Raw genomic sequence first — 144179 nt, 5'->3', positions numbered from 1 at the left:
TGTAACCTATCATATATTTAAACCCAGTTAACTTCGATTTGGTTCAAGTATTGTTACCAAGGCAAACAAAATTTGTTTAATTGTCCTCCACTGACTGACCATAATTTTGAAAATTGGGAAGAAAAGGTCTCTACTGTATAAAATGCTGACCCTAACTTTGGAAATGTCAGAAAAAGGTTTTTCTTTCAGAATTGTTGACATCCTGAAAAGCTTTTTAAACAGTTTTAAAACATGCATGAAGTGATGCAGTACAGAAACATTCCAATTCTCACCAACTAAATTAGCCTCTCTATTTTTAAGCCAATCTTCTACAATCTACAGGGCATATGAGGACAACCAAACTAGTTTTAATTTTGAACTAAATTATATGACATTCATTATATTTTGTTTACTTCATCTTTTTTTTCATATATAATCTTAAACCAGAGACTCATCCTTAACCTTGTAAGTCATCATTTCAGATCATTTTAGAGGTATAAAATCAAACAAATACATTTTTTCTGTAAGTATATAAATTAACAATCCAGAAGAGTATATTATAATGGGGGTATATCAATGTATATTACTACAGTAGAAATTTCATTTGAACGAACACAACCATCCACAATATGACAATTCTCCGCGTACACTGTGTGAAGATGCCCCGCATGTGCGTAACATGGAAGTGAATCCAACCATGCCAACTCACTCCTGATTGGTTAGTATTTTCATTATTGTATCCACAGTCATGCGTTCACGTTGTACTTCGCATACGCGACATACGATCGCGGTCGGATCATGTACAGCTGTTGGCAGCTGTGTTCATTCCAAATGAAATTTTTACTGTAAGCACCCAGTGAGCATGGCCGACACCCAGAGCCAGCTAGGTTCTGATGCTCACTTCTGGCTATTGATAGGCGGAGTGGTGATGCCTTTTACCACAGCTCCAGCTAGAGATACTCCCTAACATGGAGATCCACAGATGTTCGGAGTATGAACTACTTGTACACAAGGACAACTCTAATACAGTAAACTTTGGATTAAGATTGAGTTACCACTTGTCATCACTTGTTTAGCGTCTGAAAACTTTTATCACAATTCAATCTGTGAGCAGAATGCATGATTTTGTCATCAAGTTGTGGTTAATTAAGAACAAAATTGCATCTGTTATGGCAATGGGCAACTCCAACTGATGGAAGACATGTCCTTAATCTCCTACACAGGGGGGATGGAGATTTCAAATGTGCGTCACCCATTTAGGTAACCCCATTTGAAATTCACACTCCCGGTGTGGAAGATGAAGGTTGTGCCTTCCATACGGGGTGTATGGATGTCAACTGGAATAGCCCATTATTAGATCAAGCATAGTGCTGCCTTGTGATAAAATTTATACTAAAATTCCTAATGAATATTAATTAAATTTCAATGTACTCTTGTGTTTTTTTATGGACATATTCTTATAACATCGTATTCACCCCAATTAGTGCCCCTGCCAACAAGCGATTTACAAAGGCATCTCAGTACATCTAGATACATAAGGCAGCATTTCCACACATTACATAAAATGCATCTTACTTTTTTCTAACTCCAATAGCTGCTAGGTGTTAAATATGTATGATCTAATATGTTGTGTATTGTACATATTTAACACCTAGCAGCTATTGGAGTTACGAGGTTTTGACAGAACAGCGACGCTATGTATGGCACTTTCCTACTATACCTACAAGCATAACAAACAGCAGCATAACAAGTTTGCACATTTTCCAACCTCAAGCAAGCTTCTCTCTCCTAGTACTTTTTTCCTCTTACTCTTACACAGTTCAATTGGTGTATTACACTTGAAATCCATACACCCCCTATGGAAGATATGACCTTAATCTCCCACACAGGGACTGTGAATTTCAAATAGGGCTACCAGAATGAGTGGCTCCATTTGAAGTTCACACTCCCTGTGTGAAAAATTAAGGTCATGTATTCCATAGGGGGTGCATGGATGCCAACTGGAATAGCCCTTTATATAGAGCAAACACTCTTGAGTACTTTTGTTTATATAATCTCTTAATACACTTTCCTTTTAAAACAAAATATAATCTCTACCTACATTCAATGTCTGGTTTTACACAGGCAGTCTTACACATACCTTCATACTGTAAAATTGAACATTTTTGCGCTTATTTTGTGCACTTTTCGCATTCCAATCGCGCTACCGCGATAATATCAACTTGCGAATATTTTCCATTTGTATATATATGAAAGCTTAGAATCGCAAATTTAAAAACGAGTGTAACTGTTCAAAATTGAATTGGCAACACGCAAAAATTACACAAGCAAAAATTTCCACTTTTACAGAAGTAGAAACATTCTGTGTGGTATTTTGTCTTATATTAACGCAAGGCTTGCTTCTGGTTGACGATAAGGAAAGACGTCCAATTTGTGGAGATAAAGCTATCGGTGTGCAACCATAGACGATAATTATGTAACTGTGCACATAGCAAGCCAATAGGGTTCAAAATCAGGTTAAACTCTGTACAAGATATAAACCATGTATTTTTCACCGTTGAATCTTTATTTTGGCTTGCAGGATCACTAATAGAAATATTATCATCCCCAGCAGTGTACCATAATAGGTTTATCAGCACTAACTGGATGGGTTGCCTTAGTCAGTTCAATGCAATTAGCATATTGCATTATAATACTGTATAAGTGGTAATTTTCACATTATTTTTTAGATCTGGCGAGTGCCAGACATTTTTGCGATTGTTCTTTTCACGATTACCCAGTTTTGCCCTATACTTGCAATACATTATGACATAGATTCTCAATATTGCGGCTGGAACTGCATTCGCGAAATCAGTGAAAATAAAACCCTCACGAAAAATTACCACTAATACAGTATAACAAAACACTTTTCTTACAGTTAACTGTTTATGTCATGCATACACATATTATAAGATCATCCCTTATACCTGGCAGACATTGTAAATTTACAAGTTGGCACATCAAATATAATTTTCTATAATCATATCATATCTTTGCGAGTTGTCTTACCGACATTCTTTATATAATTTATACTCCTCTTAACACCTAAACAGGCCTCAAAAGAAACAACCCCTTAAGTTTATAGGCACACTGTGTACACAAAATCGAGCATTCCAAGAAGGTCCTCCCATACTTTTAAAGGGAATTATGGCTCGAGGGGTCTGTCGTATTTTGAGGCCTGCACCTATACTACCTCAAACCATCTACCTATAACATCATGGCTGACGTAAGATTTTGCACATCAATTTGTTCCAAGTACTTATAATGATCGCTTGCGGCAAAGCATTCTATCTCCTCTACTTTTTTTGTCTTGTCGACATTCAATATTGCATTCACAATTACATAATTGCAACAACTTGGTGTAAAAAGACACAACATTTAGAATTAAGGAAGCAGTGACATACGAATAATCAGCCATGAGCCATGAGGCTCAAATTTGCCATTCAGCAGGTCGTTATATTTTCCTGAAATACATGTTAAAGGTCACATGTCAAAGGTCACTTAATGGACCTCGGACACATGCACATCCGGTTTAGATTCCCTTTGTTTGGCTCCTGCACGTTCACAGCACTTACGGTGTTCCAGCAGTAGATACAGGTCAAAGTTCGCTACCCTTTGCACCTAACCAAATGCATGGTTCACCGGATTTAACCTTTGAACCTTGACACCACAAAGGGTTCACCAGATCTATAGGTCAAAGTTGACTCTTACCTATTAGCTTTGATTGATCTTGACCTCACCACAGGTCAGGTCACTTCATTTTTGTACATCTTTCTTTTCAACCTTTTTCGTTGAGAGAAGCGGATCATCCAGGTCGATATTTAGCAGAGGCGTTCTCCAGAACGTAAAGGAGCTGAACTCGGTAGGCGCTTCAAAGGCGGTTTGTTCTCGGTGGATTGACGGGAAGACGTGATCAACCAGATCTTTCAACTTTGGGTACCTATTTGAGATATTAGCAAACAAGAAAATGATTAGAAACTTACCATACTGGTATGCATACAGTCCAACATCCCATATCTGCACCTCTTTTATACTGATATCTCCGTTAATATCGGGACATGTGATCTTCATTGGAACTTAGGAAGACATGTTTTATGCTTTGACACTTTAATTTTATGCTCTAAAATACATATCTATGTTCAATAAAACACTCAAATACCATAATTCAGTGTTACTACCCATACTGATATATGAGCGATCTTTTGTTGTCCTAAATATAACTCTTCAGACATTTGAGATTGCCCAAGTACCGACTGTGAACTCAGGTAGTACAGAGGTTAGACTCAGGACTGGTAATCCAGCAACCAGGGTTCAATCACCGCCCAATTTTTTTCTCTCTCAAAAATTTTCATCAGTTTGCTAGAGCCCCAAAACATGTCATTTAAATCACAATTTCTCGGGCTTGCATCTTTGTGTCTCGCATTGTCTTACGCCCTGCTAGGGTGAAGCATATAGGCCGTCTCCTTCTTCATTACTTCAACGCATATAATTCACTTATCATGCCACTATTTGGTTCCATCAAGGCTGGTTACAAAAGGTGAATGGACTTTACAGTAGTCCCATAGCTAATTATAATCCCAGCACATATTTTGAAAAAAAAAAAAAAAATCACCCAGAAATTGCTTAAGATCTGTGCAAAATAATCCCACCCCTAATGCTGCACACATGTAGAGCCGAATTGAATGAATACAGGATATTGACCAGTGATTATGCTGAATTTTTTTTACAGAGGATTTTGAATTAATTTGTAGCAATTTAACTATATGGTTGTATATCACATATCACACAGAGGAAGTTTCCTATTAGTTGTAAATTAAATTTATGCAATTTTATAAGTTCAAAGATTTTACAAATTTCTCTGATTTTGCCCAATAATATCATTAAAACCATACTGTAACAATTCTATACTATTCTATTTCTTTTGCACAAAATGTTCGTTTGCACTGCCAGATTACGTCTCCCTATTAATTTTGAGCCAAGCAAATGAGGCAAAACAAAGAAAATTCCTATTTGATTCCAGATTCTTCATGTATATCACCAACGTGTGTCACGCCGTTGATCGTGACTGAGGTCGGGGGTGCGCCCTCTTCAGGATGTCCCTCATTTCCAAAGCAAAATGTTAAGATTTTTCATAATACCCTAAAAACAACTGATGTGCAGTCATTAACCTCCTAGTGGGAAAGCACACATTGGGCAGGAAAAACCTCCTAATGTACTTGTGGCCTTTGAATATGTTTAAAACCAAACTGCAAAGAAGTTATATAGGAGGTTTTGCTTTATACATGTTCAGGGGCCAATGATACAAAAGAGGTTTTTCCTGCCCAACGTCGTTGCAAGAAACAACAATACTTACGATGACTGGAATGTACATGTTAGGTCGTGTGTGATTTTTCCTTGTGGATTAATGGTGAAAATTCTAGAAATAGGAATACCCACTGCTTTGTATGCCCAGCTATCCTGTATGTATGAAGAATATGTGAACAAAAATATTGTTAAAAAATGAGCATTCTTCTCAAAGAAAAAATAATTTTACAAACGTAATGTCCTACAGATTTTTAATAGCTGTTATTTCTTTTTATATTAATATAAATTCATTTTCCTTACTTATGCTTTTTGGGGGCCATACAAATCAGGCATGAGACTGCACTTTCCTAAAAAAAACTATAAGAAACTGAAAGTCTCCTGCTTTCATGTCATGGTGGAAAGAAGCAATTACACCTACTATTGGTGGCTATGAATTAAATGGACTTAGGGTTGAAAGATGTTTAGTTAGAAAGTTATGAGCGAGAAAGTACCCCTTTTGGTCAACCAATATTAATTTTATACAGTAGTCCATGCATGGGGCTTAAAATGTTTTGTTTTTAGCTCTGATATACCAGCATGAAATCTCACAGATGGGGATTCGGGCCAAGGTAATTCAATCAAGATGAAAACTTCATATGCGATCAGGCAAAATGATTTGGATGTCGGGAATATTGATTTTGAGATATAATCAATAATAGCATTCAACTTCCTTTGTATTTTATTGTTCTGAGCAGCACTAAAATGGCCATATCTCTGGAACCATAAGTTTAATTATGATGGGGTTTTTAGCAAAATAAAGCTCTGAGAATGGCTCATATAATGAGATTGAAAACTGAATTTTGATTTTGATCGACATCAGACTCATTTTGCTTGATCGCATCATTATAATTCAATCGGGCCAACTCCAAGGGCGTACCAAGAGCCTCGGGGGCTCATGGACAAGGATCCGCGCGGGCCCTTTTAACATCTCCTTTATCAGCCCTAGTTCATTTTCACTTTTTCTCGGGTTGAAATTTGTCCACCCTGTCCACCAGCTTTACGCCCCTGGCTATTTCCCTTTAAAGCAATAATGTGTGATTTGAATAAAGAATAGTTTCCTATTTAAATGTTTGTTTTCACTGATCACATTATCCCCATTTAATTTCGAGGCAAACAAATGAGGTATAACAAAGAAAATTGCGATTTCATTCCAGCGCTTACAATGCGTGTACTACGCTCGCCGATCGTAACATGTAATACTGCACGGAGCATCGCGCTCGACGTGTGTACACATAAGCTGACATCCACGGGAGATGTTAGCATGCAGTCGATCGATGAACTCTGAATAAAACCGGGTCGACCCGGTTTTAATATAAAAAGTTAAATTTAAGTGTTATTAAAGCACTTCAGGCTTAGTCTTTTACGTGGTATTTTAGTACACCACTGGGCATTATAATTATGCAAAAAGTAGAAATCAGAGTAAAATTGAGGCGCGCTGTGAAGCAAATCACACATTATGGCTTTAATGCAAGATAAGACAAAATTTCTTGTACAACTTACATTGACTCTGTTGCCAAATCCAGCATAGAATGGGTTGAGTCCCATGCCTTCCTCATTCTGGGTTGGAAACAAGGATTTAATGTCCTGTAAACATTTGATCTTGAACTCTTCTGGTTTTCTAATAATCACCTCACTGTAATGACGATGGGGGAGAAAAGACAAAATAAAACAGATGATTAGTCTTCATATTACTGAAGCAGTCAAGCAGTCAAGTTAGCTCAATCGATAAAGCATTCCACTATGGTGCAAGAGGTTGGAATTGCAGGTTCGAACCCTGGTGGTGGTAAAGTGTGTTCTCGTGGAAAAATTGAGTTCGCTTGAATTTCCCTGGACATAGAACTTACTGCCAATTGTCTCATTGTAACCTGTACAAAACTCAGGGAGCTGATCCTGGTTGCGATGGCTATTTATGGAATGTCTAAGGTGTGCGCTCTTGAAGCAGCAAAGTCCCTGTGTTGTAGTTAAATGGTTTATGGAATGATGTGGGGCCGTAGTGATCAGTGACAACCTGTAAAGTGTGCCGAGGCTGGTGGATCAACGTCTAGGCGTTGTGCCTATGTGCGTAGCGCACTATAAATCACTGCGCTTTTTAAAAAATACAGATTCCATAAAACTTTGTTAATGTTGTACAGTGGTCCAGTTAGATTCTATATGTGAATATTTCAAGGGGTTTGTGCATGAAGGCCCAATCTGGATGGCTGCCAGGTGTCATATATTTTGAGCTGCATACAATATGTGACCATCCACCACAACTGAGCCCGGATGTCTCCAGTGCCACTATTGAGATATGCTCCATTGAACTTAACAATAAACAATAGGAAACAAAGGATTTATTGACTGTTTTATTGATTTTTCACTACTTAAATGTCAAGTACTATAGACATGATATACATCATTTTAAAGCTAATTTCAAGCAGAATATTTTGGTTGAATATCTCAAAAATGATGATTGGCTAATTCAGGGCTCAGTTGTGCTGGATGGTCACATATGTGACACAATCTGGTCCATGGGGGCTAGGCGGCAAATATGAAATTGAGATAAAGGCAAATATATGGAGTAAAAAACAATAAATTGCGTAAGAAAATAGACATCACAAAACTTCAGAACTTAAGAACCAAGTATGCTAGACGTTTGGTATTTTCAGTATATGACAGCCAAATAAAAGTTGTTATACTTAGTTCTCTGGGTTGATAGGATGAACAAATGTTTTAATCATTCCCCAGAGTAGCCAGCGCAAATAAATGTTGAAAATAAAAACACCAAGAAAACAGAGCATCTGGCTGGATTCGAACCGTCGACCATCGTAATACTAGCACGATGATCTAGCCAACTGAGCCACAGAGGCAAATCTACAGGTATTAGGTTTGAATGTTTGCAATAATTGCCTAATGTTTATATTTGCCAAATGTTTGTATTGTATTTGAAGTAATAATCATAGAATTTGTCGGCTGTATTCCATAGTGGCGTATAGTGGGGCGCCGCGAATAAACAACTTTTTGAGAAAATCAGGTTTGAAGAAATGTCAATTTAAAATCGAAATTGTGTAAGTCAGACATTCATTATATTTTGTAAATGATGTGAAATTTCTGTAGTAAACTAAATAGATTTTATATTTATATATTTTCAGAAGAAACAAATACATAATATTGCTGGCAAACTGAAAACAAAAAGCACAATACTATACGTCACTATGGAAAACACGCAAAACGCAATACCCTAACCTAACGTTAACCTTACGCCACCTTGGTCGCCGTGTAATCCCTATGGCGTTACTTTTCGTCGGCTTGTATTCCATAGTGGCGTACAGGTCCGATACGTCACTATGACATGTAGAGAAGTGTACGGCACTATGACATACAATGTTTTTCACTTTTGCTGATATTTCATAATTATAAAATATGTATAAAAAGTGGCGTATGGTCGATACGCCACTATGGAAAACACAAAATTTCACTTTGTAACTATACGCCACATTTAGTTAATTAATTACTAATTAATTAGCTAATTTTGACTAATGAGACGAAAAATGAAAGAGAACATCATTAAAAACATATGTGCCAATTTTCAAAAAAATGACCAAAAATCACTATACGCCACTATGGAATACAGCCGACGAATTGTCAAATATGCCTCCTGGTTCTTACCTATGGAATGCACGGATCAAGGAGCTTGGATTCAGCAGCAGAGGACCATCTGGCAGCGACACCTTGTCTTGAATAATACTCTTCAGGTAACCTTTTGTATGCCTCGCTTGGCCTATGGCACGAGATGAAAGGTAGAGGAATTCATAGCCGTTAGCCTTCATACTGGTGTAGAGATTGGCAACTCCAGGGTGGGTCCAGTCTCTGCCAAGGACAGGAAGGATTTGGCCCATAACATCAGACCTGGGAAGAAAGAACACATTTAGAACCATATCAATTAGTCATTTGTACCAATGTTTTAAAAAAGATTACTGGATGACTTAATTTGTCCATAATTGGAAAGTGGAGAGGAGAATATGTTCACATGGCAGCGAAATTACAGCGCTTTGATCCCTCTTAGATCCGGAAAAGACGCTATATAAAACACTGAAATTTATTTATTTATTTATTTATCTACATTTTATGCAAACTTGATATTTGATACTTGATTCAATTAATTGGCTACTGAAATAAACATAATTAATTCATGTGTAATGCCCTTCACTCCAAGTTAATTTTTAGTATGTGGAAGGGGGATTGCATGTCCCCTGAGGATTGTGGGTAATTTGATGTCTCTTGGTTGGTGACATGTAACCCCTGTACATTTCATACGCAATCTTTCAAGTAATTTATTTTCTTTTTGGTCAAAATATTAACTATTTTTATGATTATCATGTTACTTTCTTATTCCAAGAGATGAATTTACCCCCACTCTATCCCAAGCATGGTTGAGTTAATACCCTATAAGCAAGGCTAACTAAAAACCTTCTACTTACTTTGTAATAGTGCCATCGATATCAGAGACAATGATTTTACTGTTATACTTCCATAGATAGATAGTCGACTCACAGACGGCTGTGCCTTGATAGCGTGTGGTTACAGAATAAGTAATCTCGTTAGCTCCAGGCTTCAGGTTCAGTTGTTTCTGTAATGCAAAAATCACAGCCATTGAAATACATGTTTCCATCAAAGAAGATTTTCACAACATCCCATAACAGAAGGTGTGGTTCCCTTAAGATGTAATGATTGTAATCCTGTAACTTGACGATGATCAAAGTGGTCAAAATCTTCAGATTTAACCAAAATGTCAATGCTATCCTTGCCAAAGGTGCATTTACAATCAGTGGCGCATGGGGGGGGGGCAGGGGAGCACATGCCCCCACTTTTGTTGGCCATTCGGGGGGAAATTTGGAGGAAAACGCTAAAACAGCACCTTACACACCTAAATCAGACTCCATTCGGGGGAAATTAACAACCTGGCCCCCCACTTTCAATGTGCTGCGCACGCCACTGTTTACAATGCGTAAACATGAAAGTGAGGTCCCAATTCATTGGCTAATTCAGTCTCCCCACAATCACAACAATAGGCCAATAATCTGATTGGCTGAATACCGTATATCTTTGAATAATCACCCCCCCCCCTTCACTTAAACACCTCACCATCTTTTTCAACCAAGATGTTTCAAAATTGCTGATATTCCATGCTATCTTGTGTAGCAAGCTTACCAAGGTGCACACACAATCGCTAAATGGTATCGGTAGTTGTCAAGTCTGACCGTAAACCCAGAAGTGAACTGGCAATCATTGTTCATAGTTCGTCATTTCAGTGTGAGTTTTAAGCTGACCTAATGATTTTAACTGGAATTATTCTAAAAATGACCGCTAATAAACATCCCCCTTTTGGAAAATGCAATACCCCCGGGGGGCGACTATTCGAGGATATATACGGTACGCGTCAAAGTTTAACGGGGCGCACTTCAACAAGTGCAAGAGAATATACATTTCCTCTCTTATGTACTTACACCTAGAGAAGATATCTTACCCTTCCCAGAATCCTTTGCAACTTATACATCACCTCATTTCATCAAATTACACCCCTATTATTTTGTACAGGCTCCTTTTTATTTTGTTTTAATTTTGAGAACAGACTGGCTAAACATGGGTCGAGCTAAACATGGGTCGATAGTCTAGAAATAAACTTAGTTTGCAAGACCTGGACATGCTCTATTCATGAAGGTACATTTCATGTTGCACTAGATGCAAATCATTACAGAAAATTGAAATGCATGAAATGCATTATGGGAAGTTTAAAATATCTTCTCTTGACTTACGCCATTTCGGTGCATAACTGGACATAATATTCCGACATTTGACTTACCAGCTGCTCATGTGATAATCGGATTGACTTCTTATAGTTGGTGGGTAGGATTTCACCTTCTGACCTCTCGGTTTCACCTCCAGACCTTTCCTCTGACCTCTCCCTTGCACTCTCGACCAGCTCATCTCCCCAGCTCATCTCATCATCTCTTCTGTAGTATGAACAATATGGGTGGGGAATTGAGTTAATTAGCTAAGCTAAGATGATTCTTTTATTTCTAAGCTTAATGAACAAATTCAAAAATGACAAAGTATATGACACAACTTATTTCATTACAAAACTGGGCTCTTTCTGCTCCTTCTGAGAAGAAAAACTAGAAGTAGATCAAAATAACACTGATGACTGATGTTTTGTAATAACCCTACCCCCCTGAATACCATAAAATACCACAGGCTGGGAGCCTCCTCCCCCGGGTGTTATGGTTATCAATTAATATAAATCAAGAAGTACAACCTATATTGCAAGTCCCTCCTCCCCACACTAGTAGATTATTTGATTTGTTGCCTAAAATATTCAGATAATTGCAACATCTGGATTCTTATTTATCGACAGGAAAACCTCCTACATATATGTGCATTTGACCGTGTTTGGTTGTGTCAGGAGTATGAAGTGTATGTTTTACGCTTCTTGACTTTTATGTCCAGACTTTTGGTTGTCCAGTCCACCAAGGTTAAAGAGGATGTTCAAGGCTTGTCCTACTCTTGGCCAGTTCAGATGCCTAGTTTACCATTATTATGAGTACTGATTGATGCACAGAATGTATGCCTACCTGTCGTAATCCTTCTCCTCTGCTCTCGCACCTTCCTCAGCGCTACCAGATTCCTGACTACCAGATTCCTGCAAGTGCAGTGATAAAAGACAATTACATTTGCATCATAATTTTAAGGTAGTGAGCATAACCCCATGGGTATCCCACTAAGAACTATTTTGATTGGTTACAAAGAGAGCTATATCATGTATTGAACCAATCAGAGATATGGTAAGAATAGTCAGTAGGGCTGGAGGGCTTTAAGCTTAAATTTGCTAAGAAAAGCTAAAAGCTCTATTTTGATTGGTTACTCAGATACTCATTATCATGTAATTAACCAATCAGGGGCTCTATAAGAAAGACAGGCCATGGGGTTAAATTGAATTATTGACTTGTATCTTCTATGGCAAATTCTATCTGGAAAAGGTTACAGATATGTTTGTTTGGGCAACACAGTGAGTCTCTTGAATGGAACATGAGAAATTAGGATCAAAATGGCCTCTTTCGTAAGGTGTAGCAGTTAGACAAACTTCTGTGGCCCATGTACGTGCTGGTGATCAGCGATCGCAGAGAAGTGGCGAGATCTCCTCCCCTTCTATGCGCCGACTACCAATGGGTCAACCGTCTTGTTGTCAATTTAGTCTGTTGATCAGCCAATCAGTGTGATTGTTTAACACTTCATGGGCTTACGCTCTTGTACTCTCAGCGCACTGCACAGATCACGGAAATAATAAAAATTAACTCTATTTTGCGTAAGAAATCAAGATAATCCCTTTGAAGGGTAATGATGGAATACCCAACATGTGTGATTGAACAAGTTTCAGTGCTAACAATATTCACATTTCTAATAATAGAAGACTTTTTTGCCGAGCGCTGTAATGAATATGCATAAATAGAAACATTTCCTACCTTTTTAGGTGTGGTCTGTCTTGAGGAGGAAGAACCACCCCACAGCCAGGATGTCAAACTACGCTTGTTCTTTGGCATGTGTTCCTTGACTAAACCAGACACAACCATCTGTAAGCAAACATCAACAAATAAACATGTGTAAGTAATTTTAATCTATAAGTAGGTAAACTAACTAAGGTGACGCAACTCAAGTTCAAGAACATGAGGCGTTGTGACTGAAAGAGTTAAACAATACAGTTATTTAACAGATCCCACAAGTCTCTGCCATTCAGTGCGGTTTTGCGCTACTCTGAAGGCGTCCTTGATTGTCAAGTTAATGGTGTTGAGATCGCCTATGAGCTGAGCTAGATATGTGCGGGCGGCGTGCTCCACCACGGCGATAGGCTTCTGTGGCCTGATTGTTAGGATGGAGAATGATGGAAAGTGGCAGTTCCGGTCTCCTTATTATGTGGCCCACAAGCCGTAGCCTGTTGCGCGTGAGTGTCAATGTCGCTGGGTGCAACTTTTGCCCGGCATACAGATTGTCGCTTGATAGGCGATCTGGAAAATGCACTCCAAGGCAGTAGCGCATCAGGGCACGGTGAGAAGCGTCAATAGAATTGCCCAATGTGTCTGTGATAACCAAAGCTTCACAGCTGTATAGGAGAACAGATTCGACAGTGGACTTGAAGAGTTGCATAAGTAGGTAGGTAGGCAGGTAGGTAGGTAGGTAGGTTTAAGGTGGGTAGGTGGGTAGGTAGGTAGGTAGCTAGGTGGGTGGGTGGGTAGGTAGGTGGGTGGGTAGGTTGGTGGGTAGGTAGGTGGGTGGGTAGGTAGGTAGGTTTAAGGTAGGTATGTAGGTAGGTAGGTAGGTAGGTAGGTAGGTGGGTAGGTAGGTAGGTTTAAGGTAGGTAGGTAGGTAGGTAGGTAGGTAGGTAGGTAGGTTTAAGGTAGGTAGGTAGGTAGGTAGGTAGGTAGGTAGGTAGCTAGGTGGGTGGGTAGGTAGGTGGGTGGGTAGGTAGGTAGGTTTAAGGTAGGTAGGTAGGTAGGTGTAGGTAGGTAGGTAGGTAGGTTTAAGGTAGGTAGGTAGGTAGGTAGGTAGGTAGGTAGGTAGGTAGGTAGGTAGGTAGGTAGGTAGGTAGGTAGGTAGGTAGGTAGGTAGGCAGGTGGCAGGCAGGCAGACAGGTAGAAAGGTTGGTAGGTAGTCTTGTCTCAAACTGCGATGGCAGATTCTAACCATATCCCGCAGGGTGTATACACGCGTAGAAGGGCAATTCAAATCGGACACTGTAAAATCCAGTATGGTGTTACTCTCAACTTGAGACCAAACATATTGTAGGAAGGAGGGAAGGAAGGGAGGAAAGAAGGAAGGAAACGGAAAGGGAAGGAAGGATATAGGAAAGAAGGGAAGGAAGGAAAAGGGAGAGGGAGAAAAAGAACCAAAAAAAAAAGGAAAGATGAAAGAATGCAAGAAAGGAAAGAAGGAAAGATGCAATAAATTGAACTTTGTTTGTGGATCGAAACCACAATAATGTTTAACATGATAGTACTCGTACAACTAATTCCAAATCAATTTAGTAATAATATTATGAGGGAAAAGTGGTGTAGCTGTAAAGGCTTTGACTCAAAACAGCTAGGTAGCTTTGAAGAAGTGGGTTCAAATTATCAGGTGTAATTGGGAGCCCTTGGGGATACTTGTTATGCTGAAAGGTGATATGCTGCCATTACACCTTTGATGTAGCAAACTGGTTCTCCCAAATCTCAGTGACATTGTTAAAGTGTGCTTGTATCTTATGGGAAGTGCACATTACAATCACTTTGTTTTCATGAATGAAAGAAAAGTTTAATCAATTTCTCACGACTTTACTTGTTTAGCTGTGGTGGCCTACGGCCGACATCCATCGACCTTCGGTGCCAACTGATGTTACTGGGAAGTTGGAGGGGTCACGTGACCAAGCCCGTTAGGGCTAGAATCATGTGACGCGATGAGCCGGTTGTAGGATCTTGGGAGGTGGTGGCACCCTCTGTCTTTGTTAAGGTCGCTGTTGGTTCGCCTTATGTTGATGGCCTCTTTAACTCCTCGCTTGAACCAGTTCTCTTCTTTGTCCAGAACGCGGACCCCCTCCCAGTCAATCTCGTGCTGAAACGTGGCCGAGTGTTCACCAACTGGCGAGGAGGGTCTGGAGTGTTCATCCAAGCGAGTTTTTAGAGCAAACTTTGTTTTCAATTCCAAAACTTTCAACAACTTACCTCAGGGAGTGGTCTTTGAAACACAACCATGGACATGATAATAGGGCTTGCTATTTGCCAGTTGTAGAACTTATCACCGATCCTCAACACCAGATTTGGGTTGGCTAGTATGCTAGGGTTCTTGCAAAATTCACTGTAGGAAATTTCATGCTTATTGAATAAATCTGTGGGAAAGAGAAAGATAACAATGATAATTATAGCATCCCCTTCACAATGACAATGCATGAAAGTGTGTGACTGAAGGAAAGAGAGCAAAAACTCTCCTTAATTGCCTCATCATAAGGCCTAAAAAGTTTGTCTTGTCCTTTTAGACTGACCCCCCAAAGTGGGTCACATTTCCCCCTAATTGTATAAATTCAAAACTTTTCGGTTCCTACATTTGTCTCTTTTTACATAATAGCTGGAATAAATACCAGACTGATCTCAAGTGGAGATCACTTCAAATCATCCCCAAGTTGCAAAATGGTTTAAGAATACAGAGAACATTCCTAAACCATGTGACCATATGAAGTGAACTACTCAGAGTGTACACATACGAGTACAAGGGTGGTTTGTCAGCACGTATGGAGCGCAACTGCGAAAAAAGGATTGACATCACTACCAAACTTGAGTTGAACCAAAGAATAGCGCACTGCCAGACCAAGCGCATGCATTTCTGATCACGGTGGTACAAATCATTCCATATTCAATTTATAGATTCATTGATCACGGGTGCAACATTTTTACAGGATTTGTAGTGATAAAGCAGTTTGCTACAAAATAAAATATCATGTACATTACCTATTGGAACAGTATCTTCATCTTCTTTGAGTCCACCACATAGTGACATGCGTAGATCTATAGATAGATGCTCACTGTGTAAACAAAACAATACAACACAAGGTCACATTATTCACTTGTTTCCACTATTGATTATATTAGGCCAAAGGAGGCAATTTTGAAATTGAAGTCATTATCATTATCAACATTCGGCTATTTCAGTTGAAATCCTGTGTGTCTCCCATACAGGGAACGTATATTTCAAATGGAATTACCTTAATGGGCGACTCCATTTGAAATCTAAACTCCTGTGCGGGAAATTAAGGTAAGTTGTGTATGGATTTCAACTCAAGTCTGCACAAAAAGTAACACAGCTGTTATTAATACGCCTATAGCTTCAGAACTAGTAATTGTTTTCACAATATTTCAACATAGAGAGAAGGATGATTTATTTATGCGCATTTTGATACCCCATTTGTCAAATGTCGTTCAATATTAGCAACACAGTAGTGCTTTTAAAGAAAAATACCCGAATTTGCAGTTTACAGCGATTAATGGTTATTATGCCAGCACTGTAGCACATAAAGCCCGTCATTATCTCTGCGCTTACTTCAAATCAATACAAATAGCTGCAACTTTTAAATTCGGGTATTTTTCTTTCAAAATAGTGCTGTATTGTTAATATCGAAAAAAATTGGACAAATTGGGTATCAAAATGCGCGTAAATAAATCATCCTTCTTTTTATGTTGAAATATTGTTAAAACAATTACTAGTTCTGAAGCTATAGGCATATTTATTACAGCTGCATTACTTTTTGTGCTGAATTTAGAATAGCCCATTTGATCAGATTGTGTCATTAACATCATGAACAAAATAAGGGTTAAAAATAAGTTGCAAACAATTATGTATTTTTGAAACCTTTGAAGCAAAATTGACTGCAATATTCAATTAGGGTTTAGGTGTAGTCTCTCAAGTTACAAGGATTCTTGCTGCTCAAGCCAGCTGAAAACTACAGATTTCACCGACAACTTGTTAAAATGTTTTCATCATCAATATTGGCTATTTGATACATTCATGCGCCAAGACAGGAATACTGACTGTCAATTCCAAAATTATAGTATCACTCCTGTATATACATATACATGTATCAATAAAAATTTCTACTGATCTCTTACCCATTCTCTTCATGGTGTGCCAAAATAGTGCCTGGTGACATACTGCCCACAGTGTTTGGGGACTGTGGAAGAGAGTTCCCTAGATCAGAAGACTTGTCATCATCCTTCACATCGCGGATTGTGCGAATCCGATTGGACGGTACTTGAACGGAGCTGAAATATAACAGAATAGACAAATGGCATTAGGTCATTACTGTGCTCAGCATCTTTGTTTCAATTGGACATTTTATTTTTGAAAACACTATACATACATGTACCAAGCAGAGACATATAATACATCAAAATAAAGAAAATCTTTTATTTTAGTTTCTTGTCAGAATATTGAATTAATAAAAGCTTGTTTTAAATTTGCACTTAAACAATTATTTGTAGATAAAGCATTGTCAAAATAAACTTTAACAATCATAGTGTGGAATTTTCCAGTCATGTGATAGGTGAATGACGTAGTTCACTGATGATAATAAACTTTAAAAATACTTGCTTACCGTGTGTTATCACTAGTATGAGGAAATTAAAGGAAATCCAATTCATATGCAACTCAAGCAAATTGGGCATGTAGTTATAATTATTTGATTAGAGAGCGAAATACTTAATCTTATTCCCAGACACAACAGGTGCAAATTAGTTTTTGATTTTGGTCTAAGTCCCTTTTCCATTTCCAACTTTACTGCTCTAGGCTTCAGAATTAGGGCTAGAGAAAGAGAAACTATGGTTAGAATTCATGTTTCATGTTGGGTCCAGAATAACACAAATATGATTACATGGTCCAGTCCCCTCTGATCGTGACGTCTAAATTGCGAGCAGTGTGCACGTCTGCACTAAACCTACGCTTCAGCATTTCACTACATGGCTATTGATACTTTACTGGTTGGATTTTGCCATGGCTCTAACTAGAGATTACTTTATAGAAGAGGAGTGATAAACTGGCCTCAAAAAGAAACTTTAATTTTTCACAAGGTCATATCCTTGGTTACTGACATGTGTTTAGAGTAGAGTATTGAAGTAATCCTGTGTGTAATTTTTGTTCATGTACAGGCGAATAATTGGAACCCAGCGAAAGAAATCTGTTGGGCTGTGAATGTGGTCCAGGAAGGTGTTCCATGTCAGTGCATTTTGCTGTTGTGTCAGTTGGACAACTGTTTGGTTACTGCCCAGTGTTTAGATAGAGTATTGAAGTAATGCTGTGTGCAATTTTTGTTCATTTTTATGGAGAGGATGTTTGAAAAGTTATAAGTTTCTTTTTGAGGCCAGTTTATTTAGAGTCGACAATAATCCTCACCTTTCAGGGAAGTACAGGGCATATACTTCCGGGTCAACCTCCTCAGAAGCCAAGTCTTGTAGATACATTCCTTGCTCTGTGCCCTGGCTATGTTTGATGTTTTGCACAAAGTTGAATTTATTCCACAATGATTTCCGCGCTGTGCCTTGCTTGGAAGAGTCAGAATCATCTTCTCCTTTTTCAATGTCTTTGTTGCCCTTAGTATCATGTGGGGACTGTAAGAGGAATGTTTAGCAAGTAATTTTGATTACAAATGAATATGGCAGTGCACAGTAATAAATATCCAGAGGTGTAAGTGAGGTAACGATCCACTCCTGAAAACATGCGAAAACATTATCATCATCCAATCCCGTAAATGTAAAAAAAAAAAAATTAAATTAAAATTTCATTTCCGGAATTTTTTTTGTTGCCACATTTCCGGAATTCCGGGAATTTCCGGAAGACTTACACCTCTGAATATCAAAAGAAACATTTAAATTTGTAACAATGCAGCTTACATGTATCGTCCAAATAGATGTTCAATTCATTTTTGTTTAATGCAGTTATAAGTTCACAAAAAGACACAACATAGTAGTTGGAACATAAGAAAAATGTGATGCGATCAAGCAAAATCAGTCGAAACTGGGAAATTTTAGATTTTCAGTTTCTTATAGGATAGTAAAATGCATTTACAAAGCTGCATTTTGCAGAAAACCCCATTGATATATTGAACAACCAGTTCCAAAGATACAAGCAATTAAAGCGTTTCCAAAACAATAGGAACCAAAGGAAATGTTATCTTTGTTTGGCTATATCTCACAATCGATATTTCCGAGTTCCGACTGATTTTGCTTGATCGCATCGCAAATACTGAAAGAGGAATGGCTTCAAAGATATGCAGGAAGAACCTTGAAGATCACCAACAGCTTCTTGGTGGGGGAGCAAAGGGATGGGGTTGCAAGTGCAGGAAAGCTTACATCATTCCTTTCTGGCTAAATCGGAAAGTTACATATACTTTGATGTGTATGTCAACTTTGTCAAGACCCTTGGTACATAAAACAGTGTGTTGATAATGTAGATATTTACAGTATATAAGGGCAGGAAGCTCCAGGTTCAATTAGTAAAGGGCAGGTTTGTAAGTGCAGGGAAGTTTACATGTCTTTCTTTTCTGGCTAAATCGGAAAGGGAAATCTTTTGTTACTTTCATGTCCTGTGCATGTCAAATAAAGCCCTTGTATCAGGGCTGTCAACTCTCACGCATTGGCCGTGAGTCTCACGCATTGGGTCACTTTCTCACGGTCTCACGCCAAGGTAGTATAATCTAACGCCTAGGTAGTAAATCTCACGCAAAAAGCTGGTAAATGAGTAAAATTTCACGCATTGTCATGAATAATTTGTTGCTTCTACCCCCCCCCCCACCCCTTTTCACATTCTCGAGCACCGTGGCTCAAATGATCATGGTACAAAATGAACATCGGGAGTCGGCAAATCCCGGTACGCCTCTGTCTCTCGCCAAGCAATTCGAAAAAGTTGACAGCCCTGCTTGTATATAAAACAGGTGTGGAATACAGTAAGAAAGGGCAGGAAGCTTCGGGTTCTCCAGGTTCAATTCTTAGTAAAGGACATGTTTGTAAGTGCAGGAAAGCTTACTTGTCTTTCTTTTCTGGCTTAATAAGAAAAGGAAATTTTCTTTTCCTGTATATGTCAAAGCCCATGTACCGGTACATAAAAAAAGGTTGCGGAATACAGTATAAAAGAGCAGGAAGCTCCAGGTTCAATTCTTAGTCAAGGACAGGTTTGTAAGTGCAGGAAAGCTTAAATTATGTGTCTTTCTTTTCAGGCTAAATCAGATAGGTAAATTTTCTTTTCCTGTGTATGTCAAAGCCCATGTACATATAAAAAAAAGTTCTGGATTCAATTCTTGGCCAAGGACACTGTACCATACATTTGATTCTTTTTCTTCTAAACCAGCAAAAAAGGACAGATTACATTGCACCACAAATAGTAAGCATTAATTTGTAAATTTCTTGTGGTTTATAACATTTTACTGCCAAGAAATTGATAATAATTAGGCTCACAGAACCATGATATAATGCAATGCCAACCACATACATATGGAAGCTCTGATTTCTACAGATTTCTTATTGTGATAGAAACTGCAATGTATTTTGAGAGACAGGAAACGAGACTTAATTCTTTTTCCATGGACGCTGAAAGGTCACGCTATTTTAACAATGATCCCTTGTAAACACAGATTTCCAACTTATTTTCAGGAAAAGGTTGCCTTACCTTGCAGGCCTATTAAACTGATTTACTTTTGAAGATGCATTTCTTTAAAAAAAATTTAAAATATTCTTCAAAGGCCATCTTTAAAACTTCTCAAGGCCATGTGTGTTTTTTCTAAATCTTAACACTCCATTTTTTGGATATCGATAGGGCACATTTGTTTAATTAATAAATAAGGCAAAAAAGATCCTATACTTTTGTATGTTTTTTTTATCTTTCGACAGCAAGGGTGTTACTGTCTATGATTTATAATAAACCAATTACACTATATAAAAGATTTTATAATATATTTTTTGATACTTTTGTATGTTGTATGTAATAAGGAGTTTTCAAGTTTAATATGGCACTTTGACTTCATGCGTATTTCCAAGACTTGACAGCCCCCCTTAATATTCCCCTATAAATAAAACACAGACAGTCACAACACAGTTCAGGGATAGAATAACAGTTCGGTAACCACCTGCGATGCCCTGCGATGCCCCGCAAGCCTTTAGGAAATTCAAGCAGAGAATCCACTGAAATTATGCACATTTCCTAACATTCATATTCATCATGCCTACTACACATTCACAAAAACAGCCACATTTTAAAGAACAAGTAAAATGAAAGTAAATTAAAGACAATACATTACTTCAAAAGCAAGCAAACAGAGTGGAAAATGCAATCATGCACGGTTAACTTGATGCTTTGTGTTTGTAATACAACATACATGCCTGATACATATCACATACGTATTGTATCATAACACTTTCAGCATATACAACATCTAAGTATTATTTTAAAAAGTATAAGTTTGCAAACAAAAGCAAAACATTAAGGATAAAAAATAAGGGTTGCAAGTTTTTTCTCAGCAAGTTGTGTACTTTGCAAAAAGCAACACTGTTACATACTATTAAGCTCATGCTATGTACCCGGTAATGCATAGCATGAGGATTCTTGTATACAAATTATTGTTTATGTACATTACCCATTACTATAGGATTGCTTTACATATTTTAATACCATGTCCTTGCCAATATAAAGCAATCAATATTAACGGCTGTTTTAGCAGTCACCAACTAAAATATATGGGCATAAAAATTACCCATTAAATTTTGTGTGTTAGACAAATTTTCATTAAAATGAGGCTTACAGCTGAAGTTTTTAGTATGTACATAACAGCAACGATTGGAATTGTTTTTTTACAAGAACACTTGACAGACTAAAATTTTTGCCGTATAGTCTCGAATAGTTGCCCCGGGGGCACTGCATTTTCCAAAAGGGAGGCGTTTATTAGAGGTCATTTTTAGAATGATAATTCCCATTAAAATCATTAGGTAAACTGAAAACTCATTGGCGTGCACGCAGTTGGGTGCCGCACTTCAGCTAGTTGAGTGTTGCATAATATGTGGCTTCATGCGCTTCTATGTAAATTAATGCGAGCATAGTTGAGACTTAGTTGACGCACGCAGCAACAAAAAAAAACATGTACAATTACTGAATAGGGTGCAACTTGCTATATTTGAGTCCAGTCTTCGTTTGCGGAGTTTAGGGTTGGGGTAGGGCAGTCTTGTAATAAGACTAGTAGAGTTGCACCGTACTCGGCAATCGCTCCAAAAACAAATAATGTTTGCCAATTATAAGCCTAACAAACTTTAGGTGTGGTACAACTTTATTATGGCCTCAAATAAATCTTCAAGCTTTGGAATTTTCAATAAAATTTTAATCAACATTTCAATGCATTAACTTTTGAGTAAGCATTACCAAAATTTGAACAATACACCAAAACTACTATTCTCACACATACCAGTGCACATTTCTTTAACCCTCATGCTTGTATACTCATAAAATGACTTATGGGTATTAAAAACTCATACTCCACAAGATGAGGTCAAATTGTTGAGCTGTCATAGTTGAAAGGGAGTTATTGAATTGTGCCACTGGGGATGAGACTAAGTTTAGTTTTCTTTCTAGTTAAGATGCAGACAGATGCAATATAGGCTATTCCAGTTGAAATCCATACACCCTCTAATCATCCGCACAGGGGGTGTAGATTTCAAATGGAGTCACCCATTCAGGTAACCCCATTTGAAATTAACACTCCCTGTGTGGAAGATTAAGGTCATGTCTTCCATAGCGGGTGTATGGATTTCAATTGAAATCACCCAATGTTAGTGACTGTTAGCTATACCTGTGATGCCATAATCATATCAGCAGTAGACGCAGAGTATCTTCTCCTCTGATAATTATGATGATGATGATGAGAATGATCATATGGATGCGTGAAATGTAAGCAGTAGGCAAGGAGGGTAAAATTATTAACAGTTAGTTCCATTACAGATACTGAAGTACCTCCCTCAGCAGTGAGAGGGAGATACTTGTAATACCTACCATTGTCTGACTGTGCACAATAAATCTACAATGCCAGATGGACCAGAAAATACTGCTAAAAAACTTTTGGGTCATACGATTTACCACAATCGACCTGATGCCCTGAAATGTGACATCAGTATGCTCACAACTGAAAAGCAACACTCGTTTATCACATTTTCTGGTATGAAAGTTTTCTGATAAGTCCGGCGATGCTGACCTCTTGTGCATAGCCAGACTGTGGTAGGCACTTTGAACAAGTGCAGTGTATTATTGTAAGACCTCAGCCTCTATACTCTCTACCTTGAATGCCTTGATATATGTGCAACCCACTTAAATCAGTTTATGATACCCAACTTCTTTAAGTTGACTTTTTTTAAGAATGACAGTGGTACCAGCAGCAAGCCAAAAAGTTTTTGCAGAAAGCTATTGATAAACCACCACTGGGAGCCAAAAGGATTAGGACCATTGACATTTCAATAAAAACTGAACTGTACTTCAATACCACTTCAATATCAAATTCTTTTCAAAAAAAAAGCTTATGCACTGTCATCAACTGTTCCTTTATTTGTGGACTATAGAAGTGTAAGAACTCCTAAAAGGAACCTGACAGAGTTAAATGTATGAAATGTAAATTTTAAAATTTTGAGTTTGAACCCATACAAAGTCTCTTTAGAATTTTAGACTTCAGGCTGCATGGCTGTTGAAATTTAGGCTAATTTCACCAAAACCACAATGGAAATCACAGTATCTACCTATATTGAAAGTTGCGATTGAAAAGTGAGCCCCATTTTTAGACACTATATGTGACATGATCAAGGGGAATGAGTCACATGTCGACCCTGGTCGAAAGTGAGTTTTACGGAGGTTTCTAAAGAGGACATTTAGAGCTTTCAAAAACTGAAAACCCCATGTTGATACAACTTTTCTTTGCAAAGTTACATCAATTTATCAATCGCTGAAAACAATGTAAAACAAAAGAATTTTAACGCTTTTTTTGTTAATATCTCAAAATCAATATAAGCGACATCAGACTCATTTCCCTTGATTGTGTCACATATGTAGCATATGAGTGAGACTTTTTCCACCTGGATTAAATTCTAGGTCTGCCTGAGTGGGTTACACAATCTATGTTAATGCATATTATACTGTGCTTATATGGACACACCCAATGCATCCATTTCCTTGACATTAAAGATACTCTACAAAGCAATGTGATTGTGTTCATCTTGACATATGAGTGAGCATTATGTGTGCAATGCAATAGGTCTCCCCTACAAGGGTGAAAATAAGAGAGCTTGAACCAGGGGCCACTTTGGCAAAAAAAAGTGACCCCTGGTTCACCAAGATTTGAAGAAACCAAGGGCCACTTCCATTTACCAAGGGGCCTATAAAAATAAAGATATGCTGAATGGGTTAAATAAGCACTAGTTGGTTTGAATTTGATACTTTTTGGTTCACTATCCAGGGGGCCAGTTTTGTGAGAAAAGTGTCCCCTGTCTCCCGCTTAATTTCACCCTTGCTCCCCTATGTTAGCTACATTAACTTTGTAATAACATACATGCACTTAAAAATAACTATGAAAAACATGGAAATCGATGATTATAAACATTAGACATGTAATAACATAACTTAGTTTATCATTATCCTCTGACATTAATGTTGTATGTAATGTATGCAGAGGAAACTGGATATGTTTCTAGTTAGATTAATCTGCAAAATTGACATATTCAGATTATCTTGACATGATCGCAGGAAATGACTATAAACAACTGTAAAAAAAATAGCTACATATCGTCACCTTAATAAAATAATTGCCCGAGTCATATTTACTAGTTTTGACAAAAATGGATAAAAATATATTTTTGACTTAGGCAATTATCTTTTGATCTGGCTATCCTACTTAGGCCTAAAAATATGTTTGATTGGCGTAACATAAACAAAATTAGCGTAGGTTGGTCGGCAATTAAAAAAAAAAAACACCATTTTTTTACACACATTTTAAGCTGTAAATTGCGTATGATAAATAAAGGCCTTGGAACTTTTTTATTTTTTTTTTTTTTAAAAAATAAGAAAGGCCTATTTTTAGGGTCGGTTGGGTTACGCCCATCAAAACAATTTTTTAAGGCCATATGGATACAGGACATGTCTTTCCTTTCAATATTTCTATTCAATTTGAATGCATTAACAATGTGCACTTACCTCTGGGAGTTCACCCCAGTTCCACTCTATTTTATCGGTGCTACTAGATCGACTCAACGGTTTCAGATTATGCTTCAATTCTCCACGTCGGACTGCGTCTAATTCAGTGTCACTCTTTGGGGTAGGTGGTCTTGTACTCTCGGGACTGTGAACAGAGCAATTATATCAAGCTTGAAAAACTAAAGAATGAAGTTGGAGATTTATAAATTGCAACTTGGTTTGTGTTGATTTTGTTGTAATTCTGTAAAACAAACTTTACAAATTATATTTTAATTCTCACACTTTAACTAATTTTGATTAGCTTTGAATCCAGCCTTTTGCAGTTTGTGTGTAAGAGGTTACTGGATAAAAGCTGAAAATCCGTACTTCTTCAATATTTTCTCAACAACAAGATAACATGCCTGAAAATTTAATCAAAATTTAGTCTTAATAAAGAATTGTATATGTTTCAAAATTCTTCCAATCTCAATCAAAATGATTGTTTTTAGAATCTAGAGTGTAAAGTTTTCTCTGCCTACCTGAGCAAAGGTGTCGCATCCCCATCAGAGAGTGGATGGAAGTCTCTATGGGGAGTGACTTGAAGCAAACCATTCCACTCTTCAGGCGTAACTTCTTCAACACCACGGAACCCAAACCTGACGGCGCTGTCTTCCGCCATTGGTGGCGTCTTCACCTCCTCTTCCTCTTCTAAATACTCCTCCATCTGGAAGATCTCGTCGTCAGAATGCTGAGATGACGAAGTACTGGATTCCGACACGTGCACTACCCTCTTGATCTCTCGTGCTTTCAGATCGGGCTTGTTATTGTTTTTACTTGTTCTATTGTCATTTCTCCGCCTTCGTCTGCGATTTCTAACACGGCGCGATGAGGGCTTCACCTCAGACTCAATGGTCACCGTGTCTTCGGATGATTTTGATAAACTTGGTGTGATGTCTGTCGTACTGGAATGTAATTCATCTGGCGTGTTCCCCGCATCTACATCTTCACTGGATGAACCTTTCTTTGGCAAGTTTTCATCAACTGTGACCACAACATGGTCATCCTTTACCTCCTGCGATGTTTCTTCGATTGCACCGATTTCCTCTATCCTAGAATTCTTACTATTCTCGTCTTCAGTTAGCCTAGGGGTGTCGGAATCTTTGCTGCTTTCCGTTTCCGACCTCACATCGTGTCCGCCAGCAGCTTCTGATTTCCTTACTTCTGCGTGGAGTTGTTTGAGTCCCTGCGACATCATGTCCAGGTTGGATGGAATTGGTGATGTGGCCAGATGGGGTGGAAAAAGGTCCTGAAATACACAAAAAAAAAAGGGAAAAATAATTATTTTCAAATTACAAATCATTTACTTCAATCACAGTATGTACAATGTAGGTCTTAGCCAGACAATGGTGGCCGACATTATTCATGTGGCAACAGCCAATAGCGTAAACAAAACAGACAATATGACGGCAACACTGCCTGGACGTTGGACGCCCCGTGCACAAAATACATTTCTCAGTGCAATGTAAACATTTTCACATGAAAATAAATATTTTTGGATTCAAAATGAATGTGAAGAAAAAAAAAATTATAGCCGGGAGTGGGAATCGATCTCGGGACCCTCTGCGTGGGAGTCGAGATTCTTACCGCTAGACCACGCATACATTGATACACGATGGGAGAAATTTTTAGTATATATATATCATAAACATATCGCGCGTTATTCATACAAAACATTAAAAAAACAGTACTAATACAATGAGGTTCACTGTCGAACCTCAACGGATTTAGACTGATAAAATAGTGCTTAATAACATGCATACACTTTTTGGAATTATTTGAGACGTCAAAATTCTGTCAATCTTGGCCGGCCCCCCCTTAGCCAGTGCATATTTTAGCTGGCAAGGCATGTAGCAAAGAGCTACACATTCTAAATAGAATGCCAATTTTATCACTTGAGCCCTGAAAGTACTATGCTATATTATATGCTTCAAACATGCCCTGGTATTAGCTAGCAACCTGTTGCAAACAAATTATTTTGGATATAAACAAAATGATGTGTTGATCTATGATACAATGCTATATATTATAAAATACAATTTGATCGAGATGCTGAATTTTATTGTAGATACTTCAACAAAATTGGTTTCAATTATTGATGTCTTGCAACTTTAAAATAATGTTGTTATCAGACTGATCAATATCCTGTCTTGGTCGTGACATTTTGAAGGATTAGCCTGGACAAAAACACGAGGACTAAAACTTGCATGCTATGCAATATATGTACACAGGTTGAGAGACTTATTTCATATAAAGCACAATTCTTTTGAATATTTTTGAGTAGAACTATATAATTTTTGGGAAATTGATACATTTTATAAAGTGCTATCAAATGAATAAATTGCGATCATGATTATGATTTATTTTGAGAATCAGTATCTCACTCACAAAATTTGCAAATTTTCATATGTACAGTATACACAGAAGCATTTCAAAAAAGTATAAAAAAGTATACCTTAGTCTGTCTTACAATCAGTAGGCAACTGAATCATTTTAGATTACAAATATCAGGAATTTTTTATTTATTTATAAAATGATTCATACTCAGCATTTATTTCCTTGGTAAGTTTAATTATAAAATCATTATCTATCTATAGATCACTTTATCTTTTACAAGTACTAATATTATATTTTTACTCCTATATAAAATATAATTATCAGTAACTAACTCATAATCAATTGTCTCTATAGATGATGCCAATATACATAGCAGCAAAAACTGAATTCAATTACATTGTGTTATAATTTATCAATAGGACACTACAAGCTAATTAAGTTGGGAATTATTTAGCATTGCATGACATGGGGCAATTGGCAAAGCATTTAACCTAATTAACTAGCTAATAACATGGGACACCTCCTAACAGGAATTACCTGATGACATGCAGGACTCAGCATTCTATATTGCACCAGCTTAGCTTGACTATACACAAGCACATGATTTGTCGTTAGAACAAAAATACAGTAAAAACATTTCGTGATCCACAGCCACATCCCCCACTTTTCCGAAAACAAATTGAGATTTTTATACCACTGAAAACCTCTGCCTACATAATGTTTATGTACAATAAAATTCTTGCATATTAATTTGTTTTAAAACAAAAATATCAAAACTTGTATTCATTCGTTTAGCAAAAATGTTATCAATTTCTGGTACCGGTACAACAGAATGAAATTACAACACAGTGGCCTATGGAGCAGTGTTATACATGTGCAACACACATAATGCATAACTCGCAAACACAAAATCCGGATCAACTGAAAGTTTGGGGATAAGTTTTTTTTCGTGGATATCTACTGAAAATGTCAAAAAGAGGATGCTAGGATCACAAAATACTCCTTTAAAATAAAAAGGTTCATAACTTTGCAACCAGGTATGCCAGAGACTTATTGGAATTTCAACATCATTAAAGCTTATGTACTGTATAAGTTAGAAACATGGTACCGTACTCATTCCAATAAGCGGCCATACCGCAATAAGCGCCCACCCAGGGTATTTTCATTTTGCTAAAGGGTACCATTAATGTTGAAGTAGACGTTGATACAGTGAAATAGCTTGAGGATTTGAAGTCCTGTGTAAACTTGCAATACATTTACTGCATCAAAAAAGCTACTAGATTGTCTTGGGACCCTATTATAACGTAGGTCAATTTGTCTAGTAAATTTGTCTGATAAACGGCCCTTATGAAAAAATTAGGTAAACCAGATAAAAAATAAGCGCCCGCCCAAAATGACTTTGTAAAGCACACTGGGCGCTTATTGGAATGAATACGGTAATAACTCAATTTTAAAGATTTCCAACATTGATTTAAGTTGACCAGATTGGTGTTACATAGGATGTTACCTCTCATGGAGCATAGCCAATTTAGGAGCAAAGCCACATAAGCTTCAATTTCCAATTCTCTCCAAATTTGTACAAGTAAATTTTCAAAAATGTAATGTGGTGAAGTGCTATGGGACATGGAGCTATCAAAATAGCGTTATAATATATTCCATACCTCATTTGACTCTTTTTAGTATAGTAATGCTCCCTAGAGTCATTAGTGTCTTATTTCACAAAGTGGGATTGCAAAAATGCAACTACATGTAGATACATCCAGGTTCTACAGTAACCAAAATACTATCAGAGAGTGTGCCTTACAATTTAAGCTACACATTATGCTTTTCAAATTACACAGAAAATTACAAAGATTTGTTTTCCTTTTTTGATCTGAATCTTTCAATTACATATTCTGTTTTGCCAATATGGGAGTACCTTATGGCCATTTTCATCCAGTTGTTCAGCCGGATCCGGAGCGGGATTCCATCCATTGTGTGAATTCTTAAATTGAATTTACTTCTGGTCAAAAACACATTTATGAATTCACAGGAATTTTGAAGTTGGTGATTTGGGCTCCTCACAAATTCATTTTAAATATACTGGTACGTCACGAGTCAATTAATCATCATTTAACGGGGCTGATTATTTTTAATTACCTCGGTTTCATCAGTCTCTTCCACAAAGAAAGCCTCTCCATTCTCTCCCAGTTTCATGTGTAGATCTATGTCTTCTCCATTGACTTCAAGGTATACCTGTATGGGACAGAGATCGTCAACGGTTTTTAATGCCCTAAATGTATCAAAAAGTGACAAGAGCTGATGGGTTCCAACTAAGGCTGGCATTTTCGGGCGGGGTAGCGGGTACCCGCCCGAGATTACATTACCCGGGCAGGAAATACCCTGCCCGGGTACCCGAAAAATAAAATAAAATAAAAATAAAATAAAATAAATGCATTGAATTTGAATGCATTTTGAACTCATTAATAGAGTATGACATGAATACAAAGTATCAATTTTCAAATTAAAAATACAAAACATCTTGAAATTTTTTTTTTTTTTTTTAGGTCAACCATGAATGATCCTAGCATTTAGGTCTAGGTCCAGGGACACTAGACCGGGTAGACCAATTTCGGGTACCCGGTTACCCGCCCGAAAAATGTGCCGGGTACCGGGTACAAAATTACCCGAAAATGCCAGGCCTAGTTCCAAGGTCTAAAATTTGTTGTCTAACCATAAGTTAAAAAAACAAATATATTGCATCGGCCTGTAGAAGCATAATTAGCATACACGGTACACCACGTTAATTTTCTGTGATTTTATCAATTCTAGACAGTTTATAGGTGTTGAATTTGTGTTTCCAAATATATTCACATTACCATACATGTAATAAATATTTTGTAGGGGTTAAAATTTGAAAAATAGATCGATATAAAAAGAAAGCCAAGATGGACGCATAGAATAGCGTTGTACGCTCGTGCATAGTTGCAGAGTAACAAGCATATTACAAATTAATCCTGAGATAGTTTGGGAGAGCATCGAAGAGAGTGATCGCTCTCACTCAATTCAAAGCCTGCGACTATTATATTATATCAAAAATTCATGAATAACATCATCAATCATTCAAGGCTCATCAGCAGAAAGACATCTTCAAGTAGCTGCCACTGTTCATAATGCCTGTGATGGTGTACATATGAATTCATTCAATGAGAGTACATGCCCTCTCATGCATACCACTAGTGGTGGCACCAGGAGTATTTTTCTGGGGGAAATGGGAGGCAGGGGAAAGTAAAAAAATTGGGGGTGGCGGGTGGGACAAAAAAATCAGAAATTTGTTTCCTAAAATTAGGTGATATTCTGACCTAAAATATGGCAAATGTGTTTGTCCTGATGGAGGAAGGCGGTAAACTGGGGGGATGGGAAGGGGTAGGGGTGGGCAAAGGACAAATTTGGGGCCACCACTGCATATATCACAGGCAATTGCACAGCAGCTAATGGAGATACATCTTTGTGCCGCTCATCCATCAATAAAACCATACCACTTTCTCTCTGCTGCGGAGCACCCCCATCTTGCCAAAGCGTACGTGAAATGGCGAACACACAAACGTGCCATCTTCCTGTTCCACAACGACGACATCAATGGCACCGGTGAGTGTGGCAGGATTCAACTCGTTGTAGAATGTCTTCAACGACGTGAAGACTTTGCCAACGTAATTCATGGTGACATTCATGGCGACAGTTGGCAGTCACCCTGCGTGCTTGAGCTTGGAATCTAACTACCTGTAGTGGAAAACATACACAAAAGAGAAGTCGAAAAGTTAGAATTTTTTAAAGCAACACAAACTGGTTTGTAATACACATACATGTACTATATAATGTAGCCACGGTTGTTTGATGGGATCATTTATCAGTTTTTCAAACAAAACACCATTTACAACCAAATTTTAGGCTTAAACAGCTAAATGTGATATCATGCTAATGTATACAGATGCTTTTGAGCCATTCTCAACTTTGCTTTCCCCTTTTTTACAAAATTATTAACTTTTATAGCATTTTTATAGCTTTTTCGGATATAAAATGTATCTATTAATGACAAAATTGGTGGCGCTATTTAGTTACTGGAAATTACTCTTTCAAGCTTTTAATACAGATAATTCCTTTTATTGTTTGATGAAATATGTTTATAAAATTCATTTGTTGCTTGTTTCACCTATTCCAGCTGTTTTAATGGCAGTATTAATCCCTACCCTTGCAAATAAAGAAATATGATTTAGGATAAATAGCGCCATCTATAGTTTGCATTTAGTTAATAATGAAGCCAATTCTATATGCATCAAACAGCCGTGTAGCAGGTTCAACCCATCGTGGGACGTTTTTCCAACAAATCCAGGCTGCCGGTCAATCATCTACCAGTCATGCATAGCGTGATATGCATGATCGCCCGCTAGACTGAATTTGTTTGAAAAATATCCCACGATGGGTTAAATCTGCTTTAGTTTTGTGATATAATCTGCACTCTCCTCCAACCATGAAAGCTGGAGCAAAGGGTAAAATGAATCTGCCCATGATGGCCAGAAAATGCCTTTCGACCATTCATTATTTTGTTGAAAATTGCCATTATTCCATCGAAATCCAAGTTTGCTTTTTTCCTGTGCCTGTGTTCTTTGTACGGTATCAATATGTTGAGTTCTGGTCAAGGTTGCTGTTGCTAAAATTAATTTCTTTCTGAGAAGAAAAGCCGTACCTAATTCCACCTAATTGGCACTTGCTTCAAGTCAGTCATTTCCAGTACTTAGCGCTTTAATATTTTGAAAATGAAAGAAAGAATATAAGTCAAACTTTAAGAATGAAATAATATATTTCCTTAAACAAAGGTTTTGACAATTATTTAGGTCAAATACGGTTAATTAATCTGTTGTAAAGATTGGCATACATGCAGGAAATTGGCTAAGCTTCTAGTCATCGAATTCTCAGTACTTCAAGAACTTGCAACGATATTTTGCCAGTAAGTGTGAAGACTATTTAATGAATTGCAAGATTTAAATTCACTTTAATGTGTATCCTTTACACAATCCCCAAGTTGTGGCCTTTCAGGAAGTGTAAACTGTCATACATTATGCAAAATGTGTCTTTAAATTATTCTGTGCAAGACTCTTTAGATTTGCTGATGAGAGCTGTCGAAGGGGAGGCATTCATTTTTTTTACTGTGAGTGTGTACATAGTAAATCTAAGATCTGCAAAAAAATATCCTCCTGCAGAAAAGCCCTCTAGAACTCCTGTAGAGGCAAGGAGGGGCATTTTTTACTGGGACTGCAATGTACGAGAAAATTTTCTCTGATAAAATTCCATAAAATGATTTCCACTTGCATGGTTGCACTGTTTGGCGAGGCGCTTATTAATTATCGATTGATGGGGTGCTGAATCGGTCGAAAAATAATTGTCGTCTTGAGCCACTCAAATTAGTTTTCCCTGATTTTTGGCTGGTTTTTCTCCCCATTTTCTGAGAGTAGCTGAGAAGAACAAATATATTATAATTAAAATGTCTGACCATGCCCTTCTAAAATGTGTAAAATATTCCTCCCGTATTACTCTATTGAAGAGTATTGTAACATGTTATCACCTCTGGAATAATAATCAAAAGTGGAATTTACAGAACCCTGGTAATAGATACAGATTCTATCAGCCCAGCTAAATTGGCCATACAGGACGGATGAACCGACATCTGCAAGAAACCTTGATCACTCAATCTACTGGCAAATGATATGCCACTCAAGTTCAACTCTGGACAGACAACGGTATTTACAATGTATACACTGATAATAATATGGCGTGATGTTATGCCGCTTGCTTGATGACTGGTGGTCAGACCTTGTTTATTATTTACCCAGTGTCATAAAGCCAACATGTGACTGGCTGTTTATCTATCTATCTGTGTGTGTGTGCTCACTGTTGATGCAGTAACTATTGGCTAAAAAAAAATGATATGTCTTTTAAGCCCACGCGCACCTTTGTTTTTCTTAGCGCATCCATGTCAGCTGAAATGACAAATTCATTTTTTATTTTCCTTTAAAAAATCAGGAAATTTCCTGAAGATTGACATCCCTGATTAATCCCCATATTTTAAGTCTGGGCAGTGTGGGATTTATAAGCTCTGTTACATCCCTGGCCAAAACGCAGCTGCAACCCTGCTATTGCCAGGACTGCAAATTCTGACAGCTGTACAATGAACAATCCATGTGCTCATTTACTAGCTCACCGCCCTGTTCACCGCCACACAGTGCACGAATACATAGGCCTACATTGTGTATACAAACAGCTTTTTTCAAGTACATGGTACATAAAATTCCTTACCTGTTTGTACAATGTGCAATAAATAAAACAAACTTATATCCTGATGATAAATGCAGTCATCTACGATGATTCAGTATCCACATTTCCGCTTTAATTATGTATCTTGTGAACAAGACAGTAAACAATACTATACCAATTGATCAGCTGATTTGTACAAAAACAAGGTCAGTTGTACATGCACACAGTACTGCACACTGCAGGGAGCCCACTTTGACAATTGACTGTACCCAATGAAGCGCAACTGTGGCACATGTACAGAACATGTACACAAGGTACCATAGTCCTGGCCAGCATATGGATTCAGAATGAATTTTCACAGCTCGTACATGCACCTCTGTGGCTCAACATATAAAAAGCATGAGCGTCCCATATGAGTTTTTGCTTTCAGCATGCCAATTTTATCATTGATGGCAAACAGGACCAAATATTCTGGTGAACAGCTCAAGTAAGGCGCACCATTAGATTTCCAGGGGGCATGGGAGTTTTTGAAAAAAAAAACTTTTAGTGAGAAAAAAAAAAAACTTTGCCCACTAGTGAAATTTTTGCCTCACTGATGAGCAAAAAAAAATAAAAATTCCCCTACCCAGCTCTGTGAAAAGGAATACAATAAAATTGAAAAAAAAAAAATAACTGCCGCCAAAGGCGGCAAAAAAAAAAAATTGGAGCTCTTGGAGGCAAAAAAATAAAAAATTCCGCCTGACTCAAACTCCCATGCCCCCCTGAGAATCTAATGGTGCGTCCCTAAACACAGACCCTCAGGTGATCATGGTGTACTTTGCGAGTTCATGCATATTTCAGTTGGACTTGCTCATTATTATCAAAAATTTTAATATCATAGAGGTCAGGTATAAGAATTGTAAATTGTTAAAATAGATAAATATAAGAAATTATCAAAAATGCTCTTTCATTTTAACTAGAGCGATAACCGCACCATAGCTGAACCATGTGGCTTCAGCAGTATATTGTGGTAGGCCTATACCACTGTCACCCGGAGTCTGTAATGGACATAATCTCGAAATGCAGGTATGACCACCCGAGTGGTGTTAATGAAAGAAGAAAAGTAAAGAATATAAAATAAACTAGAGCAACTGTGCCCTTTGCAAGGGCACGAGGTAAGTTAGGCGGATGACTGTGACGATCTGATCAAGCAGCAATACTGTGCAGGATAGTATTAATTTTAATAAGACTGTTTCATTAATTGCCGTCTTGATCGTGAGAAGCTGGCATTTTGAAAACTTGACTTTTGACCTCTGTATGACCCCCATAATGACCTTAAATGTATTTTAAAATATTTAAAACATGTTAAGAATGTCATAAGGATCATTGCATTTAAATTTCAGGCCAATTGAAGCATTTTGAAAACTTGACCTTTGACCCCTTTATTGCCCCTTAATGACCTTAAATGAATTTTATAATATTTTCAACATGTTTAGAATGTCATAAGGATCATTGCATTTAAATTTCAGCTCAATCGAGCATTTTGGAAAACTTGACCTTTGACCCCTTTATGACCCCTTAATGACCTTAAATGAATCTTAAAATATTTCTTAAATGTTTAGAATGTCATAAGGATCATTGCATTTAAATTTCAGGTCAATTGAAGCATTTTGAAAACTGACCTTTGACCCATTTATTGCCCCTTAATGACCTTAAATGAATTTTAAAATATTTTCAACATGTTTAGAATGTCATAAGGATCATTGCATTTAAATTTCAGCTCAATCGGAGCATTTTGGAAAACTTGACCTTTGACCCCTTTATTGACCCCTTAATGACCTTAAATGAATCTTAAAATATTTTTTAAATGTTTAGAATGTCATAAGGATCATTGCATTTAAATTTCAGCTCAATCGGAGCATTTTCAGTTAAAATGACCTTTTTGACCCCTGTGACCCTGGATGACCTCCAGCATTTGGAAATATTTTTATTATATTCTTTATGTTTTACTCTTTCATATGACACCACTCATGGGGTCATACCTTCGTGGCATTTAGAGATATGTCCATTTCAGACCAAATGGTTAGTCAGTAAGCTAGTAACTTAGTAAGTAAGCTAGTAAGTAAGCTAGTAAGTAAGCTAGTAACATTCACTCTTATAGGCTGATACCATTTCATGGTTCAGCAAAAACAGTACTTGATAGGCAACATATTTTATACCTGTTCAGTTCTGTTACAAGTCCGCCAAGTATTGGATTGAACATGGGTAGCATTTTCGGCCTTTTGGTATAGGCCTACATATATCAAATGACCCCTTTCTCTAGGGCTAATTTTGGTATACAATACATATGGATGAGTATAAATATGGATGCTTCAATCTAGCCAAATTGTTTGAAATTTCACCAAAATTTGGGGGAAAATTTGTAAGAACTAAGACAATTCGGGTAAAATTTCACTGACAGAAAATTTCTTGACATTGAATTGGTATACATTGTAGTGATGGGTCCACTTTCAAATTCTCAGCGGCAGACCCCTACCAAAACCAAACTTGAGTACCCCCCCCCCCCCGCAAAATGTTGAAGACAAAAAGGTATCGCACCACATCTCTCCGAGATATGACAGCAAAATAGAGCAGTTAAAATGCCAGAGTTTAATCAAGTAAAGTGTGGTGGCCTATGCTCCACATTCTGTGAAGTCAATTTACCTCCCACAGAAAGGACAATCACCCCAAGCCATCCTTGCAAAGGGGCAGTAACTTTGAGCTACTTTGCAAAGAAAGGTCAATAACATCCTTTCAAAGGGGCAGTAAGTTACTTTAGTTGCAAAGGGGCAATAACATCCTTGCAAAGGGGCAGTATTAAACTTAGTTGCAAAGAAGGGTCAATAACATCCTTACAAAGGGGCAGTAGTTGCAAAGGGGCAATAACATCCTTGCAAAGGGGCAATAATTTAGTAGCAAAATGCTGAAGACAAAAATATACAAAGATGAAACATTTTTTACTACCTACCATCATATGACACCAGACAGGGCCATATCACATGTGAGTGAGGTGACCGCAATGCATAAGTGGAGCAGTTTCAAATCCTAGTGTAAATTGTGGCCAAATATATGCAATTTACCTCCCACAGAAAGGACACTCACCCCAAGCCATCTATGCAAAGGGGCAGTAAAGGACAATGACAGTCATTATATAGCTTCCAAAAAAATATCCGGTACAAACTTCATGAACGCCTGAACGGGAATCATAATTTAGCCAATAGCAAAGACATCAATGCAAATTTACAAAATATACTATGTACATAAACAAATCATTATGTTATCTTGTGTATCAGTTTTTGTGTCGCCTAAACATTGTTCAATTTATACATAGTCACCCTTAAATACAGCCCTTCATCACCCCCTTTAAACACATAGGTGATGCGATCAAGCAAAATCAGTCGGAACTCGGAATATTAAATTTTCAGTTTCTCTGGGATAGTAAAAAGCATTTACAAAGCTAGATTTTGCAGAAAATCCCATTGAAATTGAACAACCAGTTCCAAAGATATGAGCAATTAAAGAGTTTCCAAAACAAGAGGACACAAAAAGAAATATTCCTTTTGTTTGGCTATCTCAAAATCAATATTTCCGAGTTCCGACTGATTTTGCTTGATCACATCACATACATGTATATTACTAGCTAATAATTTTCGCCGCTTTTGCATCACAGCGATATCGATTGCAAACACCAGTTAAAATATATATTCAAAGGCCACAAAATACATAAGAAAATCCACTGCTGTCTATAACTATAGCTTTGTATTAATTCATCTCTGAAAGTTATAAAAAGTTTTAAATAATTAGCAAAATAACAGATCCAGATATAATTGGAAATGACTGGTTGATGCATGATTCATGTGTCAATCGACAGATCGCTCAAAAGCTTAGATTTCTTCAACTCGCAATTTAAGGGGATGTGCAATATTAAATTATGAGCCCTGGGGAGGGTAAAATTGGAGGGGGCAAGAAATTTTTGCGAGCGAAGGGGGGGAAGCAATTTTGGCAAGCCAAGAGGGGGGGCACAGCGATTTTTGGCACACATTCATGCGCCTTTTAAATAAAACGCTATAAAAGGTCTTAGGAAAACAGTGCGGAAACGCTTAAATATGCAAATATTTTTGGCATACACAAGGGGGTGCAAAGAATTTTGGCGGGCGGCGTGGGGGGACAAGCAATTTTTGGCGAGCATGAGGGGAGCAAGCGATTTTTGCGAGCCGTTTGTAAATTTACCACCCCAGCCTCATAATTATTGCACCACCCCTGAAGTGACATCATTTTTGCCTTGCAGCGAAAACACTGAAAATGTGTGAGAATCGCCTTTCTGCAAATGTGATCGAGTAAAAATTCAGCTTTAAAGAGATTAATGAAACTGAATTCAAACATACCAATCTAATCACTGGATCTATCTGGATGATCCCTGACAATGTAGATACAATGTACATCAAACCGTTGCTATGCAAAATCAGTCCTGCACAGTACCCGACACAGCTTCCAAATTATGTCGTCAGTTCAATTTTCTGTCTATCTGCTGATCGAACTTGAAAGATGTATTATTTCTAGCTGTCAATTCTTTTTGTATGAAAGCCTTAATATCCATACGGTATCCTAGTACTTGACTTCAGGTTCCTTGTTAAAACATATTTCAAATGTTACAGTATTTAACCAACTACATGTAAGTATGTGACATACTAAAAGACATTCATGCTGTGTGGTATTTACCGATTTGAAATGTAAGGGTTCAACATGTTCAGGTAATCTGTCTATAGTCACGTAGGAACTCTGCTGCGTTTTGATTACGATGTTGTGAGACGAGTTGGCAAACTGCCAACCAAGTCTTGTGACTTACTACTACGTCCTTGGCAATTCCCAACGACTATTTGCACACCTCAATACACAGGTAGATTCATTATCATAGGGCATTCTGACGGTTATAAATTGCAGTTCAATGCAAAATAAAATACTATGTTTGCATTTTGACTAATGATTGTCAGGAATTGTAGAATGTAGTAAAATGCATTGTTGTCACTTGTGACATTTCTGACATGGCACGTAGTATCTTGAGCAGTGAGCACGTCTCGGCACAAAGTGCACAATTGTACTCTGGGTCTGGGATTGTACAATACCTTACACATTGTAACCTCATGAAGCTGTGTTTTTATTGACACTCAAGCAAAAAATGTGGTAAAAACTATTTATTTGGGGTTTTAAAACTGTTATGTATCAATTGTTTTGAGGATATTGTTTTTTGTTGGTACAAAATATTTATTGCAAGTCATGAGGCATTTTCAGGATGTAAAAAAATCACTTCACATTCATCAAAGGTAAATTTTGTAAATTTTCTGCTTCCACTCCATGATCATTCTTAGAAGTGGTCTCCAAAATAATGTTGTTGGAAGTAATGCTAGTCTTTCATCGACTGGGAATTGGCTACCTCCAGCAGTGGCGTGGCGTGGGTCATCATAATGGGGGAGGGGGGCACAAGCCATTTTTTGGCAATTTTCCTATCGGATTTTCTCTATTTTGCAATCGATTGCTCCAATGACGCGATGCCCCTGACTTCCAGCAATTCAATGTTTATTTATTCTTCAAAATATTGCATAATTTCAAACTCGCTGATTTGCTATTGTTGTTTCAAGGCATTTCTTTAGATTGGTGACTAAACCCTAAACCAGAGATTGCTTCATCAATAAAAAAAAATATGTTGGTTCCGCTTGTCCAGCTCTAAACAAACAATAATCAAGTGTAACATCCTCTTAAATTGCATTGTACTCTCTATATTACTCACACACTAAACACCCACATTTGGTGTAAAACCAAGCCAAGATGTAACCTGGTTCCCACAGCTTGCAAAGGGTGTAGTATCCTTTCCTATGTAACCAGGGTTTATCAACAAGCACAATTGTCAACCTGAATCACAGGTAAAATCATCAATAAGTCGCCCAATTTCTCTCAAACCCATGATCCAGGAAATTGTAAAAAGCAGCTCTAGAAATCTGCGATAAAATAGTGTGTGTGAATCCAAATCCATTTGATTTCTCAAAGGAGAATTTTATGAGAATCCTAATTTTAATCATGCCCCAACTAGTCTATCTCTGGATGAGATATTTCCTTGCCCCTGGTTTCGCCAACTTTATAAAACTTATTGCTGTAACACAACAGGTCACATTTGTTTTTTCTGTAAACTCTCAAATGTTTACGCAAATTCATGTTATATGAGGAATATTTGCACAAATATGGTTTGTCACATTTCTAGGCCTGAAAAATATGCAGTAAAAATCTTCAAAAGTCACCCCATTGGGCTACCATTTGAATCACGGATTTGGCAACCATGCATGCAAAGGAGTATTAGTACTTCCTGTCACCAAATGGTGCCCAAACTCTTTTGTATACTATCAAAGAGAGAACAGGTTATTGGCGAGTTAAAAAATAGGCAAGTTAGAAAAAGGCGAGTTAAAATGGCGAGTTACCCCCTGCAGTGTTTTCCGGAAAGTCCATGCGGCGAGTTGTGAATTTCCGGAAAGTCCATGCGGCGAGTTGTGAATTTCCGGAAAGTCTACGTGGCGAAGTTGTGAATTTCAGAAGGTCCACATGGCGAGTTGTGAATTTCCGGAAAGTCCACGCTGGCGAGTTGTGAATTTCCGGAAAGTCCATGTGGCGAGTTGTGAATTTCCGGAAAGTCCACGAGGCGAGTTGTGAATTTCCGGAAAGTCCATGTGGCGAGTTGTGAATTTCCGGAAAGTCCAAGATTTTGAACCAAAAATGCAGTTTTGGTCAAAATTCAAAAACTGATTATTTAAAAAATTGATACTTGTATTCTTTGACTCATGTCAGTTCCATAATTATACTTCAGAGGTTGTTTAAATGTAACCCCAGAATACATTGCAGCCACTGATGGCATGTGGTTTGAGAAACACATGGTTATTTTCAGAAAATATCACACTGGGCTCCTGCTGTGCATGGTCAAGGTTGTTATACAACCAGATAAGCTATGTGTCTGCATGCATGCATGACTTGCATGTGCAAGAAAACTTTGCTGGTTTCATCTTCTTTTCCCAAGCATTTAAAATATCTAAAATTGTTTTAAAAACACACGACTTTTTAACTTTCTTGGTGGCAATGTATCCACAAACATTAGCCGTACCAAATTATCAATTCAAAACATAAAAGTCTCGATGAATATTCCATCAACTCACTGTTGGGACTTCATCATAGTGTTACTGTAACTCGCCACCAGGATTTCATAGTGTTACTGTAACTCGCCACCGGGACTTCATAGTGTTACTGTAACTTCGCCACCAGGACTTCATAGTGTTACTGTAACTCGCCACCGGGACTTCATAGTGTTACTGTAACTCGCCACGGGACTTCATAGTGTTACTGTAACTCGCCACTGGGACTTCATAGTGTTACTGTAACTCGCCACCAGGACTTCATAGTGTTACCCATGGGAATATCTAAAAATAGCCTCACTCTGTGGGGGGTAACTCGCCTTTTTAACTCGCCTTTACCTAACTCGCCCATATTGTAACTCGCCTAAAACATGCTCTCCATCAAAGACCTTCTTTGGTTGTATGCACAATGCAGGTATTCACCTCTTGTGTAATCTAATCAATAACAAATAGGTTTATTCATACATATCTGGGGGTGTGTCATGCTGGCTGACCAATCAGCAGCCTTGTTATATGCCTAGCCCACCACAAGCCCCATACCAGATATCATGTGATGTGCACACCTACGCAGTACACACACATTTAAAGTGGTGTCATGTGGTATACCTGAGTGTGAATGGGGCACAGCACTGGAGGATGGCATATAGCCTGTATATTTGTGTGGTCACTGGTCAGATGTTAATTTTTTTAGAAAGTTCATTTCTGAAAATTATTATCTGATAGTTCTATATAAATATTATACCAAAACAAACAAACTTTTCTTCCAGATTTTCTTGCTGGTTACAATTTTTTTTTCTATTTCACAAAGCAAGTTTTTTTCTCGACCTGTTTGATTTTAGTCCATTGCCCGATTGACATTTTAACCTAGTTCATGAAGCATAGAAGCAAATTTCTGAAAACCAGATTGGATTTATACAGGGTGCCCAAGAAACAAATTTTATAGTACATTTTTCAGCCTAAAAAAAGTCCATATTTCTCTAATGAAAATATTCTTACCATTGCACTCATAAACATTCAATATAATTTGTATTTGATTTCTCATTTTCTGCTTTAATAACTTCAGTGATTTTTGAATGGTTTATTTTACATTTATTTTATTTTTTGAGGTGTGCTTAAATGAATTTAGTATCATGTGTAGTACTGCAATCGAGTCATCAATCATGAATTGGTAACATGATTTATGGTTGATCATTTTATTTTGTCCTAGTTTTGAAGTTTAGTCCCATCAACTTACTGTTGAAATTGTACTTTTCATTTTCAAAAGTGCTTGGGCTTCCCCTTGAACCCCGATGAGGGGCTCTGCCCATTCAAACTACAGAGCAATTGTATCTGAAAAGCAAGCAGTGGTGGCACAAGGAATTTTTTTTCGGGGGACATGTGAATTTCAGGGGGGGAAATCAACAAATTTAGCGCAAAATTGCCGCAAATAGTGGAAATTTAGGTAATTTGGGGGTTTCTGCCTCAAAAGTGGGGGAGACTGGGGGGCAAGAAAACGTAGCGCCACCACTGAACAGTGAACACAAGTAACTCAAAAAGTTCAGCAAGCAGGGTGTTGCGTATGTATGAACGGGGTTCATTCATATATGACTAAATGATGTTTATGCCCGAGAATGAACCCCTAATTTATGCCAGAGGGGCTGCAACGGCCCGAGGGCATTTAAACAACCGTTTAGTCATGAAAATATGAATGAACCCCGTTCATACAAGAACATTTTGTGATTCTTATTTCATCAAAATAATAACAAATAATTACAAGTAACATTATGAAAAATAATGATTTTTCTTGCATTTTCCCTACCCAGTGATCTCACATCCGTGATGTCCGGTCATAAGCGCTGTTTATGCCCAGCTCTCAACCAATCACACGCGCTGTTATATAGCGTGTATGTATGAACAACCGTTCATACATACACGCTATGTAACAGGGCGCGTGATTGATAAAGCCGGGCATAAACAGCGTTATGCCCGTGTCCCGGATGTGCAATCGCCGGTAGGAAAAATGAAGGAAAATCATGATTTTAATAATGTTACTTTGTAATTTTTGTTATTATTTTGATGAAATAAGATTCACAAAATGTTCTGTTAGGTATGAACGGGGTTCATTCATATATTTTCATGACTAAACGGTTGGAATGCCCTCGGGCCACAAGCGGCTTCTCGGGCATAAACAACCGTTCAGTCATGAAAATATATGAATGAACCCCTAATTTAGTCATGAAAATATATGAATGAACCCCGTTCATACATACCAGAACATTTTGTGATTCTTATTTCATCAAAATAGTAACAAAATATTAAAAGTAACATTCGAAATAAGTGGTTGTCCGTTTGCCCGGGACAACTAAATCTAGCACTGGACAACCAAAAATTGTACTGGCACTTGTTGACCGTTGGATAACCAAAAATCTGCACGCACAATTTCAAAAAGGTCACATAAAATCACTAGTCATGAATAAAAATAATGGATAAAGTATGTACAGTATGTGACTACTATTAACTGGGAGTTCTAAGAAATATGGACAACCAAAAAATGTGACGGACAACCCAAAAAATGAGACTTGGGCTGGAGCGTCCTGGTTTACCGGCAGACAACCACCTATATTTTCTTATTTCCAACACTGCCACTGGTAGTGGTGTGTGCAAAGGGGGGGGGGGGGGTTCAGGGGGGCCCATGCCCCCCACTTTTAATGGTCATTCGGGGTAAACCTCACCTTACACACCTAAATCAGACTCCATTCAGGGGAACTGAACAATATGCCCCCCACTTTCAATGTGCTGCGCACGCCACTGGCCACTGGCACTGGTACATTCATTCATCATTGAATCAGTATTCAGTGACGTATAAATTTATCACTAAAGTACCGGGCCGGGTAGTCGTCGTACATCTTATTATACGCCCCAGCTGCTTGAAGCTCCGTGCAACAATATCAATGTTTGTAATACTAATACAATCGGCGAGCTGCCTTGGCCTATATTTATGTACCGTACACTCATTCTATTAGTCCAAGGTGATCTGACGATAACACTCCGATCGCCATGCAATTTACGTTTTTGTAGGCCAGTGGGACAACGGAACCGCTACGTGAACGAGCTATCATTCTATCAGTATTACTATAGAAAAAATATTAAATTTGTGTACATCGTGGAACATTCAACTACGCTTGTTACTCCGCGACTAATCATGCATGCTAACTATAGGTATGCCAGGTGAATTTAAATTTGCCATCAAACTGCATCATTTTATATATCAAATTAAAGCCCTTGAGTAAAGAAAGACAAAACTTCAAACCTTTTTGTCACAGCACTTTCCGTGGCAAAGTTACATCTTTTCAAAGATCGACTTTCATCAAAAAGATTCTGCTAGCAAAATTCCCCAAAACAGCAGTCTCATGATGATAGCAGCTTTTTTAATGGAACTGCTATCAAAATCCTCTAAAATTCCATGTGTGAGTGTCTCATCACCATAAAAAAATCATATATTTGGGTCAAGTGAAGTATAGAAAACATATTTATGTAGGTTTCCTTGTCACCGACCTGTTCTTGAAAAAAATTGAAATTTCTATGTAAATATATATGTATTGTGTTTGGTCCCGGTCTAGGCGAATTTAGCTGACTAGCAAATGTGTTAACTAAGGTTTGCCTGGCATACCTACTAACTACACGCGCGTACGCTAGACTACGTACGCGTCCATATTAGCGAGGCTATCTGCGTACAACTGCTTACTACGCACAGCCACGCAAAGAGTATGTTCCATGATGTACACAAATTTGATCATTTTTCTATAGCCGCACGCGCACGCAGGACTGAAATACCTGTAATTATTTTCTACATTTTACCTCATTTGTTTGGCTCGAAATTAAAAGAGGACAAACAATGTGCATATGTGATCAATGTCAATGAAATAAAAGTCTGTTCTAAAATAAATGCAAATCACTTGCAAAACTTGTATGTATACAGCAAGCAAAATACGTTGTATTGTCATCATGATTGTATACATACATGACATACGGATATACGCATTACGTGCCCGATTATACCAACTGGTGCTGTGTATATTTTGTACGACGAATGACATCTGGCTTCGTCATAACACATCGCATATATTTTACCATTCACAATATCCTATAACCATGAAACTTGCAATATATGTTAACGAAATATTATACTTACAATCGGTGTTGCTGGATAAGATTATTGCACATCTAAACGCTCAATTCCACGTAGTTTTTGGGCAACTTCATTGCCACCGATCATGTCAATGAAGATTTCCGCGAATATTTTGTGTACTACATGGATGTTTGCAGCACACTACAGGCATTATAAACTGGTGAACGTAAGCACTACCCAGTACCGAGCTGCGTATAGCATCAAAGCCTGTGCATGACATGTGACACTCAGCTTTGCTTTGGTTAATGCATTATTTATTAGCTATTTCTGTTTCCACCAATGAAATGGTTTGTTATGATGAGGCGACATGTAAATTACCTATCTGATGACCATGCTGGATTTTCGCGCCATCATTAATTAATTATTATTTTTTATTTATATTAAAGACTGTAATATAAACCAGGGCCCTACCTTTAAAAAGGGATGTGCCAAAGTCCCAAACTCAATTCAGAAATTGGAAAGTCGGAAAAAGCTGCAAAAGGTCCATGTTCTCTTGTGATCCCAGCACTAAGTGATAAAAAAAGCACTAAAAGTGTTTAAAAAAAGAAGCTAAATTGCCTAGATTGCTTAAAAGTGAAGGATAGGCCTACACTCTAAATGTCAAGGATTTAAAATAAACCCTAAAGAATTGTGATTAGGGACCAATCAAGTATTAGGTTTAAAATTAAATCTTACAGATTTAAAATTAAATTTTTAAAATTAAGTCTTTAAAATTAAAAATTAAAATCTATAGGCCTATAGGCCTAGATTAATTTTAAATCTGAAATCGATTGGTCCCTAATTACAATCCTTAAGGATTTACTTTTAAATCCTTGTATAAATTTAGAGTGTAGATACTCAGGGTGGGGGCAGGAAGTTAAAAAAAAAAAACTTCACTCACTAGCTAGGCCTAGGCCTACGCCTACATGAGCAAAAAAAAACCCTTTCCCCACTAACACTAAAAAAAAACTTTCCCCACCCATAACTCACAGCAGTGCAGTGTATATAAATGCATAAAAATTTTTAAAAAAACTTGCTGCCTTTGGCTGAAAAAAAATTACCCCGACCCCAACTTCCTACCCCCCCCCCCCGAGAATCTAATGGTGATGGTGCGTCCCTAATGGCATTTCCTGATCCACAGCTTCAAATCACCTCCCCCACTTTTCTCAAAAAAAAAAGGTTATAGGCCTATCACTGGAAATCTCTGGCTACATAATGTTTATGTACAAAATTTCTTGCAGATTAATTCGTTTTTTTAATAGCAAAGATATCGTGAAATTACAATATGGCGCATAATCGTGCATAACTCGCAAACGCGGAATCAACTGACATTTTGGGAATAGGCCTAAGCTATTTTCGTGGATATCTAGGCCTACTGGAAAATATCATAAAAAGAGGATGCTAGGATCGGCTAGGATCGCCTCCTTTAAGTTATTCACTGCATTTGGTATGGGAGACCAGACCAGGGCAAAGTGGACCAAAATTTTTTGGCCAGCCCAAACAGGATTAAATACGAAGGAAGGCAAGGCAAAACTAAAAGGTTTATAATAATCTTACCTTAGGACTGCATGCAACTAACAAATTAATGACATTAATCAAAAATGCAGTTTTATTAAAAGGTGTGAACTTGAAAAAGGTCGTTCCGCTTTGCCCCAGGTTTATTTGGGCCGGAGTAGAAGCTAGTAGAGTGAAATGTGGAGGGGGCATTACCGGTAGGCTACAGAAATGCATCCCCTCCAGCTGGTGTGTCTTCATTGCCAACACCACTTAGGGCCCGTCATAGTACCTCCTGGTATATCAGTATAGGCATACTATGGGGGAGCACTTGTATTTCAAGGTGGACACCATGCTCATTCGCGATGAAATTTAAACAAAAAATTAAAAAAATTAAGTCCTTTTTAGGGGGGGTCAAAAACATTTGAGGGTTAAAGTCCGGGGTAAAATGTACGAGAAGGCATATATAGGCCTACATTCTCAAGCTTCAAATCAAGCGCACTTTTCAATTTGGGTGTAACACTATGACTCAATGAGTAGGCCTAATAACTCCAAACGGCAATTTTTAGCTAATGAGTTAATGACCATAGGCGTAGATCCGGGGGGGGGATAAATTCCCCCAATATTTTGATGGGGGGCATGGTCCATACAATCCCCACCTGTATAATGTTTCTGACCAAAATTAACCCCATAGTTGGCCATTTTAAACTAAAAAGTGCTAATTTTTTGCCGCTTCGCGCAAATTCATTCCATATTTCACCATGGCAATTTTTTTTTTGCGCGCTTTGTACCATAAACTTATTTTGTCGCCAAAAGGTGCTGGATTCACTGCACTTCAAGAAATTTTCTCCAACCCAAATGTCCAAAAAAAAATGTATGCCCCCAACAGTGGCCCACTGTTAATGACGTTATTGACGTACATTTTTTTTTTTTTTTTTATGACATGAAGGGGGATTTTTTAAAAATTAGACCATAAAAAGGGGGGATCAAAAAACAATCCACCTTTTTTTTATGGGGATCAAAAATGTTTTGATGTCCGAGATTCCAACTATTTGCTCAGGTTTGGACTTTGTCTATGTGGGCGAAACTGGAAGACTCCTCAGCACACGTATCAAAGAACATAGGAAGGAAGCGAACAAAATCACCAACAAAATCCAAACCAGAGCAAATAGACTCTCTTCAATATCAGACCAACACAAATCGGCCATATCAGACCATGTCGCCGCGCGCAACAAACCACATTATACTCATAGACTGGGAAGGAGCAAAGCTCCTCCACAGAGAAGAGGAAAGATATCCCAGATGGATAATCCACATGGATTCGTCGCAGAGGAGACAAAGCAATGAACAACCAAGGGGGCGCAGCATTCAACCTCAGTCATAGTTATGACCATTTGATCCAGAACAATTCTAGAAACACTACATCTTCTAGAAATACCACTAGTGCATGTTGCTGAATCAAGTCATCACTCATGATTAGGAAACCAGACAAGTACCGGTAGGTTTCGAAACGTCGAGTCTCCATAAAATGTGAGTACTTTGTAAGCTTTTGTACATGGATAGGCTTATGTTTTGTAGAAATTTTGAGCTACAAATTGTTTGTGGTTATGTTCCACAATCGCATGTTAGGCCGACATCTGTATTCTTTCGATATCCCCATTTGCTGAGGTTGACTTTGCATCTTCCAACACCAGACCTTAACCTATTGAGGTATTTCCATCAACTTGCAACTGCACCAGGTCTGATTCTTAGGCAACAGGTATTCGAAATTTGTAGGTGATTTAGATCTCTCCTCCCATTTGGCCACTCTTTTACTGTTGGGTGATGTTTCGAGTGGATTTACACTGTTGAAGAAGCTATCTCTGGACTTCAGACGACTTTCTGGAAGGACATGTCCAAACAGGGCCCAGGGGATGTCTTACATCAGTGGCTAGGCTTGGAGCTGGCGGCGTTCTTTCATGCTTGGTACGGAATACGTCTTACATCTGGTGGCGCTATACCTGCTAGAGTGTATAGACTCTCAGTTGGTGTTGCTCGAAGACCATTAATTACTGCAGTTACTGTCCGTTGTCCTATAGGTTACGGTTCGCTACCTCTAAGGTTCGCTATCTCTAAGGTTCGCTATCTCTAAGGTTCGTTATCACTAATTACGAAAAAGGTCCGCTATACCTAAGGTTCGATATCACTAATTTTGAAAAAGGTTCGGTATTTCTAAGGTTCGATATCACTAATTTTAAATAAGGTTCGCTATCTCTAATTTTAAAAAGGTCCGCTATCACTAATTTATTGAAGGTTCGCTATCTCTAAGGTTCGCTATCACTAATTTAAAATAAGGTCCGCTATCTCTAATTTTAACAATCCCGGTATCCCTAAGGTTCGCTCTATCTAATTTTAAATAAGGTTCGCTATCTCTAAGGTTCGCTATCTCTAAGGTTCGCTATCACTAATTTCAAATAAGGTCCGCTATCTCTAATTTCAAATAAGGTCCGCTATCTCTAATTTTAAATGAGGTTCGCTATAGCGGTCCTTATTTAAAATTATAGAGATAGCGGACCTTATTTGAAATTAGAGATAGCGGGCCTTATCTAAAATTAGAGATAGTGGACCTTAAAGATTAGTGATAACGAACCTTAGGTATAGCGAACCTTAATCGAAATTAGTGATAGCGAACCTTAGAGATAGCGAACCTTGATAAATTAGGGATAGCAGAACCTTAAACAAAATTAGTGATAGCGAACCTTAGGTATAGCGGACCTTTATTGCAATTAGTGATAACGAACCTTAGAGATAGCGAGCCTTCAATAAATTAGTGATAGCGGACCTTATTCAAAATTAGTGATAGCGAACCTTATTTTAAATTAGTGATAGCGAACCTTATTTAAAATTAGTGATATCGAACCTTAGAACTAGCGAACCTTATTCTAAATTAGTGATATCGAACCTTAGAAGTAGCGGACCTTTTTTTAGGTATAGCGAACCCTTTTCTCTATTAGAGATAGCTTGATTCTGATCTCCATAGACTTTACACGTATAGTGATAGCGAACCTTAGAAATAGCGAACCTTAGAGATAGCGGACCTTAGAGATAGCGGGATATCACCGTCCTATACACAATACACAGAGCTCTCACAATTCACGCGTGACCTCTACAAGTAGTGTATGTTAGAAGTATAGACAATTGCCTAGTTAACGCCACTGTGTGAAAAATAACCGGCCAATATTTAAAGTATTCTCTGAAATTCTAGAAAATATAGTTTTGTAACATGTCCTAATTTTTTAGCTAATTTAGGTGTTTGGAAATATTCACACTTTTGTGTTTTAGGAAGGATATGAAAACGACAGATAACACCAAAAATATAAAGAAATTATTTCCAAACCGTGTTAAGTCTGCAAACCATTATGCTTCTCATTTTCAAGAACGTTGGTTAACAATAAGCACACTATTGTCTTATTTCGTAAACAAAAGCGCGCACAATATTGTTACCTTGCGTTCACTTTATAATCGTTCACCCAACTGAAACTATAATAGGCCTACCAGCTCATTGCTCATTGCACAGGTAAAACAGAAACATGTGTCGTGTAGATTTAACCAGAGAAGATTAATCAGTTGAGCTGTTTTCAATGAGTGTTATCTTTGTTATAGCTTTTAATGGGGTTAAAAGTCCTGCAAAGGTCGTGGTGAATTCTACTGTAGACATGACTGCATCATGCAACCTGTTTACAGGCGATAGCTATCATTCAGGGCTGGGTCTATCTTATTTACATGAGGCGATCTCTCCCATACAGGGCATGTATACTCTGCAAAGGAATGTGATTGAGAAATACAGAGAGCACAGACTTCCTCTTTACATGTGTCCTTCAGAGATTACAGTAAAGCTTTTGATCAAGAGGAAAAAGCCTTCTCCTGAACACAAAGACACAAGACAAAAATGATGGTTGTAGACAGAGAGCAAAAAAGTGATGAGTTTGTGATAGATGGACAGCAGGTTGTGGAGGTGAAGCAATTTGAATACATGGGTTCAATGATTAACAACATCGGTGACAGCACAACTGAAATTAAGAGAAGACTGGTTATTGCAAGAAACAAGCGTGCAAGCTGAAGAACAACTGTGTCAAGCATATGGAAAAGCCGAGGCCTGTCCATTGACCTCAAGGTACGCCTACTTCGTGTAACTTGGGCTATACCAAGAATGACAGAAAAAGAGTTGATGCTTTTGAGATGTGGTGTTGGAGGCTTCTGGAAGTGACATGGAAATACAGGAGAACAAATTCCTGGATCCTAGACAAGATAGGGACAAGTCAAACTATCGGCATAATGGAGAGAAATCCTTTGAAGTACTTTGGCGTAAAAGAAAACAAATTTTGCAAGGGGCCATCGAAGGCCGACTAGGAAGGGGACGTTCACCAACATCCTGGACTGTACTAATGACGTGAAGCTGGTTTCTAACCAAGGTGTAACGCGCTTAATTACTTTATATAGCATCAGCTCGTGTTAGATGGCGTACTCTTGTGAAGACCACAGCAGCGCTAAAGAGCGCCACCTGACATAGAGTGAGAGATAGTGGAAAAAGAGTGACATGTATTTACTATTGATATTCAATGTATCATTACAAATCATGAATATCCCAAATCAAATCCCCAAATCGAATCCCTATAGAGGGTATGCAATACGACGTCACTCATGACAGAGTCATCCTCATTTAAATAAAATTCTGTCCTCCATAAGGTGCCACGGGGCAAATCGCATGATAATACATTAAAACAGGTGATAGGTATGAATGGATGTGGAATCGATCTAGAGACCTGTCCCTCTGTCATCTTAAGCTATTTTAGAACTGTCCTCCAACATGGCTGCCATCTCAATTGTTATACCGTTCCGGTTGGTTTATTGCATACACTCTATTGTAAGACGTGCAGTTGAATATGTATTGAAAGAATGGTAAGCTCCTGTCTAGTACTTGGGTTCCAAGATGGGCTCTAGTGTTATAGACCTAAAAAGCAAAAAAAGCACCAGGCTGGGCAGCTTTCTGGAAACTGGAACGCCTTTGGAGAAGCCCATCCCTGCCAATCGAAACAAAAATAAAGCTGTGACTAATTTTGCAATTTTCTCAAAAAACAACAAAAAAACTACACATTGGTAACAACAGTTATGTATATTATAGGGGCAAGGAACCAATTACTTCACCCAAATTTCAGTGATTCAAGACAAGTTCATTATAATACTGATATATGTTAAGAAATGAGGTACATTCTAGCGGTACCTCTTTTCTTATCATAAATAACGTACTGCTTGCCTTGAGTCACTGTAATTCCAGTGAAGTAACTGGATTCCTTGCCCCTAATATACTATAATACTAGTACAGAACTTTTGTTACCAGTGTGTTATTATTTTTTGAGATAAATGCAAAAATAGTCACAAATTTATCAAGGGGTATAGTACCACCTTAACGGGCAGTTTCCAAATTTGTAAGGTAATGCAAATCACCATTTCAAAATTAGTTTTTGGTTTTTTGTCGTTTATTGTTTTGGACTCAATGCATGCAGGGACAGCGCTTGGGCGAAGAAGGGGGTAGTGTAGTAAAACGTATTTTTGTTGAATAATGATTTTTCTCCAATCATGATATGTATCCGATTATTGTACATATCTTCGTGTAGACAATATTGCTGGTTTATTGAAAATACGATATTCGGATGGGTGGCTGTCACAAGCCATGCTCATGCAATACACATTATGTAACTATTCAAACTTGTTATTATCAAAATTTGTCGACTGTATTGGAATCTCAATTGGAAAGAATATTAATACAATAAGTAACGATAAACATAAATAATCATAAACATTTTACAAACCCTTATAATGTGATGCACATATATAATACAAAATGACTTGTTTAGCTGAATTGTGATTTAATTGTACTTTGTGCTGTTTTTTAATGTATACCATGTATGGGTTCGGGTCTTCCCAAACCCTGTCCTGCGTTTCATGTTTACATTCTTTGTATTTTTTAATGAATAAAGAGTGATTTGATTATATGAATTAAAAGTGCTTGAACCATTTATTTTGTGTTCCTTTATTGGATGTTTTAGAACCATTTTGACTGGTTTCCATGGTTACTCAATAGTTTGTGAGAGCCATGTCCACACATGCATATGCCATGTCCGTAGATTTTTTGAAAATTGATTAAAATGTTATAGATTCACTTCTGCGGGTAGGTTTTACAAGACGAAACTATTTAACACTGTGGACGTTTGGAGCTTCTGACAATTGATTTGCTGTAGACATAGTACCACGTTGTTGTCAAAGGTCTTCCGATGCTGGTCAGTCTCCCGGTCAGTCTACGGACATTGGTCTTCCGAGGTTGATCAATGACCAGATGCAAAATTAATTGAGGGACAAGAACGAGAACTGTGGGAATCTTTATGCACGTCGCGTCAGTGACATATTTTTGGGATCCAGGGGGCTCCGGTCCCGGGGCTCCGGTCCTTATTGAGAGGCTCCAGTCCCTACCCCCTGCTTGCTTAAGTTCTGAGTAGAAACATAAAATGCTCGTCTTAAATGTTAATATTACGAGTCCCAGTGATGAACAGGTTCTTATTATCCAGAGGCAGTTATTGTTTCAAACCGTATGCATGTAAAGTAGTATTGCAACTCCCTCTAACGGCGAAAAACACTACATCACACTACATGGGAAGCTACTCTTTTCTTGCCAAGGGTTCTTTCCATGGTGGCCCCGAAACCCCGTGATCAAAACATCCTCAGCGGCGTGTTGCTCACAATACTTCATCAGTTCTTCAGCAGCCGTAGAAACGTGGGTTCTCTCAACAGCTAATTCCTTCTTCAGTTGGTGCACATGTGTCCGTAATTTCTTGGAGATTCGTTGTTGTTTATTTGCAAACGCCGGTGTAGGTGGAGGTGCGCTGTAGACAAGTAAAAGGGAAGGAAATGGTATTATGTTGAAGGGTATATAGTAACAATTATATAGAGATTTAGCTCTAACCCATAGCCCTATAGGTCCGATTTCTTGAAGCTTGGCTAGTAGTCATTGCTAAACCAGCAGGCTAGCTCTACCAATGTTGATCCAGTTTAATTATTGATTTATCATGTACGATGTGAAATTGTAAGCATTTGTATATAGGACTAATTAGAGTTAAGCATGGTGGCTTAAGAAGCTTGACCACTAGCCATACTCCGAGAAACCGGCCCATAGCGTTTCCTTATAATTGGGACTCTTGCATGCCATTGATGACTCGGCAGGCTCCAATCAGGCCGGAATTAGCGAAGCTGAAAACTGAAAGCGAGGCAAAATATATCAATTACATTTATCACATTATTCAAATTTAATATAGGTAACTGTTTTAAAGAACTATATCTAACTGAGATTCGAATTACGTTGATATTAATTCAACTTTTTGCTAAATTTAATCTGCATTAATTATTCATTAGAGACTATTTCTTGAAAATGAAAGTGAGCTCTATTTAATGATGCAGATTGAAAATATAATTTCCTTCTATTTTGTACTAATGTATTTACAGTTTACTTAGCAAATTAACTTTGAATACTGTGAAAATGCAATTCAAATATTTTGCCTCGCTTTCAGTTTTCTGCTGAGCCATCAACGGCAGGAAGGGGCCAATTACAAGAAAACTCTATAAACCTGCTTATAATTTTGTAATACAACGCTTACCTGTTAAAGCTATAATGTATGATCTGACGTAAATTTTCTCCTATTAAATAAAAGCGTGTATTATAGCCCTTTTTACTCCAACAGCTCACGTATAGTTTAAGCCTTTTTGTGCTCTGAGCAGTGGATTTTCAAATCAAAATGCTTATAAATATTCTAAAACGAAATATGCCCGGCCTAAGGCCATGATAACTACACCGTTAGCTGCATGTATGTCCTATTATATACTATACCGTAAAACCTCGTCTACAAGCATACAGTGCTTTTGATTAAAGCTAATTTAATTCAGGCGCCATCCATCGACAAAATTATAATATTATGGAGTTATGAGTATATACATTACCGATACAAGCATACAAACAAGTACTATTGTAGGACCAATATATTTTTTTATATGTTTCGTATTAATTTTTATCAAAAACACTCTATATATGCTTGTAGACGAGGTTTTACGGTATGCTCCCAACTATAATCATGTTAATAATAGATTTACCTTTCATCTGCAGGATACAACATGGTGATTCTTGATCAAGTTCCTTCTAAATTGCAATTTGTCCACTTTACAGGCTTGCTGCAGAATTACCTCAGAACTTCTTTGCAAGATGTTGTATTAACCTTTCATGTATGTCCTTGGTGGTATGAGAGTTGTTGAAAATAATGTTTACAGCATAAAACACGCAGAAGCCACAAAATTATGTCGTTTTTACATAGATCTCAGAACGTCACCAACATTAGTACAGGCAGCCAGTTGAATCTGAAATTCCCTGGTCACTAGGATCTAAAAAATCACGCTCATCTTTCATGACACAGTTCTTAACCCTAATATGCTTGTACAGTTATAAAATGACCTTTTAATGTATTAGGTACAAAAACTCATACTTTACACCCAGAGGTCAAATTTACAGCTCTCAGTGTTGAATAGAAGTGAATGAACTGTGTAATTTGTAATGCGATCATTTTGGTGTAGGCCTATAGTAGATCTATACTTCCACTTTATTCCGGAAATTGTTTTGTTGATAATCTTAACAACAGATGACCTTTTGCATACGTAGGCCTAGGCCTACATCCTTTTTGCACGCAACGTGGTGAATGCCTATATATTATTATAGCTTTTAGAGAAAACGGATTTTATTTCCTTTGCAATTCAAACAATGTTAATAATCTGATTTAGTGCAACATAAGATCCTTCTAAACCAAACTGGACGAAATATTGTTAAAGGAGGCAGGGCCTAGGGCATACCCACTACCCAGTTATCTTGGGGGAAAAGACAAAGACATTCCCGGTTGCATTATCGGTGGGATATATAGGCTACATAATACATAGGCCTATACCGGTTTGTTATAGGTCTACTCTGTTGGCCAAATTTGGTGGGAAACAGGCTCAGTCATTGCCCCTTTTCTTTTTCTTAGTGCCTTCCCGATTCTCTTTTTCAGTTTGTCAGGAGGGGCACTTTAACCTTTCATTTTTTGTCAGGGGGAACTCTACCAACTGCCCCCATCCTACCATGCCTACCATTATAAAAACAATCGGTTTCCTATTTTGAGTTATAAACATCTCAGAAAAAGTAAACAACCCCCCTTAAATAATGACCATTATTCAAAAACGGGCTATTGTATTACAAATCTGTAAAATGTGTTGGAAGCAGCATTTATTTTTGTGCATTTTGACACCTCATTTGATACGATAGCCCAGAAAACAATAAAACACCGGTCAATTTAATGTAGTGAGGTCCAGATTTGAAAGTTGCACTTACAACAATACAAAAACACTCAGATATCATTACACAGATATACTGAACACAAATCAATAGAATATACTGCAACTTTCAAATCTTGGGTTACATTGATTTAAACGTACGCTGTGACGTCAATATTTAGACAATTGCTACAAATGAGGTGTCAAAATGCGCAGAAATAAATTCTGCGTCCAATGCATTTTACAGATTTGTAATACAATCGCCCATTTTTTAATAATGGCCATTATTTAAGGGGGGGTAGTTACTTTTTTGAGATGTTTATTTAATACTCCAGCGGTTTTGACATGCACGTGACACTACTGTGGGCCCTGATTTGGTAAAATGATCTACCTTGAAATTAAAATCGCTGTTTCGAGAAAAGAGCTTTAAAGTTTGAACACTTGACGTTTTTCTTTTTGAATAAAATAAATTATTAAACAGATCTAATGTCTTAGAAAATATATAAATCTCATTATTTAGTGGCATGGTGGTGATTTGTGGATGTCACCATGTCACCAATGGAAAGAGCGCCCTCACATTACCCATGATATGGATTTATCTCAAAATGTCCAAATTTCAAGTTAGATCGTTTTACCAAATCAGGGCCGTGTTGGTGTATTACTTTCCTCTTTCAAGTAAGCCTATAAAATTAGATATCCTTTCTTTGCCTACCATCCCAAATAAAACAAAAACACAATTTACAATTTGTATGTTCATTATAAATGTTGTCATTATAATTATTTATTTGTTCAACAATTAACTCCAGCATATGAAGTGAATAGTACACAATAAAACAAACATTTTTGGCACGTTCCAAACATGACTTTTACTAATTGCAAATAAATTATGATCAATATTTCATTACACTTTTTACACATCTTCTCGTTTGCAATTGATATCATTCTGTTATAATATAACTGACAATAATTATTTAAAATGAAACATTCGTTAAGGGGATATGGCTCGACCTTTTGAAACCTTTTAATAAAGGATCACATCAAACACCCGTGGTTGTTATAAAATCATTAGAACATGTTTTTTTTCGTCGCTTAAAACAGCAAATGGTAGACTGTCTAATATTGGTCGAAATGTTCTATCTTTTTCACAGTAATTATCACTTTTCATTATTCATATTCACAAAATCTGGAAAAGAAGTCGTAAAGAATGGCACCATTAAAAGAACAACGCTTTGAAAAAAAAAGTTCAATTGTTGTTTTTTCTGTTTGTAGAATTGCAGCCTGTACCCCATACTCTCATAGCTTTCTCTAAATATTTTAGAAAATGTTCTTGTGGGGTCGCTTTACATCATATGCGTAGAATCAGATCGAGGGTTTTTTGTACGGGGAAGTTCCACATAGATTTTCGGAGGCTGACTTATACCTATATATTTTGTTTTTTTGCAACCCATCAATTTATTGGCGTTGTATTATAGGGCTATGATCTTGGGATGCGTTTTTAAATATCGTCAACAAAACACCGCGTCTCATCTGCACTTTGCAATTCCCACGAATTATACTCTTATATCAAGCAAAAGTACTGTGCATATTAATTATGCAACTATCCATCGTGTTTAGAAGATTGGCTCTTCCATCAACTAGAAGTCCCCTGCAACAGCATTTCATTTATTCATTCGAGAGCAGCCGTCGTAACCACTGACGAGTACGAAAGAGAGACGAACATGAATAGGCCCTAATTCCGGGCCTCAATCTGGACCTGATGTCCCCAAATAATCACTGTACATATATTTACATGACTGTAGAGAAGTGCAGATTTTGGACGCTGTGTTATATGCAGCCCTTCGATGAAGTCCAGTCCGACACTGTGGGAAAGATCTTAGACTATACATGTCAATATTTTATGAGTCCTTGATCAGGCTGATATTTCACCAAATTATTAAATATCGGCATTTATTTAGCTACTTTTAAGTAAATGAGAAAACACGGGAAGCAACATATGCAGAATGGAATAGCCCAGCAGGGAATGTTTCTAGCACCCTGTGATTGCTTGAAAGGGTTTCCTCCAAGATGCTTGAAGGATCCAGTTACTAGCGGATCATTCGTTCGTTGTTCCTCGCAATAATTCATCAATTCTTGGGCAGTCACTGACACGCGAGTCCTTTTGAAAGCCAACTCTTTCTTCAGTTGTTGGACATCCTTCCTTACCGCTCTGATTGCTCGTTGTCTCTTAGTAGACGAATCTGGAAGAGCCGGTTGAGGGCGACTGAAAGGTATGAAGAGAAGAAAAGTATAGTTGATAGTATGTGCATACGTCTTAAACAAAAGCATGTTTGAGGAGTAGATTATCATCATCACCACCAGAACCACTACCAGCAGCAGGACCAGTACCACCAGTCCTCCTACCATCCTTAATACCTCCATTCTAGCACCACCACTGTGCTGCAGCACACCAGCATCCAATACCAATACCAACACTACCAACAATCACCACAAGCATCAGCAGCAGCACCGCCACAACCAGCCTCACTACCTGTCCACGGGCTGTCCACAACCACCACCATCACCAGTCCCCTACCATCCAAAATACCATCAACTCTCATAGTACCACCACTGAGCAGCAGCACCCCAGCACCCCAGCAACCAATACCACCACCAACAACAACAGCATCCCACCGAAGCAGCAGCAGCAGCAGCAGCACCGCCACAACCAGCCTCACTACCTGTCCACGGGCTGTCCACAACCACCACCATCCCCAATACCACTAACTCTAGCACCACCACAGCAGCACCCCAGCAACCACCACCACCACCACCACAAGTACCAGCAGCATCACCAGTCCCCAACAATCCCAATACCATCAACACTAGCACCATCACTGAGCAGCAGCACCCCAGTAACCAATAGCACCACCACCACCAACAACAGCACTCCCCGGGCAGCACTCCCACAAGAAGCAGCAGCACCGCCACAACCAGCATCACCACCTGTACACAGTAACCACCACCACAACCACCACCCATCCACCCCACCTAATAATACCACCACCTGATGGTTTCGCTACCCGTCCACAACACACACCATTATCACTATCCCCACCAGCAACTAACCATTTGATATATTTTCTTACCTTGAGCGGTGGTCTGGATGCGAAGACATACTTATTCCGGACAATTATCTGACTATTCAAATCGAATGAAGAACACGTGGCAAAAATTAAATTTCAGTATACCACTTAGTAAGGTAATAAAAGGTGCACTGTTTATGGTTCGTATCTATATAAATTAATTTGCAGTATATCAAAACCAAGTATGAGTGAAGTTCTTTTGGTTTTAACACTAAACTACAAAGTATGCAAACACCATGTCTACAGGGTGTTAAAATATTGGTCGCACTTAGGTCGCAAAGGTAGTTCGACGTTCATCATAATCCTAAAATGTCATTTAGAAATATTATTTTAATTTAAATTACAATTTTTTTTTTTCGCTGTCGACGCTCCTCCAAAAACGATTAGTCAATGCAAACAATAATTACCGGGATAGCGTTTGAATGAGGAAATGTGGACAGTGTACTAAGTTAGTACACAAAACAACTATAACCCTGCTTTATTTGCTTGGGAGTTTTTTATTGCAATAGTAACCAATAACAAATGATAACAATAAAAATACTAATATTCATAATTTTGTTGGCCTATTCATATAAAAAACATTACCAAACTTCATGAGATTAAAAACATTTTTAATATTGAATGTCAATCTGCTCCTAAACATGCTATTTTCTGTATTACTTTAGTTGATTCGATTTTCAACTCTCTGTTATTACTTTTTAGACACCCTATATATACACATCCCATAATGCCGGAAACTGGCGTTATAATCTGACGACCTCTTATATTGCTTTTCTTTCCTGTTAAAGTATGTGGTTAGACCTATTGCACATATTCATAGAATGTAGGACAGAAGTAGTATTGTTTTACCTATATAATATTTTGACCAAATGGCAGAAAATGCAACCATACCATCACGTCCTCGTTTGGTCAGTTTTACTTAGTACTCACCGGGTACACAGATTAATCAATCACTACACCGACGACGTTTAGCCTAGGAGGGTGTATACAGCCTGATCAGAACTGGCTACGAGGTCGTTATCATTTACCTCCGGGAGAGAGAATGTTTAATAAAGATTTTGATCTCCGTCGGGGAACCAAACCCGGGACCTTATGTGGTAGAGTCAGACTTTAGGGATATCCTTTTGGGGATCAAGTCAAACCTCTACCGTCGGTTGACCGCCAGTTCCGGGTGGTTTCCGGTGGCTCTAAACGTCACAGAAGAATATACACAGTTATGAGGTTAGTCATCACTCGCTGGTTCATATGGCTGGTTGATATCATCCAGTCGCCCGCGCAAGTAACACAATTTTCAAGTGGGGTGATTTTAAGTGGATTCTATACAATGTACGACAAGAAGAATTGATTTTCCCTCCTGTGAGTTCTTCTAGCTATCATTCAGGAAACTCGTGCAGTCTTGAATATTCATATAGCAATGACCTCCGGACAACCGGACGGAACCGCCCTGAACGAGCGGTCAACCGCCGGTCGAGTTTTGATTTGATCCCTTAACTATTTTAGCGCTACGTCGGAGTACGTCCTAAATGTAAATACCGTAAATATTCGCCTAATGGCGCACTTGGCTCCTTTGCCTTACATGTAGGGTAAATTTCACGTACAAATAGAGAGCTCCCTCCCTCCTCTGATAATTGCAACAAGAACTAATCATCGGTGCCCTTATTTGCTGGCGAGATTTTACGGCAAGGTACTTTTAGTTTGTGCTTAAAATTCCAGTTATGTCAAGGAAGATCATAGCGCCATTAGGCGAATCTTTACGGCAATTAAAATACCGGTATTTAAGTTGTATGTATGTGTATTTATAGGTATCCTTAATTAAATTGAAGAAGTAGCAGAACGTCCGTATATTTTATCTTTCTTTTTTCATAAAACACACACACAAAGAATGTCGGATCTCAGGACACCATTTAGGAGACCCAAACACATGCAGGGTAAACAGCAAAAACATTAATTACAGGTCATGCATAAGAACACCAAGATACATAAATATCAGAAATCATCAAGAAGTTGAGTTTATATTATGGGTATGTTTGCATAATGATATTAAATAATGAATAAGGCATTTTCAACAGATGATAGTAAAAGTGCCTTTCCAGCTTAAACGTGAAATAAAAACTTGGCATTCTTATATAACGGTGAAGGAAACAGTTTAAGTTATTTTTTTTTAAAATGTAACCGTTATAAGAGATTAAAAAGTGAGGTATTTGGTCAAAATATTTAGTTGATAGCTGAATCAATATCTTGTACCTCCAACAACTGTAAAATCACTCAGTGGCGTAACTAGGGTTGGTAGCGCCTGGGACAAGAATCAAAATTGGCGCCCCTACCCCCCACCACCACCCGAGAATATCTTGGACGCGGGCAGTGGCGTAGCTAGGGGTTGTGGCGCCCAGGGCTAAGGACACATAATTCCCCCCATTCTTGAAACAGTTGCGCGCGGAATTTCTGACAAATAAGGCCTACCACTAATTAATTTTGGTTACTAGAAGTTGAATATTGGTCTTAAAAATGTTCTTTCAATTGATTTTGTGCTGAAGTGCAGAATCGACGTTGAATTGGTCAATTTGGCGGGGGCAAGTTCCCCCCTGTTACGCCACTGAAATCACTGGCGGGCGACCATTAATAAGGCTCAGTGGCTATTTTTGTATCTGTGTAAAAATGCAGATCCGCAAAGTCAATTGAAATAACATGAAAATCACAGTTTCACCACTTTATTTACAGTATTAACAGAACGCCTTGCAGAATAATATTGTTTGGCAATCGTGTGATTGCTATGAAGCACCAAGTGGAATGTCCCCTAAGATCTCCTCGTCGTACACCTCTGGATATGATTTCTTCTTGTGGGGCTATCTGAAGACCTTGATGAGACACATAATTGCACAAGTTGACATCCCCAGGTGTATGTCATGGAGTGGGGTGGGGGTGTGAGGGGGGGGGGGGGTAATACTGTGGATCCCGAAATGCCCTTTTAATATTTGAGTGCAATTCGACCTGCCTTAATGATAAAATTGTATTCGTTACATTATAAATACAAAGTCTAGGATCGATTATAGTGTGTCTCGTGTCAAGTTCAGAGCATGTGATTGTGAGCTGTAACGACGTGTTGGATTTCGCAGTGGCAAATTCGAATAAGTGCATTTATGCGGTTGCGTCTCCAGCGTAGGACATGTCACCCCCTTTTATACGTTCGATGGACGAGACAGACTATAACATGGACAGTCGATCCCAGGATCCCGAGGGGGGGGCACTTGTATTTCAAGGTGGACACCATGCCTCGTTTAAAAAAACAAGGAAAAGGCTTGTTTTTCAGCATTGGGTAACAGCGCTGTACCTGTTTAGGGTGTCAAAAACGCCAAAAATCAGGAAAAAGGGTATACTTTCCCTACTTTTCCAAGCAAAATACTTGCTGAGGGTACCAAAGTTGAATGGCAAAATAAAAAAGGGTGAAATAGGCTATGTTTGGCTTCTATCAGAACAAATCATAGGGTAAAACATTAAGAAACATCAAACTACTTATATTAAACAAGAACCTGAACATGAATTTGTACTTTCTTAGTGTTAAAAAATCGCAAAATACTTGTTTAGGGTATGTTTTGCACGCGCTGAGTAATACTTGTTTAGGGTGCGTTTCGAGAGTCCATACATGAGCATGGTGTCCATCACGTAATGTAAGTGCCCTCCCCCTCCCCCCCGGGCCCAGGATCAAACCAATTTGGGTTAGAACCTTGTAATAATTTTTGTCAACGATATTTAGTAACTACGTAGATACACGGGCAACAGCACACGGCTATCATGATCATCCAACAAGGTAAGATAGGCCCAGGCCGAGGTCTCATTACAGTGGTTTTGGTTCCGGTTAAAAGTAGATCATCAGCTGCGTGGAGCTCACAATAGTTCATCAGTTCTGGAGCAGACACGGAGGTTTGAGTCCTTTCAGTAGATAACTCCTTGTTCAACTGCTTTACTTCTGCACGCAGCTTCTTGATGAGTTTTTCTTCTTTAGATAGTTCATCTGGTAGAAGGTAATTTAAATCATGGCTATTGTTCCTAGCAAATGAATAATAGAAAGGGGAGAGAACGCGAGAAAGGGAGAGATTTAAAATTAACACCAGCACTACTACTACCAGCACCCCATAATTCCCATTACCACCACCAATAACATAACCACCACTAACACTACCACCAGCACCGGCCACCCAGCGTCAACACCAACATTGACTCACTACAAGCACCAGCACCAGCACTACCACCACCAGCATCGCCACCCGCTCACCATGCACCACCTGCACTACCACCACCACCACCACCACCACCACCACCACCACCACCATCATCGTCATCACCACCATCACCACCACCACCACCACCACGCACCACCACCACCACCACCACCACCACCACCACTGCCACTACCACCACCAACACCAGCACTACTACTACCAGCACCCCCATAATTCCCATTACCACCACCAATACTAGAACCAGCACTAACACTACCACCAGCACCGGCCACCCAGCGCCAACACCAACACTGACCCACTACTAGCACCACAAGCACTAGCACCACCAGCACCGCCACCCGCTCACCACCTGCACTACTATCACCACCACCCATCCACAATCACCCAGTAGCACCACCACCCGACGGTCCCACCACCTGTACCTGTCCAAAACCATGCATCATTACCACTATCCTCACCACCACCACCACCACCACCACCTTTTATATTACCTTGGAGGCAAAGACATGCTTATTCCGGACATTTATCTGAATCTGTTTATAAAAATATCGAACGAAGAATGAAGATACGTGGCAGGAATGTTATAAGGTAGTACGTAGCAATATAATGTATAACTCAGTAGCTCTTAGTTAACAATAGATACCATTCTTATGGTTCGTATCTACATGTATATAGCAATTGAATTTGCAATACTACAAAACAAAGTATAAGTAAAGTTCTTCCGGTTTTTACACAAAACTACAAACCATGCAATCATCATGTCTACGTACGCAGGTCGCAAGTTCACTAAAGTGTCATTTTGAAACATTGTTTAATTTCAGTTCGGGGCACTCGTAATTCACGAACGTCTCTGATTTCAAAGACGGGTCAGTGATTTCACATACGGGGGTCTGTAATATCACATACGTCGAGCTTTGTTGACAGCTGGGCAACTCGATGTAGCACATCCGAACGAAGCTGAGTGTATTAGATAAAGCCACGGGGGTGACACTAAATTCACGGTTATTCTATTACGCACGCAAACCTATGACAAATCCCGCTGGTTTGCTTGGTAGAAAATGAGTCCAGTTATCGATCGGTTATGGATATTAGCATGTTCGCCCCCTTGATTATGTTAATTACGGTTGACAAATAAAGCCGCCATTCAGTTTGCGAACTTTGTCTGTTCAATGCGAGTACCAAGCTTGAAAGTGCGCCCCTCTGAGAGCTGAGACCACTGACCTCCACTGACCTCGTTTGTTTTTGTTTCCTCGTGTGATGATAAATATCATTCAATCTATAGTTATCGGACGTACACGTTGTATTACCGCCCTAAGCAGTTTGTTTTTAAAAACAAGTAAATAATCATTACTCGCCGTTCTATTTGATCTTGTGCATTTCCCAAATCACGTAATAAATTAAAACGCCCTCAATTGAGCTGAGGCCACTGATTATGTAATCACCCGAGTGTTTTGAATTGTGATTTATACACTACAGCGTGTGAGCCGGTTAGTAATATTAATGAAGTGACACACTGATGCACGGCGTTTATAGCACTTGTACATGTCACTTGCTGAATACGTATAGGCCTACTCAAAGTATTTAAAATCTATGGCCTACTAGAAGAGTTTAGGTCTATCAAAAGAATGATTGAATGATTTTGGAGATTATCCCCGGAGATTATCAAGGGCTATGTAATAATTCTGAGCCGGGGAGGTTTTTTTTTTGCACATAGGCCCTATTCATGGTAGGCCTACGCCTATTAAATAAAATGCTCTAAAAAGGCTTAGGATAACAGTACGTTACCGGGGTAAAATTTCCGAATGGCCCGCCAAATATCGTTCCCCCTCTCAGCCTGCCAAAATCGCTTGCACCCCCTCTCGGTCCGCCAAAAATCTTAGCCCCCCCCTCTTGCACATGCCAATGATTTGCGGGTATCATGCGGTATGCCTTATTTAATATGTTGCGAGCGCGGCGAGCAGGAAAATTTGCATATTAAAGCGTTTCCGTACTGTTTTTCGAAGCCGTTTTTAGGGCGTTTTATTTAAAACGCACCCCATGGATGTGTGCCAAAAATCGCTTTCCCCCCCTCTCGGCTGGCCAAAATTGCTTGTCCCCCTTGCGGCTCGCCAAAAATTCTTGCCCCCCCAATTTTACCCTCCCCAGGGATCATAACTATTGCACAGCCCCTAATGATTTCAAAAGAGAAATAGGCCTACAGCAATTTTATGAAAACAAAACAAATATACAGATAGATAGCCGTAAACGAAATGGGACATCTATTGCATTGATTTTTCTTGCACAACTTTTATTTATTCATCTAATAATTAATTAGTTAATTAATGAATGAATGTATGAATTAATTACTTAATAAATTAATAAATAAATAAATAAATAAATAAATAAATAAATAAATAAATAAATTAATTAATTAATTAATTAATTAATTAATTAATTAATTAATTAATTAATTAATTAATTAATTTATTTATTTATTTATTTATTTATTTATTTATTTATTTATTTATTTATTTATTTATTTATTTATTTATTTATTAATTAATTAATTAATTAATTAATTAATTAATTTATTTATTTATTTATTTATTTATTCATTTATTCATTTATTTATTTGCTTGTTTATGTATTTATTTAATTTAGGCCTATTGAAGTAACTCAGCTCTTAAACATTTCACGTACTCACTTGCAACGGCTCAACGAATTAATTGATACATCAATTCTTCAAGTTATCAATCAATCAATCAAAACAATAACTATATTTATAATTATATAATAGTCAATTTCGATCAATAGACTTATCAAACCATCAAACAATGAAACAATGAACTGATCGACCAATCAAGTTATCGATCAATTTTAATTTTATGACTTGTGATGACGTGAGACTAAATGACTGACAGATTGACTGATTGATATGTTGATGTATGGGTTGATTGATTGATGAATTGATTGATTGATTGATTGATTGATGATTGATTGTTGGAATAAAGTGTGAAGGTATAACAGGTAAATGAATGAATGCAAGAGTAATTGAGAGGAGGGAGTTGATTGGTTGATTGATTTACTGACCATATATTATTTCACACAATATTATTTTGTAAGATGGATGATTACTGAATCTGCTGTCATTATGGTAAAATAGACAGTGGTGACGGTAGATTTCTTGGCATTGGTGGATGAATTAATTTTTCTGAAATAAATGCGAGCAATAAATTGCCATTTTGAAATTAAAGTGAGACAGGTGTCAAGAGAAAACAAAAAATCATCATTATATCAATGTGTTTTTCATTATTAGACACATTAACATAATGCACTTTTGATAATACATTAAACAAACTTTCAAAAGTTATGCAAATCGGATAAAAAAAATTTAAAAACAACGTTTTTTAATTTTCAAACGCGTTTTTTACACATTTCATTTTTTCACCATATTTCGACCTGAAATAAAATGTAGCTCCAAAAGTATACCCACCATAAAAGGCCTTAAACTTTGCATATATTGTCTTTAGACTATTTTCTACTGCATGCACCTACAATCAAATTAATCTTTCTGGGACAATTATACAAATATTTGGTCAAATTTACAAAATTTAAATAATTTAAATAATATTGTTCATGATATAATTAATTGGGTTGTTTTGTCATCAGAATGAGATTAATTTTAAGTGAGTGAGTGATGAAGTGAGTATAAATGTTAGTGATTAAATAATAAATAAATAAATAAATAAATAAATTAATTAATTAATTAATTAATTAATTAATTAATTAATTAATTAATTAATTAAGTAAGTAAGTAAGTAGTAAGTAAGTAAGTAAGTAGTAAGTAAGTAAGTAAGTAAGTAAGTAAGTAAGTAATAATAAATAAATAATAAATTATAGTACACACAAGTTATTGTAATATATTTTTTTCCAATAGAGGCATAACATTCTGTTTCAAAATATTTATTTAAATTTATTTGATTATTTTCTAACTTAAATATTTTCTTTAGAGCAAAGACAAATATTTTCCCTTTTCTCTAGTAGAGCTGTCTCCAATTTGAGCCCAAAATAAAACTCTGCTTCTTTTATTATTGATTTAATTTCACGATTTATTCCATTGAGCAATATCAAGGATTAAAATCACACGACTCACAGCAGATAGTTACTTGGCGTAGTGGTCGTACGCTGTGCCTTTCAACCGAGAGGTACCGAGATCGATTCCCGCCTCCGCCTACTATTTTGTTCAAGACTGGAAAGAATGAAGCTTATTTGACTTTACAAAACTAAATTATTCATGGCTTACCCTACCTGGTGGTGTAAAGTGCTACTGGTAAAAATGAATATGAATTTATAACACAATGGCTAATTTAAATAAGAATGCGGCCTCATGCTAATTAGGGAGTGCCTCTTCCTATCAATTATTCCATGATAAAGCTTTCTTATGTTTAGCAAATATCTACTTGTGAAAAAATATATCTATCTGTGCAAATTCTGACAAATGGTCCCAGAACACACTTAGATTGCAATATCAAAATCAAATGTTTTGAAGTAGAAAAATCCCATAGGGACCCGAGCTTGCGCTTTAACATGTTTAATTCATGAATTGGATGGTGAAATTAGCAGGCACTCAACTTGGGCAAGCTACAACCCTGATAAGGCCTACTCACAAAATTATTCAAACTGCGCTGGCACGTTCACCAAAATTACTAATATCGTTTGAAACTAGGGGGTATGTGATTCATGAGACGTATCTGAAATATGATACTGTTATGTGACATGACGCTTCAAGAGTATTTAATATCAGAGACGTCCGTGAATTATGAGTGCCCCCGAACTGATTTAGATCATTTTTGCTTTCGCTCTCGATGCTTATCTGAAAAGGATTAGTCAGCACAAACAATAATTAAGGGGCTGAGCAATTTCACACATTCATGTGGTGCCTTTTAAACAAAACGCTCTAAAAAGATCAAAAATATGCAAATTTTCCTACAAGAAACGCAATAAACGTTAAACTTGTTCTCTTAAATCATGTCTTCTCAGCAATTAAATACCCCAGTGAGAGAAATGTTGGTATACGTTAGATATATTTACATTATTTTTTGTACGTTTATACATAGTTGTTAGAATCCGTTTGAATATCCTTCGTTTACACCCTTCTTATGCACCATGTTCACGAGATCAAGAACCATGATGCAGTCATGGTCCATGGCAAAGGCGATTCGACCTTTGTGGCATTAAACCCAGTTAACAGGAAATTAATCCAGTAAATCGATTCAGTAAAGCAAATAAGCTCATGCATTCGATCACTAACGGCAACCAGCATCGGTCGATTACCCCAGCTGCAGCGTGTGTAAACTCTAATTTGCATAGAGGCTGTACGTGAAATTATTGATTGGCTCCAAACAAAGGATTTGAACCGGTGCACGTAATCATGGCGCAGTGCAGTCCATTCAATCAAATGTTGTCATCAACCTATTTGATCGCAGTGCATTGTTATGTGTGTGAGACGAACTGTCGCGGTTGATTGCAATCAAACAAACGATGTCTTATGTATTACTTTGTTCCGTGATGAAAATCGTGATGTTTTATTTAATCACTCTCGAAAAATGTATTTCTTTTGTAGGTCTATTACTTTGTTTTGTGATGAAAATCGTGATGTTTTATTTCATCACGCTTTAAAACAAACGATTTCTCATGTATTACTTTGTTTCGTGATGACAATTTTGATGTTTTATTTCATCACTCACGAAAATTGATTTCTTATGTATTACTTTGTTTCGGGATGAAAATCGTGATGTTTTATTTCATCATTACGCTCTAAAACAAACGATTTCTTATGCATTATATTTGTTTTGTGATGAAAATCGTGATGTTTTATTTCATCACGCTCTAAACAATAATTATAGTTACATGCATTTCAAGAAAAAATCTTATTAAAACGGTAGGCCCTATGTTGTTTAGAAAGAATGTAGAAAGTGATGATGTCGATGATGATGATGATGATGATGATGATGATGATGATGATGTCTCCAAAAGTGTCCCGGTTTGTTTTTTCTTGCCCTAAATCGTGCGTATCTATTAATAAGGCACTTCAATAATCAATAATCAGTCCCGTGACGGCCTCCACTAACTAGCTACTAACTTGGGTTTATGGGCGCTGATATTTCATGTTCACTGTCACTTATTTATCAGAAAAGTGCGACCCTTTGTCAATCACCTACAGTACCCAATTTCGGCATACTATATAAGAAACTCATCATGATGATTGCCAGAGAATAGTTAAGATGTAGCTTGTACCGTTTTTTGTGGCATCCTTCAGAAGTGAGCGGTCCGATACCAATATTTTCGGTCAAATCTCCATTCAATTAACACGGGGAGTTGGCTAGCTATGCCTTGCCCTTACTCATATTTTACAAAAGTGCGACTATTTCTGAACATCTAACCTAGCTGTAATTTTAGGTCATGTTAGAGAAATATATTTGCTAGAAGTTTGGAGAATAGCTAACATATTGGCTGGTTATTTTTCACACAGTGATGTTAACTAGGCAAGTGCCCATTCTTGCAACGTACATCATTTGTAGGGGTCACGCGTCAATGGTGAGAGCACTGTGTATTGTGTATAGGAAAACGGACAGTAACTGCAGTATGCGTGTCTATGTTTTTTTTTCAAATAATGTTGTCCCTAAAAACCACGCCGAGTGATTGCTTTCTCCTTTTTTGTATTGTGCTTCAAACCGATGAAGGTAATAATGTCGCCATTTATCAGAACTAAATACAGTACCGATTAAACTTTGGAAACCTGTTTGGAAGGAACATTTTGGAGAATCTCATATGACTGTTCTATTATCGATATCTTGATTGTGGAACGTCAATTTTGACATCTAAATACCTATATTATGTCTAAACGTTCTGCCACTCGCTATCCCACCCATTTCATTTTTACTCCAAGTTGAAGCTACTATTACAAAAAATTAGGTGTTTCGCCATTGAAATTCCAGAGGCGACGAGCTTGTTTATCGTAACAGCGCGTTGAACTCAAACTATGAATTACTTTTGAACTTCAAATCTTGGGTTCGAGTCCCTGTTTGGTCAAATTCCATTTTCTTTTTCCTCTGGTTTCTTTCTTTCTTTCTTTCTTTCTTTCTTTCTTTCTTTCTTTCTTTCTTTCTGCCCAAAGTATCAGTTACGACTTTCTCGCACTGAACCGTCGATATAGTACCCTAGTTATTGGTATCATATAAAACATAAACTGAAAATGAAACAATTTAATTGTCCCCAAATATTGATTCTTCAAGTTACTAGTATCATGATAACAACATTATATGCCTAATGTATAAGTCCTCATACAACCAGATACGAAGATGTCATTATGTCCCTATCATCTGTATTTGAGTATACAAAAATTGTATTCTACATATCATTTCCTTATCTTTATTTCTAGTCATTTTATAATCTTCAGTAATTAGTGCTGCGTCAAATATTTATTTCATTATTTACACCCGAACAGGTCTTCGTTCGCTTTCCGGTATCTATGCAGCTTTTGAAAAAAGATGTTTATCTATCGATCGCCTCGACGTTTTGAAAAGGATACGAAAAGAGCATGCGCGAGAATCGTCTAGTCTGCGAAAGCGATCCAGTACTCAGCGTAAGTGACAAAAAGATACGGCGATATAATGCACCCTTGTCTTACTCCCATCAGGAAATCAGAATAAAACTCATTCCTTGTACAATTGCAAATTGTTTTGTCATTTTGTGTCAAAACTCCCACCCCTGGCGGAAATATTATACGGTCCCTAAAAGGGCGAAACCGTTTTAATAAAATTAAAAGAATAGAACTCCTAAAAGTTAAGCTTCATGTTATAACCACTGTTTTAAACAATGAAATTGGAAATTAAAAAGTCATCAATAATTTTCCAAAAGAGACCAACTTTTAACCTTTAGTTCAATTGTAATTTACCTTTGCTGTGCAGTGGAGCGCGGTAATATGACGCACGGTGTTGGCTAAAGATATCCGCGACACCCACATGCAGCAGTCGTGTATAGCCTTGTATTGAAAAATGTAAGAGGCTACCCTTGTCACTTTAATGTCTTACTTTAGTCCGGGACTTTGGTATTTAGGCAATAACTTGTAATGTATTACGTGTAAGTATAGCTGGATTAATAGCGGAATAATAATGGAATTCGGACACCTGTGCCTGCTGCAGTTTCTTGTGTGGAATTCGGTTACATGGAATTTCCCTACCACTGCCGAAGTGGCAACAGGTGAGTTTACTTTATACTTGTGAAGTGAATAGAGCGTATTGCTAATAGTTGCATGTTATGCAATTTCCCCAAATTCAAGAATTAGGCTGTATAATGAATGGGCTGGAAGGTATTACCTGTGGTGATAGTCATGTGCGTATTCCAGATTTCAATGGCTAAATTATGGAAAGCCATTTGAACGAAGAGACAATAATATGTCCAGATGCTTTTCATTGTCTTGCCACATGGTTTAATTAGTTTCTGCAAGGTATCAGGAAAATGGTTGTGGAAGAAGGTTGCACGGCGGAAGCTACAGTCAATGATGGCAGACGTCTTACAAGGATTGGGACTTAGGAATTTCAACTGCATCACGTGGTCACTCTATACAGGACATAATAACATGACACAAAATAAACACTCAAGATAATGGTTTTGGTGAGATTCGAGGTCATCCGGTGCCTTATGGTGTAGCCAGGTGATTCTTCTGAATCACCCAGACTTTGAAGGACCTTTGTCTCCTGAGGCTGGACATTTCTTCTACTAGACACATCCATGATACCATGCAGAAACTTAATAAACCATTATGGCAAACTTTGTAAGGCATCTGGACATTTTGTGAAAGTTTTTTCGTCTTTTCATTCAAACTGATTTGCTTCCGCCAATAGCAATAGCACTGAAATATGCGCATGATGTCAGCACTAGGTGACACCATCCACCCCATTGATTAGCCTGATCTTACTTATTTCGTGCAACCAACAGTATGTATAATGTGAAATCGACAGGAAATTGTCGAACTTGCAGTTTGCCGAATTCTTCTTTTTTTCCAGCCATGTTGCAATACTTTTGACCAGTGTGTACTTCCTTAAAACTCCCAGACCACGTTCGAATCAGCTATGAGTGACTGATTATTCTTGTTTAAAACAAAGGATTAGTTTTGTATGTGAGGTCAGTTTCCCACAGATTGGCAAAAAACCTCGGTTTTTGTAATAGTTTCAGCTTCACTGAGTCAAATCAACCATTCAGAAATGCTGTTAGATGATCAGTAGTGTAGAATTCAATATCTTAACTCAGAGAATGAGTGTACAACCCCCGCCTCTCCTACAAAAATTTACACTTTCCAGGGGGAAAATGTTATACATGCATGTACCGAAATGATAGGGAAACATTAATAAAGGGATACAGCGTACAAAATAGCTCAAAAAGGTCAATTCTTAGGGTGTAAAGTCCTTTTTTTCCACGTAGGCTAAGCAAATTTATTTTGTAAAAATGTCACCCCACATTTGGAAATTACGCAGTATTGTAAATGGACATCTTGCAAGCTTACTGTATGTTGTGTGGTCCTTAATTACTTGATAAAAATATGGATTCTCTTATAGATAAGTAATTTTTCAATTTGGGAAAATCCATTTGGTAGAAACATGAGAGTTCAGGCTACTTTTCTCCATTAAGGCACCTTCGTGTATTATGTTACACAACGTACATACGTGTCAAGCGTGAGAAGCAGTATTTGCACAAATTTTCAATCCATTGAAATTTTACCAGTTTGTTCAATATCGTAGCACGTCCATGACCTGCTCTCTCCAAAAACCATGTCAAATGGTTCAATAAATCTTATTGTTTCTTTAATACCTGCATATAGAATAAGAACTAGCCTTAGGCCTATATTCATATTACTAATGCTCACAAAATACATTGTTTTGCTTTAAAAAATCTGATTTGAGTCGATTTTTCTAGAATGGGCGGAGAACAATAACCTCAATTGTCTTTTGTTTACCTTACTTAACTTATCCAATACCAAATTTTGTTACAGGTACTAGTATTCATATAATGGGCGTCATAGATCATTGTTTTGTTCAAATTTTAAGCAATCTCGGCTTACATAAATCTGAAATATAGCAAAATGTTGGGTCACAAATAAATACAAAGTAAAGCATTGTCCTGGGGCATCGTCACCATTGAACGTGGTATACCAAACAAAAGGTATATTCATTGATTTCAGTCTGTTTATTCAAAGACGCAGTCAAATACAAATTCACTCAGGTGTTGAATCAAACACCGTGATTACCATGATTACCGTCAATGTATTAAAGGAACACTTCCTGATCCACAGCGACAGCCCAAAATACAACACAGCTGACATAGTCAGTCATACACTGTTAAAAATGAATGTAGTTTTACAGAGCCCGTAAAGAAAAATGATACGGGATATTCACAAACAAATTCTGTAAATTCACAGTCATTTTCCTCTTTTGGGCTGAGTAGCAATGATCTGTCATTATTACATTATAAGGATTCCTGTAAATTTGAACAAATGCCATTTAGCTGGAAATAAAATTTCTAGAAATGTTTTGAAAATGTCCGTTGATTAACAGGGAATCCGTGGAATTAAGGATTTTAGCTGTGAATTTACAGAATTCTGTGTTATTTTCCGCGTTATTTTCTTTGACAAGCTCTATAAAACTTCATTCATTTATAACAGTGTTTCAATTTTTGTATAATTTGCACATTCCGAATCAACTGTGTTTTTTTTTGTGGAAACCTATTAAACCGTTAAGTGGACGCTATGTTAGCACCAGGATCTGTGGTTAGCACACACCCTAGATGTTAGAACAGAACCTCATTAATAATTACGGTTGATCTTAACCAACCCTGTTAAAATTTTAAAAATGTTGTAGTAGTTTATTGTACGTTTTCACGACCTTTATAAACATTTTGACCAAATTAAATAATCTGTTTAAAAGCATTCTAGAAAAAAAAAACAAACCAAAACAAAACAAACAAAACAAAACAAAAAACCCATGCATTATGCATTGGTTTTGATTTTCTTTTCTTTTTTCCTTTCATGGTATGACTGTTGACAAAGACCACACGTATTATGACATCATGCTATCATATATGATATTAAAAACGAGACAATGATATCTATTTTTAACAATTTAATACAACTTCATTGTTTACTCACAGGTCGAAAGGTATCGGGACATGAAACTCATTGAATCGAATAATATTACCATTTATACACTATCAATGTGAACTTGAGGAAGTTTAACCATCAGGCACCTTGCTCCAAAGTTTTAAATATTTTCTGAAACGTTCAAGTTGAACCGAACCAACAGTACATGCTGTATCAAAATGATTGGTACCAATCAATTTGGATGTTTATCGAAAAAGCCTGCTTCTCTCCAAATGCAGTATTGGATACTCTTAAAATGTCCCCCATGTATAGTCTATGAATTGTTATAAAGTCTGCACAAAAAGTAAATCAGCTGTTATAAATACGCCTATTCAGAACTAATAATTGTTTTCACAATATTTCAACATACAAAGAAGGATGATTTATTTACGCATATTTTGATACCCCATTTGTCCCATTTTGTTCAATATTGACAATACAGCAGTGTTTTGAAGGAAAAATACCCCAATTTAAAAGTTGCAGTTATTTGTATTGATTTGAAGTAAGCGCGAAGATAATGGCGGGCTTTACGTGTTTACAGTGCTGGCATAACCATTGATCGCTGTAAACTGCAACTTTTAAATTCGGGTATTTTTCTGTAAAAGCACTACTGTGTTGTTAATATTGAACGACATTTGACGAATGGGGTATCAAAATGCGTGTAAATAAGTCATCCTTCTCGCTATGTTGAAATATTGTGAAAACAATTATTAGTTCTGAATCTATAGGCGTATTCATAACAGCTGAGTTACTTTTTGTGCAGACGTTACAATTAATTTACAAATTTGGATCTTGTGTTGAATTTTGATGTGTCAGACTCATCCATTATAATAATGAACACTGGTGGGTACCAATCATTTGATACAGCTTACTGCGTCCAGAAAGTATCCTTACACGTGGGCAAAAATCCTAATTTTTTTAAACTAAAGCACATTTGGGTAAATTAATTTTTTTAATAGACGCACTATCTAATCCTGCACATTATGACATCCCATTGAATCCAATGTGACATCCAGAAGTAATGTTACCCCAGGGAAAGTTACAAGCATTTGATTGGCCGAATGTCCCATTTTAAAAGTGACAAGCTGGCCTGTACAAGCCGAAAAGATTCCAACAAGCGCAACAAAGAGACAACAGTTTCTTCAGTCAAGCTTCATTTAAAGCAATACGTTTTTATTTCATTTTTTTCTTCTCTGTACTTTCCATAACTTTTATTTAATTTTTAGTTCTTTTGTTTCAGTTTTCTTTGGTTCCCTTTGTTTAAGTTCTGATCCCATCAATATCTTGTGTGGCTACCGTTATTGTCCGTAATATTGCTGTACATTTTTGTCGCATGCTCCGAGCAGGCGTGTATTATAGGGCAGTTTGTCACTAATCAAATGCTTGTAACTATACTTCTGGGGGTCACATTGGATTCAATGGGGTGTCATAATGTGCAGGATTAAATAGTACATCTATTAAACAATTATTTTACCCAAGTATGGTTTAGTTTTAAAGTTTTTTTTCCAAGTGTAAGGATACTTTCTTGGTACAGTATATATATGTGCTTGTTGAGGTTAGAGGAAACAGGAAACAGTAATAATGCAACTGGAATATTCACTATTTATAATTGGCGCGAAAATGTTATATATAAACTCCTCAACAAAAGTTTGGAAAGTTTTTTCAAGCATCTGTATCTCAAATTATTTGTGACATATTCATAACGTGTTGCATATCAATGGATAGCGACAATACTCCTCTTTACAGTGACACCCCATTTGAAACAATAACATTTTTCACGGCTGAGTACACGCCTTGTGAATGTAATAGGGTCTCAAACAGAATTTGCCAAATTGACCATTATTCTGTGCTCACACAACGCTAGCCACTAACCTCAATAGCGGGTGGAAAAACCACAGGCAGCCACAATAGTCAGGCACCTTCTCCTCATGCTGCTCAGCGACCTGGTTACACGTTACTGTGGCATAGCATTCCATTCTCCAACAAGGATTCGTCGCAGGTCATTCAATGTGGTTGCATATGGGCTTCCCTGGCACGTACAGCATGATCAAGCTGGTCCCACAAGTGTTCAATCGGGTTGAGGTCTGACCGCCGGGTCTGGCCTGATGGCAGGCCATTTTGGCTCTACTCCCATATTCTCTAGGTAGTCGTTGACTACCGTGGCTCTGTGGGGAGAGCGGTATCATCTTGGAGGATTGCATTAGGTCCCAGATTGTGAAGATATGGATTGCAGCTTGCTGCACAGAATAATGCTCAATTTGGCAAATTCTGTTTGAGACCCCACTACATTCACAAGGCGTGTACTCAGCCGTGAAAAATGTTATTGTTTCAAATGGGGTGTCATTGTAAAGGGGAGTATTGTAGCTATCCATTGATATGCAACACGATATGAATATGTCACAAATAATTTGAGATACAGATGCTTGAAAAAACTTTCCAAACTTTTGTTGAGGAGTTTATATATACAGTAAGCCAAAAAATTAAGGTACCAGTTATGTTCACCTCCTGTATATCCTAAACAAAGACAGATATGTCATAATTAGAATCTGATGCCATTAGCTGCATCTTTTAGCTCGAATTTAAGACCTCATTCGTTGAAATTGCTCAAGAAATAAAGACACGGCGATCCCAAAACCCAAGGAAGATACCAATGTAAAAGTTGCAGTTTCTTTCATTGCATGCCCTATTGATTTGTACACAGAGCGTTAGTGAACAAGAGAACTAACGCCGCGCTTACATTGATTAGCACGTTAAAACTAGCGCCGTGCTTTCACTGATTAGAACACAAAAGTGCAACTTTTGATTTCGTTTCTTCATTTTGTTTTAGATCACCGTTTCTTTAATTCTCAACCAATTTCAGCAAATAAGGTCTTAAATCCGAGCTAAAGAGTAGAAGTATTGACTGCTTGTTTTATTTTGACATATTTGTCTTTATTAGGGATATACAGGGGTGAACACAACTGGTACCTTAATTCTTTGGCTTACTGTATATATATACGAGTACATGAATTCGTCAACCATTGTTCATGCAATTATATAAATACGATCATTCATTGAGTTTGGAATTATTTGTATTAGCATCTTATTAGGAAAACAATAATGAATCAATTACTGAAATGTAAGGTCACTGACCATCAGTAAAATTAACAATGGTTTCATTGCCAACAAAGCAGTTCTTGAAATGAACAAATAAAATTCGCTTTAAAGGCCCATTCAGTGATTTGTCCATCCGGACGATCGTAAAAATCATCAAAATTCAGATTTTGGTACCTTTGTCATTGTCATAGATATGTGCTAACATAGCCTGCTAGTAGTTCAGCCGAAAGCCGCGTATTTAAGACAAAATAACGCTAATTTATACACTGCCAGTATATAAATTAACTACATGTATTTGAATAGGGCTTCAACTTCATCAATACTTCGTTTTTCATTTCAAAAATACCAAATGACAATTTGAATTAATGCTTCACTTTTAAGCAATTTATGAACAATTCTATTTTTTATATCCTTGCGCTGGGATTACTGAATGTGACTTTAAAATCAAAGTCAACATTGACCTAAACTCTAGTCGGATATTTCATTTTTTCTTATTCTATGGTCATACTAGCTTAAAACATTATTCCAAATTCTTTACTGGGCTATTCCAGTTGAATTCCATGCACCCCTTTAGAAGACGTAACCTTAATCTTCCACACAAGGAGTGTAACAGAGTCACCCTTTCAGGTAACCATTTAAAATTCACACTCCCTGCGTGGTATTATGGTATATTAAGGTCATATCTTCCCGGGTGTCTTCCATAAGGGGGGGGGGGTGGATTTCAACCAGAATATCCCATTTTTCTTCAGTCTAATAATGTATGCTTATTTTGTTAACATTTATTATTGTATATAAATGTGCAAATAGAATTATGCCTCTTTCATCTTGGAAAGCATTTTTGTGTAAATGACGAAAAGATATGGTGGTATTCTGCATCCTTGTTTTACTCACGTTACACAGGCAAGCCCGTACTCATCATTATATAAATTAATTCTAATGTTCTTGTACTCATTTCAGCTCCACTCGTAGATACCAGCGACGGAATATGGGCTTTGTCGTCAAGGGACGTCGGCATATATCTGGCCAATCGTGGCGTCACAGAGGTCAATGAATGGAAGGCAATACCATTTGTAGAAACTGATGTAACCTTTGACCCTCTTAAAGGGTTACTTTTATATTGCATACCCGCCGACAATGCACCTTATGATTGCATGTTGCATAAAACATCGTTAGATCAATGTTATAACGAATTTGTTGTCACGATTTCCATGGGTAAGTTATTTTGATATAATTTTAGAGTAATTGTTTTCAAACTGGGGTAATTACTGTGTAACCCATCTGCATGTTGACCTCAAGCACTCAATCAGTCTTTTAAGAAACAAGGATGTTGCGTTCATAAATAATTTTTTCCAAAAACCATGTTAACGTTCGTTCAAGGGATCCCATACCGCGCTAAGTACTTAAACCTTTGATAAAAAGTTTAAAAAAAAAGGAATTTTAGGTATTTTGTTCCTCCTAACAAAAACATGCACATGGGGCGGAAATGATACCCCTTATATCAAACCTTTGGATATTTAATATAGAACGGTAATAGAACCCATACCATTTCGCTTACATGTCAGCTCTATTTATGCCTTAATTAACCTTAATTAACCGGGCCCAGGGCCCCTATATTGCAGGGTCCCCCAAGTTGCCCTCCTGTTTATCATCTTTTTACATGTTTTAGCCCGAAAAACACTATGTTTTGGGTCAAAATGGGGCACAATTGCACAATTTTGCGCGCTTCGCTCACACTGGCTGGTTATTTAGCAAACTTACTTTTGCATGTTTTATGTTGGGCTAAAATAGTCTGAAATTTACATTTTATTTGTGCGCTTGTAAACTTTATTTCCGACTGCCTCTGAATTGTAACTCCCGCCGCCACTGTCGATCTTCTACCTAAACCAAAACTTGGGCGCTTGAGTGCACATGCCTTCCTCACAGTGAGTTTCGGGGCCTCCAAATGTTGGCCTAGCCAAGGGTCCCCAAAAAGGTAAATTGGAAGGTTATATGGTATGGTCTTATCATGTATTTTACTTTCGCGTGTAAAAACTTCATCCTTTGCTGCAGTAAATTTGTGAAACTATTTAATGGGTATCATGGTTTGACACTATTGATTCAAATGATTTTCATTTTGACTCCTATAGAGTTCGTTTACGGTATGCAGTTCGATCCTGATTCGCGGCTATTGTACGTATCAGCAATAGACGTTCCTGGAATATGTCAAGTCAATATAGATACTGGACAACTTCAGTCTTTTTATGGAGAACAAACAAATGTGAATTATCTGAGAATAAGTCCAGACAAAAGGTTAGATTTCTATAAATTTACACTAATATTTTGTAATAAAACACGTATCATGGTCGTTCAACTATTTCTCATGCTGTATGTAGCATCCCATCAAACACAACTACGTTGTCGACTTTATTCGCAAAAGGTTAAGAAAGGTTGCCAGAAAACGTTTAAATAAATGGTATATTAAGTTGATAAAACGTTTTAATAACATCCAAAAAACATTTTTTGAAAACCTACTGCAAAATAGTTTAATATAATATAAATTATGTGTTGATAAAATGTTGTGCAAAATATGTTTGCACAAAAAACATGTTACAACAATACTTTGACAACATTGTGGAAATATTGTCAGTTGTGGTGTGTTTTCACACAAATATGTTTTCATGACTTTTATAAAAACCGACATTTAATGTTATTGAAAACGTTTTGACCAAAATCATATCCCAAAAAAAGTAACCCGTTTTTAAACGTTTAAAAAACGTTTCAGAAACGTGTTGTGTTTGATGGAACAATACTCCAATACGGGAAATGGATTTGATTAGTATTAGGTTTTCTGTTCTTTTAGTTATCTTTATTGGACCAACTTCATGTCTACCGGCACTAATCATGTACGGCGTGGAAACACAAATGGCACTGGCACAGCTATGACTATTCTATCTCGTCCAAATGCAATCCGTGGTTTTGGCATCGATTTTGTGGGTAAGTCACTATACAGCTTATGACTCCTAATTGTAGTCCAAATAACGTAAAAAGTAAGGTTGACAATGCATGATGCATAACAATGCTAATATATACTGCCCCAATAAAGTATCCTTACACTTAGAAAAATAATCACAATTTCAAAACATTAAATCCAATGTGACTTCAAGAAGTAAAGTTACAAGCAATTGAATAGACGAAGGTCCAGTTTTAAAAGTGACAAACTGGCGTATGCAAGGCGCAAAAAGATTCCAACAAGCGCAACAAAGAGATAACAAAGTTTCTTTAATGAAGCATTATTTAAAGCACTTTTTATTTCAGTTTTTGCTTCTCTGTACTTTACGTAACTTTCATTTTATTTGTCAGTTCTTTTGTTTAAGTTTTCTTTTGTTCCTTTTGTTTTAAATTAAAGCCAAACGCATAAGTTAGCCATTCACCAAACTCACTCTCAAACAAGATGTCTAATCTGTGGAGTTTTGAATAGGCCAGTTTGTCACTTTTAAAACTTTGCTCCAAGTCACATTGGATTCAATGAGGTGTCATAATGTGCAGGATTAGATAGTGCATCTATTATAAAAACAAATTTACCCCAATATTGTTCAGTTTGGAAATTGTGATTATTTTTCTAAGTGTAAGGATACTTTATTGGCGCAGTATATAAGGACCTCCATTTCAAGTACAGAAACTTGAAGATGTTAGAATATTTTAAAAATACCACTGCATTGATTACAGTCTTACTATTTTTAAAACCTTCTTTTTTATACAGATAACAGGATATACTTCACCCAAGATGAAGTAAATATATTTTCCACCGACATAAACGGTAATGATGAACAGGCCATAACAACCGATACCGCCCGAGTATTTGAAATGACTGTAGATAATAAATATCTGTATTGGGGTAATAGGGACAACCAATTTAGAAGGCTCGATATAAGAGGCGATCCCGCCAGCAACACGATAGAGACGCTGACTACGGTGACTAATGAGGAGTTTATCAATCACCAATTGATAACAAGGAATGAGCTTGGTAAGTCTGTTTATAATCACGCATCTGGATACGAAAAGCCAAGTTTGTTGATTTGAGAAGCAAAGTGTTTTTGAAAATAGGTTTTTCAAAAAAACTAGCTTATCTAACATGATAAACTAGGGTTTTCGATTGGGAAAAACAAAGTTTTTAAAAAACTTGGTTTCTTGAGCGTGAAACTTGTTTTTGTTTTTAACGATAAGCCTGGTTTATCGCTCGAAAAACCAGGTTTTTAGCCAACCCCCAAGTTTTTCTCTTCTATTGTGCAATATATCTGCCATAGACGTCATGCGATCAATATGGAGGGGCTCATAAAGCATGAGGTTAATAATGTATCATTATGCTATACGCTTACTGCTTACCGGTACGGTATTCGGTTTCGAATTTTACCTTCTAAATATTCATTGACGCTTATTTAAACTTACCAATTAGTGTGTTCACAATTTCAGGTTGCGAGCCTAGCTGTTTCAACATAAACACTTTAAATTAAAACTCGCTTCATCCATGACACTGCACACCGCAGCCCCACGTGCAAAGCGGAGAATCAAGATGGCGACTTCTTCTTGGCAGAAGTTCCTGCTGACAATGTCACATGGTAGCAGGCAGCCAATCAGGCTTAGGCATTATCGGCAATTTATTTTTAGAACTTGTGGCGTTTAACATCACAACAGCACAAATAAGTAGTGTTTAACTTCAGCACGGTGTGTTTAGAACTTAAACATCAAGATGGAGATGTTTAGTAATTGGACGTGTTTAGATTGCACAGTAATGTTTAATTGCCAAACACTGCTCAGTTGTTGTTTTTGCAGTGTATGTTTAAGAAAACGAACAACAATTTTTGAGTAATCACTGACCAGATTTATGATCGTAACACATTCGCAACCAAATTCTTGAGTTTGATCTAAAATTGAATCGGTTGAGTCCATATTTATTGGTCGAGCTATGAGTTTTAAAATATTGGACGAGACATAGTCAAGTCCAATATTTTACAACTCATAGCGAGACCAATAAATATTGGGCGTAAAGCATCCAATTTTATCATTATTATGTGTTGGATCCAATATTTTCACACACTTGGATCCATCAAAACATAATAATGATTAATATTGGTTCCCTTTTACTAGAAGTTTATCCACTTGCTATCTCAAAAGGCGCACTAATTACACAGGACAGTGTTTTGAATGCTAAGAAAATGAAATCGTAGTGGAAACCAATAATCTTCGTAGTGCTAATTGTTGCATTTTATTTTGTTTTCAGATATGTCTAGATCTATTCTATTCCTTAGTTCAAGTATATATACTGCAAATGAAGCCGATCAATCAATAACAATAGGAGTGACTCGAACTGGCAACCTGCTGCGGTGCTCTTGTGTTGGTACGTTTGTATTATACACCAATCCGAGAAGCGTTTACTGTATTTGGCCCTCTATTGACGGCAACACAGATGTACCAGAGCGGGAGAATTAATTCGTAATTCAATACTCATGATTGTGTATTGAATATCACTGTTGTGTACAATTCCCGGGTACAATTCTGTATAGCACACAATAAATAATGGATAGAACCCCCGACCTCGGGACACCGCAGTTTTACATCGGGGACACCGCAGTAATGGCGAAGTCGGATAGGTGTATACAGAGTAGTCATACTAATAATTATAATATGTGACGTGTCATGTCAAAAGCGGACACTTTTGGGCAGGTTATCAATTTTGAGGTTTTTACATAGAGATATTTGGCTCCACAACACCGTTTTTCCCCAATGAAATCGGACATTCCTAAGCGAAGATATTGAGTTTGTAAGTTATGGTATTAAAAAAATTGGAAATTGAGATATCAGCCTTTAAAAATATTATTGACAATGTTGAGAGTAGGAATTACCTTGAAAAATGTCTCAAAAAATACAAGATGCCAGTTATATTCCGGTCTGAAACTATCAGACAATATTTTAACCATTAATAACATCACAAATTTGCAACAAACCGAAATTGTGAAAAAATCACCCCGGGCAGATTTTTGGCTATTTCTCCATTTACGATCCTGCCCAGAAGTGTCTGCTTTTGACATGGCACGTCACATATTTTTTTTTTATCTTTCATGCCCCAAACGGGGCTTTTATTTCCCTGTGCTCAAAGAGGAAAAAAAACAAACATACATATAATACAACAAAGACAAAACCATACATCACATGAAATTGTTTTACATTACATTGATCAAGTAAATATATTGATGAAATACAAAAAGGTATAGTTTACATTATACATTATACATGTTAACATATAATATGTACTATTCGGTACAAAAGGTTTCCAAGACACCCCACTTGTTTATAAAGTTTGACATGTTATTTTTTACTCCTAGCAATCTGCTTTTCTAAATTATAATGAAATTTTATCAAGTTCTTAAAGGAGATTATAGAAGGAGTTTGGTTCCTGAATCTGCTGTCATAGATAACTTTTTTCATCAAAATAAGACATAAATTAATCAACCTGTCAGACTCTTTAAGACCAACACCAAACAGAATTTTGCTATAATCCAAATTTTCAACATTATTTTGAAAATTTACCACATACTCATACTTTAAAATCATCCCACATCTTTACAGCATGGTTACAGTTCCAGAAAAGATGCCTATAAGTCTCAGGAAAATTTTTTACAATGTGTACAAATTTCACTATCCACAATATTCATCTTAAACAATCTACTATTTGTCATCAAACAGTTTAAATTGATTTTATACTGAAACATTCTTGTTCTAACATAGTATGATGACTTAAAAGGCATGAGGTATATGTCCCTCCATTCATCGTCATTGACATCTAATTCATCCCTGAACCTTTTCTGCGATGTTGGGGTTTTTTGAATCCTTTGAATCAAAATACGGTAAATAATTTTAGATGTCATGTTCTTCATAGGAGTTTCAACACCATTATTCATTAGAAAAAAGCCTTTTGGATTACACATTTCTCTTTCGAAACCCTGCTTCAAAATTCGTTTCCAAGGACGTGGAACTGCATCAACCAAACTCCTCCACTGCATAAAAAACTTGCGTGGAATCCCTCTCTCACACCAAATATCAAAAGGGATAATATTTCCATTGGTATAAAATAAATCACTAACTAATTTTAAACCACTGTTAAAGAAATGTTTATAATAACATGGCCTTTTATTAATACTGATGTGCTGATTATTCCAAATACATTGATGAAAGGGATTTACATTATCTGGATTAATAAAGCTAAAGTATGATTTTAGCATGTCTTTATAGAAGATGGGCACTTTTTTCCAACTTTGAATTTGTTTTGGAGTAATATTACAATAGAAAATCAAATTTCCACCAAAAGGAGAGATAAAAAAAAAAAAAAGAATCTTCCAACCTGATAGGGAAGTGTTATATTTATTTGCCCACTTGATTTTTTGTGCTCGAAAAATTGATTTAACATCCACCATCTTCAATCCTCCTTCATCAATGTCACCAATAATAGAAGTTTTCTTAATAAAACCTTTACCACCATTCCAAAGGAAATTATAAATGACTTTATCAATCTGATTAATAACATAGTCCGGAATATGAATTACCGATGCTAAAAAAATGAACTTAGACAAAGCAAAAGTTTTTATTAAAAGAATTTTACCAGACAATGTAAGTCTTCTTGACTTCCAAATATTTAGGAGAGTTTTGATCTGCTTAATCTTTAAGGTAAAGTTCATATTCTCAGCAGCACTCTCATCATATGAGAAGTACACACCTAAAGCTTTAATTGGATCTGTTGGCCATTCTATATTAAAAGGCTTTTCATTACAATGTCTTTTTGCACCAATCCATAGACCCTGAGATTTATTAACATTTAGCTTTAAACCAGACACTTCAGAAAAAGAAGCCAGAACTTTCAAAACATTTTTTGCAGATTGCTCCCCATCTAAAATACATGTTGTGTCATCAGCATATTGAACCAATTTGAGTTCAATATCATTAACAAAAATACCAGATATAGACGGATTTTCCCGAATAGAACATGATAGCAATTCCAGAGCCAAAATAAATAAGTAAAAACTCAAAGGGTCCCCTTGACGAACACCTCTTTTACAGAGAAGTATTGCGATGTAAGCCCATTATTTAAAATACAACTACTAATAATTGTGTACAATGTTTTCACATACTTTACAAAATCTGGACCAAAGTTCCTACTTTTTAAGGCTTCAAATAAAAAATTCCACTCAAGTGAATCATAGGCTTTTTCAAAATCTAAAAATAGCAATAATCCAGGAGCATTTTTATACATAGTATAATCCATAATATCTTGTATAGTACGAATAGATTCGCTTATATTTCTCCCTTTAACAAAACCGCTTTGGTCGATGTGCACTAACTTAGGTATGACACTTTCCACCCTCATTGCAAGGACTTTAGATGCTATTTTATAATCCACGTTAAGTAAAGATATGGGTCTCCAGTTTTTTAATTGACATCTATCTTTACCCTCTTTTTCAATCAATGTAATAACAGCCTGCCTTTGGGAGGATGACATTTCACCTTTATTTAAACCTCTGTTCAAAACATCCACTAGGTATGAACCAATTTTGTTCCAGAACTGAAGATACCACTCACATGATAACCCATCATTACCTGGGCTTTTGTTTTTTGACATTTTGTTAAGCACATTAAAACATTCCACCTTTGTAAGCTTCCCTTCACATATAGACTTCTCTACATCGTCTAGGGTGGTTACATTGTTACCATGCAAACATGCATTATTTCTTGAAACATCAGCGTCAACCTTCGAATCATACAAATCTTTGTAAAAATCACTCTGTTTTTTCAAAATTACATTTGGATTTACAATTTCGGTACCATCATCAAGAATCAATTTCTTACATTGTTTCTTTCTACAGTTCCTCTTTTCTAGGCCCAAAAATATTTATTGCTCTTTTCACCTTTTTCCGCCCATCTAATTCTTGAACGCACAATTACACCATCAATAATTTTGCTATCCAACTCTTCAAGATCATTCTTTACGATTTGGATCTCCTCCAGAATGTTGTCTGAGGGATTATTTGCTAAAGATTGCTCCAACACATTAAGCTTATTATTGATCTCCTTTACCTTATCTTTCTTATACAGACCTTTCTTCTTAGCATACTTAATTGTTGTATCCCTAACCTTAAATTTGATCCACTCCCATTTTATCTGAGGGTCACTTATAGAAGAATCATCTAACCAAGTAGCTAAATTGTTGTTCATTTCGTTCACATATTCGTCTTCATTAAGATAAGAGTTGTTAAATTTCCAATGTCCTGGACCACGACACGGCTCTTTTTGCAACTGCACATTAATAACAACAGCAGAGTGATCAGTTCTTATCCCTGGTATAATGTCTGCATTTGTAACATATTCCATCAAAGTATTACTTATTAAAAATAATCAAGCCTACACTGAACAAGAGGATTTGTTTGACGCCATGTGAATCTAATTGTATTTGGATTTAAAACTCTCCATATATCAATTAAATCGTAATTATCCATAACATCACATATTTTATCAACAACACTCTCCTTAATTTTTTCAATACCACCTTTCTTATCAAGCTTAGCATTCAAGATACAATTAAAGTCACCACCAATATTTATTTTCTCCTTCTCTTCAAAATTCTTTTCCATAAAGAAATTCTTCACGTCACATATGATGATGAAGATAATATTGTTGATGGAGATGATGGTGATGATGTTGTTGTTGATTATGTTGATGTTGATGGTTATAATGATGATGAATGGTGAGGACAATTTATTACCATTCTCTAAACATTGTCATCGAAAGGCTGAACATAGTCTAAGTATGAAACTGAGCAAAATCTTACTGTAACAACGAAACTGAAAAAAATCTTACTGTATTAAACAATGAAACTGAGCAAAATCTTACTGTAACAACGAAACTGAACAAAATCTTACTGTATTAAACAATGAAACTGAGCAAAATCTTACTGTAACAATGAAACTGAACAAAATCTTACTGTATTAAACAATGAATCTGAGCAAAATCTTACTGTAACAATGAAACTGAACAAAATCTTACTGTATTAAACAATGAAACTGAGCAAAATCTTATTGTAACAATGAAACTGAACAAAATCTTACTGTATTAAACAATGAAACTGAGCAAAATCTTACTGTAACAATGAAACTGAACAAAATCTTACTGTATTAAACAATGAAACTGAACAAAATCTTACTGTAACAACGAAACTGAACAAAATTTTACTGTATTAAACAATGAAACTGAACAAAATCTTACTGTAACAATGAAACTGAACAAAATCTTACTGTAACAATGAAACTGAACAAAATCTTACTGTATTAAACAATGAAACTGAACAAAATCTTACTTATACTTCGATAGATGTGGTTGTGATGCAGCCTGGTGTCAGACGTCTCACGAGAGCGACTATCGAGAACACGTTGAACTTTGCCGCCAATGACGTCACTCAGTCTTTAACACTAACTTGGACAGATGACGTTGAACCCAATGGACCCGATCAAGTCTCTGTTAATCTTATCGTTAATTCTGATGATATCGTCGGGGTTGTTGATGAAGCGACTGTTGTAATTCGTGACGATGACTGTAAGATATTTTCCATCAATTTCTAATGATGAATTGGTTTACACACCAGTGATACTTGAGGGGAATCGTGTACGTACCACATACCCCTTGTGGGGAACTTTTACTTCGTGTGATAAATCCTGAACTACACAGTAGGAAAGTACCTCAACGGACCCCATATAGCATCACAAATGGCATTTTTTGAGATATCCCTTAGGGGGAGTGTGTGGGCCCTGTGCGAAAGTAAACTTGTTCCCCACAAGTAAAACCTATGTGTGCTTGCCTATAGGCCTACCCCAATGGAGCTATGGTAAGTATATGAGGACCCACAAGGCGGTTTCCACAAGGGATATCTGTTACTTACACACAGTAACACATAATAATACCCCATATATAGGTACCCCACATGTATCCTGGAGTGAGGTGTGTGTGTGTGTGGGAGGGGGAGGGGGCTCTCAAAATTGTCTTCAAACAATAGCATGGGCCCCTTTCGACGTGTAAGCCAGATTCGATTCTGAGAATCCGAAATTACAAACTTTCTCAAATTGTCCAATTAATTGTTTAAATGTTTTCCTCTGCTGTTTGTCGAAAAATCCGTGCCAAAACCACTTGACCCCCACTTTCGACTTGTCATAAAATGCCTTTGACACCTATATGATTCACCACGGGGTAATAAGTACTGCACCACTCTAAAATGTGGAGGCGCCACAGGGGAAAGGAGGACAAACTTGTTCTTCATCCATTTTCCCTCCAAAACAATGCCAGCTACGAATCTGCTGATAATATAAATCTTACTGTCTCTTTCTTCCTCAGGTGGATATTATCTTCTTGAAAGTGACGTTACGGTAAATGAAGATGCCGGATTCGTTGACGTTGGAATACGAAGACTATGCACAGGAGATATGACAGGGGCTTTTGCTGAAACTATCAGTAAGTGTAGTTTGTCCGTATCCTGGCACGTGGCTCAAGTAAAACTGGTAAAAATGCGAGCTTTTTGCATGCATTTTATCATGATCTCGATCATCTTCACAGACAATTTCAGAACAATTGTTCCTGCCTTACCGGGTAGTGAAACACAATAGACACCAGGATGTGTTTTGAGGTTTGATTTCACATTTTCACAATAATATTTCAAAAGATAATTAAGCCTAGAATGTCATCGTCTGACAAAATTATTCGAATAATAGTAAACATTTCAAAATCAAATTGTCACTTGAAAGCATTCTCTTCCGTCCAAAGACGTAGAAGCTGCGGAAGTCGATGGGAGCGCGCAGGGCGGATTTGATTTCGTCTCAGGAACCATTCAGGCTTCATTTGCACAAGGTCAAGATACTGCCAACGTGAGAGTGCCATTGTTTGACAATATCCAACCAGAAGAAACAGAGCGATTTGTACTGAGACTGTCGGATCCTGAAAACGGTCGCTTGATGGAGCCAAATTCGGCAATAGTTACCATCACTGACTATGACAGTAAGTGCTTACTAAACAAAGTTAAGAGTCGTTTTGCTCATAGCTATTATGATATGCATGTTGTTAGAGGTAACAGCATTTGACCACTTTTAAATATTCAATAACCTTATTGTCTTATTTCTCTGTTGTGTTGGTGCAATATTTAAAAGCATGGGTCCTCAACAAAGGATCTTATATGTTGCAATTAGACAACGTTCCAACTTAAACTTGTTGTTCAACACTATCTTTATGTTCTTTAGACGAAAAACAACATCCTAGGGTATGAATAAAAAATATTCTTGTACTAAGTTATCAAAGTATGGTCACGTTATAGCCTTTCTGAAAGGCCCGTTGGTTATTTTCCCATAAAAATATTGTATCAGTAAAAAAATACCCAATAGTAAAATAGCGCCGCCGCGATAGGGAGCCGACTCGCCGGTCGCCGCTCCGCGACTCGCTGTCGCGGCTTCGCCGCTCCCTCGCCACTTGACAAGGATCGTCGGGAGGGATAGTGAGTCGTCTTTGACAAATACTAGTCACGTTAGCTCGATCGGTAAGCTGTTAGGATTATAATGTATTGGGCCACAGTGGTACAATGGTCATCGACAATCTCCTGTAAAGTGTGCTGTCATGTGACCCCGGGCATGTGACTGCATGTGCGTAGCGCAGTAGAAATCACCGCACTTTTGTTAATATTTGTATCAATTCGATTTATTTATTCTTCATTCACCAGACATATACATGATTGAACAAAACCAATACGAAGTGATGGAGTCAAACCGTTATCTAGATATAGCTATCCAAAGAATTGGCAACATAACTCTACCAGGATCAGTCCGTAAGTGTCAAATCACAGATCCAGGATATGTGGTCGAATACAGTGCGCAAAAGAATTAAGGTACCAGTTATGTAAACTTATGTTCGATCCTAAAGTTTTGAATCCGAGCTAAAAGATTCAGCTATTGGCTGCTGGTTCTAATTATGATCTGTCTTTGGTTAGAATATACAAGGGTCAACATAACTGGTAGCTTAATTCTTTTGCGCACTGTATTGCTGCATCATCATAATGATCATATTAATGTGCAGTTGGTCTTATATATTTAACTAAACACAACTTGCAAAAAGAGAATGATGTTCTTATTATACGTATATTTATCTTTGCTTGCTGCATATCAGTGCATGGTTTTCTTTTTCATGTTTGGGTTCTGCAGGTAATATTATTTTACACATTACGTGGTGAATATTTAGTTAATCCACACATTTAGGTATAACTTACATGGAAATGATTAATATTGGTCAGTTTCTTGTTTAGCCAACTTGCCCTTGGCCTTTTGGTATAAACCAACGCGGCGTCAGGTATGTTTATGGATACCATACTCATAATAATGCTGACAAAATGCACATAATGCAGATTTTCAATGTACAAGCTCCATACACTGCCCGTTTTCATTACCTTTGAGATAAGATAAGAAATCTTTAGTACATTGGCATGCACTTGCATAAGATCAAGTAATAACTACAATACCCTAGTAAATTAATCTTTTTTGAAAAAGTAGAAGGCTAACTACTTAAGGTGGTACTACACCCCTTGATAAATTTGTGACTATTTTTTGTGCATTTTTCTCAAAAAATAATAACACACTGGTAAAAAAAGTTATGTATATTATTGGGGAAAGGAATCCAATTACTACACTGAAATTTCAGTGACTCAAGACAAGCGGTACGTTATTTATGATAAGAAAAGAGGTACCGCTAGAATGTAACTCATTTCTTATAATGAACCACTAGTCTTGAATCATGGAAATTTCAGTGAAGTAATTGGATTCCTTTCCCCAGTAATATACATAACTTTTGTTACCAGTGTGTAGTTATTTTTTTTTTTTTTTGCAAAATTAGTCACAAAATTTATCAGGGGTATAGTACCACTTTAACATTTTTTACCACTATAACACTTACAGGGTTGTCTGCTCGTGGCCAAACCGCACAATTCCTGAGTGACTTTCAGATCGATCCCAACTCCGAGATCATCAGCTTCCCAAGCGACATATCAGAGATTACAGCTAGGATTTTATTAACAAATGACAATATACTAGAATCTAATGAAACATTTGAGGTATTTCTGAATTCACCGATGGGAGGACATTTAGTTGAGAGGAAGGAAGCTTCCATTACTATCATAGATGATGAAGGTAAAGATGTGCCATATTTTATGTCTAACTAGGTTAATCGTTGACAACGAATTTAGCATAAGACAAAAACACTCAATTGCTCTAAAGTGCCTTCCAGGGCACATAATTCGAAGGGTTGACTTTTCTTGCTACATTTTTGACTATATACTCGTATATGAAGAAATTCAACATCAAACTTACCAATTCTCTTCTTAATATATAAACCCTCCCAGGTTATGGATATACATACCGTGATCGTTGGAGGAAGAGCATGGTCTTATTGTTACGGTACTCTCTTTTTGGTGCATGAGGGTATTAACGTGGGTAAAGTCTAAATGTAATTGGCAACATCTGTAAATTTTATTCAGAATTGGCTAAGCGAGTCATGACAGTTCTTTGAAAGGGACGCTAAGCCATCGGTCCCCTGTATAAACATGTATATATCATTGGGTTAAATCCCGGGGGTTAAATGCATTTATACATCCTTTGTGTTTGTGTTTCCTTCCACACAGTGGAGGTATCAATGTCTGACAGTCGCTATTCATGTCTGGAGTCTCAACAATGTATTGTAAATGTCATCAGAAGAGGTTTTCTGGACCAGACAACAACGGCAAGTAGGTATTCAATGTGCTATTCCAAAATAATCTAAAACGTTATTTGTTTTAACCAGCGCTTTAAATTACATATTCAGCTGTAGTTGTACCTTCACGGACTGTTAATGACAGCAGCCGATAGCAACCTTCTTGTTGGTAGGTACACATTTTCGTGATGGCAAATGTGATCGGATTCAAAACCCAAAAGTCCCGGCCAAAAGTCAACTGGCATCACTGCTACAAGTAATGTTGCGACTAGCATTAAACCATATTTCCTTTTGCGCTATTCCATCTAGTCTAGATGGAATGCGATATTCCATCTAGTCTAGATAGAATATGTAGAAGATCACAAATCTTACCACCTAAAGCTGGGCATTCTGTTCCTGGAGTACAATAGGCTTCTGATAACGATGTTGCTAAGTTTTGTAAAAAGAGTAAAATATCTCATGAGATCAACATGCTATGTCTTTTACCAAAATAATATCTATTCATGTTTTTGCCAGATGTTCGAACAGAAGACTTCAGTGCCTTTGCTGGAATTGATTTTGTTGCTGTTGACAGAATATTGACCTTTGACCCATCGGTCACATCTCTGGATGTCCAGATCAGTCTGATTAATGATGATGTCAAGGAACCTCATGCCAACTTCATCGTCCTTGTAGATGATATATCAAGAGGTCTTATAGGAGAGCCAAACCGAGCTAATGTTGCATTGTGGGATGATGATAGTAAGTAGAAGTCAAATACGGAACTACATAATGTGTGCAATATAGACCATTTCCAAATATCCCATCATGAACTATTCCAGTGTGCCATGTACGTGTTATCTTTTACGTGTACGAGCCTGTGGAGTCCGCAAGTATCTTCCGAAATACGGGCCGAAATGGCGCTTTAAGGCCACAGGAAAATGTAGCCCACTGTATTGTGTCTGAAGAATATTTACGTACACTGAGATTATTACTTTTAACGGAAAATATTAACACGTGGTAATGTTTGGAATATCTTTGTTTTCAATATCATCTAACAACACTTTTTTTGGAGGGCGAGTTAGCGCAGCGGTAGTTCCCTCGCTTTGCACCACTGAGGTCCCAGGTTCAAGCCCCGGCGCGGCCCAAGGACTCATGTGCACTTGGTTTATCCCGATTCCATGCTCGCTCTCGCAGGTTTTCTCCGGGATCTCCGGTTTCCTCCCGCTTTAAAAAAATCGGTGATTAGTTGTTTGGCTATCAAAACCTTCCTTCACCCAATGGAATTTGGGGAGCTGCATAGATAATTGGTGGATGTTACAATCTAAGTGCGGATAGGTTTGCGCGCCAAGTTCGGCTGCAACCAGCCTAGTTGATGCGATCTGATAGTGATGATCCACCATGGCAGCGAAATTACAGCGCTTTGATCCCTCTTAGATCCGGAAAAGGCGCTATATAAAACACCGAAATTTATTTATTTATTTATTTATTTTTCCGTATTAGGTGAGCTACCCACGTTAGTGTATTCTTTGGAACAAACATCTTTTTCTGTAAAGGAGTCTGACGAAGAACTGGATATTGTGGTACAAAGAGGAGGATCATATCTTGGACAAGTTGGATCTGTCCGTTAGTTTTGTTTGTTTGTTCTCTGTAGTATTTAAAAACAAGCAATTCCGTCATAAACTTTCGAGCCATTAAGAACTCAGTTCTCTAGCTCAAATAAATTTAATTTTGCTTCTACACTCTTATAATAATTACGACATAAAATCAAGCTATTACCTATCATTTTTGAATCAATCTTTATTAAGCTTTGCTATTCATAATTAAAAGAACACATGGTTTTTGGCCAACTTGGTATGCTTCTAGTGTGTCTTGCAGCGCCATGCGTCAGTTACATTAGTGTTGCCTCAAACAGTTTTTGGCAAAGCTATTCCGCAACTATGTACATAGTATGCATGTGAAACTTCATATGAGTCTTCATAATAAGATATTTGACTACCTTTGTTAAGAATGTTCCGAGTCACTTAAACTTACAGGCTTTCTGGAGTAAAGCAAATACTTATTTACACATCGTATCTAAAATCTATATTTGTAAAATAGGTCTTCAAATCCTACCAACATCTGACGGTTCTTCCACCGGTCAAGACGACTTCGTTGCCACGGATATTATAGTAGAGTTTGGTGAGGGTCAACGGGAACAAGTGATTATCATCTCTATCACAAATGATGATATCATTGAGACTACGGAAGAGTTTGTAGTGCAGTTATCAGATGCTGTAAATGGTGTTCTTGGTGACAAGTCTCGAGCAACAGGAACTATTGATGACGACGATGGTGAGAGTAATAAGTTATCGTAGTTCCAGATACCTTCTCGTCTCCTTTGTGTAACCCGTGGCGATTTGTAATGCTGCTGTGATTTTGCACGTCACCTAGCTCGATCCGATACCTATTATATTGCACTATGCATCACTGATGCATTCATTCAATGATTTGAAATCACCTTCCTGTTATAATTCGAAGATGTTGACGGTGTTTCTTCCCATGCCAGTATTCCTTAGGTCTTTGTTAAATTAGCATTTGCATCCGAGAATTTATGAATTCATAAATTCTCGGCAACAAGAAAGTTTGGTGACGTCATCAAAACCAGACAGAAGTGTTGCCGGTTCTAAAAACATCTAGAAACACCAGTACCAGAGTGAACAAGATTCCTGATAGGAATTGAAATATTTCTGAGTGAGTAGTATCAGTTTATTGGATCTGAAAAAGAACCTTTATCAATCTTATAATATAAATCTTATAGTAGGGACCAGAGAGTAGGGACCAAATTGAAGTACAGAAATTATGATGACCAAATCTCATGAAGAAAACATTAATATTTTACAGCATCCTACTACCTTGACAAGTCACTGTACAATGTCAACGAGATTTCACGAGAATTGACTTTAACGGTTCACCGGATTGGCTCTCTACAGCAAACAGGATTCGTTAGTAAGTAGAAGTTGCAAATGCGTGAGGGTTTTGCAATATTATAACCATGATAAGTAGCTATAGATAAAGGGGCGAGATTTTCTGTACAAACTTTGTTTAATACACGAAGGTCAAAATCTTTAAACATTAGGCCAACACATTTTAATAAACCCGTTCTGGTAATGATTGTTCGTGACAGGCTTGATTGCGCGAGACAGACTGATAAATGTCAGATGTTAACATCTAATTTGACCAATTTGGTTTGCATTTGCACGTTTATGACTGTTCAAGTTAACTCTCCTCACGCGGGTGTCGACTGCAGACGACAAGTTTCAATTTTTTTTAATCAAAAATTTCAGAAATGTAAATTTCCATGACCATATTTGGAATCAGCATGAAAAATGCATTAAAATGAGTACATACAAGCCTAGTATTGATTCAGTAGTTCTTAAGATAGCTCTTGATATTTTGAGAAAATATTTCAAAACTTGAAATTTTGCCATTGAAGCGCATGGATAGCACGTAAGCATGAAGTTGCTGATTGTTGCATTTACTTGGTAGATTAAATCGCTTTTTGTTTTGATAAATTCTATACATCATGAGCGCTCTAACATGAGCGCCCTTGATCACTCAAAGGGAATCTTTTGCCTTCATTACAACAAATGATTTCCAACCTAATGAGAATGAAAGAAACCGTGTGGATAAATCAAACATGACATTTTACAAGATAAAGATAAATCAAACTTTGTATTGAAGTACTAATGTGCAAAGAAAAAACATTAAGCAATAATTTCAACTATCGCAAATAATATTTTTCGTAGCTCTACAGGTTGTTAGTGGAAACGCAACGTATGAAAGCGACTACATATTCTCTCCAATTGGAACAACATTACAATTTAATCCTGACCAAGCGTCAAAATCCACTGTAATTGAAATCATCGACGATTTTGTAGCCGAGCAAAGAGAGATCATCGATGTCATTTTGTCAAGACCCAAATATGGAACCCTGGGGAACCCCTCCTCAGCCGTTATAGTCATTGAAGATAATGATATGGTGATAGCCGCGACTTTGACACCTGTACCTCCGTCAAGTCGGCAAATAGGTAATAATAGGCTTAGGTGCTTTTTGAGTGCTAATATGTCAAAGTAAATTAGCAAACTTTAAAAACATATTAATAAAAAATAAATAACAATATTTTTAAATATGTGCACAATATAATAAGTCATTTTTAAAAATGTGCATGCAAAATAAATCATATTTTATAAATTCGTAATTGCATTGAATGTTGTTTTAAAGCGAATTTCCTCATCCTGTGGTAACACGTGTTCCATTATTCTTTAAAAACAGGATCAACTTTGTTAGCATTTGCATGCGGTTAACGTTTTTGATTCTATTATCGTTTTAGGTACCGCTGGAATTGCATTGATAATCGCTGGCATCGTTGTGTTATTAATAGTAACCATTATCAGTTGTGCATTTTGCACGTTTCTGCTATTCCGAAATCCTTCATCGTCATGGTTATTCCCCAAACACCAGACTCCTGTCCATACTTACCCCTCCTCACCAACCTATAAGGTACCACCAAGTCCATATGCTGATTTTGGACACGTAGTCAGGAGGTTTTCTGGACGGGTCGTTCGACGATTGTCCGATAGACTCTATAAAAACCCGTATGTACATTCGAAGGTCAGTATGTACAATTTTGAAATCTCTTGGAATTTCGTAGGGGTTAAGGGGGTACTACACCCATGTGGTAAATTTGTGACTATTTTTGCATTTTTCTCAAAAAATAATAACACACTGGTAAGAAAAGTTATGGATATTATTGGGGCAAGGAATCCAATTACTGCACTGAAATTTCTGTGACTCAAGACAAGCGGTTCAGTATATATGATAGGAAATGAGGTACATCCTTATCATAAATAACGAACCGCTTGTCTTGGGTCACTGAAATTCCAGTGTAGTAATTGGATTCCTTGCCCCTATAATATATGTAACTTTTGTTACCACTGTGTTATTAGTTTTTGAAAAAATGAAAAAATAGACACAAATTTATCGAGGGGTGTAGTACCCTCTTAAGTTAAATGCTTTAAAAATTCTTATATTTTTAAATTAGCAAAGGCATCTGTGGCCAATAATTACGAAACTACGAGCAAGTTGAGACTATAAAAGTTAATGTTACAAATCATAAATATCATAAGCTTGCTTTAAATTTAGTTTATCTCTTTCTCATAAACTTATAACACCCCTCACCCCACCACACACACCCCCAACCCCACATAAAAAAAATCCCTTGGGACGTTGTAATGCAATCTCATTCGTAATTATTCCAACTGTGGTAGATTTTAGCCAAAATCATATTTTTGAGCATTAATCTTTTTCAGGCAATAAATAGCAGTCAAGTTAGCTCAATCGATAAGGCGTTCGACTGTGGTGCGAGAGGTTGCGGGTTCGAACCCTGGCGGTGCCTAGTACGCTCACGTGGAAAAATTGAGTCAGCTTGAAATTCCCCTGGACAAGGAACTCACTGCTTATTTGTCTCGTTGTAACCCGTACGAAACTCGGGGAGCTGATCTTGGTTGCGATGAATATTTGTGGAATGTATAGGGTGTGCGCTTTTGAAGCAGCAAAGTCCCTGATTTGTTGTTTAATGGTTTGTGGAATGATGTGGGCCGTAGTGGTCAGCGACAACCTGTTGAGTGTGCTGAGGCTTGTGGATCAACGTCTAGGCGTTATGCCTGTGCGTAGCGCACTATAAATCACTGCGTTTTTTTTTTTTAAATAGCAATTGCACCCGACAGCATTTCTATTTAGTGATGTGGAATTTACAAGCACGGTTTTAAGTAATCTGGAATTTTTCACATTGCATGCAAACCCCACGCAATCCAAGTTTATGACATATAGTTGGTGCTATAGTATGAATGCCCGGCATGAATGTTGGGCTTGATTTTGACATCATTTTTTTTCTTTGCAGCAGCAACCAGCCTCTTCACAGAATTCATTAGTATTGTACAACACGACTAATCCAATGTTTGAAGGGGATTTCTTTGGACTGGAAAACTATTCGAAAAATCGATCATTTTTTGATAGACCAGGCGTCATAAGCAATCGGATAACATTACCATCGGTACGTGATATCACGACTTTTAAAAATGCATAATACATGCAGATAAGATCAGCAAACTTGAGCTATATCAAAAATATACATGTAAAATGTAAGTTGAGTAAAATTTAATTATAGCTTCGAAACAAAGAACTAGCCTTGATGTCACAAGTTTGTCAATAAATATGGTTGCCTTGACACTGAGACAACGTTCTGCCAGCCAATAAGCATGTAACAGGTTGGCCGATCATGAGAGGTTTTGATATTCGAACAAAGATAGAGATCATCGGTATCGTTTTGTCAAGGCCCAAATATGGGACCTTGTGGGAACCCCTCATCGGCGGTAGTTGCATAACAATTTACACTATATCATGTCTATTGCATTATTTAAAAACTTGAAAGGTTTATATCTTTAAAAGGGGTGGTATAACAATGATATAAATATTACAACAAACTTATCTTTATGTGTATTTTTTTTTTTTTTTATTAGGCCACTATTTTCCATACTGAGGGGGAGATAACTATTTCAGAAGGATACTCACAAATGTATAAGCTGACTACTTTTCTATATAGTTAATTGATTTTGTAAACACTGACATTACAAAGTATTTATTGTGTTCCTCAAATCAACGTTAAAATAACACACTCACAAAATCGGCATTCAACAGGGACTATGGTGTAGTGAAGGGATTCGGCAGGTATACCAAAGGAATACCACCAGGGCCCCGTTCAACAAAGCCTTACGATTGATCTACCATACATAATCCCCTATTAAATCGATCTTATTCCTTTGTGAAACTGGCCCCTAATATGTGACACGATCTGGTCCATGGGGGCCAAAGGCGGTAAATTTGAAACTGAGATAAAGGCAAAAATATGGAGTAAAAAACAATAAAATACATAGGAAAATAGGCATCAGAAAACTTCATAACTTTAGAACCAAGTATGCCAGACCTTCAGTGTTTTCAGTAAATGATAGCCTATTGCATGTATAATGTAATAATTACAGTAACTCAAAATGCCTCCTTTGGCCCCCATGGACCAGATCGTGTCACATATGATATTGGCAGAGAGCCAAGAATACATGTTGCATGGTGTGCACATGATCCGGTATATGTTTATTTTCATCTGGCCCCCTTGTGAAATAAATGCTCAAAAGTTTATTCATTCATTTGTAAACAAGTTTATAAATTTCTGATGGCGAGACCAGCTTTCTTTATGTCTAATACACTGTACTCCCATTTGAGACACATTATTCTTGACCGTGTCATGGGTCAAACTTTTAGAAAAGGGGAATATTAACAATTACAGCGATGATAATAATAACAATTTAAAAAGTAGTTGTTCAAATTTGGGCAAATGTATTGTTATTCACTTCATTGCATTCATATCAACAAACCCCTGCCAGGGAATGCAATCTAACCAGCGTGACGTCAGAGGTGACAGCCTGGCTGCAATAAAATTTGTATATACTTTCAAACTTATATAATTATTGAAAGAAAAATACAATTGTATCAGTTATTAATTAGAAATCATACGCTCTACAAAAATAATCCCAATATTCCTAATTTAAATATTAAATAGTCAATGAAATGAAGAGCGAAGTATAGTTGGATTTTGTTACGAATAAAAATTCCTTTAAAAAGGAAATGGGCGTACCAAAGGAAACTGTCGATGATGTAGGGTATTACCAATGTGATATAAGTATTGGGAGCACGTGGAAAGAATGACAATGTTCGAATGGGATTAATCCAGGCCCAATTACTGATAATTACGCCCTTTGGTCAACTTCACACCCAGCTGGACAAGCCCACCCCAATGATAAACCACAGTAGACAATCCAAAAGATAGAAAATTGTTATGTAATAGATAATTGTTATGTAATAATGTTATTATGAAACCTGTTGGCACACTTTTCACACCATGTTGATAGCTCTATAATGGTAAATCAGCAGGAGCTAATGGGAGGGATTAGTCGTTTTGATTTTTTATACCTTTTTCGTAGAGCAACCAGAGTATAATATGCGAATCACACACAAAACACACACATAAAACACCCCCATACACCTGCTAACCACCCACACCCACCCACCCCATAACTATAAACATGTTAACTCTGGTTTGTTTTTGAAATATGTATTTAATCATTTCTTTCAATTTGAAAACGTCCTATATTTTACTTTATTCTTGTTCAATCCTATTTGCTGATAATACCATATAAAAGTTCAAGGTGCTATATATTAGATTCACTTCCCCAAACAATAAAATCCTGTCCCTCGCAGTTAGGGAGCATATCAGATAATTATATAGATGCTCTTTTGTATTGCACTAAAATGTTTACAAAGAGTAAGAAAAAGCCACTCAAAACCCAATCACAAATGCACCACACAAAAGAACACACACCCACACCCCATTGTACGGCACACACCACCAAAAATGCTGCTTATTTTCGTTACGTTTAACTATTATCTTTGGTTTGTTCTAGAAATATGTATTGGTACCTCTTCTTTCAACTTGAAACGCAGGGGACTTGAATATAAAAGTGCTAAGCATCCTCGTTAAATAAAAACGGAGAAAATGGTAGAATTTTGACTGAGCATACAGGGTCTTGACGATTAGAGGTCTATTTTTGGTTACATCGCCATTTAGGGTCTCTTTTTTCCCAAAAATCGCCAATTAGGGTTATATTTTCTTGTTACAAGGTCCATTTCATGGATTTCGGCCCGAATGTATCATCCTTGGTCAATACTATTCTCAATATTAAAGAAAGACTACATAAATCTGGACCTGTCTGTATTGCATCATTTTATGTGTGGTTATTATACAATAATAATTCTTTGCGCACACCCGTTACAACGGGCATTAAAAGCCCAGAGTTAAAATAGCATATCTTACCATCCTGATTTGAAGGTGCATGATATTACAAGTATGTCATTTGAAAGCTTTTTATAAAGGGTATTGAGGGTATTATAGGGAGACAAAGAAAACATGATAAAGTTAATCTGTTCTTTTCATTCTCGATCATTAACCTTTGGAACATTTCACATGCATGCTGTTTGTCTCAATGCCTTCTCGGCAATCTCGGGCCATATAGTAATTTAAATCGTGAAACCGTAGAACAATCTGTTGGTCAGCAAAGATATTGAATAAAATTGAATCCCATCACATCAATTCAAAGCTACACCCTTTTTTGAAATAATGGTTACCAGCGACTTAAAATGTATGTAGTATAAATGTGGACAGTTGCACCATATAGGGTAGCAAATTTGCTACCGTTGCAGTTATGCCATTTAAGGTCTGTTCTGAGGGTTGATTAACGAGCATGGGTAGCACTTTTATTTTCGAATGTCCCCTTTGCTTGAAAATGGTGCATGTTTTCACTACCTTCGTGGCCATTTTTGAGTTCTTATATGTAAGCAATATGTATATATAACTATGCCGATATAAAAATAAAATATGTAAACTAGGTGTTTTTGCTTAGACTTTTGCTTTCTTATACTAAAGCATTTTGGTAGCAAATCTTTGGTTGTGTAAAAGTATGATAGTTGGCCTGGATAGCTTTCACCAGTGGCTTTGCGTCAGAGGGACACCGGGGGTGGGGGGGGGGGCAGGTGCCCCATTGCAAAATTTAGAAAATCCCATACGAAAATTGCCGAAAAACAGTTTGTGCCCCCCCCCATCAGACCCGGTGTCCCCATCATGGTCGGTGCCCCCCAATAAGATGACTCACGCAGGGCCACGCTACGCCACTGGTTTTCACTATGAATAGCACAATATAAAACGGTATTGGTAATATAATAAAGATCTATGAAAGTCATTTGTTATGTAGACGTGCTAATTTCCATTGACACATCGATACAGCGTTCTTGTCCATTTCTGTAAACTTGGTTAGAATGCAGTGTATCGTTTTCTAACTGTTCATGACGATACTCTGCAGATTCTTCTTGTCCAACTGCACGTCTTTTACAGCGTGATTGGTAAAGCTGCTGTAATCGAGGTTCTGTAAATAAGATAACTGCTGCCAACAAACCGAAGCCTCCTGCTGTCAATAATGATGCATGGTAACTGCCTGTCAAATCTACCAGACATCCTGTGTGGAATAAGAGATGGAAAACAAATTAAAGACCCATTCAGTGATCCCAGCGAAAGTGAAAAAAAAGTAAAATTGTTTATAAATTGCTTAAAAGTGAAGGATATGTCATTCAAATTGTCATTTAGTATTTTTGAAATGAAAATTTTGGCAAAACACAAAGAAAACAGCAGTATTAACGAAGTTCAAGCCCCATTCGAATACATGTAGCTAATTTCGATACTGTCAGTATCTAATTTACAGATTTATATAAATTCCTCATTTTTGTCTTAAATATACGGCTTTAGGCTGAACCACTAACAGGCTATGTTTACATATTTATAACAATGACAAAGGTACCAAAATCTTAATTTGGATGATTTTTTACGATCGTCCGAATGAGCAAATCACTGAATGGGCCTTTAAAACTTTAAAAATCTCCACGGAAGCACAAAGTACAATTTTTTAATCCAGGTGCCCTTACAATACAAAATGAGCTTAAAATTTCGAATGGTGTGCTCTAGAGTACATTCGACAGGAGCTAGGTGTCATATTTGGTAACTCTAAGCACGTCAAAGACATAATGGTAAAGGTAAATATGAAAGAAAAGCTAAGGATCACATTAGGGCTGAAGTGCTCCTAGAACACTATATCAACAATATCTGAACTTTCCTTGCCGGTGTGTGAGTATTTATGATATAGTAAATGTATAGTGCTCCTGGAATACTACATGAGTCTACATCGCCAATATCTCAACTTTGCTTGTGATGTGTGAGTGTTTATACAATGGTGTGTGTGTGTGTGTGTGTGTGGGGGGGGGGGTGGGGGGGGTGTTGTCCTGAAGGGTGTATTGATGTTTGGGAGTGGGGATATGGGGTGAGTAGATGTGTGTGTAGGGAGGAAAATGTAATTAATCCAAAACAGTTGCCATTACCATTTACTCGTTCTATAAAAACTAAATCTATTTTGTCAAGAGTTGAGAACCAGAAAGCCGTAACTCACAATCACATTAGGCTTTTTGGTTCTAAACCCTCGATGCATAAGGATTTTGTTATATAAATCTATTTATTTACCTGCAAGGAAGATATTCACAGCGCATCCAATTGCAAAATTTACATAAAACCACGACAGAGCCCCAGATGCCTTATCCAATCCAACGAACTCTTTGGCAACTAATAAATGTAATCCATGGCAGCTGCCACCACTGAAGCCAAGAGAAAGTGAAATTGATGCTAAAACAGCAAAAGTATCACCGAAAGGTAGCAGTATTGTCGATAATCCTGTTGCAAAATATGCAAAACCGTAGATTGTAGATGTTGACAAGGGACCGTAGTCTGCAATAAACCCTCCAGCAAATCTTCCAACAGTGTTTCCAAGTCCGAGCAAACTTAAAAGCAATGACGCTTCTGTTTTTGTCAAGCCGCTGTCGACAGCTTTGGGAGCCAAGTAGACCATTACAGGTGAAACACACATACCACACAGGAAACCTACGATAAAATATGCTACAAATTGAGCGTTGGTATAAAATAAGGAGATGTCAAAGGACTTTTTGACAGCCTTCAACATTCCCGTGATTGTTGATAAAATTCTATTGTTATTTGGAAGGTCTGAGGTTTGTCCGTCAGCAACCGTGTTCTTTACAGCCTCTTTCTTGGCGTTTCGAATCTTCTTCTCCGAGGGTGATGGGCGTAAAAAAGCTCCACATACACATATATTAGCGTAAATTCCAGCGGAAATGAAAAGACAACCGCGCCATCCAAATTCATGCAACAGGAATCGGAAGACCGGAGGCATAACGAACATTCCAAAACCTGCGCCACAGTTTGTAAAGCTGTTTGCTGTTCCAAGATGTTTGTCAAAATTAAAAACAAGAATTGATTGGACGGACAGGAATGCAATTCCCAAACCCAAACCTGAAAAGAGATCAAAATCACATATCACACATTGGTTTTATTGGCGGCTACTGATAAAAACAAAGAGTACGTAACTTAGATTTAGCGGTAGCCATCCTAAAGCCATTTGATCATAAACTTAAACCTAATCAAAATATCACTCCCCCCTTTGCACATGCTAAATTTTTAGGAACCCAATTTGCAAACTTTATGCGAGCGTAGGGCCCGGCGTAGGGAGCATGAAATTTTGCATATTAGAACGATTCCAAAATATTTCTTGCATGCCCCTTCGACATGCCAAAAATTGCTTGCCCCCACCCACTTTTTGCCCTTCCAAAAAAAAAAAAAACCTTTCCAATTCTTCCCTCTCCTTTTCGGAGGGGTTGGGCAGATAAATATTGAACATGAGTTTAATTTTAGACCACAATATAACCGTATAATGGGGTCATGGGGGTTATTATGAGGGTCATAGACTCAAAATAAAGCTTAGTCTAACCATCCATCGCCATGTATTAATTTGCTTGGAAGGTGGCCCCTGATTTTTTAAATACCTGACTGTCGTCCTCTGTAGTTGGCCTACATATAGGTTAGAGGTTATGCTCCCTTCAACACATGGCGTTTAATACCAACAGTATTCAAAAATAAAAAGTTCAAATATCATGAATATCCACTTACCTAAAACTGAATATGTAGCTATGATGTGGGACAGTGAGTCTGTTAGCGTGGATGTTATCATGAGTGAGCAGGCTGCGATTAAACCTCCTACTATGGTGGTGGTTCGAAGACTGAATCGATGTGACAGGGCAGATCCAAAGAGAGCTATATGTGGAATAAAATGTACCAAATATATCATGTTACAATCTTTATGAATATGTATAAAAGCAAATTAAGAAAAAATAGTCCACCACAGAGGTAAAGATTTGTTAACTTACATCATGACCATGGCATGCATGATCGGCGGCCAAGTATCCCCGGCCAAGTATATGAACCTTAAGCGCTCCACAGACTCCGAGTATTAGACGTGCAATATTGCATGTAACATATCTACGTTATATAATCTATTGTCATTCTATTTCCAGTAATGTTTAAGTTCTAACGAATGTTTGATGACGAAAAATCGATAATATGTTACATATAATATCTAGCAGAAATATATTATCGATTTTACGTCATCAAACATTCGTTAGAACTTAAACATTACTGGAAATAGAATGGCAATAGATTAAACAACGTAGATATGTTACATACAATATTTTACGTACAATAAAAAGTCTGAATACTGCTTTAGACTAACCTGATCCGCCTTACAAAGGTAGGTAAGATACTAACTGTCACTCATTTTGGGTCATGTTGACTTTACTTACAATTTGGAGGTAACCGAATGCTTCAACTCTTCTGATTATGCCAACGAATGCTAACAGTAACTTAACTCAAGAAGATCATTTGGTTAGCAGATAGCAGTACTTGAATGGGTTATCAAAACTGAATACTTTACTTAAAATGTTTAATTCACACAACATTGAGACGAACATTGAGTGTGGCATACAGTGTAGCAAACTTCATCAAAGAGTGGTTATAGCATGAATAGATATGAACTGAGTACGGAAATAGAGTTATATGCCTAAAGCTTAATCTTAAGTTTGCGGGGAAGTAGTCAAAAGTTTAATTAAAAAAGGTTAAGTTGGGTTAATTCATTTTGTTTGAGTTGCAACAACTGTGCAGTCGGAGTGACCCTGTAATGGAGTTTAGTCCCTCAGCTAGCATCGATTTAATCACCCCTCGGGTTCCAAAATTCTGACAGAGTCTATCTTATTCAGAATTTTCCACAAAATTCAAAAATCAATTTCTTACTCGCCAAAGCGCTGGCCATGGGGGTGAAAATTTCACTTTTTTACCAAAAACCTCCATTTTAATAGGAAAATCCTCAAAATCAGTATTTTGATTATTTCATCAGTATTTGGTGAGCTTTTGATGTCTTTTTGGTGTCAAATTAAAGCTACGCAACTGTTCCTGACAATCAATTTGAAATCATTTTCATATAAGGTTATATTAATGTTGAAAAAAGACCAAATTTGGGCAAAAATCATGTTTTTTAATCATTTTTAATACTTTTTGGCTTTTCAAATGTTTTGAAATCTCTAATATGACTTAAAATACAACTCCGTATGTTTAGCCTAAGAGACAATATTCTTCTGATTACAAAAATGTCTTTTTAAAAAAAAAATAGTGAATTTAAAGGTAAGAAATGCAATTTTTACCAAAACCTCCATTTTAAAGTAAAATTCTAAAAATCAGTATTTTGACCATTTGCTCAGTATTTGGTGAGCTATTGATGTCTTTTGGTGTCAAATTAAAGCTACGCAACATTTCTTGACAATCGTTTGCAATCTTTTTCACATAAAGTCATTAAATGTTGAAAAAAGACAAAAATCATGTTTTTTATAATTTTTATTAATTTTTGGTTTTTCAAATGTTTTGAAATATTCATGTCACTTAAAACACAATTCTGTATAATCAGCCTAAAAGACAATATTGTTCTGATTACAAAAAAAATTGTCTGCAAAAAATAGTGAATTTAAAGGTAAGAAATGCATTTTTTACCAAAAACCTCCATTTTAAAGTAAAAATTCTAAAAATCAGTATTTTGACCATTTGCTCAGTATTTGGTTAGCTATTGATGTCTTTTTGATGTCAAATTAATATTAAAGCTACACAACATTTTTTGACAATTATTTGTAATCTTTTTCACATAAAGTCATTTAATGTTGAAAAAAGACAAAATTTGGGCAAAAATCATGTTTTTTATAATTTTTATTAATTTTTGGGTTTTCAAATGTTTTGAAATATTTATGTCACTTAAAACACAATTCTGTATAATAAGACTAAAAGACAATATTCTGCTGATTACAAAAATATGTCTTTTTTCATGAATATAGTAAATATAAATGTGCGAATTGGATTTTTAATTAAAAAAAAATAATTAAAAAATCGGTATTGTGACCATTTTATCAATATTTGGTGAGCTATTGATGTGTTTTTGGTGTCAAGTTAAAGCCATGTAACTGCTCATGACAATCAAATGTAATCTCTTTCACACGAAGTACTTCTTATGTTCAAAAATACCAAAGTTGGGCAAAATCATGAATAATAACTTTTGTTTCTTTTTTTAAATCACATAAAATGTTTCAAAAACATTAAAATGTTTTTGAAACATTTAATGTGATTTGAAACATAATTGTGTATGTTTACCGTAAGAGGCATTATACTTTTGATTGCAAACATATCTTTTTTCATGAAAATAGTGAGTGCAAAGGTGAGAAATGCATTGTTTTAAACCAAACACTCTCATTTAAAAGGAAAATGCCCAATATTGTTATTTTGACCATTTTTAGGCTATGAAGTAAGCTATTGATGTCTCTTGATGTCACATGAAAGCCGTGTAGTTGTTCCTGGCAATACATTTGTAATATTTTGGATTATGAAGTACTTATTCTAACTACCAAGTTAAAAAGTCCATTATACTTTAGAATAATTTGACAAGGGCAAAATAAAAATCACGGAGTTTACTGTAGAAACCAATTGCGAGCTTCACCTACACCAACCCCTATATGGTCAACATTGAGTATGGCCATGATGGGTTATCATTTTAAGTATGGTTCTACGTTTAGCTTTGGTCATTCAGTTAGTATGCCTGAGATGAAAACATAACGGGGTTCATTTTAATTTTAAGCCTGCCGATGAATGACACTCATACCGACACACGCAATGTCTATCCTGTTTTAGTGTGGCACATTTCAAACCAATTCCTCGCTTAGGGTTTTATAATAATGTCTATGCTTGTTAAATTTCAAACTAATTCCTCGCTTAGGGTGTTTTTATTTGAGTAAAATCCTCGTTTAGGGTTAGTTTGACACATTTTCAATATCCTAGCTTAGGGTCATTTTTTAAAGTCAATTTACGCGGATGCTTACAACTTTTATACATGAGTGCCCCCCTGGGAACAATTTGGAACATTCAAATACCGTAACCAGTTTAAACTTTAAAACCACATGTTGACTCTACACCCAATTTAAATTTATACCCATGAAAGTGAATACCGGCAAGAAATGAAAAGCCTGGTTGATTTTACAGGTGGCTGTGTATAAATTACCAGTTTCATCTGTTTGATGATTGCATCAAGTTCATCCACTTTGTAGGATTCATTCAGGAAGGTGTTCAAGTTCTTCATTCTTCTTGTCCTCATCCCTTTCTATTTCAATTTGATTGTCTTGTCTGAAACCCAGCTTAAATGAATGCTTGACAACTATTCTCTCTGCTGCCACTTGTCGGATTGCGTTTTCAAAGATATCATACCTGCCACAGATTGTTGATGATGTGTCATCCAAATCCAGGGCTTAGAATCAGTTTGGCAGCCCCAACTTGAAGCCTCAGAGCAGATTCTTGCAGCTTCATTCAGTTGAACTTGGGTCTTTTGGCAGGCTTCCTTTTGCTAGTTCGCAGACTGGTAAGAAGTATAGGATACTGATGATACATTGGTCGGAATCCAATTCTACTGTATTGTAGGAACATTACTCACACTATAACTTGCTGTAAAATAGAATGTGGTCCCATGTGCATCAATCCAGCTGGATGACACCAAGCCCAAAGACAGTTTCTGGGCTGGAGAAATCTCATATGGGCAGGTCTAAAGGTTGTATTCCTGGCACATGTTGACCAGTTGGTCAACATTGTCGGTGTTTCTATGGAAGTGGTTGCGTCTTATCATCACCGATTCAAGAATGAGATTGATATTGTGGTTTTTACTTGGTCTAGTACTCCTATTCCTTTAAGCATACTACAGTCGTGATGACTAGTTTTTACACTGGGGGGGGGGGAGGGTCCTGTGAATGTGTTTATACTTCTCCTTGCATAGACCAGCACCCAGTTCATGACATTTGATGCACCAGTGTTCTGTCAATCCCTGCACGTATTAGCGCAGCTCATTTGGCGGATCTTCCCTTGCTGGTAGAGAGTGTAGTTGACAATGTCATGAAGATGTTAGAAGGCAGATAAGTGACGCTTACTATCTGTCACGATGTTGTACCAGGGTCCCACTGACACGTCATAGGGTCCTGGACTAGTAGAACCCCCATATGGTTTCATCTCAGATAAACTGAATGACCAAAGCTAAACGTAGATCCATACTTAATGATAACCCATCATGGCCACCAACAATGTTGACCTATGGGGTTGGTGTTGGTGCAACTCGCAATTGGTTTCTGCAGTAAACTCCATGATTTTTATTTTGCCCTTGTCAAATTATTCTAAAGTATAATGGACTTTTAACTTGGTAGTTAGATTAAGTACTTCATAATCCAAAATATTACAAATGTATTGCCAGGAACAACTATATGGCTTTCCTGTGACATCATGTGCTTCCAAGAGACATCAATAGCTTACTTAATAGCCTAAAAATTTTTGTTAACTTTGTCTACCATCCCTGTGGTTTTGGATTTTTTTCTAATGCAGACGTAACAGTGCATGTACACCATTCTGGTTTACCTACTGCATTAGTTTTTATCTTGTCTTTGTCTTTGTTCCCCACACCAAGTTGGTATACCTGGCTTGAATCTTTCAGCCTAAAAATGGTCAAAATAACAATATTGGGCATTTTCCTTTTAAATGAGGGTGTTTGGTTTAAAACAATGCATTTCTCACCTTTGCATCACTATTTTCATGAAAAAAGATATGTTTGCAATCAAAAGAAAAATGCCTCTTAGGGTAAACATACAAAATTATGCTTCAAATCACATTAAATGTTTCAAAAACATTAAAAGAAACAAAAGTTATTAACCATAATTTTGCCCAACTTTGGTATTTTTGAACATAAGAAGTACTTCGTGTGAAAGAGATTACATTTGATTGTCATGAGCACTTACATGGCTTTAACTTGACACCAAAAACACATCAATAGCTCACCAAATATTGATAAAATGGTCACAATACCGATTTTTAGAATTTTTTTAATGGGTGTTTTTGGTAAAAAATCCAATTCGCACATTTATATTTACTATTTTCATGAAAAAAGACATATTTTTGTAATCAGCAGAATATTAGGCTTTTCTTTTAGTCTTATTATACAGAATTGTGTTTTAAGTGACATAAATATTTCAAAACATTTGAAAAACCAAAAATTCAAAAAAATTATAAAAAACATGATTTTTGCCCAAATTTTGTCTTTTTTAACATTAAATGACTTTATGTGAAAAAGATTACCAATAATTGTCAAGAAATGTTGCGTAGCTTTAATTTGACACCAAAAAGACATCAATAGCACACCAAATACTGAGCAAATGGTCAAAATACTGATTTTTAGAATTTTATACTTTAAAATGGAGGTTTTTGGTAAAAAATGCATTTCTTACCTTTAAATTCACTATTTTTTGGGGAAAAAAACATTTTTGTAATCAAAACAATATTGTCTTTTAGGCTTATTATACAGAATTGTGTTTTAAGTGACATAAATATTTGAAAACATTTGAAAAAACAAAAATTGATAAAAATTATAAAAAACATGATTTTTGCCCAAATTTTGTCTTTTTTCAACATTAAATGACTTTATGTGAAAAACATTACAAATAATTGTCAAGATATGTTGCGTAGCTTTAATTTGACACCAAAAAGACATCAATAGCTCATCAAATACTGAGCAAATGGTCAAAATACTGATTTTTAGAATTTTACTTTAAAATGGAGGTTTTGGTAAAAATGCATTTCTTACCTTTAAATTCACTATTTTTTTGAAAAATAGACATTTTTGTAATCAGAAGAATATTGTCTCTTAGGCTAAACACACAGAGTTGTATTTTAAGTCACATTAGAGATTTCAAAACATTTGAAAAGCGAAAAAGAATTAAAAATGATTAAAAAACATGATTTTTGCCCAAATTTTGTCTTTTTTCAACATTAATATTACCTTATATGAAAAAGATTTCAAATTGATTGTCAGGAACAGTTGCGTAGCTTTAATTTGACACCAAAAAGACATCAAAAGCTTACCAAATACTAATGAAATAATCAAAATACTGATTTTGAGGATTTTCCTATTAAAATGGAGGTTTTTGGTAAAAAAAGTGAAATTTTCACCCCCATGGCCAGCGCTTTGGCGAGTAAGAAATTGATTTTTGAATTCTGTGGGAAATTCTGAATAAGATAGACTCAGTCAGAATTTTGGAACCCGAGGGGTGATTAAATCGATGCTAGCTGAGGGACACTCTATTAATGGAGTCTGGGTTACTCTAGGAGCAGAGTCCAGCCACTACGCGACTCTATGTATAAAATGACTCTATATTGGGAGTCAAATGACTCCTGTGTCATCAACAGTGACTCTTCAGCGGAATCAAAAAATTTATTACTCTTCAAGGGAGTCAAATGACTCCCAATATGGAGTCATTTTAGACATAGAGTCGCAGAGTGGCTGGACTCTACTTTTAGAGTCACCTAGGGACCGGTCACAAACACTTATAAGGGGGGCCTGATGCAAGAAGGGGCCCTGAAATTTTGACCCTCCTAAGGGGGAGGCTGAAAAAATGACAACAAATTTATTTGGAAAAATTGAGTTTATATGCTTTTCTATGGGGTTGACCCATAATTTTCATGTCAAAAAGGGGACCCTAAAATTTGTGGGGTCTTTAAAGGGGGCCCCGAAAAATTTTTGCGATGAAATTTTTTTGCATCAGGCCCCTTACAAGTGTTTGTGAACGGTCCCCTAGACTCCAGTTTGGCTTTCAGTGTAATTAACAATATAATTCTACTTTTGGCCTTTTAAAACGTTTAGGCCTATAGTATTTTTTCAAAGAACGTTTTCAAGACCTTTGTGTTTGCTGGGTAGTGAACTCAATTGGAAATTACAGCAGTAGTAACTTACACGATGACAAAAATACTCCGTTGAATATTGATCCTATCAAGCTGATTTTTGTTGCACTCGCTGCAAAATATTCCTTCCATTCAATGAAAAACAGTCCTATCGAATACAGCATACCGTGGATAATAAGACGTACGGTAAAGCAACTCATGATAATTGCGACGCATCTAAGCTTACTCGTTTTTCTAGCCATGGCTGCCATCATGCCATTCAATTAGAATGTCACATTCGAAGGTAGCGAACGAAACATTTGCTGCATCATGGCATTGATTATTGAAATGTACATGTAACTGTAAGTAGAACTAGCCTATATAAATATTGACATAACAGACATAACATATCAATGAGTACCGATAATCATAATACTTAATAGATAGCGCGACAACGGAACCGCTACGTGAACGAGCTAGCGACTGACATCACAGATTCTCACTGTGCTGACATTCATTGATAGGCTATCTTCGACGTTGTATCGGTCGTGATTGCATGCGGTGGCGATATCAAGTCTAGGCCTACAATGTACATGAATTTACTAGATGGCCCACTCGGCAGCTTTGGTTATGTATCAATCATGTAAATAAATGTATTATATGCTATCCAGTGAGCGGTAAACATGAATAATTAAAAAGTGACGTCATTACGATACAAACTCTACTACATGTAGCCTAAAATGTAGGCTACATCAAAGATCTTTGACTACATGTATAGTAATGCACGGATATGTAGCGTTTCATCTGTTTCGACTATATCCCGTGTTTGTATCACGGGGTTTGTATAATTATAAATAACATTAATGTCATTCAAATAGTAAAGGGTTCACAAAAAGTAACCCCCCTTAAATTACAAAACATTTCTTTACATAACTTGACATACATTTCGTTGATTTGAAAAAATTTAAAAACCTGCGAATAAAGTAATCGTTTTTCTACCCTCTCAAAATTCATTCTTCTAAAAATCTTTTTGTTTTTATCAAAAATAATCACATTTTCAAAAATGATGCTTTCAGAAAAAGTTGCACTTTTCAACATCCTCATTTATGTCAAAATTAGCTTCAACGAATCATTATTTTGCACTACGTGATGATTGCATGGGTGACTAAGGGATCAAGGACAGAAAGGTGAAGGAAAAAAACAATAATCATAACATTGATATCGAGAAAGTTTTGTACATTGCATGTATGGGATGTTGAGTGTGTAATTTTTTCAAAGCATCTTTGAAAAATGTGATTACTTTTTACCAAAACAAAATGATTTTGAGAAGGGATAACGTTGGTTGGGTAGCAAAATGATGCCTTTATTCACAGGCTTTTAATTTTTTCAAATCAATAAAATGAATGCCAAGTTATGCAAAGAAATGTTTTGTAACTCCTAAATTGATTTTACCATAAAACCTTCTAGAAATACCCCGTACATGTCAATGAATCATCTATGTGATTGTTTTATGCTGCAAGATGATTGCATGGTTGACGGGGTTATCGTATACATAAAAATTAAAGATAACAAAAACAACATTAATTCAATCAAAACATTGATATCGAGAATGTTTTTGTACACTACATGTATAGGATGTGGAAAAGTGCAACTTTTTCTGAAAGCATCATTTTTGGAAAATGTGATTATTTTTGGCCAAAGCAAAAAGATTTTTTTAAAAAGGTTTTTTAATTTTTCAAATCAACGAAATGTATGTCAAGTTATGCAAAGAAATGTTTTGTAATTTTAAGGGGGGGGGGAGTTATTTTTTGTGAACCCTTTATTATATTATATTGTATTGTATTGTATTATATTATATTACATTATTATATTACCCGGTATATTATATTATTAGTATTATGATTAGTCCTATATTTATACGTATCCCAGAGTTGTATATAGAAGGTTATAAAACGTTTTAATAACGTTCTCAACCCGGGTTCTCAAAGCATTTTTGAAAACAACATGCAAAACAATTGTATGTTATGAAAGAGTTGACAAAATTATTTTACAATAGCATTTTAAAAATGTCTTATGACCTTTATATATAACCCGACATTTTTCAATGTTGTTTTAATAACATTTAAAAAATGTTTTGAAGAAAACTAAAATGTGTCTATGATACGTTTGTAACGTTTTAAGAACATTTTAGTGATTGCTGGGATATTATATTATATTATTTATATTATATTATATTATATTATATTATATTATATTATATTATATTATATTATAAGTATATTAATTATTGATTTATTATTAGTATTATATTCCTTATTCTTCTTATTATTATAACACTGTAAATTGATAAACGTATGTTTTTTAATTAAATGAGGCTAAGAAAAGAGATTTGTCTCTGAAACATTTGGTCAGGAAGGTATATGCTATGCAGTTATTTTGTTTGGTTGTTTTATTTGAAACAAAGGACGCTGGATTTCCTTTTCTATTGAATTTTTGGCACACTGGTTTTATTTTTTTTTGGGGGGCTTCGCGTCCGAATTATTGACCCCCCCCCCATTTTCTGACAACTAAAAATAATAACGATCGCGTAGGGTAATGCGGCAAACGCTGAGACAAAGGTTGTTTTGTCCATAAAAGTATAATAAACTAGAGAACGACAGCATTTGTTGTTGCTGCTGCAACTTCAACTTGAAGCTCTTTATAACAGCTTCATTGCAGTTGGACTCTTTGCGCAATTAATGAGTATATGGTGCAACAAGATTAGACTGAATAAAAATTCCTTTAAAAAAGGAATGTGGCGCCCAATGTGAGCTGGACGGGATATGGTGAATTCCATGGTGATTAGATTTGGTATTATAATGATTTTTTAGGGAAGAGTAGAAGATGATCAAATACGAAAGAAATGCTTCATGGAATGCAGCTTTCGTGTCAATGTGCGATTATGTGGGGTGGGAGTTCTGTTTTGGGGGCCTATTGTAGTGAGGATATTGCTTTGGATATTGAATATTGTTGAATTTCGTTATGCAGGGCCTAGGGTATATGATGGATAACTAGAAGACACAAATAAGTAAGCTTCCCCCTAGTCAAGTCTGTCTGATTATAGGCCTACTACATTTCTCCTAGTTACAGCCCGATCTGTCGAACCAACTTTAAATTTGACCTGACCTTTGACCTCAGATGACCTTTGTGGTTTCATACTCCCCAAGTGTCAGGGATCATTTTCATCCAAGGTCAAAGGTCAGGTTAAATTTAACGTTGCTCAAGGGCGTAGTCTTAGCTTTCAATTGCCGTTTGTTCTGTTCAATTTGCTTGTTTCAATCTCGAGATATATGCTTAGTTAACAACGAAAGGGTAAAATCAAAATTGTGCCACTTTTACTAGGGAAGAGGGTTGTACATGTAAATCAATGATAACGTGTTTATCAAGAGTTCCTTCGTGAAATCAAAAGAATGCATCAATTACACAACGATACAGAATTGTTTTTATTGTTTTACCATGATACAGGTATAAATATAATGATTCTCTTTTCCCGCTAAAAACAGATTAAAAGATAAATAAATATTTCACATTCTGCTGTAAAATTAAATACATGTGCATATCAATGATTTAATCATGGTAAATACAGGGTGAGTCAAAAAAGTGCAATAGAGAAAAGAATCCATTTTTATTAAAGAACCGAGTTGAACCTTTTAGGTTTGAAAACATTTCATATATGATATATTCATCAGCAACCTTGTGTGAAGAAATAAAGGAATTAGCATTTACCATTTTGTTTTTATGACAAATTTTATAGCGATACCCAATTTTAATGTTTGTCCAAGAGACATCTAAGAGACTCTGTGTAAGGTAGATTTGGAACAACTGTCATTTTCTTAACCTCATTGGTATTGAAATTAAATGGAGCACCCAAAGTGTTATTGCCCTTAGTCTTTTTTTAAGGAAAAGAAACATTATTTGTTGTTATTTTCATTTTACCTTTACTTTAAAGATGTTTTTTCTCAATCAAAAACATACACATTTGTAGGCGGATTTTTTTTCAAATGTCAAAATAAAATGCGCGCAAATTGAAGTGGAGTGAATTACAAAATATAATAAATAAATAAATAAATAAATTTCGGAATTTATATAGCGCTTTTTCCAGAGGATTCAAAGCGCTGTAATTTCGCTACGTAGAGAATCATCACAATCAGATCGCATCAACTAGGCTAGTTGCAGCCGAACCCGGCGCAAACCTATCCGCACTTAGATTGTAACATCCACCCATTTTCTGCAGCTCCCCAAATTCCATTGGGTGAAGGAAGTTTTTGATAACGAAACAACTAATCACCGATTTTGAAAGCAGGAGGAAACCGGAGATCCCGGAGAAAACCTGCGAGAGCGAGCATGGATCGGGATAAACCAAATGCACATGATGAGTCCTTGGGCCGCGCCGGGGCTTGAACCCGGGACCTCAGTGGTGCAAAGCGAGGGAATTACCGCAAAGCGAGGGAAATATCCAGTAAGTTGGACATATTGGGATTAAAAAACTGGAGTTGGAGTCGAGTGAGGTATGAAGGACTTAAAGTAATGTTAGAAAGTTTGTTTGAACAGAAAAAAAGAAATTAAAATAACGCAAAAATCAACCTTTTTTAAGTTGATGTCAGTTTCAGAGCTAATGCCTTTACCGTGCATTGTGTGCTCTCATTCAAAATACATGGTATCTCGTGGACAATAACGAAATTGGGTATCGCAGCAAAAGGACTTAAAAATTAAACGGTAGTCGCGATTCACTTCATATTTTCACAGAAGGTGACTTTTGAGTGTGGCATTTATAAAATTTTCAATAATGGGAAAGTTTGACTTGGTTCTTGCATAAATATCGATTGTTTGCTCTATTGCACTTTTTTTTTACTCACCCTGTACTGTTTGTCACTCAATACATGTTGCACACTTAAGGTTAATGGACGCGTATTACTTGTTAGGAAAGAAATTAGACAAAATAATTGGCTTATTCTGCACATCAACCAATCAAATCAGGTCTTTCAATAGTCTGAAAACGGAAAATATACAATGTTTTCAGTTAGGGTATAGGGTTAGGGTTAGGGTTTAAGGTTAGGTTTAGGGGTTAGGGGTAGAGCTCGGGTTAGATATACACGTTTGTGCTAATGTTTTCTAATCAGAAACGAGTCTCCGAGTATTTCTAATTTTTACTGGGGCCCGAGCACTGATGAAGACCTCAGCATCGCTGGATTTAGATGTTTTTGCTGACTTCGAACTTTTGCCATGTCCAAAGACTTTTGTCTGACACGGCGTTTATTTTATAGGCCTATTGGTCTAACGGCTCGCATCCAAACACTTTACTTGGAAAACCACTTTTATCAAATTTGAGAAAGACTTTACCGGGAAATGTTCAATATTAATGCATACATATGCCATAATTTGGTTAAGACTGAAACCGGTGAAATAAAAGAAGCACATATCAAATTCACACATACACCCACCCCACGTACACGCAACACCAAACATGCTGCTTTTTAATATGCCTTTAAACTACGTATTAATACTAAATCCTTCCTTCAACTCGATAACGTCCTATGTTTTCTCTACGTTATTCCTGTTCTTCCATTTTCGAAATAATTATGTAAATAATATTATGAGATATAAACTAGGTGTTTGTAGTTCTTGGTTTTCATTTTTTTCTTCTTTTTATACTAAAGCATTTTGACTACAGAAACGTTAACAAGTGAACTTAGAGAAATTATCTTGAAAGAGGAAGGTTCTCCAACTGGAAGATAGGCACTCACCTGGAACCCTCAGGGAAAGCGGTGTATTGGCCGACCAAGAAACAGCTGGCGAAGGGACTTACAGACTGATACTAGAAAGATGGGATACAGCTGGAGTGAGATTGAAGTCAAAGCCCAAGACAGCCAGATCTGGAGGACACTTGTTGGCGGCCTATACCCCCGCCTATACCCCGGGAAGGGGTGAAAGGCGATAAGTATTTTGGCAGCAATTATTTTGCTGTAAAAATATGATAGTTGGCTGGCATAATTTTCACTATGAATATCACATAAGGAAACGGTATATAATAAAGATCTACGAAAGTTAGGTGTTATGTAGATGAGCTGATTTCCATTGACACATCGATACAGAGTTTGTGTCCATTTCTATAAACTTGGTTAGAATGCAGTCTATCGTTAACCACCTGTTCACGACAATACGCTGCAGATTCCCCTTGTCCAGTTATTGCACGTCTTTTACAGCGTGATTCGTAAAGCTGCTGAAATCGAGGTTCTGTAAATAAGATAACTGCTGCCAACAAACCGTAGCCTCCTGCTGTCGTTAATGCTACACGGTAACTACCTGTCAAATCTACCAGACATCCTGTGTGGAGTAAGAGGTGGAAAACAAATAATAGATTTGGAAAATCTCCACGGAAGTACAGATTTTTAATATGGGAGTGCCCTTACTATACAAAATGAGCTTAAAATATCGAATGGTGTGCTCTAGAGTAAATTAAACAATTTTAAAGGAAGACATAATTGTCAAGGAATCCAATGAATATGGAAGATAAACCTATGGATCACATTAGGGTTGAAGTGCTCCTAGAACATTTTACATCGACGATATCGCGGCAACTTTGGCTTGCAGGTATGTCAATATTCATGACCTAGTTGATGTAGAGTGCGCCTGGAACACTCTACATAGTCAATATATCAACTTTGCATTGTGGTGTGTGAGTATTTTATTTGACATAGGGGATGTAGATTGCTCCTGGATCATTCTACATCGAATATATCTCATCTTTGCTGGCGGTGAGTGAGTGTACATACAATGGTGTGGGGTGTGTCATTGGGGAAGGGAGGGGGTGCGAGTGTGTGCGATGTCCTGAAGGGCGTGTTAGTGTTTGGGGTGGGAATGTGGTTTGAGTAGATGTGCGTGTAGGGATGAAAAGGTGATCCCAAACAGTTGCCATCTCTCTTTAGTTGTATTATAACTAATTATTATTATGTGGATTTAATAAAATCTATTTATTTACCTGCAAGGAAGATATTCACAGCGCATCCAATTGCATAAGTAACATAAAACCACGACAGAGCCCCAGATGCCTTATCCAATCCAACAAACTCTTTGGCAACTAATAAATGTAATCCATGGCAGACGCCACCACTGAAGCCAAAGGAAAGTGAAATTGTTGCTAAAACAGCAAAAGTATTACCGAAAGGTAATAGTATTGTTGATACCCCTGATGCAATATATGAAAAACAGTAGATTGTAGATGTTGACAAGGGGCTGTAGTCCGCAATAAACCCACCAGCAAATCTTCCAACAGTGCTTCCAAGTCCGAGCAAACTTAAAAGCAGTGACGCTTCTGTTTTTGTCAAGCCGCTTTCGACAGCTTTGGGAGCCAAGTAGACCATTACAGGTGAAAAACACATACCACACAGGAACCCTGCGATAAAATATGCTACAAATCGAGCGTTGGTATAAAATAAGGAGATGTCAAATGACTTTTTGACAGCCTTCAACATTCCCATGATTGTTGAAAAAATTGTATTCTTATTTGGAAGGTCTGAGGATTGTCCGTCAGCAACCGTGTTCTTGATATCCTCTTTCTTGGCGTTTCGCATTTGCTTCTCAGCGGGTGAAGGGCGTAAAAAAGCTCCACATACACATATATTAGCATAAATCGCAGCTGAAATAAAAAGACAACCCCGCCATCCAAATTCATACAACAGTAATCGGAAGAACGGAGGCATGACGAACATTCCAACACCGGAGCCACAGTTTGTAAAGCTGTTTGCTGTTCCAAGATGTTTGTCAAAATTGAAAACCAGAATTGATTGGACGGATAGGAATGCAATTCCCAAACCCAAACCTGAAAAGAGATCAAAATCACATATCATACTTTAGTATATTGGGTTTAATGGCGGCTGCTGATAAAAACAAAGAGTAACTTTAGCGGTAGCCATCCTAAAGCCCTTTGATCGTAACCTTAACCCTAATCACTTAATCCTAACACTAACACCAATCGTAACAATAAACCTTATCCCAACCCATAAAACCTAATACCCTAACCCTAATCAGTACTTAATCATAATACCCTTTTATCTTGGGGTGTCGGCAGTCATTCCAAGTGTTGGACAGTAAGAAGTTTCTTGTGCTCTAGCTAACCTAGAGCTATAAAATTGTCGCTCTCATAGAAGCCTCCCCCATGCAAAAATTGCTTTCCCACCATCACGGCTAGCCGAAAAATCTCCCTCCCCATTTTGCATATTAGAACATTTCCGTGTTGTTTTCCTAAGCCTCTAACAAGCTATTCTGGTTGTCCATTTTAAGAGAGACATTACGACCTCTATTATCTTCCTGTGTACCGTATTGATCGAAAATGGTTTTTCGTATTTGACTCTCACATCCGTAGGACTTGTATTTTCAAAGTAAAATAATCGAACCGTCCAAATACGTATTTGGTAAATGGTAATCAACGTTTCACGGATAAAATTTGCCGTGAGGTTGCTCAAATTTCAATAAAGTTGTGGTTTCAATGTTACCAAATATCTTTGGAACAAGACAAACTTCTAAGGTCTGAAAGTCACTAACAACTTTTCTTTCATGACGGTTTTCAAAAACATATATATATATATATATATATATATATATATTTAAACAAGTAATAAAAACCGGGTCTCTAAGTTAATTGGACAGATAGTAGTGCGCATTGTGTTGAATGATATTTCTTTCAAACTAGGACTGAGGTTTTTAGACGCATGGGTTATGTAATCGGTCATTCCTTCGCAATCAGTCAGCCGATTCAAGTAAAATTATCGAATATTTTTCAACTTATGTCCAAATTCATTCACCCGGTAATTTTGTCTGGGACACCCTGTAGCTTCGAGGTTGTTCTCCCCTTAACAGATCGCGTTACTACTTCAACAGTATGACCAAAATAAACAGTACTCAAAAATAAGAAGTTCAGATATTTACTTACCTAAAACTGAAAATGTAGAAATGATGTGAGACAGTGAGTCTGTTAGCTTGGATGTTATCATGAGTGAGCAGGCTGCGATTAAACCTCCTACTATGGTGGTGGTTCGAAGACTGAATCGATGCGACAGAGCAGATCCAAAGAGAGCTACAATGTGGAATAAAAATGTATTATGGTATAATATTCATGACTGTATAAAAGCAAACTGTCATAGTGTGGTTACTAAACTCTTCAATCAACAAAAGTTTGTATTACAAAGGTTTTTTTTTCAAGCATCTATATCTCAGATTATTTATGACATGTTTATATCATGTTCCATATCAATGGATAGCTTTATTAGTTCCCTTTACAATGACACCACATTAGAAACAATCACCTTTTTCACGGTTGAGGACACGTCGTGTGAATGTAGTGGGGTCTCAATTTAACAGAATGTGCCAAATCGACCATCATTCTGTGCTCAAACAACACTAGTCAATCCTCAATAGCTGGTGGAAAGCCATAAACAGCCACAGCAGGCACCTCCTCCTCGTGCTGGTCACCAACCTGGTCACACGTTGCTGTAAATTGGCATTCCATTCTTCAACCAGGATTCTTCGCAGCCCGCGTCGCAGGTCATTCAATGTGCAAATGTGGTTGCATAAGCTACTCTGGTACGCACAGCACAACCAAGCTGGTCTCACAAGTGTTCAATCGGGTTGCGGTCTGGGGTGATGGCAGGCCACTCCACTTTCTCTATTCCAATATTCTGTAGGTAGTCGTGGACTACCTTGTCTCTGTGGGGGCGAGCGTTGTCATTTTGGAGGATTGCATTTAGGTCCCAGATTGTGAAGATATGGGATTGCAGCTTGCTGCACAGAATAATGGCCAATTTGGCACATTCGGTTTGAGACCCCACTACATTCACAAGAGTATGCATTGATATGCAACACGACATGAACATGTCACAAATAATCTGAGATACAGATGCTTGAAAAAACTTTCCAAACTTTTGTTGAGGAGTTTATTAAGTAAATAAACCACTACAGAAGTAATAAAATGAGTATTAAATCTGTTCATCCGGACTTAATATTTTTGATACTAGCGACAGTATCGCGTCTCATCCAAGACGCATCATCAGGCTGACTGATTGTGACCAAAACCCGAATTGAAGATCACAATGACCGGATTACTGAAACAAAAGCAAGTTATTGGGATGCGGTAGACACTAGATCTATACAATGAGTACTCCAGACAAAGTATATACGTAATCTATCATAATAAATGTATCAGATTTATTTTATTTTTTTAACCTGATTCCAACTCCAATACAAATAATTCGAGTACAAAAATATTATAATCTATTTCTATAACACCAGTGGTTATAATAAGTATATGACACAATAGTATTCTATTTGGATTTGAATTTGAAAATCATCCACTCAGATTTGAATTTAATAATAATAATCAACAATAAATGTCAAGAAAGTCCAAGTGTATGATTAATCAAAAAGGGCTTCCAAATGTAACGGTCAATCAATGCTCGCTTCAACCAAGCGCCATGTTGAAAGTGAAATCCAAAATTTAATATAAATTGATTTGACCGATTTATAATCTAAGGTTCTTGCAATTTAGCTGTGTTTCGAAATATCAAAATTCATATGTATAAACCTGTATAATAAATATAATACACAACCTCACAAAAGTATACACAAACCCACGGCCGTTCAATTGAAGCTGATCCGAAGAATTGGTACCGATTCGCGATGAGTTCATGCGTAAATGACGATGTAAAATGCCAAACGCTGATCGCGAAAGTTCATAAACCGGTAAAAATGATGTTCTATCTCCAATTGAAGATCGGGTCGTTGTTGTTGACCGAAATTGTGTGCGAGGTGAAGTTCAAGTGGTGAAAGTGATTCCGGTCGTTGGTAACCAGTAGCAAACGAAAATATGGTGAAAACCCCTTAACCCATCCAGTTCCTCAAATGAAAATATGGACTGGAATATAAACAAACAAACAACCCAAAATTTGAAAATACGTGCGCAAGTTGAATAGATTTTTAATACAAAATATCAAAACAATAAAATACGCACTTTCATTTTTCAATTGATGCACACGACCACTTTTAAACCCCATTTAATTAACAAGGGCGTGGCACTGACGTCATCTAATTTGCATACAGGTGCATCTCTTTTGCAAGTTTCCTTATTTGCATAACAATACATTTTCTTTCCAAAACAGTTGCTTTCGCAATTTACCAAAATTATATAAATATTTCTCAATGTTGTAAATTCTTATTTCACGATTGTAAATTAGGGCCTACATATATACAAATAATACAAACAATAATATAAACACAGCAACGATACCATTGACTCCCAACATTTTACGGGAATAACTATTCTCACAAAACCGTTGTTTCTGGTTCATTCAATTACAATTTCTTTAACTGAATTTTTCTTCCAACCCACATTTTGGACATTCCAAGCCATTCATTTCTTTAAACATGGGAAATTCTTTCAAGTTCAAGAATTGGTAAATTGATGAATCAAATAAATACCTTTCCAAAAATTGGTTAAAATTTTCCAACACAAACTTTCCAAATTTCCAAATTAAATATTTCGCCATAATTAGGCCCAAATTAATTACATATACAAAACAATATATTTTACTTACGTTGACTTCAGATATAGTTTATGCGGCGTTGCATGCATCGCTCTGGTAGTCTCTTGAGAACACCCACGTCCAGGACTGCCATCCCAGTCTCAAGTGTCTTTAAATACCCGCGCCGGTCTAACCTCAAAACCAGGAAATTTTACTCATCGTCAAATACATAATTGACCTCAATTGCTCATACTACGCATGCAATTGCCAACTGAGTAATTAATTTCACAGAGGTACTGTGACCGCGCCCATTAATAAAGGTGAACCACCAAGGCGGTGGCGATGAACCCACGACTTTACACCGCAGAAATTATATCGAAAGTAAATGAAAACGCTCTTCCATTGCGCACGTTAAAAACGGGTCACAATACTTCCATTGTGATTTAAAAATCCCGGTATAAATCCAGGTGGTCCGATTAACTTACAAAGGAAATACGAAAATATTGGCCGCGTGTGGCGCTATGCCTGAAAACTTAATGATCAAGTGAATCAGACGGCGCTGGACATTTACAGAAATAATATTTTTTTAAAAAATGCGAGTTCTGACGTGACAATTCACTCCCTCCTTTCGAAGGAAATGTATGCAATACATTTACTAACAAGCACTTAATACATTTGTTAATAAGTACTTGATGCAACTTAATCTACAATATCTTAAATTCTACACATTTTCATCTAGGCCTTTTCAGTTTAAGCCTACAGTAATACATATTATTTCCACATACATTTTAAGGCTACGTCAATAATAGGCGAACTTGAGGTCAAACATTTGACCATCTTAAGTATTTTCACTACAGCCTATTAATGAGCTTTTAGTACGATGCTGAAATGCACGGTCACTCACCTTCTTATTTTATCCTGCTATCGGTATTGCTCTACTCATGTAATCAGCACCTATGTTCTGACTTCCCTTGATAACTTCCACACGGTATCGATATGGCTGTAGAGTCAGAGCCCAGCGCATGATTCTGCCATTTGCTATCTTAGACCGTTTGATGCATGATAATGGCTGATGATCAGTTTGTACGGTGAATTCCTTACCATACAGATATGTACTGAGCTTTTGCACGGCCCACACTATTGCTAGACACTCTTTCTCCATAGTAGAGTAGGCGCGCTCACACTTCTTTAATTTCTTACTGATATAGTAGACCGGAAATAGGATTCCCATGCACTCTTGCATCAGGACTGCTCCGATTCCATTGTCGGATGCATCTGTTCGAATGACGAACTCTTTCTTTAGGTCCGGTAGCTGTAAGATAGGTGATCTTGTGAGCTTGGTCTTCAAAGTCTGAAATGCTCTTGCCTGGCTATCTCCCCACTCTATTTTGTTCGGTTTTCCTTTCTTTGTTCCGTCGGTAAGCGGGCAAGCGATTGCTGCAAAATCCGGGATGAATTTACGGTAATAACCAGCTAGTCCTAGAAATGATCGAAGTTGGGTCTTCGTCTCCGGTTGCTTTGCTTGGCTTATTGCTTCAATCTTGTCTGGTTTCGGTCGAACTTTTCCGCCTCCTACAACGTGTCCAAGGAATTCTACTTCTCGACAAGCGACGAAACATTTGGATGGCTTTGCTGTCAAGTTCGCCTGTTTCAATCTCTTGAAAACCTGAGTCAGCCTTTCGAGATGCTCTTCCCACGTGACTGTATGTATGAGGATGTCATCGATGTAGTTATCGACCTTCTTCAGTCCGCTCAGTAAGGTCCTCATCACCCTCGAGAATGTCGCTCCAGCGTTTACTAACCCGAAAGGCATTGAATTGAAAGTGTACAATCCATTGTGAGTTATGAACGTAGTGTATTTCTTTGACGCTTCATCCATGGGTATTTGCCAATACCCTTTGCACAAATCGATTTTGGTGAAATACTGATCTTCAGATAACTTTGAGAATATCTCCTCCTGATCCGGAACCGGTTCTGCATCGAAAACGGTTACTTGATTCAGCAATCTCATGTCCACACAACTTCTAAGTGTACCATCTCCTTTGCGTATGGCCACTAAGGGAAATGCATACGGACTGTTGCTTTTGGAAATCACTCCCATTTCCAGCATGCTCTCGATATCACGTTGAACTTCTTCACGAAGGGCATGTGGTATCGGGTATGGACGCCTTCTAATTGGAGTTTCATCAGTGACGACTATGGTGTGTTTCCCCAAGTTTGTTCTGCCTGGTACATCTGTCAAAGTGTCCTTGAAATTACCCAACATGCGTTTCACCTGCGTTTTTTTTTTTGAAATTCATCTAAGCTTGGGTTGATGTGTACATCTTTCACACTTTCCTTTGCTTTCATTGATGGGATGTGCATGTCTTCAATGCCGAAATATGGTTGATCTTGATCGGAACTCTCTTCGTCCTCTTCAATGACTGCAGCTGCTGCGAGTTCGAATCTTGACTCTTGAATGCACAAAGCTGAAAGTTCGAATGTGGTGTCTTGTGTGCGTAAAGCTGCTGTGTCTTCTCTACGGTGGTATTTCTTCAGCATGTTTGCATGGAATGTCTGAGTGCGATGGCCGAAGTCCACCCGGTAATTCATAGAGTTTAACTTCTCTTTCACCTTGAATGGTCCCTTCCACTGCATCAATATCTTGTTGTTGTCGGTAGGTATTAATAGAAGTACTTCATCCCCGACCTCAAAACTTCTGTGTCTCGCTTTCCTATTGTACTGTATTCTCTGTTTCATCTTTGCTCTTTTCAACTCCTCTCTTGCTACTTGGCATGTTCCTTCAAGTCTCTGTTGAAGATCCAATATGTATTGGTATGTTGTCTTCGTTTCTGGCTCTTGACCATGTCCTGTCCATAATTCCTTCAGTATAGTCATGGGTCCTCGAACGGTTCGGCCATATAGAAGTTCGAACGGTGAAAACCCGGTACTCTCTTGTGGCGTCTCGCGATATGCGAACAGCAACGGTGCTATGTAACGATCCCAATCTTTTGGGCGTTCCTGACACATTCTCTTCAGCATCTGTTTAAGTGTACCGTTGTATCTTTCCACAAGTCCATTGGCCATGGCATGGTACGGAGTTGTTGTGAGGTTACGAATGGATAGTAGTCGATTCACTTCCTTCATCAAATTTGACACAAATTGAGTGCCCAAGTCAGTTAATACTTCTTTGGGTATGCCGAGACGACTGTATATAGTAAGCAATGCTTCTGCTACTGTTTCCGTGTCAATCGACTTCAGCGGTGTCGCTTCCGGATAACGTGTAGCGTAATCCACTAACACTATGATGTATCTGTGTCCCCTGTCAGTGACTGGCTTTATCGGACCTACAAGATCCACGGCTATCCTTTCAAAGGAGCTTCAATAAGAGGCGTCTCCCCCAATGGAACTTTGGTGGTTCTTCCTTTTGATATAGTCCTTTGGCATATGTCACATGATTGACAGTAACGGTGTACATCTGCGCCTAGACCTGGCCAGTAAAATTGGTTAGGATCTTGTCGCATGTTTTCTTTACTCCTTGATGTCCACCAAGTATTGACTCGTGTGCTAATTTCATGACTTGAATTCTGTAGTCCTTTGGCACTAAAACTTGTTTGAACTTGTCTCCGAACTCCACGTTAGGTGCTTCAAATTCACGGTAAATAATGCCGTCTTCTTTGACTAGTCTTTGTATACTTCCTCCTCGTCCTTGACTTTGTTCACCAGACTCCATCCGTTCTCTAATTCGACGAAGTGTAGGGTCATTTTGTTGCTTCTGTCGCAAAATCTCTGGTGTGACTACTTTGTCATCTGGTAAAGTTACGATAAGCGGTTTGAAGGGCTTCGCATTGGCTCTTAGTTGCGCTCTCGTTTCTACTGCAGCTTTAGTGGTAACTTCAGTTGACTGTATGTCCTTAGTAGTAACCTGGTTCGGTGTAAGAAAGGGATTGATGTTCAGTTCACGCTCAATCTCCGCTTTCTCTCGCGCATCTGGTTGGCACTGGATTTCCTTTGGATCTTTAACGCCGGGAATATTTCCTACAACGAGATCGCGGATTGGATCCTTCATAACTGACGCAAATACTTTGCCGACGAAGAATGGGGTATCAATGTATACCTCTGCGATGGGATACACCCGAACGGTTTTATCGATGAGGATGCAAACCCTGTGTCTACCGGTGTACTGTTCTGGTTTTAAATACCCTGCTTTTACGACAACCCCATCACATCCACTGTCACGCATGGATAGTACGCGATGATTGTCGATCATTCCCATACGCAAGTATCTTTTACGACTTTTGCTTTGCTGACAAGCTGCTGTCATCAATTTTAGATGATGTCCACAGTCCAGAGTTAGATAACCTTTTTGACATGCACAAACTATATGAGGATCATCCTCTGTTGCTATATAACCCAACACATGAGAGTCAATATTTTGATCTCCAATATGACCACTGGTCATAGCATTAGACATACTAGTAGGCCTACTCTGAGAGTTGAAGTTTAGGGCTAAATTGCTTTGGTTGCCGAAGGTCACTGCACCGCACTGGCTATTATAGTTGACTCTCTCTCCATCCTGACTACTTAAACTGCGGGGCATATCTGTAGTTACAGGTCTATTTCCAAAATTCGGTTGAGTTGCATTAGCTATGCTAGCATTGTCGACTAATGCTGCTAAAGTACTCTTGCTGGTACAGTCGCGTGCACGATGTCCTTGCTTACCACATACGTAACATGTTATACTAGACCTAAATGGTTGACTTGCTGTAGGCCTATTATTGAAATTACGATTACCTTGACCTTGGTACCTTGTATTCGTCCGTTGCGCTTGATGCTGAGTAGGCCTATTACCTTGGTTTCCATGCTGCATATTGTACTTAGGCCTATTCCTGTTGTCCAGATTCTTCTTGGGAAAGGCCCACCAACCATGGTGTGCTTCAATATACCTATCGGCAATTTTAGCCAACTCCTTACTACTCTTTGGATCATGCTCCTTGACATATAGACCTAACTCCTTAGGGCAGCTATGAACAAATTGGTCCTGCACTAATAAATAAATTAGGCCTTCAAGTGTCTGTTCAATCTCAGAAAGATCAAACCACCTTTGTAAGTACTTTGATACTCTAGTGATATATTGAGTGGCAGTCTCACTGGGTTCAGGCTTTGAGTCCTTGAACTTATTACGAAAGCCTTCCTCTGTGAGGTCATAACGTTTCAACAATGTCTTCTTCAGTGACTTGTAGTCATTAACCTCCTCCACATTTAGATTATAGTACGCCTCAAGACCTTTGCCTGTTAACAAAGTCCCTAAATTAAGGGCCCAAACTTGTGGGTCCCAACCTTGTGAAGTTGCATGCCTTTCAAACCGTACTATAAACGCGTCCATGTTGTCTTTAGCCTCATCAAACTTTTGCAATTTTGGCGCTTTATAATTTCCAAATTTGCCGCTACCTTTACTTTGCGCACCATTAGGACTAGCCGTTTGCAATTCTAAACGCTTGAGTTTGGTATTTTCCAAATGAATTTCCATAGTAACTCTGCGTTCTTCGCGCAGCACAGCCTTTTCGTCAACATCTCCCATAGTCTCCGTTTCCTCCTTTTTACATTGTAATTCAAACTGCATGCGCTTTTCTTCAATTGACGCTTCCTGCTCTCTGCGTTGACGCTCAATATCTGCTGTTTCTCGTTCGCGTTGACGCTCAATATCTGCTGTTTCTCGTTCGCGTTGACGCTCAATATCTGCCCTTTGTTGGTCATGATCTATACGCTGCTGCTCTTGTTCCATGCGCTGCTTTTGCTGCTCTATGCGCTGCTTTTCTTGATTTAAAAGTAGCTCTTGCTGCTGTTTTTCAAAAGCGCGCTCTTCAGCTCTAACTTGTCGCTCCCGATCATGCTGCTCCTTTAAATTAACCCTTTCACTTTTGACCCATTCTCTTAACTCAGCGCCTTCAAAACCCAATTCTTTTCCCAATTCTACAAGCTTCTCGATTTCCATTTCTACTGTCATGCACTTGGCCATGAATAAACATACAATATATATACAAAATAAGGCCTGTGACTTACACTACAACAATATCATAATACAATCATAACATCAATATAATAAGCATGAACACTAAATAAACAAATACTATATTGTCACGAGAGAACTCCTACGATTTAATTGAACTTGAATACGCTAGCCGCCATCATATATCCCAAAAGAATAATTTTCATACGCGGTCTTAACGCTGCTGATAACCTCTGCCAATGAAAACACATAAAAGCAAACAGATTAGGCTAACATGCGCTTATAATAAAGAGGCAATTGTATTTGACGGTGAAGTAAAATGACAATGAGGCAATTTAAAATCGAATTACTACCGTTTGTAGCAATTCGGACTCACCAGACCGTGGCGAAACACCGCAAAGACAAGCCTTGAAATCTGTATTGGCAGAACGGGATACTGGATGGTGTCAAGAGGCTACCTAGAGAGAAAATGTAATAAATAAATTATGAGTACAATTATTTTTCACCCAATATAACAATGTCTGAACCAACCCATCGTACGGATCACTCGTGTCTACAAACCTAGAATAACCTTGCACCCCTGCTTTTGTAAATTCCCGGACGAGCCCCCACAAATTGTGACCAAAACCCGAATTGAAGATCACAATGACCGGATTACTGAAACAAAAGCAAGTTATTGGGATGCGGTAGACACTAGATCTATACAATGAGTACTCCAGACAAAGTATATACGTAATCTATCATAATAAATGTATCAGATTTATTTTATTTTTTTAACCTGATTCCAACTCCAATACAAATAATTCGAGTACAAAAATATTATAATCTATTTCTATAACACCAGTGGTTATAATAAGTATATGACACAATAGTATTCTATTTGGATTTGAATTTGAAAATCATCCACTCAGATTTGAATTTAATAATAATAATCAACAATAAATTTCAAGAAAGTCCAAGTGTATGATTAATCAAAAAGGGCTTCCAAATGTAACGGTCAATCAATGCTCGCTTCAACCAAGCGCCATGTTGAAAGTGAAATCCAAAATTTAATATAAATTGATTTGACCGATTTATAATCTAAGATTCTTGCAATTTAGCTGTGTTTCAAAATATCAAAATTCATATGTATAAACCTGTATAATAAATATAATACACAACCTCACAAAAGTATACACAAACCCACGGCCGTTCAATTGAAGCTGATCCGAAAAATTGGTACCGATTCGCGATGAGTTCATGCGTAAATGACGATGTAAAAATGCCAAACGCTGATCGCGAAAGTTCATAAACCGGTAAAAATGATGTTCTATCTCCAATTGAAGATCGGGTCGTTGTTGTTGACCGAAATTGTGTGCGAGGTGACGTTCAAGTGGTGAAAGTGATTCCGGTCGTTGGTAACCAGTAGCAAACGAAAATATGGTGAAAACCCCTTAACCCATCCAGTTCCTCAAATGAAAATATGGACTGGAATATAAACAAACAAACAACCCAAAATTTGAACAATAAAATACGCACTTTCATTTTTAAATTGATGCACACGACCACTTTTAAACCCCATTTAATTAACAAGGGCGTGGCACTGACGTCATCTAATTTGCATACAGGTGCATCTCTTTTGCAAGTTTCCTTATTTGCATAACAATACATTTTCTTTCCAAAACAGTTGCTTTCGCAATTTACCAAAATTATATAAATATTTCTCAATGTTGTAAATTCTTATTTCACGATTGTAAATTAGGGCCTACATATATACAAATAATACAAACAATAATATAAACACAGCAACGATACCATTGACTCCCAACATTTTACGGGAATAACTATTCTCACAAAACCGTTGTTTCTGGTTCATTCAATTACAATTTCTTTAACTGAATTTTTCTTCCAACCCACATTTTGGACATTCCAAGCCATTCATTTCTTTAAACATGGGAAATTCTTTCAAGTTCAAGAATTGGTAAATTGATGAATCAAATAAATACCTTTCCAAAAATTGGTTAAAATTTTCCAACACAAACTTTCCAAATTAAATATTTCGCCATAATTAGGCCCAAATTAATTACATATACAAAACAATATATTTTACTTACGTTGACTTCAGATATAGTTTATGCGGCGTTGCATGCATCGCTCTGGTAGTCTCTTGAGAACACCCACGTCCAGGACTGCCATCCCAGTCTCAAGTGTCTTTATATACCCGCGCCGGTCTAACCTCAAAACCAGGAAATTTTACTCATCGTCAAATACATAATTGACCTCAATTGCTCATACTACGCATGCAATTGCCAACTGAGTAATTAATTTCACAGAGGTACTGTGACCGCGCCCATTAATAAAGGTGAACCACCAAGGCGGTGGCGATGAACCCACGACTTTACACCGCAGAAATTATATCGAAAGTAAATGAAAACGCTCTTCCATTGCGCACGTTAAAACGGGTCACAATACTTCCATTGTGATTTAAAAATCCCGGTATAAATCCAGGTGGTCCGATTAACTTACAAAGGAAATACGAAAATATTGGCCGCGTGTGGCGCTATGCCTGAAAACTTAATGATCAAGTGAATCAGACGGCGCTGGACATTTACAGAAATAATATTTTTTAAAAACGCGAGTTCTGACGTGACACTGATCAGGTGCTGAACTACTGACCTGTGACACACTTGACGGTATGACGTCACAGGCGAGTCGCCGGGGTACCTCCGGATTGCTCTATTTTATCACAATTTTTTAATTTCACCTAGGATTATTGGGGGGGGGGGCTCCCCGGTTCCAAAGCCTATGCAATGAGGTCATGCAGTTAGCATGGTTAGTGCAAGGTATTCCTGTCTGGTGTCCTACAGGGCAAGAAGGTAAAATGTTCTGTTAAAAATGAAATGCGTTTAGGTCATATCTTTCCATCCTGGTGCAAAATATGGTAAACATTGCTGAGGTACCGTATAGGAAGTTATATGGTTGGAAAGCTCTGACTGTGAGGAATTCAAACCTGCAATAATTTATCTTGTAGGGTACGCAGCATTTCGTCAATTTTTTCCAAGAGCATTTTGTTTCATGCATTTTGGAGCTTCTCATATTCATAACCCTTTAGGGGTACATGACCGTACATCAGATGATTTCCATCAAGAAAGTATACACTTTTGTGGGGTAGATGCATGGTTGAATAAAGTAAATAGCCACAGTACTATAAACGAAAATGCACGCGATTTACAGAAACTTAAAATGTTTCACATGGGCCCCAACCTAAAACGCATGGCCATGTCACTCCACATTTTGAGCGCCTCACCGAGGCTAATAAAAGTATACCCAGCAAAAACAAATGGTGAATCTTAAAATGCCTTGAATATTAAATAAAAAGTGAAAGGTTATACATTGGAAACCGTTTTTAATATTAAATTAAAACATTTTTGAAAACTTGCTGCAAAGCATAGTTCACAAACTATGTCAAATAATTTAAAATAACATCTATTTTTGGCCTTTTGAAACGTTTATAGTGTTTTTTCATTGAACGTTTTCATGACCTTGTTTGTGTTTGCTGTGTAGTGAACTCAACTGGAAGTTACTAGTAGTAGTATCAATCAACTTACACGATGACCAAAATACTATGTTGAATATTGATCCTACCAAGCTGATTTTTGTTGCACTCGCCGCAAAATATTCCTTCCATTCTATGAAGAACAGTCCTATCGAATACAGCATCCCGTGGATAATAAGACGTACGATAAAGCCACTCATTATAATTCCGACGCATCTAAGATTACTCGTGCTGTTCGTTTTCGTAGCCATGGCTGCCATGTTACCATGTATGCCTAGATCCAATGCAAATCATGTAAATTAGAAAATCGCACTCGAAGGTGACGAACGAAACATTTGCTGCATCATCATGGCATTGCAATGTAAGTAGGACCATGGTAGACTACTCACTAGCATATTATGAGTTTAATAGATACAACAGTGAACACATCTACAGTTACACGATACGTAACGTAGATACGTGTATATACATCTTTATATATAGACCGCCATCTTCAACATAGTTTTAATAGCCCGACGACGTAGTACATGTAGTGAGTATGCGGTGGCGATATCTATGTACATGAGTTTGATAGAATCGCTTGAATTTTATTGACGCTTCGTGAAGTTCGTGTACTAAAAAGACGAGTATTAAGTAAGCTTAAATCTCATGGCCGGGCCGGCATCTTGGTTTATAATAATGGCATTATATGCTATCCAGTGAGCGGTAAACATAAATAATTAACAAGTGACGTCATTACAATACAAACTCTACAACATCAAAGATCTTTGACTACATGTATTATAGTACATGTATTATAGGATGTAGCGTTTCATCGGTTTCGACTATTTTCCCCATGTTTGTATTATTAATCACCTAAATGTCATTCAAATAGTGTTATTATATTATATTATATTATATTATATTATATTAGGCCTATATTATACTATAGCCTACTATATAATATTACGCCTATATTTATAAGTATCCCAGAGTTGTATATAAAAGGGTATAAAACGTTTTAATGACGTTCTAAAAGCATTTTTGAAAACTACATGCAAAACAATTGTATGTTATGAAAGAGTTGACAAAATTATTTTACAACAACATTTTATAAATGTCTTATGACCTTTTATATAACCCGACATTTGTAAGAAAACTAAAATGTGTTTATGATACGTTTCTAACGTTTTAAGAAAATTTTAGTGATTGCTGTGATATTATATTATATTATATTATATTATATTGTTATGTTAAATTATACTACATTGTAAGTAGCCTATATTAATTATTGATTTATTATTGGTATTATAATATTATTTTCCTTATTCTTCTTATTATTATAACACTGTGTTTTTAATTAAATAAGGCTAAGAAAAGAGATTTGTCTCTGAAACATTTGATCAGGAAGGTATATGCTATGCAGTTATTTTATTTTGTAGTGAAAAAAATGACTACGCTGGATTTCTTTTTCTATTGAATTTTCGGCCCACTTGTTTGTTTGTTTGTTTGTTTTTTTTTTTGGGGAGGCTCTTCGCGTCCGAATTGTCGACTCCCCCATTTTCTGACAACTAAAAATAATAACGATCGCGTATGGTAATGCTGCAAACACCGAGACAAAAGTTTTTTTGTCCATAAAAGTATAATAAATAAATCATCCAGTCATTAATTAATTAATCATTAGTCAACCACTTAATCAATCAATCAATACTTCACCAGATAACAGATAATAAAATCAATTAACGAACCAACCAATTAATTAATCATCTGATATAGTTTATTAATCAAACAATAAACTAAGGTGCAATCAATCAATCAGTCAAATCAGTAAAAGTAATTTCAATCAATAAATAATATTAATTAATATTTGCGTATATCTGAACTCGAATCTGTTGTTTGAGCCCGTGACCCTCAAAAAGACCCCCTTTTCCTGAATGATCTTTAAATGGAGTGTTTCAACTATAAATGTAGTTCTAAGTATGCGCCCAACACATGGCCATAGGATCGTATAGGGGCAAAATTAATTTTATTCCAATATAACACTTTCAAACATGTCAAATTATGCGTCTAACCAAACGGATCCCAGAAATGCAATTTAGAGGTTTCTGAAAAAGAATAGTTTGCACTATCCGCGATCTCTAGTTAGCGTGTTACACAGCAAAGTGTCAAAAAATAATTATGTAGGATTCTATAGGATTCAATGGAATTTGTCGCAGATAGTAAAAACTATTCTTTTCCTGAAGTTGAGGAACAGTTTGCGCCCATTTTTACGAAAATCGGAGGAACTTTAATTCTTCACTCCTGTATAATATGCAAATTGACCTTGGACCTGTTGAGCCTCGATTATGTCCTACGTGCAAATATGTTACAATATTGACGCTGTGAAAATTCAACAGATTTCGTGAGATCCTGAGTTGTCTTAACTATTTCTTTATTTTTAGATCTTTACTATTTCGTTTTTTCAAACTAAGTCAGGAACACGAGAAGTCAGGATCACGTGATCACGAAATCCTGACTTCCTAAGTTACAAAGTAAATAGCATGCCCTTAGGGGCCGTCCATAATTTTCGACATTTTCACTTACGCACAAAGCGTGCATAACTTTTTACCCCCCCCCCCCCTCGAGTTATGCACAAATAAAATGGCGAAAAATTTGCCATGAGTAGGGGCCTACTACTGATCCAAATACTCTGTGGATACCTTACTGCGGGCGTATATGATGTAACTTTTGTGCAGGAGTACCCACTAGGCCTATATAAATCAAAATTAAATTGTAGGAATGGTGTGAAGGTCTCCTTGCAACCTTATTTTCTTTCCCCATATCAGATAAACTTTCGGATAAAATTTAACACCATTCATTCATAATGGCATATGCGTGGCAGTTCTTACTTGGTCTAAACTTCCACATAATAAAACATAAACATAATATTACTTCAAACAAATATCCGAAATCAAGGTGTGCATCCTTCCTTGCATCACAAACTATTTCAACTTTTAGAGTATAACTTTTAACTGTATATAGAGTGCCATAATAAAGTTTTGTATTCAGCAAAAGGTGTATAATAGAACCGCTGTGCATAATAGACTCGAAATAAAACTAATATTAGAGATAAAATCACTATTGGTATATTATAGAATTTGTTACACAAATTTTATTAAAATTTACTTAGGCTATTAAGTTATGAATTGTTGGGAAAATACCACAATTTTACACTTTCATATTTTTTTTATTGCTCAAACAAATCGCCATTTTTCTTATGCTCACATGCCCACAATTTTTACACCCTCCCCCCATCTTACGCACGCTTTGTGCATAACTTAAAATGGCGAAAATTATGGACGGCAGGCCCCTTAATGAATTACCTCAAATAGCAAAAAATCCCCTTCCAGTAAGTCTCGGAGCATTCAAGCATATTTTATATTCATAACACCATTTTTAGTTCATTACTTTTCTTTGTGCAATTTTGATATTTAAAATGCTCGTTCACTATAACTATGTGCATCTAATGTAATCCCAGCTGGCATGGGTATTTAAATGTGTTTTTACATAGCGTTTTTATAAAGTATATTGTATACGTGTGCAATTCTATCGTATTATCTGTATTTCATATTTAATTTCAATGTATGTGTTTTTAAAAGATTTTAATGTCATTTTGTTTGACCCCTGGGCACCCCTGAAAAACAGTACTTGCACTGATGGGGTTTCCCCAGGCAAAATAAGAACTAATAAATAAATTGATGGATCTCGGGTATATTCATACGTAGTGGTATAAATTAAATTAGAAGAATTTTTTGACTTCAACACTACTTCAAATTTGATCGCTTACCGGGAGCGCTTTCACAGTATCAACTGCGTCCTCAGCCGGATGTTATGGCTCTGATGATTTATGACTTGGGATAACCTACTCATACCCAAGACCACCAGGGGGACGAGGACAACAACTTTGACGTCATCTTCTTTTAGTGTGACGTCATCGAAGGTTGTCAACAAGCTATAAATCATCAGAGCCATAACATCCGGCTGAGGACACAGTTGGTACTGTGAAAGCGCTCCCGGTAAGCGATCAAATTTTAAGTAGTGTTGAAGTCAAAAAATTCTTCTAATTTCATAATATTATTGTTATTGTAAGCCCATCCACCTTTATTCTATCACGAGTTCCTCAGTTCCCGATTTCAAGTTAGGAACTCAGGATCTCATAACCATGAGTTCCGGACTTCCAGACATAAAGCCAAGAAAGCAGGATATCATGATCACGAAACCCTAGGTTCCCGAGTTCATGGGTTACAAAGTGAACCGCATGACCTTAATAGTTACTTCCGTAAATACAGGGGTATATGCTGCCCTGATCTGGGTATTGGTGGTTGGGATGGAGGTGAAGAGATGCTCTGCTTATGTGTAGGGGTGTATGGAGGAGCGCGTATGGCAAGGGTTACCATTTTCATTTACTTGTGCTAAAACCAAATCATATACATGTATAATTATATTAGGTAAAAGTGTTTAAAAAAAAGTTCATTTACCTCCAAGGAAGATATTCAAGGCCAATCCCATTGCAAGAGAAACATAAAACCACGACAGAGCCCCAGATGCCTTATCCAATCCAACAAACTCTTTGGCAACTAATAAATTTATTCCATTGGAGACGCCACCACTTAAACCTAAAATAAGTGAAATCGTTGCTAAAACAGCAAAAGTATTACCGAAAGGTAATAGTACTGTTAACGCTCCTGATGTTAAATATGCCAAACCGAAGATTTTAGATATTGAAAATGGGCTATAGTCTGCAAAAAAACCACCAGAGAACCTTCCAACAGTGTTTCCAAGTCCGAGTAAACTTACAAGCAATGACGCTTCTGTTTTTGTCAAGCCGCTGTCGACAGCTTTGGGAGCCAAGTAGACCATTACAGGTGAAACACACATACCACAAAGGAAACCCACGATAAAATATGCTACAAATTGAGCGTTGGTATAAAATAAGGAGATGTCAAATGACTTTTTGACAGCATTCAAAATTCCCGTGATTGTTGAAAAAATTGTATTGTTATTTGGAAGGTCGGAGGTTTGTCCGTCAGCAACCGTGTTCTTTACAGCCTCTTTCTTGGCGTTTCGCATCTTCTTCTCCGAGGGTGATGGGCGTAAAAAAGCTCCACATACACATATATTAGCATACATTCCAGCTGAAATGAAAAGACAACCGCGCCATCCAAATTCATGCAGCATGTATTGGAAGAACGGAGGCATGACGAACATGCCAACACCAGATCCACAGTTTGCAAAGCTGTTTGCTGTTCCAAGATGTTTGTCAAAATTGAAAACAAGAATTGATTGGACGGACAGGAATGCAATTCCCAAACCCAAACCTGAAAAGATATATATATATCACACTTTAGAAATTGGTTTCAATTGTTGATTCTGATAAAAAAAATGGTAACTTTAGAATAGCTTTAGCCACCCTAAAACCGTTTGATAATAACCTTCACTATAATCTCTTATTTCTTAATCCTAACCCTAACACTAATCGTAACAATTAACCTAATCCCAACCCCAAAACTCGACCCTAACCCTAAACAGCACTGACCTTAATCCTTACCAATTATAACTCCTATAGAGTGTATGCAATAACGGGAACGGTATAACAATTGAAATGGCAGCCATGCTGGAGGACAGTTCTAAAGGCCCGGTCACACTGTGACGAATAGGGGTGAACGGCAAGCGACGTTAAGCCCGGGCGTTAAGCTGCGAATTGCAATTTTGAATTTACCGCCACTCATCGTGTGTTGCCGTTAGTTGTCGCTGACGAATCCGTTAGCGACCGCACACGGCCGAAATTATTCGTCGCGTTCGTCGGCAAATTTTCAACATGTTGAAAATTTTGTGACGGCAAAATAAGTAGTTGTGATTCCGTTCAGATTTCGTTGGAGACCGCAACCCTCATTTCTTTGACGTCTCTATACCGTGCGAAGCCGTCTTTAGTCGTTTTGAGGTCGTCACAATTTCGTTGGTAGTCGTTGTCAACGACCATTGACGAAAAAACAACGGCAAGTGACTTCACATCTCGAACCCTGACGACACATTGTGGCAAGTAACGAAATTGTAACGATCTTGGTGCGGCAGTGACTTGCGAATTTTGTCCGGAGGGTGACGGATGTTGACTGTACTGCGGCATTGAAACGGTGGTATGCGATGGGTGACGATTTTTAAACGATGGTCCACGATTTAAAACTTTATGTGCCATTTTTTTACATTTTTTGACGTCAGTTAGATTTCAGTAGACTGTCCGGCACGATGCAATTTTGAATTTCATATAAAAAGAAATATCAATAATAACAAAAAATATTAATATTTTTTATTGTTATTGATATTGATGTTAATATTTTTGATTATTATTGATATTGATATTTTGATTATTATTGATATTGATATTTTGATTATTATTGATATTGATATTTTATTATTTTTGATATTGATGATAATAATTTTAATCATTATTGATATGTTGATATTACCCGGCGGAAGACGGAAGGCGCTTGCTTGGTATGCATTTTGAAAACTGGAGCATCTGTGGAGAAGTCCAGCAATCACTGTTGCAACAAAAGTCAAGCTGTTTCACACCACTTGTGTTACAGTATTGCTCTATGGCTGCGAGTCCTGGGTGATATCTACTGACATGGAAAATAAGATCAACGCTTTTGGTACATCATGTTACAGGATAATGCTGAACATCAAGCGCACTGACCATGTTAGTAATAAAAGGGTCTATACCATCACCAACACTGTGCCTCGCATAAACTCTGTCAGATCACGACAACTACGATTCCTGAAACATATCCTGTGGATGCAGGAAGATGAACCATGCAGAAGATATGCTCTCTACACCCCATTACATGGTAAAAGAAGACCTGGAAGGCAAAGAACATCCTACTTGTCTTATGTGCCAAAACTGTTGGGGGATTTCAACAACTTTCTACTGCCAGATGCCATTGCCACTTTGGCTTCAGATCGTAGTACATGGAGAAACTTTGTAGTCGCCTGCTTCGCAGCCGAATGAAAATTTTGATTATTATTGATATTGATATAACAGTTTGGATTTTAATGATATTGATTTTAATATTTTGATTATTATTGATATTTATATTTTTTTGTTTTATTATTATTGATATGTGTAATATTTTTTATTATTATTAATATTGATATTAATATCTTTGATTATGATAATTGACATTGATGTTAATATTTTTGATTATTATTGATATAGATATTAATAGTTTAGATTATTATTGATATTGATTTTACTATTTTTGATTATTATTGATATTTATATTATTTTTTATTGTTATTATTGATATGTGTAATAATTTTGACTATTATTGATATTGATGTTATTTTTTATTATTATTATTGATATAGATATTAATAGTTTAGATTATTATTGATATTGATTTTACTATTTTGATTATTATTGATATTTATATTATTTTTTATTGTTATTATTGATATGTGTAATATTTTTGATTATTATTGATATAGATATTAATAGTTTGGATTATTATTGATATTGATTTTAATATTTTTGATTATTGTTGATATTGATGCTAATAATTATTTTTGGTTATTATTGATATTGAGGTTAATATTTTTGATTATTATTGACATTGATATTTTTGAGTGGATAACCAGAACGCTGTGAAGAGTGGGAACGCTTAAATGCACTATACGACCCGCACACACACAGGCTTTGATGTCGGCCGCTGTCAGCTGCCGTTCCTTGCCGCCAGCAAATCCGCTGCCAGCCGTCTGACCTCGTTGCTTGTTGTCGGGCACCGTCGAGACATCGTCACTCGCCGCCCTGACAACGTCCGGTTTTGGTCGCTAGTCTCCGTTTCCTGTCGCAGCCTTTCGTCCCTTGCCGTCGTGTCGCTGAAGGTCGTTCCCACTCGTCGGCGAATCTTGTTTTTCCTCTTTTGCCGTCGCTTTTCCGTCAACATTTTGTGATTTTCACATTCGTCACCTTTCGTTGGTTATCGTCCGTCATAGTGTGACCAGACCTTAAGATAACTTAAGATGACAGAGGGACAGGTCTTTAGATCGATTCCGCAACCATTCATACCTATCACACATTTTATTGTATTATCATGCGAATTTTCCCGTGGTATCTTAAAGAATTGGAGGACAGTATTTTATTTAAATGAGGATGGCTCTGTTTTTTGACGTCGTATTGCATACCCTCTATAGCATTATCCTTTTTGGATGGCGGCAGTTATTCAAAGTGTTGACCCGTCATTACAAGTGAAATTCCAATATTGTTGTTTCTTTCTTTTGTTCTAGCTCGGGTAACTTGATATCTAAAACCGTTGGACCAAATTTCATAAAAATGACCACAATCACTCTACGCCACTATGTGTTGCGAACATACTTACCATTTTGTGATGTTCTGAGAGATTTAAAAATGCAAAATAAATTCCCATTAAATTACCTTTTTGATAGCGGAAAATTGCTAAATGTAGTAAATTTGTGCCAAAAAAAAAAAAGTTCAGATATCCACTTACCTAAAACTGAATATGTAGCTATGATGTGAGACAGTGAGTCTGTTAGCTTGGATGTTATCATGCGAGAGCAGGCTACGATTAAACCTCCTACTATGGTGGTGGTTCGAATACTAAATCGATGCGACAGAGCAGATCCAAAGAGCGCTACAATATGGAATAAAAATGTATCAAATATTAGGTTACAATAGTTTCCGGCAATCTTTTTTTTTCTTTTTTTTTTTTCTTTCAATGTTTATTAGATTTTTATTATGAGAAAAACAATTATCAACAAATTACAATAATCACAAAAAAACAAAAACAAAAATAAAAAAAAACAACAACAGCAGACAACAAATTTTAACATGAAAGTACATTTGCGTACATCCACATCAAAAGGACGCACCCGTCGGCCGCCACATGCGTCCCACTCCACATAACAACCGGTAACAAATACCAGAGTCATCCCAAGTGGGGGTCACCTCACATCATCCCCAATGGCTTATTAACACAGAGAACATTCCGTAACAATGTCATTTGGGGACGACTTGAAATGTCCCCCACCCGAGACGAGTCCGTCATCCACCCCCAGCCGCCATGCAAAATGAGGCACATGCAGCACCCGACAAGCGCATCGCCCCGACATGGATGTACACATTTGTACATTGTTGGGTAATTCAAAATATACATGTATATCATGATCATGCAGCCATTACCTAACATAAAAGAAAGTATTACAGGTCAAATCTCCATTAGTTTCCGGCAATCTTTATGAATGTAAGCCGGGTTGTAAGCACCATCTATAATTGTCATTGTCATAGTTTAGGATCATTTTGCGACACGTATACTGTCAGAATATCATAACATTGCATTTTTAAAACATTACCAAGCTTTTGCCAGGATCTTTCGGTACTGGCATGAGGGTCGATCAGTATATGAAGAAGGTTGACCTTTGACACCATTATGATTTATTCTGTTGAAATAGTCACATAAACGTACAAATTGTCATTCAGACCATATGTATAAATTGTACTAAATTTGATTACGTAACATCATTAACATAAAAGGAACTTACTGAAAGCATAGACAGCTGTTTGACTACCTTTAAATTAGTCAGACTGGTTAGTCAAGCCAGCTTGATGTTAGTAAAACCTGTAATTTAAGACCCCCACACAGTGTATTTTAAAATCATTCCGTACCATGCGTGTACAGATCACTGACAGTGATAAATTTGCAGTTCACGTTGAAAAACATTTTAAGTGCAAATATTGAATTTGTTTATCTATGAATGTCAATGTATATCTGTTATTGACATGGTATATTCGTAGCGTTGAATGCGTTGAGGTTTTTTTAAGCGGGTCCATTGCAAATTTTGCGGATCTTTTGTTTTTTGTGACATTAAAAATCCATCTTTCGCATAACCGGTGTGTGGGGGTGGGGGTGTGTGGGGTGGGGGGGGGGTGGAGGTTGGTGTGTGGGGTGTGGGGTGTGGGGGTGTGCGTTTGTAAATGTCTCCAAACGAGAACCTACATATGGATACACACCATAAAACGAGGACACACCTCCAAACGAGGACGTCCTCGGTTTGAAAATGCAAATATGCATATAAGATAGCATATAAGGGGGTATAGGACAGGTCTCAGTTGGATAGTAAGTTGTTTGTATTCATAACTCAAGAACCACACCTCACAGATAAACTAAAGTATTGTTTTTTCTAAATCGTTATGGCCAGAGGCGTGGTGTTTGACAAAATCTGAGCAATTTTGAAATTTCAACCCTGTTGTATAACATTTAACCCCTGTTGATCCCTAGGGATTCTTTTTGATTTTTTAAAACCCTAACAAAATTCATGGTTTTTGGCTATCGGAAGGCAGAGAAGGAACAAAAAAAAGGAGAAAAATTCCAAGAATCGGGTGCCACGCACACGATCACCGACCTCATGCCACGGGGGTTTTGCTGGCCCGGCCAGCGATTCGGTGAGCATATATGACTTAGGGTGATTGCGTCATCGCATCACGTGGAGTGCATGCAGGCGCAATGGTTTTCTTTGAAAGATTTTATAGAGTTAGGGCTTTAACATTGCTTATCTTTTTGTATATAAACTGGCCTCAAAAAGAAACGGTCATATCTTAAAATCCTGTCTATAAAAATGAACAAAAATTACACACAGGATTACTTCAATACTCTACTCTAAACACATGTCAGTAACCAAGTAGTTGTCCAACTGACACAACAACAAAATGCACTGACATGGAACACCTTCCTGGACCACATTCACAGCCCAACAGATTTCTTTTGCTGGGTTACAATTATTCGCCTGTGAATGTGGTCCCGGAAGCTGTTCCGTGTCAGTGCATTT

General features: G+C 37.1%; 4 protein-coding genes and 1 long non-coding RNA gene across 10 annotated transcripts; 1 reads left to right on the top strand and 4 right to left on the bottom strand.

Moving 5' to 3' along the window:
* Positions 1 to 191: 191 nt before the first annotated feature.
* Positions 192 to 45303, bottom strand: LOC140162988 (phosphatidate phosphatase LPIN2-like). 3 transcript variants are annotated; one of them, XM_072186318.1, is made up of 18 exons: positions 45136 to 45303; positions 31008 to 31248; positions 29629 to 29724; positions 25635 to 26401; positions 25117 to 25261; positions 22736 to 22783; positions 18301 to 18515; positions 17022 to 17174; positions 15867 to 15940; positions 15087 to 15250; positions 12858 to 12965; positions 11970 to 12037; positions 11201 to 11351; positions 9819 to 9967; positions 9007 to 9246; positions 6862 to 6994; positions 5372 to 5475; positions 192 to 3958 (listed from the first exon to the last, which is right to left on the bottom strand). In XM_072186318.1, the coding sequence occupies exons 2-18, from the start codon at positions 31197 to 31199 to the stop codon at positions 3775 to 3777; spliced, it is 2991 nt and encodes a 996-aa protein (XP_072042419.1). In that variant the 5' UTR covers positions 31200 to 31248; positions 45136 to 45303; the 3' UTR covers positions 192 to 3774. The 3 variants fall into 3 exon arrangements, with proteins under 3 accessions (XP_072042419.1, XP_072042420.1, XP_072042421.1); XM_072186319.1 differs by lacking the exon at positions 45136 to 45303 and adding an exon at positions 38181 to 38306; XM_072186320.1 differs by lacking the exon at positions 22736 to 22783 and having other exon boundaries at positions 45136 to 45302.
* An 11432-nt stretch (positions 45304 to 56735) lies between these two features.
* Positions 56736 to 59341, bottom strand: LOC140162987 (uncharacterized). The gene is made up of 2 exons (XR_011860387.1): positions 59109 to 59341; positions 56736 to 58243 (listed from the first exon to the last, which is right to left on the bottom strand). It is a non-coding gene; the product is annotated as an uncharacterized lncRNA (long non-coding RNA).
* Positions 59342 to 71310: 11969 nt separating this feature from the next.
* LOC140162986 (uncharacterized) lies at positions 71311 to 98524 on the top strand. 2 transcript variants are annotated; one of them, XM_072186317.1, is made up of 19 exons: positions 71311 to 71584; positions 78570 to 78824; positions 79739 to 79901; positions 80452 to 80585; positions 81352 to 81615; positions 82870 to 82986; positions 88005 to 88226; positions 89019 to 89135; positions 89445 to 89675; positions 90388 to 90492; positions 91613 to 91843; positions 92335 to 92436; positions 92919 to 93143; positions 93885 to 94007; positions 94482 to 94715; positions 95265 to 95369; positions 96170 to 96451; positions 96755 to 97035; positions 98327 to 98524. In XM_072186317.1, the coding sequence occupies exons 1-19, from the start codon at positions 71497 to 71499 to the stop codon at positions 98507 to 98509; spliced, it is 3462 nt and encodes a 1153-aa protein (XP_072042418.1). In that variant the 5' UTR covers positions 71311 to 71496; the 3' UTR covers positions 98510 to 98524. The 2 variants fall into 2 exon arrangements, with proteins under 2 accessions (XP_072042418.1, XP_072042417.1); XM_072186316.1 differs by having other exon boundaries at positions 71312 to 71584; positions 98324 to 98524.
* A 448-nt stretch (positions 98525 to 98972) lies between these two features.
* On the bottom strand, positions 98973 to 118139 carry LOC140162985 (monocarboxylate transporter 12-like). 3 transcript variants are annotated; one of them, XM_072186313.1, is made up of 4 exons: positions 118030 to 118139; positions 105089 to 105232; positions 103595 to 104434; positions 98973 to 102542 (listed from the first exon to the last, which is right to left on the bottom strand). In XM_072186313.1, the coding sequence occupies exons 2-4, from the start codon at positions 105147 to 105149 to the stop codon at positions 102274 to 102276; spliced, it is 1170 nt and encodes a 389-aa protein (XP_072042414.1). In that variant the 5' UTR covers positions 105150 to 105232; positions 118030 to 118139; the 3' UTR covers positions 98973 to 102273. The 3 variants fall into 3 exon arrangements, with proteins under 3 accessions (XP_072042414.1, XP_072042413.1, XP_072042416.1); XM_072186312.1 differs by lacking the exon at positions 118030 to 118139 and adding an exon at positions 112320 to 112928; XM_072186315.1 differs by lacking the exon at positions 118030 to 118139 and adding an exon at positions 105346 to 105413.
* A 195-nt stretch (positions 118140 to 118334) lies between these two features.
* On the bottom strand, positions 118335 to 133991 carry LOC140162984 (monocarboxylate transporter 12-like). The gene is made up of 4 exons (XM_072186311.1): positions 133375 to 133991; positions 121215 to 121358; positions 119265 to 120104; positions 118335 to 118609 (listed from the first exon to the last, which is right to left on the bottom strand). Exons 1-4 carry the CDS (start codon positions 133580 to 133582, stop codon positions 118338 to 118340), a joined length of 1464 nt encoding a protein of 487 aa, XP_072042412.1. The 5' UTR covers positions 133583 to 133991; the 3' UTR covers positions 118335 to 118337.
* Between the last annotated feature and the right edge of the window lie 10188 nt (positions 133992 to 144179).

The sequence above is a fragment of the Amphiura filiformis genome, chromosome 10 (genome assembly GCF_039555335.1).
Source record: "Amphiura filiformis chromosome 10, Afil_fr2py, whole genome shotgun sequence".
Classification (NCBI taxonomy): domain Eukaryota; kingdom Metazoa; phylum Echinodermata; class Ophiuroidea; order Amphilepidida; family Amphiuridae; genus Amphiura; species Amphiura filiformis.
This window is presented reverse-complemented; position numbering and strand designations above follow the sequence as displayed.

Coding starts and splice junctions, on each gene's coding strand:
- LOC140162988 (XM_072186318.1), bottom strand. CDS start 31,199: ATGAATGTCACCATGAATTACGTTGGCAAAGTCTTCACGTCGTTGAAG. Junction 22,784..25,116: donor ACTGGGGTGAACTCCCAGAG/GTAAGTGCACAT, acceptor CATAATTATCAG/AGGAGAAGATACTCTGCGTC. Junction 12,966..15,086: donor TTCAAAGACCACTCCCTGAG/GTAAGTTGTTGA, acceptor GTTTGCTTACAG/ATGGTTGTGTCTGGTTTAGT.
- LOC140162986 (XM_072186316.1), top strand. CDS start 71,497: ATGGAATTCGGACACCTGTGCCTGCTGCAGTTTCTTGTGTGGAATTCG. Junction 91,844..92,334: donor TACTATCATAGATGATGAAG/GTAAAGATGTGC, acceptor CCTTCCACACAG/TGGAGGTATCAATGTCTGAC. Junction 94,008..94,481: donor TGGACAAGTTGGATCTGTCC/GTTAGTTTTGTT, acceptor TTTGTAAAATAG/GTCTTCAAATCCTACCAACA.
- LOC140162985 (XM_072186312.1), bottom strand. CDS start 112,521: ATGATGGCAGCCATGGCTAGAAAAACGAGTAAGCTTAGATGCGTCGCA. Junction 104,435..105,088: donor AGCTACATATTCAGTTTTAG/GTAAGTGGATAT, acceptor ATCTCTTTTCAG/GTTTGGGTTTGGGAATTGCA. Junction 102,543..103,594: donor TGTGAATATCTTCCTTGCAG/GTAAATAAATAG, acceptor TATTCCACACAG/GATGTCTGGTAGATTTGACA.
- LOC140162984 (XM_072186311.1), bottom strand. CDS start 133,582: ATGGCAGCCATGGCTACGAAAACGAACAGCACGAGTAATCTTAGATGC. Junction 120,105..121,214: donor TTCTACATTTTCAGTTTTAG/GTAAGTAAATAT, acceptor ATCTCTTTTCAG/GTTTGGGTTTGGGAATTGCA. Junction 118,610..119,264: donor TGTGAATATCTTCCTTGCAG/GTAAATAAATAG, acceptor TACTCCACACAG/GATGTCTGGTAGATTTGACA.